The sequence below is a fragment of the Aphis gossypii genome, chromosome 2 (genome assembly GCF_020184175.1).
Source record: "Aphis gossypii isolate Hap1 chromosome 2, ASM2018417v2, whole genome shotgun sequence".
NCBI lineage: Eukaryota > Metazoa > Arthropoda > Insecta > Hemiptera > Aphididae > Aphis > Aphis gossypii.
Window position 1 is genome coordinate 71,865,659 of NC_065531.1, and position 103,062 is coordinate 71,968,720.

The 103,062-nt window shown below is 25.7% G+C and overlaps 6 protein-coding genes across 10 annotated transcripts; all 6 read left to right on the plus strand.

Annotated features, from left to right (window-relative positions):
• Window positions 1-203: 203 nt before the first annotated feature.
• Window positions 204-16,380, plus strand: LOC114121761 (fatty acid synthase-like). The gene is made up of 33 exons (XM_027984214.2): window positions 204-560; window positions 2,270-2,422; window positions 2,513-2,683; window positions 2,755-2,955; window positions 3,889-4,124; window positions 4,244-4,477; window positions 4,535-4,879; window positions 4,946-5,179; window positions 5,246-5,665; window positions 5,754-6,058; window positions 6,147-6,291; window positions 6,967-7,077; window positions 7,139-7,247; window positions 7,724-7,993; window positions 8,765-8,932; window positions 9,133-9,293; window positions 9,371-9,541; window positions 9,616-9,843; window positions 9,906-10,105; window positions 10,186-10,386; window positions 11,077-11,149; window positions 12,043-12,222; window positions 12,385-12,573; window positions 12,663-12,858; window positions 12,929-13,121; window positions 13,192-13,325; window positions 13,408-13,519; window positions 13,605-13,749; window positions 14,277-14,565; window positions 14,919-15,199; window positions 15,298-15,525; window positions 15,602-15,832; window positions 16,109-16,380. The coding sequence occupies exons 1-33, from the start codon at window positions 422-424 to the stop codon at window positions 16,295-16,297; spliced, it is 6,642 nt and encodes a 2,213-aa protein (XP_027840015.2). The 5' UTR covers window positions 204-421; the 3' UTR covers window positions 16,298-16,380.
• Window positions 16,381-24,729: 8,349 nt separating this feature from the next.
• Window positions 24,730-44,158, plus strand: LOC114121759 (fatty acid synthase-like). The gene is made up of 32 exons (XM_027984211.2): window positions 24,730-25,055; window positions 28,665-28,817; window positions 29,915-30,085; window positions 30,263-30,463; window positions 30,567-30,805; window positions 30,899-31,132; window positions 31,349-31,558; window positions 31,636-31,770; window positions 31,852-32,082; window positions 32,829-33,248; window positions 33,308-33,609; window positions 34,083-34,227; window positions 34,338-34,448; window positions 34,610-34,718; window positions 34,868-35,140; window positions 35,426-35,596; window positions 36,527-36,687; window positions 37,185-37,331; window positions 37,413-37,646; window positions 37,772-37,962; window positions 38,032-38,232; window positions 38,792-39,050; window positions 39,137-39,316; window positions 39,414-39,606; window positions 39,690-39,882; window positions 39,964-40,082; window positions 40,147-40,403; window positions 41,155-41,437; window positions 41,887-42,176; window positions 43,109-43,339; window positions 43,468-43,695; window positions 43,840-44,158. The coding sequence occupies exons 1-32, from the start codon at window positions 24,914-24,916 to the stop codon at window positions 44,026-44,028; spliced, it is 6,603 nt and encodes a 2,200-aa protein (XP_027840012.1). The 5' UTR covers window positions 24,730-24,913; the 3' UTR covers window positions 44,029-44,158.
• A 2,706-nt stretch (window positions 44,159-46,864) lies between these two features.
• On the plus strand, window positions 46,865-62,015 carry LOC114121762 (fatty acid synthase-like). 2 transcript variants are annotated; one of them, XM_027984215.2, is made up of 34 exons: window positions 46,865-47,015; window positions 49,686-49,850; window positions 49,915-50,241; window positions 50,312-50,512; window positions 52,075-52,313; window positions 52,373-52,606; window positions 52,785-52,988; window positions 53,055-53,189; window positions 53,290-53,520; window positions 53,589-53,778; window positions 53,842-54,071; window positions 54,156-54,460; window positions 54,571-54,712; window positions 55,013-55,123; window positions 55,200-55,308; window positions 55,377-55,811; window positions 55,886-56,046; window positions 57,115-57,288; window positions 57,379-57,612; window positions 57,672-57,865; window positions 57,937-58,137; window positions 58,207-58,276; window positions 58,339-58,512; window positions 58,572-58,751; window positions 58,813-59,011; window positions 59,097-59,289; window positions 59,351-59,496; window positions 59,582-59,693; window positions 59,772-59,910; window positions 59,986-60,265; window positions 60,625-60,908; window positions 60,976-61,203; window positions 61,416-61,640; window positions 61,707-62,015. In XM_027984215.2, exons 2-34 carry the CDS (start codon window positions 49,712-49,714, stop codon window positions 61,902-61,904), a joined length of 6,624 nt encoding a protein of 2,207 aa, XP_027840016.2. In that variant the 5' UTR covers window positions 46,865-47,015; window positions 49,686-49,711; the 3' UTR covers window positions 61,905-62,015. The 2 variants fall into 2 exon arrangements, with proteins under 2 accessions (XP_027840016.2, XP_027840017.2); XM_027984216.2 differs by lacking the exons at window positions 59,986-60,265; window positions 60,976-61,203; window positions 61,416-61,640; window positions 61,707-62,015 and having other exon boundaries at window positions 60,625-60,790.
• A 2,828-nt stretch (window positions 62,016-64,843) lies between these two features.
• Window positions 64,844-66,946, plus strand: LOC126549852 (uncharacterized). The gene is made up of 4 exons (XM_050200244.1): window positions 64,844-65,116; window positions 65,318-65,680; window positions 66,607-66,675; window positions 66,753-66,946. Exons 1-4 carry the CDS (start codon window positions 64,844-64,846, stop codon window positions 66,906-66,908), a joined length of 861 nt encoding a protein of 286 aa, XP_050056201.1. The 3' UTR covers window positions 66,909-66,946.
• Window positions 66,947-73,081: 6,135 nt separating this feature from the next.
• On the plus strand, window positions 73,082-90,788 carry LOC114129891 (fatty acid synthase-like). Its single transcript, XM_027994747.2, has 34 exons — window positions 73,082-73,191; window positions 77,163-77,322; window positions 77,404-77,727; window positions 77,796-77,996; window positions 78,271-78,509; window positions 79,012-79,245; window positions 79,382-79,585; window positions 79,697-79,831; window positions 79,942-80,172; window positions 80,242-80,431; window positions 80,494-80,723; window positions 80,814-81,118; window positions 81,292-81,439; window positions 81,556-81,666; window positions 81,749-81,857; window positions 81,934-82,368; window positions 82,457-82,617; window positions 84,801-84,965; window positions 85,029-85,262; window positions 85,331-85,524; window positions 85,623-85,823; window positions 85,894-85,963; window positions 86,035-86,208; window positions 86,268-86,447; window positions 86,509-86,707; window positions 86,804-86,996; window positions 87,062-87,204; window positions 87,274-87,382; window positions 87,460-87,598; window positions 87,751-88,033; window positions 89,289-89,572; window positions 89,641-89,868; window positions 90,197-90,421; window positions 90,527-90,788. The coding sequence occupies exons 2-34, from the start codon at window positions 77,184-77,186 to the stop codon at window positions 90,716-90,718; spliced, it is 6,609 nt and encodes a 2,202-aa protein (XP_027850548.2). The 5' UTR covers window positions 73,082-73,191; window positions 77,163-77,183; the 3' UTR covers window positions 90,719-90,788.
• Window positions 90,789-94,314: 3,526 nt separating this feature from the next.
• On the plus strand, window positions 94,315-98,828 carry LOC114129890 (tektin-4). Of its 4 annotated transcripts, none has more exons than XM_050199173.1 (7): window positions 94,315-94,712; window positions 94,776-95,029; window positions 95,114-95,405; window positions 95,483-95,697; window positions 95,787-96,012; window positions 98,279-98,433; window positions 98,534-98,828. In XM_050199173.1, the coding sequence occupies exons 2-7, from the start codon at window positions 94,806-94,808 to the stop codon at window positions 98,745-98,747; spliced, it is 1,326 nt and encodes a 441-aa protein (XP_050055130.1). In that variant the 5' UTR covers window positions 94,315-94,712; window positions 94,776-94,805; the 3' UTR covers window positions 98,748-98,828. The 4 variants fall into 4 exon arrangements, with proteins under 4 accessions (XP_050055130.1, XP_027850546.1, XP_050055129.1 ...); XM_027994745.2 differs by having other exon boundaries at window positions 94,316-94,712; window positions 95,114-95,420; XM_050199172.1 differs by having other exon boundaries at window positions 94,316-94,712; window positions 94,794-95,029; window positions 95,114-95,420.
• The last annotated feature ends 4,234 nt before the right edge of the window (window positions 98,829-103,062 follow it).

Here is a 103,062-nt window from a genome sequence, read left to right on the forward strand (position 1 = left end):
CTGTTGATAATTTGGTAATGTGATTATGATTGAAAACACATTTGAAGGCAAACGAAATTCATTTAGTCCGGTTGTTAAACCCCAGAAATGTTCTATGTGAATTGCAAATTTTAACCTTTGTGATTCTTCACGGGATACAGTGTCCAATTATTGTACAATTTTGAATAATAATTAATTAACCAAAAATTGAATGGATTCAAAACAACATTTTTTACGACATTGCTTTGTGTCGAGGTAAACCCTAAATCGTAATTCATTTTGCACAATTCTATATAAAATAATAAATAATTGTTTTAATGTAATAAAAACGCTACTCCATGCGTTTATAATTTTAATCAGATTTTTGAATACTGTACATTTAAATTCCAATTGTTAGAAATTTAAATACTTGTGAAAAGTAAAACCGTATTGTGATTTGAAAATGACGGAACCAAAAGTCGAAGTCGTAATATCTGGTATTGGAGGCCTTTTCCCGGAATCTGACAATTTGGATGAATTAAGAAAATTACTATTTGACAAACAGAATGCAGTGACTTCAGATAGCAGACGATGGATACCCGGTTAGCCATTATTTTGTATCTTAAAACAAATAATAAACATATAATTAAATGCGTTTTGAATAACAGAAATAATTATTATAAAAATGTTTATTCCAGTCATATCGTATTAAGTGTACACAATTAGATTTGGCACTACATGTAAAATCTAAATGTGTATGGTGTGTTGACATATTGTACACCAAGTTTAATTACCTACTAAAACATATTAAAATCTGTACTTACTAAAAAAAAATGTGTATATATATATTAATAATATAATAATAATATTATATTATATATTTAATTAATTTTCATATTAATTTCCGTGTCAAAAATAAATATTATTGGTTTAGTAAGTAAAATTGTTTAATTGACTTGTATATGTGTGTACATAAAAAAAAATGATAACTATCAGATAATATTTTTCTATCAATAATTAATAAATTCTGCACAATTTTTTGAACGTTGTTAGATATCGGTACCTATGAACATCTTAAGAAAATACTATGATAAAAATAAAGATAAAACTATATATGTATGTATACACTGTATATTAATAATACATTTTACTTAAATTATTTGTTTTTTTAAATATAAGTTTACCAAAAAGATATTATTTATAAAAAAAAAAGATCATGAGAAATTGTTTATTATTGTGAAATGAAACTAGTATAAGCAATCTTTATTGATTTTAGAACCTAATTGGGATAATTTAATTATCTGGTGTTAACTATTCTCATTGAAAAAAATAGTGGTGTATTAATAAATTTAGCATTTTAGAAGCAAGTGATTTATAAATCACAAAGATTGAAAAACGATTTTGATGGAATTATATGAACTATAGCTTATTAGTATACCAATCGTATAAAATAGAATAATATTATCATTACATTTTAAAAATAACTGTAATTTAAACTTATTCATAAAACAAGTAACTAATGTTTTATAGTTTTATATAATGTAAATTGACAGGTCGACAGATCTTAAAATAATAAAGAGATTTTATTTTTAATGAATCTTAAAAATATTTATATTAAAAACAAAAAACAAAAAAGAACTTAATATCTTATTTATCTCAACAATTATTAATATATATTATAGACGTCTCTATAATATTATTTTAAATATCAAGAATTATTGTTATATTTATTTTTTATAAAAATAAAGTAAATTAAAAATCTTTATTCATTTTTATTTTTATATCGATCGAATGTGCTATGTGAAGCTTTTATAATTTTACAGAAAAAAAACTATTAAACAATTTTAAAATATTTCATAAATGTATTTTTATTTATGTAAGTTAGTAATTGTATTATGAATGTAATGATATAAAGAGTCGTTTTTAATTAAAACCAATTGTTCATCTCTACTTACGATTTTTATAAATACCCATGGGGTTTTTCTTTGCGCAAATAATTTATGCTGGGTGACATGCAAAATTGATAAATTTGATAATTTAAAAAAATGTATTGAACCAATCATGAGCCATTAATTTATGTTTAAGGGTCTATTAGCTCATTACTGATTCATTGATTGCTAAGTGACTTTTAATGCGTCCTAGCATAAATAACGCATTTTAAGAATCAAATGATTATTTATATGTAAATTGTAATTAAAAATAAAATGATTTTCTTTATTGTATAATAAAATTTTAAATTCTATACTTTAAATACGTTTTGCATAATTTTCCAAAATTAAAATAAATCTTCTATGGTTGATGCGTTTTTCAGGTCTACTAGGAACACCACACGGAGTTGGTAAAATAAAAAAACCCGAAAAATTTGACAACGTATTTTTCGGTATACATAGAAAGATGACTGAGAGTTTGGATGCTTTGACTAGACTTAGTTTGGAAAGATCTATAGAAGCAATAGTTGATGCAGGTAAAGCCATCGTATATATGACAGTTTATTTTAGTAGAGTTGTAGAATGCGTTAAGTGCTTATTATAATGAACATTTTAATGTATTTTAGGAATAAATCCAGCTGATTTATCCGGAACCAATACAGCCGTCTTCATGAATTCTTGCATTAGCGAATCAGAATTTTTTGAGGTTTTTGATACACAGCAAAAAGGGTTTGGTTTATTAGGTCATAACAGGGCAATGCAAGCAAATCGGCTGTCTTATACACTTAACTTAAATGGTAAACATCAAAGATTATTAAAACATTAATCAATAATTAATGCTTATAATTTACGATGTTGTTAAAAATAGGACCTAGTTACACAACTGACGCAACGTGGATCGGTGGAGCACAAGCTATTATGAGAGCGAAAAAAATGATTGAAGATGGAGTGATTAATGCAGCAATTGTCGGATCATGTAGTTTATGCTTAAATCCTAATATATCTCTTCAACTTGAAGGATTAGGGAGATTGACAAATACAAATGAAACTAAATCATTTAGCGATGATGGTATATTTACATAAGTTTATTTTGTACACACATTATATATACTTAAAAAATAATAATATATAATATTCAATTATCAGTAATAATAATAATTCATGCAATTATTAATTTTAATTGAGCATAATAAATGTTAAAAATCAAATTAAAAGAAATTATAATCCTTATGATTTAAAATATTTTCCAAAATTTAAACTTTTAACTTATATGAATATTTAAAATAAATGCTGATTGAATATGATTAAGTTTGGTGTCCTTTTACGGGATGGGTACCTAAACAAGAATTGTATATATTTTATTGTGTCAATTTAGGTACTTATTACTTATAATATTGATCACCAGCCGCGTTCTTTCATGGTCTATTATTTTAGATTATATTTTCTGGTAAATAAGTGTTCAACCCAATGTGGTATTTTTTTCACTAATTGTCGCAAGTTAAAATATATCTAATTGTTATTCTTACTTTAATTTAAAAGTATCATTCATTTCTTAATACAAATATTTTATATCTTAGAGCCTCATATGATACTAATTACTGTGTTTATTTTCATGTTAGTACAATTAATAAAAACTGAAATTAAAATGTAATATATAATATTATTACCTACCTATAGCTATTAATATTAACGTAAAAATATTTAAAATAATAGTTATTTATTTATACAAGCAAAAAATAAATTTAAGAATTATTTTTAAAATTCAATAATATTAAAAATAATTTAACAGAAAACTTACTTTTTGATTAAAGGAGTGTAACCAAATTGTTGGTGTATAAATTATTTAAATCAGTTGCTAATTGTATAAAAACTGACTATTTTTATAAGTGTATTAATAAATGTTACTTATGTAATTTTAGTATTAATATTTAGTATATTATAATTTATTATCAATTTGTTCGTTTTTTCAATGAAAAATAAATAAATACATTTATTATTATAGCAAGTGGAATGAACAGATCTGAATCGTGCGTAGTAATGCTATTGCAGAAATCAACTGAAGCTAAACGTTCTTACGCATCTGTATTAAGCGCAACTGGTATATTTGGAGAAACAAATGATTTATTTTATCATTATTCTGACCACCTTTATAAAGAAGTTCTATTAAATGCTTATAAAGAAGCTAATGTAGATCCGTCAAAAGTTGCATATATAGAAGGTGAAGGGTTAGGTATTAAGGTTTGTTTAAATTTATTTAATATTAATATTATTACATGAAATATTTTACAAAAATACAAGTTAATATTCTAATTAGGTATGTATATTGCATATATAATTTACATATATTGTTTCAATAGAAAATAGACGCAATGGAACTGAACACTCTAAATGAAGTATTTTGTACTCCAAATAGAATAGAACCTTTAAAAGTTGGATCCATAAAGAGTAATGTTGGTCATTGTGAAGCTTCTTCGAGTTTAGTGTCGTTAGCAAAAGCACTTATTGTTCTAGACTCTGGATATATACCTCCAAACATTAACTATTCAGAGCCAAATCAAGATTGCCCCGCTCTTTTTTCTGGCAGATTAGAAGTATGTTAAAAAAATAATTTTTATATCTATAAATTTTAATATCAAAATAATTTTTAGGTAGTCACTGAAAAAACTCCATTGAAAGGAGATATAGTTGGTGTTAGTTCATTTGGTTTGTGTAATTCTTTTAGCCATGTAATTTTAAGACAAAATAAGAAGAGTAGAGTAAAAATCTATGAAAAAGGAGAAATGTTTGAAGACGGTTTACCACGTATTATATTTGTATCCGGTCGGAATGAAGAAGGTGTTACACAGTTTTTAGAGCGTATAAAAAATTGCCGAATGGATGAAGAGTTTGCAGCTCTTTTACAAAGCGTTTTTTATAAATCCATGAACGCTCATTACTTCCGGAGTTTTACTATAGTTCCAGACACAAATGAAGGATCACAAGAAGAAATATCGGTAAGTAACTTATGAATTATATTGTTATTATTTTGTAGTTTTATTTTTATTAACTATTATTTATAGTATCTTCCAGCAGTGGTAAAACGGCCCATTTGGTTCGTATTTTCTGGAATGGGATCACAATGGAATGGCATGGGAAAACAATTGTTAAAAATTCCTATATTTGCGGAATCAGTACGCAAATGTGCAGCTATATTAAAGCCGAAAGGTGTTGACCTTATCGACATTTTAACAAATGAAGACCCCAAACTTTTTGATAATATACTTAACTCATTTGTTGGTATAGCTGCGATACAGGTTTATTTAAATACAACTTAAGTGTTTGCATTTTAAAAACGATTCTTTAATTAATGTTTTAAATAGATAGGTTTATTGGACGTGTTGAAGAGTATTGACGTTGTTCCTGATGGTATTATTGGTCATTCAGTCGGTGAATTGGGGTGCGCTTACGCTGACGGTTGTTTCACTGCGGAGCAAATGATACTTGCTGCACATGCAAGAGGTCGAGCATCGATAGAGACTAAACTCATAGATGGATCGATGGCTGCAATTGGATTAGGGTACAACGAAATTAAAGATAGACTACCACACGATATTGAAGTTGCATGTCACAATGCGTCTGACAGCAGCACTTTGTCTGGGCCAACGGTTAGCGTCACGAATTTTGTTGAACAATTAAAATCTGAAGGAGTATTTGCCAAACTTGTTAATGTTTCTAATATTGCATACCACAGCCAATATATAAAACCAGCAGCACCGACTTTACTTAAATATTTGAAAGAAGTAATTTAAATTTAGAGTATTTAAAGTCCTCACCAATCACTAAGTATTCATGAAATAACCTTGTGCTATCAATTATTTTTGTCCATAGGTTATTAAAGATCCAAAGCCTAGATCATCGAAATGGGTGAGTAGCTCCGTACCCGAGTCCGAATGGGAAAATGATGTAGCAAAATACAGTTCACCCGAATATCATACTAACAATCTTCTGGGACAAGTTTTATTTGAAGAAGCTTCTCGACATATACCCGAGGAAGCAATTGTAATTGAAATTGCTCCACATGGACTTTTACAAGCCATACTTAAACGATCACTATCAGAAAAAGTGACCAATATATCGCTTACACATAGAAGTACAAAAGATTCAGTAAAATTCTTATTAACTGCTATTGGAAAGTAAGTTAATAGTTCATTAATAATTATAATGTAATAACTGTTTGTGATAAAAATAATATGATAATAATATGTACTACAAAATTAACAGGATGTATAATAGCGGTATGACTCCTAACATTGAATCATTTTATCCATCAATAAATTATCCAGTTAGCAGAGATACTCAAACTTTACATTCTTTATTCCCTTGGGACCACAAAGAAGATTGGTCACTAAAAAGCATGGTGCAGTCAGTAAGTACAATATTTGAAAATTAAATGTCATTATAATATTTTATAATACATAAATTAATTACAAATGTGATTGAAATCTTTAGTAAAAAAAATATAAATATATTTTAAGATTATAAAAATTCATTTTAAATACTTATACTTTAAATGATAATTAAAAAAAAAGTTAGTTCATAAAATATCAGAATTGAGAATGACTATCAGTAATAAATTATCAAAAATACATATTATAAATACGAATGAGTGCTTATTAGGTACAAAAAAAGAATTGTTCAAAGTGATAACAAATAATAACAAAAAAAATATACTATCTATTTTTCCATTACGATAAAAAATATATTCTTAATATTATTCATATTGAGACATGCAAGGTATTATTTTTAAATCTGAACGTAGTTAAATAGGTACCTATTTTTCATTCAACTTTTTATTTATTTAATTTTATCATTTTTTTTTCGTAACTAATCATAACAAATACGTATAATATATAAATATTTAATTCCCTTCTTAATTAATGGATACTAGTAAAAAAAAAAGTATTTGTGATGCTTTCTTACTTAATATTTAATACAAATATTAATGCACACATTTTTTCAGTATTTTTGAATGTCGTCAATTTGAACAATTTAATATTTTTTAAATATTTACTTTTTGTTAACTATTTCACACTTTTTTCAGTCGTCAAGAGTTTCAGGAGAGAGAGTATTTACCATACATTTAAATAATGAACATATTTTATTTGATTACAAAATTAAAGGGCGACATATTTTGCCTAGCTCATTTCTTTTAGTGAGTTTCATGATGTTTAACTTAATACAATTACAAATAATAATATAATAAAAATTTCTAGCTTCAAGTGTGGAAATCATTTATAATAATACAAAATGAACTTCATTTTGATGAGATGATTGCATTTGAGGATCTAAATTTCTTTAAAAATGTTGAAATTAAAGAAAATGGTGAGTACATTTAACGTAATTATTGAAAATTAAACATATTAATCTTATTTATAATTTTTTACTAAATAAACTTTATGATTATTCAATTTCGTATAAAAAAATTAAATATTTATTTATTTTTAAAATTAGTGTTAAATCTATAATAACTTTATTTTATGAAATATGAACGCAACATTTATCCAGTATTCGGAAAGTTTACTTGATAACTAAAAAAATTGAATTTTTCTTGACCACTTTTTATTTATTTTTTACTAAGGAACACGTTCACGTTATTAAAAAAATTTTCATCTGGTCGTTATTTTTAGTTATTATTTTATACATTATGTAATAGTTGAACATGTCATATAAAACAATGGCTATAATAAATAAACTACTGTTTAGATTTTAATTATTATAAAGTTACATGTTTTATTACAATGATTTTATTCATGAATGTCTTAGTGCAATATTATATTTATATTTATATTTACGTTTAGATAAATTGGAATTATATTCGCTTGTACAATGTGGAAGTGGTCATTTTGAAATATGCTTGGAAAATAAAGTAATAGTTTCAGGAAAAATATTTCGACCAGATTTTATTGATATGACTCCAATAAAATCCAAAATGAAATACCCAGATACAGTTTCTGATGTACCTCATAGTTCAATTTCCAAATATGATTTGTACTCATTGTTAGAACATAATGGTTATGAACTCGGTGAACAATTTAAGACTGTGACAAATATAGATTTACATTTTGAAGGTAAAGTAATATGTATTCATAATATGATATAATATTATAAAATATTAAAAAACTTTTTTTGTTTTTGATATTTTGTTGATTTAATATTGTTACTATATTTATAAAGCAATAGTAAAAAAAAAGTATATAACTATTATATACATAGTTATAAATTGTTTTACTGTTACAAAAATACACATAAATATCCATAATGGATTAAATCTTGTGAATAAATTATTTTATATAATGCGGTTTTTAATTCTATAATTTTATGTTTAATAATTTAAATATTATTTGATTTTGATTATGTTATAGTGGCCTATATAGGGCAATTCGTTAAGAATGCACACTTCATTTTTTATTTAATGATGGAGTTATTCAAAATCTAAAACTAATTCAGGGAATTTTTAAATACATTTAAGTATTTAAATTTATATTTCGAATACTTGAGATTTCTTATATCACTTAAAGATGTTCTGTAGTATTATTAATTTCTGTTTTTAAAATGGGAGCTCCTCTTTTTTTTCTTTATGTTGTTAAGCAAATATTTTTTTAACATTTTAAAATATCAAAATAAAAATTCAAATGATGGTTTTCCGAGTTATTAAAATGCATAATATAATAATGATACTAGTCTTTAAAAATGGTATAGTGTAGAGGGAAGTTTAATAATCATTTATTAAATATGAATGTAATATGTAATGTTTGTTAAAACTAAAAAATTCAAATCTTGGTCAAGTAAAAAATTTTATTATCTAATTAATTAATGCATATTTATATTTATTTTTAAAGAATATCGAGGAAACATAAAGTGGGATAGTGATTGGATGAGGTTTCTTAATGGAATTTTTACATTTTTGATTCATAAAAATATGGAAAATAATGACAATCCGTCAGATGTATCGACTATTCGTAAAATGTATATAGATCCATCTAAATTCAAAGATTCAATAGGAAAAGGTATGTACCCATTTAAAAAAATACAATTATGTAGTTATTTGTGTATGTATTTTTTGTTTTATTATTCAAATCCCTGTAGTATGATTTTGTTGTGCTCCCAAAGGTATTGTCCAAACTAATGTACATTTTTTTAATGGAAAAACAATATAAATATAAATACATTTGGGTACCTATTAAAATATATTTTATTCATATTTTAGATGTTTCTATTTATTATAATTTTAATACTAACGAAATAAATGCCAAAGGAATATACATTTTACATCCAGAAATTAAACCATTTTCAATAAGTGTATTAAATCCATTTGAATTACGATTAGAAGAAGAACATTTTGTACAATTAGCTAATCCAAATTGTGAGGTATAATATTGGCCTAACACTCATACATTTTATTATAATTATAGGTGTGTAGTATGTATACGTATTTTTTTCTTTAGAATGAAATTAGTTTTATCAATAACTGTTTGCAAGTCATATTTGAATGTAAAAAATTTCAATTAAATCCCAACATGAATAATTTCAAAGTTTACTACAGTAATAATGATAAAAAAATGTATCAGTCTGCCAAAATAATGAAGCAAATGCTTGACATTCAGATAGGAATTCAAGTTAGTTTATAATGTTTTCATTGTTGTAATTAAAATGTTTGCAATTTTTTTAAAACATATTTTCATTTATACAGCATGTAATTGTGAACTTAGATAAAACTAATCCAGAGCAATTCATTAATAATGATCACAATATCATATTAGTACCATATAATCAAATGGAAAATGTTATTTCACTTTCAAAAAAAGCTAAAAGAGTTCATTTATTGGTGTTATCAGAAAAACCAATGTTAAGTACTAAAGAATGGAGTGTTATTATGCAACAACAATTTAATGGATACTATTTGGTGTTGATCAAAAAGGTTTTTTGACTTTGACTTATTGGTACTATGGAATCTCAGAATAATTGAGTTTTTTTTTTTAGTTCAGAGAAATAAAAATAATTAGTTTGGAATTGGAAAGTATTACGGATCTTCAAAATGTTTTCGAGAACATTAAACATTCTCTAGCAGAATGTAAAAAAACAAAAAGTTATCTTTACATTTTTACAAAAGTCATATCATATGTAAAATTAACAAGATTTATGGAAGAAGTGTTACATAGAAATAAGTCCAATAAAATAAGGTAGGTATCTAATAATTGATCAGATTAAATGGGTATATGAAATCTAAACAAAATGTTATTAAAGAAATTGTATTGTTTAGATTTTTTTTCTTATTGGACAAATCAGGCCCTGATTTCAATATTGATCATAAATTTTACTCTGAACAGTTGAGCAAACAATTGTTTGTAAACATTTATAAAGACAACAAATGGGGAACTATTGTTCGAAAATTTGTTGGAAATTATTCCAGTTTTAACGAGTCCGCAGATAATACGATTGCGTCTTACCTCAATAATGTCATGTAAGCATTATACAATTTAAATATAAATATCTAATAAATAAATTTGAATTTTATCGTATGCATTTTTGGAGTAACTGTAAAATTATAAACATTATAAACAAAAAGAAAAAAATTAAAATAATATTTAAAAAAAAAAATACATCATATTATTTTGTATAAAATCTATTTGTAAAAAGCAAAAAATTTTTTACTGGAGATGTAACGTTTGCCAAGTTAGCTAGCAAAAATAATAGTTTTTTTGATTTAAATAAAAATATTGTAAAATATTGATTCGATTTAGAATAGATAAATATCGATAGCAAAGTTCATTGGGATACAAATAATATAAAAGTTCCGTTATAAATTTTGCAATTTATAAAAGTTACTCAAAATAATATCACCGTTACATTAATTAGCTACTAATATTTAATTATTTATTGTTTAAATTGTTTTATTTATTATATGTGTATATAATTTTATCAAATTAAAAACTGTAAATAACAGTTAAGCTTAATTTAATTAAAATAGTTCTTAAAAAAAAAAAACTAAACAAAAAAAAATAGATTTGATTTTGTGGAGGTTACAAAGTTAAAAATAGTATACACGTATAAAGCAGAAATTCGCTTAGTATTTTCCATATTATGTTTTTATCTGAAATATATTTTTTAATATCTCATATACAAATTAAAATATTTTATTTTTGTATTTCAGATTAGATGACCTGAAAGTCAAGTACCTAGGATTCAATTTCCAGGATATATCTATAAATAATAATATGACAGATGTAAGTGACAATAAAAATATTATTAAGTGTCTAATTATAACAGAAATATAAAATGAGCTATTTAAAATTTCAAATATATGCTTACTGCTTATAATCTATAAAACATCGATTTTAATAGTATAAAAACATGAAACTTATTGTATGAAATATGCAAATACACATATTTTAAACAATATTATAATTACTTGAATATATTAAATTATTACCCAACTTCAAAACTTTTATACTAATTGATTCTATTGATACTACCTATATTACATCGGGAGAACATGAATTTTTATTCTAAATTAATCTTAACTATCTTGATCTCTTTATTTTATTACAATTTAAAAACAAATAATCACAGAAACTTGAAATTTTCATCAAATATATTATCATTTTATATAATATATATTGTATAGTTTTTAAAATATTTTAATTTTTTTTTGTCCTATTTATAAATAATTTTAAATTAAAATTTTTTTTTATAAATGTCAAAATGTATAAATTTGTAAACATTTTTTGAAAAATGATAAACATAAGATACCTATAAAATACCACCCAATAAGTAGTTCATTTCAAAATTAAAAAATATCAAAAATCTATAATTACAATAATTTTGCATAATATGCTTTTAAATGTTGATAAAATTTGATATAGGTAATCTCTAAAAAATCATACACAAATAAATAAGATTATGTTAAAATCTATTGAATAAAAATATTTGTATTTTAAATAAACTTTAATTTATTTAATTTATTGTGTTATTATAATATTACACATTATAGACACACGTACATATAAGTTATACATTTTTAGATTTAAAAATGATATTCTTAAATCTAAAAATTGAATATTATCTGAATTTATAACTTATCCAAGATTATATTTAAACCGAAATTGTTATTTATTAGAACGAACTTGGTCATTTGGAATATTCTGGAATAACAACCAATGGTAAAAAAGTTATGGGAATTGCGCCATTAAAAAAAAATACATCCAATAAAATTTCACCGGATCCATACTTAACATGGACAGTTCCATTGGACCAGACGTTAGAAGACGCAGCTACTATTCCGCTTTCTTATTCGATGGTAAATAATTTCCAAATGTAACTAGTACTTATTAATAAATAAATAATATATTGTTATTTATTATTATTTTAATCATTTAAATATTAATCTGGTATTTCATTATCTTACTGTTATTGATGTATTCTATTTTTGTGTGATTTTAAATAACTATTTTTTTTATAGGCATATTATATATTGACTATTTTAAAATCATCAAAAGATAATATATTTGAAAAAACAATATTAGTAAATGCTGGATTTAATGCTGTTGGACAAGCAGCTATAGCTGTAGCCTTATCTTTAGGATACTCTGTTTATGTCACAGTTGAAAATAAAGAACAGTGCACATTACTCATGAATAAATTCACTTCGGTAAAAATTTTCAATTCTTCTATAAATAATTATATAAATGACAATACAAATATTAATAATAATTGTATAATATACACTATGATTTAAAGCTATCAGAATCCAGAATCTTCAGTTATCATGATAATTTTGAAGTGAAAATTAAAATAGCTACCAATGGAAATGGTGTAGCCGTAATTTTAAATTGTCTACACGGCCACGATTTTCATGCATCAGTTCGATCAATAGCATCGCGTGGAAAATTTTTCGAATTGACTAAAACTGACATGAAGAACAAAGAAAAACTTGGTACCTAATATTATTGCCACTGACCACATGTTCAACTTTTTTTTATCTAAATATTGTATTAATATTCTAGGAATGCTTGTTTTTTTGAAAAATGTTACATTTTATGGTGTTAGTCCAGATAGCCTACTGGCAGAAACTAGTGAAATAAAACTGCAAGTTCAGAATGAAGTACAAAAAGGAATAGATCTTGGTATTGTTAAACCGTTTGGTAGAAACGTTTTAACTGGTCCATGTACAAGAGAACAAGCCATAAAATCATTACAGTATATTATTTATCTAAACTTCTTTGTGTGCAAAATGTTTATTGTTTTTATATTTATCTTTAAAAACTAGCTTGTCATCTCAAGGAGTAGAATATAATCGAGTATTGTTGGCTATAGAAGAAGAAAATACATTAGAAAAGTCTTTAAAAGGAACAGAATTTGAAAAATATCAATGTTATTCTAACAAGGTGTATTTAATTATTGGTAAGGTACCTATTGAATATAGATTATAGATAGTAAACAATTTGGTTGTCAGTCTAAAATATCCAATCATTTGGTTACATAGGAAGTAAATATAGTACTTGGATCGATATTGCCGAATGGATGGTAATGAGAGGAGCTCGAAAGATCGTTGTGGCGTTAAAAAAATACTCCATGTCTACCACTGCATCAAGAAGGTATTTAAATGATCCCATTTTCATTATTATTATTTCGAATATAATTAAGGTATTGTTTATTAACTTGATAAATAAAATGATGCAGATTTAATTTACTTATATCACGATATCAAAACGTTATGATACAAATAGTATCAGATTCAAACTTGAACTCGAAAGAAGATTTAATTGTTTTACTAAATGATACAACAGCAACGTATCCTCTTGGAGCGCTTTTTTTCGCCACATTGGTAATTATATAACCCTTTTTTAAATAATTTCTTTGTACTTACATATAATTAGAAAATAAAAGTTGTATATTAATTGTTTCTAATTCATACGGTAATTTAAATAATTGTTTATTTTTATATATAAATAATGTTTTAACAATAGCATAAAACATAATATCTGATAAAATGAATTATTTTTTATTTAAAAATGTCTAAATTTTAGATATTATTATTATTTTTTTTTTAAATATTTTTTTTAAACTAATATTTAGTTGTTGCTGTAGCCTTGCATTCAAATCTTAAAAATACATTTTGCAGTTTTACTATTATTACGAGTATATGACGTAATATCATTTTTAATTGGTTTCGACTAATGATATTTTAAAATTTAAATACATTATGTATCGACACTTTAACATAATTTGTTCACTATAAGATATACATTTTAAGATATAAATTATTCATATTTTTATATCGTTATACATTTTAAATACACAAAACGGTAATGTAACTATTAATCAATTATTTATTTATTATTATTAAAATAGAGTGATGAAGAAGACAAGATACGCAATTTTCAATATGTACTTGAAAACGTTCCATATTTACGAGACCTGAAACCTTTATTTGTTTGTATTATGAGTGGTGGAGAAAAAACCTGTACAGAATTAAGAGCAAACGGTGTTTGTCCAAATACCATTTGTCTTTCATGGAGTTTAATGGCTACGGAACCTAATTTTTCTAATCTAATACCATCATTAGATAAATTATTGATAAATGTAGATAAAATGTCTTCGTCTACAATAATATGCACCGAATATGATAAAACATTGATTGGTAATAAAAGTTTTCTGTAAATGACATAGTTTATAATGAAAAATGAATAGTTCGGAATAAAAGTAAATGATTAAAAAATACAAAATTTATATTTTTGAATCAATTTAAAATATGACTTATGAAAAAGCATTCATAGAAATAATTCAAAAATAATTTTTAAATTAAATAAAAAAAATATATTTTATTAATATTTTTTAATGTTTAAGAGTCTTGAGTATTTAAAAATTTAAAAGTTCTTGTTTGAAAGAATACATTTTTATTTAGATAATATCCCGAACTACGATCATTATGGTTACTAAAAAAAAAAAAATAAAAAATATTATTAACTATACAAAACAACCGCATTCTTATAGCAAGTCGAGAAAATTATTCAAAAATGATTGCGGAATTGCCTAAATCTATCGATGAATTGATCAAGTTTGGAGACACAGTTACGGAAGAAATTGAATTTATAGAAGTTTCCACAAGTAGCCCCCGATTTACAGATTCCATAGGTTTACCTGTGTTTGTCGTTACCGGATTCTTGCCTAAAAGAATGAAAAAACTGTATGAAAATCTAATGTATCCAGCATTCGAAGCGAGATTGCCTGAAACTATAGAGTCCATAGAACACGTAGCTAGAATATTAGTAGAGGTTAATATCGTCATAATATTATTTTTTATCAATGCTTTAAGTTTGAAATCTTATTAGATTATTTATACATTAACCAATAAATCACTGTTTGTTTGCAGAAACTCAAATCGATCACTATATGCGGTAATGTTTCTTTAATCGGTGTATCATGGGGTGGTCCCGTTTGTGTGTTGATGGCACAAATATTGGAAGCAGAAAACACTGCAGTAAGCCTCACGCTTTTGGAAGGTATACCAGATGTAATCCAAGAATGGACGAAAAGTCTGCTACAATACGGAAATATCAATGCTAAATTATTATTGAACTATTTCCAAATCAGCAGTGAGGTAATAAGCATTTACTATTGCTACCAGAAAATGTTTATGCATCATATTATTACATTTACTTATCGAACATTTTCAGATGGCCAGAGAAATATCAACGAAAAACGGTTGGAATACAGAGTTACCTAAAGTGATATCATCAAACAACGTATTGGCGACCGAAAAAACTTTAAAGGCATTGAACGCAATACGCTCTAGATTGAACGCTTTATTCGATTTAAGACCACTTCCCAATAAAATTATCGCGAAAATCAAAGTGGTTTATAGAACTATGAATATAGAAAAATCAAAAACTTATAGATTAGAAGATGTAAGTAATGATTTTATTGCGTATAATATGTAATTCTTAAATAACCAAATTTCACCATGTTAAAAATAGTCTTCGAAGTTCAAAGTTAATAAAAAATTTTCTCGAAATCACAATTTATGTGTAAAAAAAAAAACAAAAAACTTTGGTCTCTATTTTACAAAAAATTTTTAATAATTGTTTTCATTAGGATGTAAATCATGATGTATTATATATTTCATTAATCATTAGTATAGGCTGGCTAAATAATTTTTAAAAATAATGTTTTTTATTTTTTAGTATTGCGTTCATTTACCCGAAATAATTTCATTTGATCATAAAGACTACGAAAAAATGCTATTAGAAAAAAATGTATCTCGATTTATAAACAACAACATACTACACTTTCATCCAGATGCCAATGAAATTCCAATTACAGATTTGTACAAACGTGCTGAACTTAATTCTATTGGTTATGTTGTATATTAAATTAAATAACTTATATTCTTTATTGAGTTTGTATATATATAAGAAAAAATATAAGTACCTATTTTTTTTTATCACTATAAAAATATAGTTCTTATATATACTTGTTTCTCAATAAATTGCTTATTAGTAAAAAAAAAAAAAGTGCAAATATCTAGTTCAATTTATTTATAATAAATTTTTTTATAACTTGCTTCCTTTTAAGAACTAAACAATATAATATACTCTTATTTTTATCATAATATCGAGTTGTTTAAATTTTAAACATTTTGATTTTATATTGTAATGTTTTTGATTAAACTATTTATAACTTTAAAATGTATGAAAATGTTATTATTATATAAATAGAAAATATTTAAAAGAAATATTTTTTATTATTCCGTTACTTAATTTATTTGTATTTTCAAATGCTAAGTAAGCATGTAATGTAATCAATTAATTTCATGTTAAATATCAAAGTCAAATTTTATTTTGAATATAAGGGTTTAACAGTATTTATAGTTATTAATCCAAGTATTACTTTATAGTTGATTTATTTTAATCTTGTATCTATTGTATAATATTGTATTATTGTGTTTTCTATGATTAACAAAGGTAAATGAATAGTTTTAGTTAATTATCTGCTGGAATAGTTTGGGCATTTTTAAAAATGAAATAAAACATAATAGTAAAAAAAGGGTTTTATAATTATACTATTATATTATATTCTTATAACTCAAATAATAACAAGGAATTTAAGACTATATACATTTTTGTGACTTAAAAAAAAGGATTCGGAGTAATATGTATATAAATGATTGATTTTTTATCATAGGTACATTCAGGAAAGATAAGATACAAGAATTAAACTCATCAACAAATGACTTTCCTATTTGGTCAATATAGAGCATGACTCTTATTAGTTGACAAAACATTATGCTAAAAGAAAAGACAAAAATGGAAAGATATCATAAAATGCAAATGTATTAAAATGCAGAAATAGTAAGCCCGAGAATTTAGTAGGTACTTACTTATACAGTCGATGCAACACCTAATTTTGGATAAATTCTTATTGAGACAGTTTTATGGCTAGATTCTCTGGATATTGATATATATATACATAATAAAATATAACATTTCATATGATATATTGCTTAAACGATGTTCATTTAAGTCAACTATAATTTATTATATTATAAAAGTACTAATGCAATGTGTTTTCTAATATTCTACGGTAATATTTTAATTTAATGCTATCGTGTATTGTCATGTTATACGATTTAATAAATATCGTGTATATCGTTTACGTACAGTGAATAATAATTGAACTAACTTTAATAACGTGTAGATATACTCAAAATTATTTATAAGTTTTCAACTTATAATCCATCAATTGCGCCTAACCATAATTGCAGACACACTACTGATGTGTTTGACATTAATCCATATTGTCGTATTTTACTTAATGGCTGTGTTGTAAATTATAATACATAATATTATAATGCGTGGTAAAACTATAAGGCTTAAATATTTATATACGTATATAATGAATTGAATAAAACACAACAAAAAAATTATAAAAAAGTAAGTCGCTATTAGACTACCTATAATGGAAAAATTATGTGTTTGGTGTTTCACCAAACGCGTTGTCACTGTATGACATAATATGATAACATTTTCTATGTATTATATTATAGTCATTAATGAATAAATGTTTTTGTATACATTTATACAGTGAATATTAGCAATTATTGTAATGTAGTGGTGGTCAACGTCAACACATGCATACTCGTAAAGTCATTATATAACACAATGAAGATCATAATTTAATTAGACGTGTCGAAGTTGTCATTCAACTCTCGTTTTAATTTATTACTTAATTGAACCTAGTTGACCATTATCGTCTAAGCCAGTGTATTGAAAATCATTGTCAAGTACCTACTACAGTACTCTAATATACATTATAATCTATAACAACCTACTATAGGACTCTAATACACGTTATAATCTATAACACAATACATAGATCAATAGGGACTATAATAAATTAGTAGACGACAGCGCTTCAATATTTCGTACGACTTAGACAGAGACATAAGTTAATTCTTATAAACCATATTTTATTGTAGACTTATTCACTTGTAATAGATTTTTTAAAAATAAAGAGTGGAAGGATTGACACGACCATAGGATTTGTTCATAAAAGTACTTCTTTCGTTAAAAAATACTTCTTATAGTATGGTAGGTATATACAGTGAAACTTCTGTATAACTAAGTCTCATGGGGAACAAAAAAAAAAAATCGTATTATATAGGAATTCGTTTAATAAAATGAACGAATGGTTAACAATGAAGTTCATGGTTCTCAACAATAATTCGTTAAACAGACAATTATTTAGTTAAATGGGATTTTAAATTATATGATGTTAGGAATATTTTAATAATAAAAATAACTATTTGAATAATTCGCGAGCTTTGATATAATCTATATACTCGTATTATGTTGTACGATAAATCATTGAAATAGACATTGTAGTTATATGCAGTTTAAAATAAAACTGACAACTGTATAATAGTCAAATAACTTTTTTGTTTTTTTTTTTTACTAGGACCTGAAAAAAATATCATAATATTATTATAGTAAATAATGATTTAAAAAAATTAACGACTAAATATATCGTTTCTCGTTGATAATTGCGATTATAACATTAACATTATATTTGATTTAATTATTCATTAGCTATACTATGTAATGTACATATTATAATAAAAATATGAATATTGTAACTTTACGATACCAAAAGGTCTTACAAGACGTCTTACAGCCACAATACGTTATTTTTTTTTCCATTTAAAATTATTAAGTAATAAATTCTAAATATTAATCAGTGGATCCCAAACGGCTACCGTAAAAAAAAGTTTAACGAACAGGTAAATTCATAAACGGTTTGCTTAGAAAAATATAAAAATAAAATTAAAGCTCAAAGTCATGTCAGTACCTACACATCATTAAAATAATAAAATAAATAAATAAATGTTACAATAATGCTCAATGAACATATTTTGTTTTTTAAGTTGATAAAATCGAACTATGTTAATATTATCTATACATTGTTTTAAGAAAAAAAATTCATCAAGTGTACATAAACAAAAAAACGTAACAAAACAGTTTAATATTTTAATATTTAAACATATAGATTAAAACTATTTTCTAATCTTTCACGTTAACTCTAAAAACAATTTCTGAAACTTTTGTCGAATAAATTAAGTTCATTTTTATTTTTCAAGCTATAAAAACATACGGACATAACCGTTTGTTATACATTTGAATAACGATTATAACTAATTAGCTAAATATTATTATCTTTAATTCCAAAAAATTACTATAGTAGGTAATACATGGTACGAGCTATGCTATTCCAATTTATTCCAATTTTTTAAAAAATATATTCGACTTCCATCAGTCAAAACGAAATTCAAGTGTAAGCCTATCTTATAGAAACCTAAAAAAAAAAAATAAATAAAAAACGAAGCAAGGCCCACAACCCGAATTTCAAGGACTACATGCGTGCAAAATTTGGTACCTACTAATTCAGTGGTTTCCAATTCACACACACCGTCCAAACCAATACAAACAATAAACATTTTTACTCTTTAGTATATATTATTATCATAGATTAATGTATCAATAAATTGTCCGTATTTTTTTTTAAAACGATGATTGTTTGGTGAACATAATATTATAACTTTTATTTTTTGATAACGAAAATTTGTCAGTCATCACCCTTCCAAGCATATTGTCATGGTTTTAGGCGCTGTAAAAATTACTACGTCAGTGGTCGTTTAATATTTTCCACTGAATCTAATGACACTGAATTATAAATTGTAACCTTTATAAATTGTATTTAAATTATGTGTGTAGGTATTTTTATTTGTTTACGATCAATGACCTGCGGTTTGCCTAACTCGATTACCACACATGAGTTTTTTTTTTTAAATATTTTACATAGATACTATCGAGTAATATTTCATGCCTAATATTGCAAGTATAGTTTATTAAATTACAGTTTACATTCAATTATTTTCTAAATAAATTATTAAAATATTAACTATACATTATTGGCGGGAGAGAAAGGCTTAGGCTGTGTGTCTTATGGTATATTATACAACCAAAGATATGATTTTCTTAATGAATATTGCGAGGACATAATAGTTATTATACTTGTAAAGCATTGATTATTTATATTATTATATTGATTGAAAATTTGTGTTAAAAAAAAAATATGATAACGGTTATTTAGCGTTATCATAATATTTCAATTTTCTACAATTAAAATATAATAACATTGTTATAAAAGTAATAATTTTATTTAATATCATTTAATGAATGAATATTGTACAACTACAGTGTAGTAAAAGTATTAATAAAATTAAAGTATTATGTGTTTTAGTAATATTGTGAATGTAATACGAGTATGTAAAATAATACCTATTATATAATATTATTTAAGAAATAGTGCAGTTCATGTTCTTAAATCTTAATCACCCGACTGGATGCATTCCGAGCAGAGTAAGAAGAAAATAAACCACTTTCCAAGTGTACTTATAAAATCTTAATTAATCTGAAGTATAATATATTTTATTTATTGTTTGTATAGAATTCTACTGTTAATATTTCAATATAAGTAATTACATTTGTTCAAAGAGTATAATTAATAGTATAATACATTTTTTCTCGTTCATTTACGTTCGTAAATTTAATATAAGTAACTTCATAATAATTTTATTATTATAAATATAATATCTAACTCTGATTTTAATCCTGTACTAGAATATCTTATAATATTTATATTTAATTAATTGAGTATTACTTTATTGTGTAACTATATACGTATTTTACTATAAATGAACTTTATGATATCCATGAACTCCGTATATCAGATACTAGCTTATAGCTCGCATCAGCTATTATTAAATGTAATTTATTGAAACTATGTAACTGTAATTGGTTTGGCTAAATAAATTAAGTTAAAAATGGATACCATAAGAGAACAAAAATATTTCTCAATATGGTATAGTAGATTGTTTGACCTAAACGTTAGTTGATTCTGAGAATTTCTTGTCAGATATAACAAGAATGTTAGAAAAAAAAACATGAAAATAAAAAATAATGTTTAATTAGGTAGGTCTGTCTAAAACCCGAATTGAATTGTTAAATAATAATAAAAAAAAAAATGTGATGTTATAATATCGTTATTGATATCTAATGGTATTAAATATTAATGCGTAGGTGTGTTTTTAATAATTTTAAAATTATTTAAAAATTATTATTTGGCGGGTATATTTTAATTATTGATATATCTATGTGGTTATGTAAAAAGTAACAAACCTTCCTGTACAGTATACATACGAGCATCAACGTGAAGATGACGGTTCCTCATCAGACGTACGGTACAACTCGTACTTAACCCAAGGTGTGTTATTACGAGTATATTAATTTTATTACACAACTTTAACCTTGAACCTTAAAATACAATATACGTGCGAATATTATGTTTTTACGTACTTTCAGAGGTATATATCAAATACCATAATAACAGGGTGTATAATATAATACCAAACGTAATAATAACATAAGTGATGTGCATCATGCCCATATTTTTATTAGACACTATAATGATATTATCTAATTATAATGTTATTATATGTATGTATTATTCGTGGAACAACTATAGTAAATAATGATATTGTGAAAGAAACAAATTATTTTTAAATTATATTATATTGTCAATTTTGATATTTTTTTTTTTTTTTGTATGTCTAAAAAATGCAAACAATAATATAAAATTGTGTTTGTGTTTAATATAAACAGGATGATTTTTTTTTTTTTTTTTACCATAAACACCCATAAAACTGTAAAAACTATAACCATTTTTTCGAAAATAGTTCTAAATATTTAGTGAAGTTATTAATGTATTGATTTTAAAAATATGCATGTTTTTTTTTTTAATTTTTGTGTCTTGAGACATTTTTTGTAGTAGAATAAATGGGTGCTCTGATTATTCTGTTCGGTGGTGGTTTCCGGTAGTAAATTATCTAAGAACTTTGGCGGGTCAAAAGAAATAATTGTTCAATACTTTTAAAAACAATTGGGAAAAATATAACAACAAAAAAGTTATTATATCTCTACTAGGAATCGTTTTTCGTAAATAATGATAGATATATCACTGTATTCAATTTAAACTTAACACATTATCTATTATAGACAGTGACTCAATCATTCACAAGATACAATTGAAACTAATATAACTGTATAGATAACCTCTTTAGTTGTTATCCAATCGTATATACTTTCTACTAGTCTACTTTTCTTTTTTTTTTTTTTACTACAATTTTTTTTGTTTTTAAATGTTATGAACAATATAATATATATTTATTTCATATTCCACAAAAACATAAACAAACTATTTTTTTAGAATATTTCAATAAAATTGGAATAAATTATTAAAACAATATATTTATATATTTTAGATTCTGAATGGTCCGGTGAATGTATTGATTTTTCAATGGCGTGTGCTTTTTTCACGTGGTTGTTTACAACGATAAGTAGTTCGATTTTCCACTTTGAGGATGTTTTGGAGTGAAAATTTGACTTAATTTATACTAGTTTTTTTAGTTGTTTTTAATAAGATAATCGATAAAAAAAATTTCACTAAGTTAAAATTCTTGCATTTATAGTACAAAATAATATGTGTAATATGTTGTTTTTATAATTACATAACAAATACAAAAACATAGGTATAACTTTTTTATATATTCATTTTAATTTCAAAAACAAATTTCAACAAATTTCGTAGCTACTTAAAATGTTCACAAAATATATTTTATATCATTATTTTCTATACACATGGTATAATTTTTAAAATTTTTTATCTCTTTTTAAGTTATTTGAGATAGGAAAAATTTTCGATTTTAAATTTAGAGTTAAGGTATGAAAATGTAATACAATCTTGCTCATAGGTATATATTATATATTATATACTTAGTGATAAATGTAAGCTAACCGGTCGTCTCTGCTCAGAATCGTTTTTTGTTTATAATTATGTATCATAGAATTCAAATTTAATATTACCTAATACAGTAATTTACTCGACGGTCGACATCCAATGTGTACATGGCTTATTGGTATCCATTTTTCTACCTTTTTTAAAATTAATTAATACTTATATAAAATATTACTGAACTAACACTAACAAAATATTTACTTATTATTATATAATATATATCATGTGTCTATATCATGTTATTATAATACACAAAAATATAATAATAATAATAATAATAATAATAACAACGTGTTTAAACTTTTAAATTATAATCTTAAGGTAATATTTTAGTATTATAATTTAAGTTTAAAGATAGTAATATCATCGAACCATTTACATAATATTATAAATATTAAATCAATATTGTTATATATTACACTTATACGAGTACCTATTATATTACTTATAGGCAATGTATAACGTATAAATAGAAAATATCTTTTTTGACCATTTATAGGGATTCACAACCAGTTATTTTCTCCTGAGCTCCTAGAGGTCTTAATCTGGGCATACCTCAGTAAAGCTTTTATGAATGGTGTGTTGGAAGTAATGGAACACATCGCTATGTACCGCTATGTCCCTCCACTCCATTCGATCGCGCTTTAAATACGTACAACAAGAGTTCCGGATGTGTATAAATTTTAATAAATATATTATATATATTTAATGTTTGTATTTCAATAGGAGCAAGAAATTTCAACGGGTGAGGTTAGTAAAGAATGCATAGAAAAAAGTTTATGGTACCTATAAATGCATATATTAAGGATAACGGCATATAGTTGAAGAAATTTGCATAGTATCTTTTCGTTATTTCGTAGAAAAATGATTTTTATTTATCTATGTAGAATAAAATATTCTCAAAGATAAATAATAAAAAAATGTTCTTTACGCATGTTCATGATTTATTAAATGTATGTGTATATTATACATAGTTTACAGGATATTTTTCTGGAAAGGTTGTAGGTAATAATATGTTTATAAATATTTTAATATCGTTGTGTTAGGTGTTGTGTTGTGCAATAAGTTTTTGAAATAATTAGTTGTCTTCGACAAATGATTCACCCAATATAAAAATTATATATGCATATTAAAAAAAAAAAAAAAAACCATATCATTAGAAACTACATTTGACGTATGCACTGGTATGTACTGGTGAATAGTGGTTTAAGACTGTACGTTTGTACTTACTGTAAAGCGTACAAGACATTTTCCGATAACGGAAGCGCTTGATGACTAAATCATCCATTTTTTCCTCGACGACAATTAATTTATTACACGGTGAATACTGATTACACTTATATAGCGTATATTATACAACAGTGCATAAAATTATCATCGATTATCATAAAACCAAAGGACTATCGGCAGCACTCCCGTCATTATTATTTCGCTGTATTCGTTACGCTGTGGTTAGATTTTCGACAGATACGTTAAACCAATGACTGTTGATCGTAGTGAAATTCGTTTGATATCCAAAGTCGATATTGTCCTCTCGAACAGACATTAAACGACGTTTAGTTACTTCTACCTCCGTTATGGCGGAAACAAAGAAGGTGGAAGTCGTCATTTCGGGTGTGGCCGGAGTATTCCCCGAAAGTGACAATGTGGAAGAATTGAAAGATCTGCTTTTCAGTAAGCAGAACGGGGTTACGTTAGATTCGAGACGTTGGCCATTAGGTGAGATAAATATTACGATTGATATTTATGTTATTTGAGTTGCACGATTAGTATTAACTGTTGATTAACGCCGTACTCGATAAGTCTGTAACTAAAATGTAGAATTTTCTCGTTCTGCCGTTATAACTGTTATTTTCTAATGCTTAATGAATCATATATGTCATAATAAACTATACGGTAGAATGGATAAATACCGGTCAATGGGGAATACCAGACACCGGTTGCAAATAATTTCGCAAAACTATTATCTTTGGAATTATACGAATACTTTGGATTAGTTAATAATGATATCGAAATCACATATTTAACACGAAGTGATTATCATATGATTTTTATTTCTCGTCAAAAATACGTTAACAATTTTTCTCATATTTCACTTGAAAAAATCAAAAATGTCAACATCATTATAAGGTTAGACTTTTACGGGTTTTTCATTTAATTGTAATGTAATATAATCCAATATAGTATGTGTTTATACTCTCAAACTAGTTTTAATATAAATATTTATAACGTGATGTCATAATATTGCTAACTTGTTATAATTTTTTACAAGTACATATTTGATTTCTCGCTTAGGTGACTGATATTACCTCATTCGCCCTTAAAGATTTCTCCCTACTTACAAAATACAAAACATTTTACTTTATTATGCTATACACATATGTATAACAATTTTATTTTATTTTGTTTTAAATGTAGTATTTGAAAAATTTATTTGAATTAACTGGTGCAACAATTAATTATGTACTATCATTAACTAAGGAGATATAGTTAAACAACTATTGGTTCCTTCGTTGAGTACATCCTTAATAACATAATATTTTACATTTTTATTTTAATTGTGTTCAAAAACCAATCACCAACTTCTGGATGAAATACCTTACTGATAATAATAAAATTTTTCCAAGTGTTTTGTTAGTTTACTCAGTATAATTATCAGATATAAAAAAATAGGTTATTACCCAGTATAAAATAACTTATTAATGTTCAAATACATATTTATACATCAAAATTAATATTATAATTTAAATAAGTTAAATACTTACAAGTATAACCTAACCTTACAAGCTATTCTACTATACTATCCGGTATTTTTGATATTTTAGAATACTGGTATAACGGATTTGGTAATTATACCGAGAATAGTTACCAAAAGATAGTTACCGAGAATTAAGTATTATTATAATCGATCCTGATAGTAAACAAATTCGAAAAAAAATTAAATACCATTAGCTCTAGAATAATTAGCATAACAGATAGGTGTATTTTTTATTAAAACTATTTAAAATTTAATAGAAAAAAATTGTTTATGTGTTATAACTTCTAACAACTTGTATCACATACCTATATAAAACTTATACTAAATGATCGAAAAAACAAATTTAGTTCATGAATCTTATTCTTAATAGCTATTCTGTATAGTCCATTTACCAATTAAAAAAAAAAGTGTTGTCTTCGGAAAAATTTGAAAACTAAGATTTCTAGTTATTATTATAGGTATCTTTGATTAGTACAATAGTTTCATAGTTTTCATCTATGAAATATCAAATACTACCTTATTGTACTATACAATAAATAGAATAGATAATATGACTAGTTGTATGAAAAATCGTCTACTTTAGTATTTGAATAACATTTTGGACAAATCATCAGGGGCGGCTCGTCAGGGGAGACTTTGAGACTGAGTCTCCCCCTTAAAAAAACCCAGTTACTTGTAAATAATAATTAATTAAAATAATAATGCATAAAAATATTTTTATTCGAATTGAAAATATAATATTATATAATTTATATCGTTTTCTTTGTTTATTATTATAAATTGAAAGCAACCAAGTCTAAAACCTTTAAATAGTTATTTTAATAGAAATGCTATTTTAGTTTTATCGATGACGGTGACGGTCGCCGTTACAGTGAAACTGCCGCCCGACAGTTTCAATCATAACATGTAAAATGGTACGGCCGGTTTGATGGAGGGCCGGAGGGGGCAGGGAGAATAAGCTGCGTATTATAGACTCTATTGAGACTGGGTTCACGTTCACCGTTCACGACAATAATTGCCGTACCGCGCGCCGTTCTTAGTCGCTGTCATAATTTAATGCATTTTTATGATTTAATAACTATAACACGTTTACTACAGGGTTTTATACTATCTTCTATTTGATATTTGTTATATTTCTAATTATTTTAAAAATGCAAAAAGACAATATAATAGACATATTATTAACTAGTGGTTTTAATACTTTAACTTACGAACAAAAAAATCAAATTAAACTTAAAAATATTAACTAAATATGTAATACTATAATATTATTAGATTTTCAATAACAGGGTTTTTCTTGTTCGTTTTTGTACGTAGTTTATGTTAAATAATTTTAAGTCTCCCCAGAATATTAACTCACGAGCCGCTACTGCAAATCATGTACCATTAAATCATTAGCTCAATATATTAATGGGCGGTTTTTATTTGGGTGGATGAACCAAGATTACACATCGTTCGAAATTTGAAATTTATACATATAGTTTAAGTGAAATTTTTAATTTATACGGATCACTAATACATCTAATACATTATTTGGTGAGCTTTTATATATATTATATTCATAATATATATTTATGACATTTATATGGACTAATACGTTCTCCTTCCCATTTTTAGAGATTTAGTACTTTCAGTTAACTCTAAATTGTATGGTTAATTTTAATATTATCATATATCTAATGTATTATAATATTATAACTATTTTGTATTCTTATTTATATTATTATACTCATTATAATTATGATCATTATATTATATCTTGAACCAAATTTAGACTAAAATTAAATGTAAATAAATGTTCTTTCATTTGATTTAAAATGAAAAATGTATCATAATTTTATAAACATTGCTTTACAATGTCGCTCACCTCAAATTAACTTTATAAATTTGCGGCTCTCAAAGTTAAGTTTAGTGTGGGCATTTCTGATATATAGTTAGAACATAAAAACCACATGTTTTTTCTCCATCTTAGTACAATATAACAAATTATTGTTCACTATATTTTTTTGTAAATTGGTTTTAAGTTTTCTAAAATATAGTTATCAGTTTATCATCTATCTATCGATATTAAATAATATGTAGTTGTAGTATAAATATTATAAAAGTTGTAGTATAAATGTGTTACTTTCTTATCATTCAATAAATTTATAAATTAGCCTAAACGATCGGTGAATTTCTCGATCAAATGATTACATGCTTTACTCGGGTCATTCACCCAAATTAATGACGTCCATATTAATTCCTTTTAGCGATTGTTTAGAAAACCCGACAATAGCATCTTATTATATCATATTACACATGTATATAATACTGTTTATAATATTCTTGTATACTATTTACATTATAATGACAACAGTAAAAAAATTTTCCTTTTATGTATACATTTTTTTATTATTATTGTGATAAAGTAAATTCATTTAACATGTAAACACTATAAACCTATTATACCTAATATTTAAGTATATTTAATACATTTTAGTGAGTATGATTAATATTAAATTAATAATAGTTTAAAAAGGAAAATATTGTTCATAGAACATTTGAAAATGTTTGATTGGTTTTGTTTTCAGATGAGTATGGGGTAAAATCCGGAGTAGGTAAAGTAAAGTCTATTGATCGATTTGACAACGTTTTCTTCAACATGCATGGAAAGTTATGTGAATGTTCTGAGACTGTAATTAAGTTGAATTTGGAGAGATCTGTAGAAGCTATTATCGATGGAGGTTAGTATTGTGCCATTATGTTATAATATAATCAAAACATATTATACATACAAATATAATAATATTATTAAATAAATAGTAATAAGTATTTAAATTGTATTCTTTTTAATGATATATTATTAAAATGTTATTTATTTCAACCCTTAAAGCAATTAAAATTTAAAACTATATAAATGTTCAACTAAAAAATAATATGCTTTTTAAAAATATTAAAGATACATAGACATGATTTTTAGAAAACTTGAAATTTTAATAAAGTCGAGCACAATTCATACTGAAACCAAAAAATCAAAAAATTTACAAGCATACTTTTTAAAGACATTTAAATTTCAAGTTTGGACTAAATTAAATATTTAAACAACAAATAACGATTTCAATTATTTTATTTTAGTTCATTATTCGTTGAGATTTAAAAATTTTAATATACCTTAATAATTTAATAATTCAAAATTTTCTGTAAAAAATAATTCTATCGCATTACTAATTGTAAAATAAATTACTTTAGTAGCAATATACAATATATATTATGACAAAACATTTTAAGTTATTATAATATAATATGTTTATAGGCTATCAAAATAGTTATATCTTTTATTTTCATATGTAATGATTTAACACAAACGTAACAGTTCCATGTTCAATGACGAGATACTCCTATTGTATAACAAAATGATTACCTGTAACTTTTTTTCGTTATTCACACAAATTAAATTTTTTTTCCTACCATAGTATTAACTAAATTCGATTCTCTACTATAAAATTACTCTTGGCTTATAATCTAAACACAAATGTGATTTAATCTTGAATATTTTTTGATGAGCCAAATGTCTAGTTAAAAATCTGAATATATTTTTTTATATTATGTTCAACAATGTAATATCGTTTGAATAAAAGTGAAACACCGCAGTGTCTACTCCTTATATCCCAACGGTATCAGCGTTTTTGATAAATAATTGATAAAAAAAGTTCAACATTTAGGATAATTATTAAATGATTATTAAATCGTGATTATAGTCTATATAATTTTGCTGGATGTATTATTTATAGCAACTAATTTATAGTGTTTATTAAAAATAATTATAAATATATTTTCTTAGGTATGAATCCGGGAGATTTATATGACACAAACACGGCAGTATTCACATGCTCTTCGGGTAGCGAAACTGATACGATTGCAATGTTTGACGAATCGAAGTTAGGATTTGCTATAGTTGGTCACAACAAGGCCATGCAAGCCAACAGACTTTCGTACGCTTTAAATTTGAATGGTGAGTATTCCGTTTTCTTTTCATTACGTAAAAACAATTGATACGGTTTAACGAGTGATTATTTAATTATTGTTTTATTTCTATTATGTTTGAAAAATATATAATAATTAGTGTATATAATGGGAATACATTTAGGCCAATAGTAATTAAAATGGTTTACTGTTTCATTTAATATAGGCCCTAGTTTCACAATATTTTCGTCGTTTACTGGTGGTGTGGACGCAATAGTAATGGCTAAACACATGATTGAAAAGGGCCATATCAGAACCGCTATCATTGGAGGTTGTAATTTAGTACAAAGACCAAATTTATCACTTCAGTTAAAAGGTTTAGGAGTTCTAAATGACGGGATAGAGACGCGGTCGTTTAGCGAAGATGGTAAGTACAATATATTCACTTATATTATCGGTTATAATGAAATCCGTACGTTGATATTATAGCTAAATAACAATTTGAATTTTTTTTGTATATTTTTTATTAGCGGATGGTTTCAACAGGTCCGAATCGTGCGTGGCCATTTTACTACAAAACTCGTTAGACGCAAAACGATCATATGGCACGATAATGAGTGTAAAAATGGAACAGTACGGAGACCTCAGAGGAGTATTTACCAATTACTCTTCTGAACATTATAAAAAAATTATAATGGAAGCATATGAAGAAGCCGGAATAGATCCCGCTAATGTAGCGTATATTGAAGCTGATGGATGTGCAATTAAGGTATTTAAAATGTATTATATTTTATCTTTTAAAGTATATGCATCAAAAATACATATATACTCATAATTCAATATAATATTACACTAATTTTAGAATGTAGATGCAATGGAGTTAGATATAATAAAAGATATATTTTGTCCACCCCACCGAAAAGAACCCTTGAAGATCGGTTCAGTGAAAAGCAATTTAGGCCACACTGATGCTTCAGCTGGTCTTGTTTCAATAGTTAAATCAATCATCGCAATGGACACTGGTTTTATACCTCCTAATATAAATTATAACGCCCCAAACAGTCAATCAGACGCTCTTACATCTGGAAAATTACAGGTAGCTTAATTTAATTGAATACACTTTTATTTATAGAAGGCACACAAAATTATACGAATATTTTTAGTTATTGAAAATTCAATAACAAATTTCAATAAATTAATCGTTTTTAAATGACAAAATATAATAAATTCTGTTATAAATAGTATTTTATGATTTCACATGAATATTGTTTAAAATATATTCTAAGATAATAAATGTAAACTATATTTTTAGGTTGTCACAGAAAAAACTCCGTTAAATGGTGATTTCATAGGTTTAAATATTTTCGGTAGAACAGGAAATTATGGTCATGTTATTTTGAAAAGGTATAACAAACAAAAGAAGAGAATTTATGCAAAAGATGAAATGTTTGATGATGGTTTACCGAGATTAATTCTTGTTTCTGGACGTAGTGATGCTGGAGTCAGGAAAACAATAAAAACTGTATGATTTAATTAGATATTTAAACTTTAGGTAGTATATTATTTATATCATGTGAATATTTTTCTTTTCGTCTATAGATTGAAAGTTATAATGTTGATGAAGAATATACATCGTTACTACATAAAGTGTTTTCCAAAAACATAAGTGCTCATTTCTCCCGAAGTTTCTTCCTTATTCCTACACCGGGCCCGTGGAGAGAAAAAGACGTTTACGTAAGCAAAATCTAACTTAAAATCCCTTTTTTTTTGTATCTACCAACCTACTTGATACTTATGTCAATATATGTTTTTTAGCCGATTACGAATGAAAAACCTCAAGTGTGGTTCGTGTTCTCCGGTATGGGGTCACAATGGTTAGGTATGGGTGCACAGTTGTTACGAATACCAATTTTCGCTAAAGCAATTGAAAAGTGTGACACTGTCCTACGTCCGTTTGGTATCGATATAGTGAACATTATAACAAGCCTAGATCCGACGTTGTTTGACAACATATTGAATTCGTTTGTCGGCATATCTGCAATTCAGGTATGTGAACAATTTTCCAAACCTATAATTAATACTTGATTAATACCAACATTTATTAACGATTTTTATTCTACAATAGTTAAGCTATATTTTATACATAAAATTAATTTAATCATTAATACAATTTTTACCTGTGTTATGAAGATTTTTAAAATGATTTTCAATGAACACGTTATAATATACGTATCAATAACCATTCCCTAATTGATGTAGGTATAATAAGTTATATACATTTTTCTAAAGTATTCGAAACATTCATACTATTGTTATAAGTTTGAGTCAATTGAGACAATAAGGTTTAAAGAACCTTTTATTTCAAAACTCAAATTTTTCATAGAATATAAAAAGCAAAAGTCAAAGTTTATAGAATCCCTTTCAACATTATAACAAGTTTTTTTCAATGTCCTCTCACATGTTATATTCAAATATGTTTCATTATTATTAGTATTGACTCATTTCATTGGTTAAATTACTTTTTAGTTACCCACTTAATGTTAGTAAATTGTATGTATTAGAAACATTTTTAATTTTTAACTGTTAGTTTAAATAAATAAATAAATATATTATTCAATTATAGAAATGATTGAATTTTATAAGAAAAATGCATTTTAAACTATTATGTATATACTAGTGTTGCATTGGTCGTCTTACCTCGACAGATCGACACTTGTGCTTTTCATAATAATACATTATTAATACTATAAATAACTGTCACTTTACCCAATGCTTGTTGGTATTTATTATAGATTGGTTTAGTAGACATCTTGAGGGCTTTGGACATTGAACCGGATGGTATGATCGGACATTCTGTCGGTGAACTGGGTTGCGCTTACGCCGACGGCTGTTTCACCGCTGAAGAGATGATAATGGCTGCGTACGCCCGGGGTCGAGCCTCCGTGGATACAAAACTTCCAGATGGCATGATGGCAGCCGTAGGTCTTGGTTATCAGTCTATCAAGAATAGGTTACCATCTGATATAGATGTGGCGTGTCACAACTCGAACGAGAGCTGCACACTATCCGGACCCACCAAAAGCGTGATGGAATTCGTCGAGAAGCTCAAATCGGAAAAAGTTTTCGCAAAGATGGTCAACGTTTCGAATATTTCGTTCCACAGCCGGTATATACAGCCAGCAGCTCCGACATTACTCGAATACTTGACTAAAGTGTGTTATTAACAACACTTTTTGGGACTTAATTGAAACAAATTTTAACGGGTTTTCAGATTTTGCCGAATCCAAAACCAAGATCATCGCGATGGCTCAGTACTTCTGTACCGGAGTCCGATTGGGACACGGATTTGGCTCGTTACTGTTCTGCAGAATATCACACTAACAACCTTCTGAGTCCCGTGCTTTTTGAGGAAACGTGTGTGCACATACCGAGCAATGCCGTTGTTATCGAGATCGCACCGCATGGTCTACTCCAGGCTATACTTAAAAGATCAAGGACCGACGTGACCCACATTCCACTAACTCAAAGAGTATTCGGAGATTCTGTTAGATATTTGTTGACTGCAATCGGCAAGTAAGTAAACATCAAATGTCTATGATTCAAGTCACTTCTTATTTCATCAGATATTTTAAAATTTAAACCGTTGATTTTTAAAACATCATTGATTTTAAAAGATAACAATTAGTATTGACATGTCTTATTATAACAAGGCTATTTCTTCAACTCGGTTACTTCCATTAAGTATAATACTACATTTTTTAAAATTAGTGGCTAAAAGATATTTAAGTTTATGTTTAAAAGCTTAAACAATGATTTTTTTTATTTTTCGTATTATTGATTAATATTATTTATTTTATACAGTATTGTTTACATCGTTTTTAAATAAGATTTAGTTGTTGAACGCATATTAAAATTAATGTTTTAATTAATACGATTATATGAGATATTGAACTCTTTTATATCAAAGTTACAGTTTTTATATATACCAATATAAATTAATAGTTAAAAATGTAAAAATGCAAATTAAAAAATATTTTTTTTTTTAGGATATATTGTAATGGATTAAATCCAAACATTGAAATGTTTTATAAGCCCGTAAATTATCCAGTAGCTAGCGGTACTCCACCATTGCATACTTTGTTGTCGTGGAATCACGAAGAAATATGGTCAACTATAGACGTGACAATACTGGTACGTATAACAATATTCAATAAAAAAAATATATATATTTTAAAAACATAAATTCATATTCATATAAAATAAATACACAAAATTCAATATCGAAATTATAAAAACTACAGATAAAAAAGAATAAAGGTGAGAGACTTATTTCGCTATCGCCTTCTACAAACAGTTCAATCGAAGAATACGAAATACACGGCCGTCACGTTCTTCCGCTCTCAGCTCTATTGGTATGTATACTCGTATATAAATATGTAAAACTAAAATCTAAAAATAATAGTAAGGAGTACCTATATTCCCTAGGCCCTATAAACTAAAATACACTAGGTTTACTCTCAGGCTGTGCTCTATGTGTCAAAACGATCACTTACGCCGTATCCGTTTTCTTTAGTTTTACACCTGGGAATCATTCAATAAATTACGTGAAGAATCCCACATGAACATACCCGTTGTCTTTCAAGATGTTCATTATTATCAACACGTTGTGATAAACAAAATGCGTAAGTAAGATATTATGTTTAGCGTAGTAAAGTAAGTCAAAACAATGATAAATCCATTAACTTTGCTTCCTAAATCGTAAATACAATATCGTATTAGGTACGCAAGTAATTTATTTTGATGTTTTATTTTGGCGGTGGTTTTGTTTTAGAATCCAGTGATTTATGTACTGCAATACAGAGTGGAACTGGGCGCTTTGAAGTGTGCTTAAACAATGTAATTGTGTTATCCGGATACATATTTGTACTTGACCGTCTGAAGTACAAAAAAAATGAAACCGCGATACAGGAAAACAACGGCAGCGATAACTATCCCCGTATAATATCACTAAGTCACGACGAGGTCTATTCAAGTCTCGAACAGTTCGGCTACAGTGTTGGTGACGTTTTTAAGACGATTCGGCACGCAGACATTTATGAAGATAGTATGCGAAAAATAAACATAATGTTATTTTAATATGTATTACTAAGTACCAATAAACAATCAATGTTAGAAACCGATGACAATTTCATCGATTTCAGTTTGAATTATTCTAACGTTTATTATTTTCTCCAATGTTTCATAATTAAAAAAAAAAAAACGAAGTTCTAACTAATTTTTAATCCTTTCAAATACTGTTACCGAGCTTATGCTTAATTTCTGAACTATCAATTCTATACATATGCATCCCAAATACAACCTGATGATTTATTTTAAATTCATTTTTCAGGACTGGAAGCAGATATATCATGGGACAATAATTGGATACACTATCTGGATGCCACACTGCAGCTGGCAACAGTGCATCATGTGGAGAAACGCGGGGAACTCGTGATTCCGGTATCAATTCAAGAAATATGCATCGATCCATCCCTGTTGGAAGGAACTTCAGGACCAATAGGTAAAATCTACGACAACTGTTTTAAGGTTTAGTTATTAAAAATGCGTATATATAACAATATATATATACCTATTCTAAAAATATTATAGACAAGTAGGTAAAAATTATAGCTGTTTTACAACATGAAATATTTATGGTTAAACAAGTCACGGTTTCTATTTTAAATAAATATAAAATACTATAAAACAATATTATTATAGAGTCTAAATTAAGATAATGATTAGTTCATATTGATTTCTGGTTCACTAGTATACGACAATAAGTTTTATATTTGAAAGAAAAGTTTTTGGAATATTTCTATTTTTCATAAAATTACAAAAATAAAAAATCAGGAAAGTAACTCTGATATTTATTGTAGGTATCATAATATGTACTTATTTATTGAATAAGTAAATAGATGTTATAAATTTTTAATTCCGAAATAATCAGTCACTTATATGGACATTTTACAATATCTATATATTTACATGGCTATTTATAATTTATTTTTCTATTAATAATAGTTTAGATTTAACTAATTTTCAAATAAGTTATCATAATATTACACAATAATAATTGTGCATAATATAACACTAGCTGTTATCCTTTCGTATCGTAGAAGAGAGTGAATAAGTTCATGGTAAAATAATTAAAAATGATCTAAAATTTTGAATATTAATTCATTGTATATAGAACAAAATAATATGTGAAAAATGGTTCAAGTTCCTACAAATATTACTAATTTTTGAATTACAACAAATAACTAAAATAGTTTTTTTTTTTTTGTTAAAGTATCTAAAAATATTTAATTTTGTCTAAATTTGAGCTTGAAATCTTTTAAAAAATATTATTCAACTACGTATTTTAAATTGTCATAAAAAAAATGTTTTAAGGATCTTTTATTTAATTAATTTATGAATATTTCATAATTATATTTAAATATTAATGTAGATTTTGCTGCGCAATACAATATATTTACCAATGAAGTGACGTGCGAAGGCATCAAGATTTCTCTACCTTGTTTCGAAGTATTACCATTGGATCCGTTGGTGAAGTCAACGTTCCAGCTTAGAGAACAGGGTTTAATCGATCTATCCAATCCCAATATCAAAGTAAGCTATATTAGTATGTAATATGCTATTATCTGAGAAAAACTCAAAACTAAAGGGAGATAAAATAGGAAATTTACTATAATTTTAAAAATGTATTATTAAATTTTTTTTTTAGAAATATAAATTGCCTCATAAAAACTTATGGATATTGAAAAAAAAACATATTAATTTTCACAAATATTTGTTTTTTTTTTTAAATGGAAATAATAGTCATTATATTATTATCACAATACCAATTTTATTATTTTACTATTTTATATTGACTAAATTGTTTCAAAAAATATTGGTAATTTTAATTATAATAAATAATCTAACGACATCGACAAAATAATTAAATTTAATTAAATGGTTTTTCGTTTTTATAAATCAAACATTTTATTGGGTATAATACTTAAGTAATTATGTGAAATATGATAGTTATATGGACTTTAGCATGAATGTGTTCAATGAAACCTCATACAACACATTAAACTAATATTGCTCAAATGTATTTGTAGGCACCGATCGATTTTATAGACACGAGTATGGACTTAGCGCTTGAATTCAAACAGAGTGACGATTTTGAAAATGTTTTCATATATCCTATGTACGATAGTCAAGACGCCGAGATGGGCAACTACTCCGATCACATTTTAAGAACCAAAGTACAGTGACTACAATTTAGTACAATTTTAGCATACACTTTTGTTTCAGTTATTGTTAAATAGTAAAATATTGATTTTTAGGGTTCCGATTTGATGATGATTGATAACGATGAGCAACTAAATAGTTGTTCAGAAAATTCGCAGTATATCGTATTAACTAGACACGACAAATTATCGCACGCCATGAACTTGATAAAAAATAAAAGTCGTGTTCATTTGGTCGTATTTTCAAATGGTCCTTTAACTGACAGTAATGATTTTACAGTGGTGCTGCAACAGAAATTTGGAAATTATTATTTGTCTTTATTAAAAAAGGTAACACTCGTAACCTGTTTATAATAAAAACAGTTGTACTTCCACAATGTTAAAGCAATTTAAATATATAACTGACAGAAAAGAATACAATTTTGAATTTATATTGAAAAGAATTATTTTTACAGGTTTTTAAAATTGATAGTGATGTTATTATACACAGATTGACTCCAGAAAATATAAACTGTAGTGATCAATTTCAAAATGTATTAACAAATTTTAAATCTTTAAATAAAACCGTTTACTTAGTGTCTAAAATTCAACCTGTAGATGGAATATTATCGCTGGTAAAAAAAACGAATAAAATAAAACATTTTCGGTAAGTGGTAAAATTGGACTCATATAGGTACATTAAGTATAATACTTACAGAAGCATCGGTTTTTTTAGGTTTTTCTTCGTGTTGGATAATTCTGTTCCTGGATTTAGTACAAATAATCCATTTTATTCAAAACAACTTGCCAAAGACTTATTAGTGAACGTCTACCAAAATGGCCGATGGGTTACGTATAAGGAATTCAAATTCATGAATGTTATTAATACTCAAACATCGATGAAGAAAACACTTCTCGCTAACTTATCTAATATATCGTAAGTTTCTAAATTGCATAATGTAAATAATTAGTTTTTATTACAACCTTTATTGATTGTAAATATATTATAGTGTTTATTTTGTAAATGAAAGGTGTTGATGCAAAAATTACATTTCAAGCTCATTATCATTTAAATTATTTAAAAATATAACTTAATTATATAACTAATAGAACAATACTAATTTTCAATCATATTTAAATACTAATGTATAATACTGTCTGCTGTACAAAAAAAATGTATCATATCTTTTTTTTAAATGAGTAATAGTAATCTAAATACCTCTATTAGAGTAAATTTATTTTGAATTATTTGAAATTTTGAAACTAATGTTATTTTTAGTGAACGTTTAGGGGTTTCTTTTAAAAAATACAAGATCTATAATAATTTCTATAATGGATCATTAGATCACATTTGATTACATAAACTATGTCAAATTATGGTTACATAAGATTAATTTAATGAGAAATTTTATTAAATTGATTATAGTTATCGTATTAATTTATACATAACACTATTACTTGTTACTATCATGTTAAACATTTTATTTGAATAATAGATTGAAAAATGTTTCTGTCAAGTATATCGGTTTGAATCCCCAAGACACGAGTATCGATACGAAAAATAATAATGTCGAGTACGACGAACTAGGACCTATTGAGTACTCTGGTGTGGCGTCTAACGGATCTTTGGTGATGGGCATTGCGCCATTTACACCAACGATTTCTGATATCACGGTTGATCCTATTCTATCCTGGACAGTTCCTAAAAACATGTCCCTCGAAGAAGCGTCGACCATTCCGGTACCATATTCAATGGTAAACATTACGTTTGTTTATTATTAAATTATTATTTAAGTTATTATTATTGTTTTTCTGTAACTAATATATCTGATAAATTACAGGCGTATTACATATTGATCGAAATTAGTAAGATAACCAATGAAGATTCAGTGCTGGTACATTCCGGATTAACTGCTATAGGTCGGGCTGCTATAGATGTATGTTTAGAAAAAAAATGTCAAGTATTTGTCACCGTATCGGATTCCAAACAAATGGAACTGTTAAAACAAAGATTTCCGTCGGTACGTACATACATTTTGTAAAGATTTGTATTGTTTAACATATTGTACCTATACAGTTTTGAGTGTTTTGTAAAATTATTATGCTTACGAATTATAGCTTCCACATTCAAATGTAATAATTTACGACAAAGAAAATTTCGAAATTAAATTTCTCATGGCAAACAAAAAGATGAATGTAATTATTAACTGTCTGGACGGAGAAGATTTTCACGCTACCATACGAGTAATTGCGGATCATGGAAAATTCTTCCAACTGACCAAAAGCGATATGAAAAAGAAATATAAAATGGGTACAACAATATAATATAATAGCATTTATCTAACTTATGGATGTTAAATTTAACTATAATGTTACCCTTGTATGTTTTCAAAGGTTTGTTGAAATTTTTAAAAGACATATCGTTCTTTTCTGTGGGTATGGATAGAGTAATCGCAGAATGTGAAGAAACGAAACAGACCATTCAATGTTTGATTGAGCGCGGCTTACAAAATGGCACAATTAAACCGTTTGATCGACATGTACTGGCCGGTGCGTGTACAGGAACTCAAGCTCTAGAGACCCTCGAGTAAGTAAAATTTTTATTGATAATATTATTATATTTATGGTGTAATTCGTAAGTTATCACTCGTTTTGTAACGTGTTGTAGAAAATTGACTCGAGAAAACGAATTTAAACGAGTTGTAATATCCACGGATAAAGCCAATAACACCGGAAACATGATACACCAATTCCAATGTTGTCCGGACCAATTGTATTTTGTTATCGGTAAAACCAAATCCTTTATCGATAATTCAATAATTGTATACCCATATACGAAAATCATGTTTAGGAAACGGATCTAACGATTGGTTATGCCTGGTGGAATGGTTGGCACAAAGAGGTGCATTGAAAGTAATAGTGGGCTTAGACAAATATTCACTGACACCGACAACTTCACGGAAGTTCAACATTTTACTTGATCGTTATAAGGGTATCACCGTGCAATTGGTATCACAGTCATTGTTGGACACCGAACAATCGACTTGCGATTTTCTGAACAGTTCGACTACAACATATCCATTAGCTGCAGTATTCTTCGTAAGCGGAGTAAGTCATCTGCATTCGAATTAAAATAAAAAAAGAAATGTTCGATTTTCATGCCGAGTCTTAAAAGATTTGTCTAAATTGTATGAGACATAGCATAATAAATATTATATACTATATATTAACACGCTTGCATACATAGTATACATGTTATAAGTTCACTTACTATAATTTTATTTATTTTTATATTTAACAAAACAAAAAGTATATTCAAATAATCAAATGAAGGTTTATTTTTTTCTAAAAATGAATAAATAAATCAAAATAAATGTATGTTTTTATTTAGTAATTTAATAAAATAATTTATTTTTCAATCAACTATTACACGAATTTAACTATAAGTATAAAATTTTATTGTAGACAATAAGTAGACTAAATTAAGAAAAAAATTAATTGTATTAAAATCATAGTAAAATAAAATAAAATTTACCTTCTCATTTATGCAAGCTCGATAATTACAAAAGCATCTCATTATTTTTAATTTTATTTAAGACTGATCGATTATATTCAAAATAAATACAATTATGATAAGTAAAATATCATGTATAGTACTAATATAGCAAGGCTTATGGCATTCATTTACGACAAATCATTTAAGGGAGGAACATGCAATTTGGACATACTTGTTATATTTATTTTTTGTATGGAATTCGGATAAGTACACCTACCATATGCGTTATTGGTTATTCCCTCTAGAATAATGTGTTATAATGTTTATTCAATGAAGTGTTATTAAAATGTTGATATTATTAAGGTGGAAGAAAAAATTATCGAAAACATGGAAATGGCGATGAATCAAATTATCACGAAAAACAATCAGAAAACGCTATTCGCGTGCTTATTCTGCGGAGGAGCAAAAACGTGTGAACGATTAAAGGCAGTCGGCGTCAATGCGTTGTGTTTGTCGTGGGCACAAAACGGTGACAAACCCAAGCTCAGCAAAATCATACCCATACTGGAAAATTTAATACTGAAATCCAACACGCTCAATAATGCTGTAGTCCTTTGCTCCGAACATGAGACCGATAAATGGACAAGTATGATCATTTATTTGTTTATTACGTTAAAGAACGGACTGTGGTTTAAATTACAGATGACTAAATGATTATAATGTACCTTCATATTAAAATACAAAATAAATGCAATTAATGTTTTCAAACAAATTAACACAGACAACTGTCTAGTTTTAAAATTAACTTCACTAAGTATATCTCAGGGCAGTAAAGTTCTCTTATAAACATCAATAGTTTAATCTTATATATATAATTTCCAATTTTACGATAATATGTCATTTGCAACGTTACTTTATTCTAAGATTAGATTGCGATACCACCGTATGTCGTCTCTTTTATCTTTTACTCATTTTATTGGGTATTTATTTTATACTTGGACTGTATTGTATATAGCAACAGTTCAACAGTTCATAATTTATGTTTTTAAATCTATACATTTCAATAGAATTTATTTAAATGTTTTTCGATTTAAGATTCCAAAGTTCTGCGGTATGACCAGAACAACATGTTTTTACCGAGCACCGTCGAAGAGCTGGAATATAATTCGAAGTACGTCGTCGTCGGTGATCCGAACTTTGTGGAAGTGGCCACTAAGAGCGTGTTGTATGCCGAAGCTAAAGGAGCATACCCAATATTTGTTATGCCAGGTTTCCAACCCAACTGCATGACAAGCCTGTACAAAAATCTGGGCTACCCAACGTTCGAGGCCCGATACCCATCCAAATTCGAATCGGTCAAAAGCTTGGCCAGTATACTCGTAAAAGTGAGGTTCTATAATCTGATCAAATTTTCAGTACTAACCTTAGATTATTGGTCCTGGGGAGGCAGATTAATAAATAATAACACTGTTTTAATTATCTCCAAAAAAGTGTCGCATGTACTGCAATATTGAATATTATACATTAAACATTATAATATATTATACTTTTATCAACAAAAAAATGTAGACTAGTTGGAAAACATTTGAGCACATTAGACCTGAAAAACAAATGTCTTTTCTATGTGAACTATTATCAACTTGATTTTGACTTATGAAATACCACTGTGATGATGTTCCAGTACAATAAACAGCATTGTAGTTATTCAACGATGTCAAAATATCATTATCGATTATTGAAGCATATCGGATCAGAATGATTATCATTATTCATCGTGATCTGAAAATTTTATTCGTCCACTATGATATATATAAAAAAAAATGCAAACAGTCATGTGAATAAGCTAGAGTTGCACAGTAAAAAAACTGTTAAAAACCTCTTGACAACTTACAACATCTTCTTAAAGTCATTGATTTAGCATTAGCGAGAGAGCTATACCATTCTAAATACAGCCACCCAAATATGACTTGTATATTGTACATCTACACACTTTTGGTATTATAGAATAATACAATAACGCTCAGTAACCACGTATTAATTATAGCAGTTAAATAATATATGTATATAAATGTTTTACTTAAATATTTAAATTTTGTAATACGAGTATACATCTTAAGCTAAATATTGACGTTACAGGATATAATTACTTATATTTTATCTACCTAGGTATTTATTCATATCACTATTATTCTTAATAATATTGCCTATATTAATAATATATAATGTATATACGAATTTTTTTTTGGAGATTATGGACCAGTAACTTTGGTTTACCATCTTATCTTGTTATAATTATGACATGTTGATTATGTTTTAGAAACTCAGACAAATAACCGAACACCGTGCAGTCACTCTGATCGGAGAGTCTTGGGGTGGCGCAGTCGCTCTGGTCATGGCTCAAATATTGGAAACTGAAGGCATTTTGGTATCGTTGTCACTACTGAATGGAGTACCAAGCACTCTTAAAAATTGGACCTCTGAAAATCACGTTCTTAACGACAACGTTAACACGTCGTTGCTTTCACGATACTTAAATATTGATTGCGAGGTACGAACTTGATCGACCACTAACCTAACTCGATACACTAAATCAACCTTACTCGATACAATTTTAAAATAATATAATATATTTATCTTTGATTTTTATTTTTGTTTTTTCATCTTGATGAATTACAGGTGGCCAAAAAGTTTTCATCTCAATGCGAATGGGACGCGAACATTAACCAGCTACTGCAGTCTAATAAGATTTTGGAAGTTAATGAAGTGCGCAACTCGTTAAACATGATACAATCGCAACTCAACACATTGATTAAACTAGAACCACTACCCAATAAACTATTATCAATACCCCAAGTATTTGTATCAAATGAGCTATCCGACATGGGTCTAGACGCCTTAAACGAAGTGAGTCACTTCAATATGACCGATATAATAATGAACTGGTTAATTATAGCACATCATTATTTTTATCGTACAATTAATTTTACAAATTATAAAATTATAGACGTTTTAGTTATATTTTATAATCTTTGTTTTTTTTTTCATTAGTTTTGTATCAACCAGCCTGTTATTCATATTGTCGCCGAAGTAAATAGTCAGAACATGTTAAAAGACGCCAATGTTATCAAAACCATCAATGAAAACGTAGCATTTGATTACCCACACAGCTCGACGTTGTCTCTAAACGACAAATACAGTCAGCACTATTATAGTACCGATGTTCCATTAGTATGTTAATAAATTATAAATATTTCGTTTTCAAATAACGATTGTTTATTTGTTAGCGAATTTGATAAAAACGCATATACTATTTAATATTGTTTATTTATTATAACCGAAATATAAAGCATTTCGTATTTTAAAGTAATTTATTTTTAATCCTCATGGTTTTTTTCTTTCTTGAGATAAGCAAATACAGTTCACTCTCAGTGACTCGTACTTCATGAGGGGGGGGGGGGGGTGGAAAGAATTCGAATAACTAAAAATGTCGAGTTATCAAAATCTTAAAAAATAATTCTTCACTTGTAATAGTGCTGCAGGGTCCTGTTTGCGATTTTTTGATTTTTTCTTTTTGTCATTGTCCAATAAATCGGAAATGATATCGTCTTCAGTCTCTTTCTCAACAAATATGCAAATTGTCATCGATATTGACGTATAATTTAAAAGTTTCATTGAAATGTATTGTCTCTGTTAATTGATCTTGATGATTTTTAGTACTATACTAAGATAAAAAAAAAATTCGAGATATCGAAAACTTGTCCAATTAATTTTCGAGGTTTAATTTTTAAGTTTATGTAAACATTAAGTGTTATTGTTATTTAAAGTGGAATTTTATTTATTTGAGATATCGAAAATTTTAAGTTATCAAGGTTCGAGGTTCTGAGAGTCAACTTTACCATCCATCTATGTTCTATTCAATACATGTAGACATAAGTACCATTATGATAATTCATAGTAAATAATAATAACATATTTTATGTTTTTTTTTTTTTTTTATTATTATTATTATTTTCAGAGTTAGTTTAGATCAATTCTAGTTTTATAAATTGTTTATAAGATAATAATACATTAAAGCTTCAATTATATGATAATCTAGTATAAAAATAAAAAAGTTGATAATTATTGTCTAATGGTTAAAACCACTTTATTTTACTACTATAACAGTAACTAGATATCGAGTGTACCTCACCATTGAGTAATAGTCACTGTAATGGATGTGTTGAAATTTGAATTAAATAATAAATCGTTGTATAATGTATACAACGAATACTAATGAATCCGAGCGGAAAAGTCGTAAGCATTTATTTCAAAGAATTTAATTGTACGAAATTGTAGAAAAAAAGCACATAATTTTGTCAAGGTTTAGTATTAAGATTTAAAGTTGGCAGTAGTGGCAAAACCGACCTGATATTTTATTAGGTATATATTTATATTGCTGCATTAAAAAGACCTTCTTAACCTTACAATTTTTTTTTTATCGAAAATGTGAATCAAATCTATTTTATTTTTTGCAGAAATGAATAGCATCCCAAAATTACTCCTTAAACACAACGTTTAAAATTTTCAAATAATGTGTTATCATTGAAAATGAATGATCTGACTTCCTAAATTTAAAATATCAATCGATCAATTGTGAGTTTTAATATTGGACTGCATAACATTTATTTACTGTATTTTTCAAGGATAATCGATTTCTTGATCGTATATTAATAACAACGACGAACAATAAATATCAAAAAAATTACAAATCAATGCAATAAGGTCATATTTTTGTACCTACGTGTACCTACATATTGCATCTCATTGCAATTGTCTTGTGAATACAATATTTATAAGACGTAGAAAAATATCATAACTAGAATAAATTGTTAATACATTATTAAATTATATATTTTTTCAACCCAATCTAGTGGAAAGTAGCTAGGTTACTACCAACAATAGTAACATCAAATTGTCTGATCGATATCCGTTCAATACATTATGAATATTAAATATAGTATACGAAAATGTAGACCAATCATTGACAAAAATATGCAATAAGAGCAAGGACAATATTTTAATTAAAATTAGTAAGTTAAATTAAAAGTGAAATTATAACAAGTTTTACTGTAATTAATGTTTTTTGAATAATTGTTTTTTTTGGTCACTAATGCTATTAGAAAATTAGGTTAATAGAATGCATTCAGTTTTTACAGAAACACAACATTATAATATTAATCTAATTTTTTATCTCTACTTCCTAATTATACAATCAAGCTATATTTTATACTGTAATCTTTTTAAGTATTTTATTAAAGAATTTAAATCATATAAATATTAGTTCTTAAATAATTATTATATTTTTCATTGATTTTACATGTTTGTCAACATTTATTGGCTATTCATAAGACGTTAATAAGGTTCCTACCTAAATGGGAATGGTATCACTGTCCCGTGTATTGGGTTAATATTTTTTTTTTTATTTAAAAAAATGACCAATTAGGTATTGATTTACCTTCAAACTTATATTCGTGGAAATACGAATAAAACTCATGACTTTTATCCAAATCCATTTGAAATAATTTTTGATGATTAATTCATTGCTTCAAATGTAATATTACCAAATAATAATTAACTGCGCCGAAGTGATAGTAAAATCAAATCAAATTTTAACATAAAAAAAAAGATATTTTAAATTCCGTTAATTTATATTATTAAAACTCATAATTAATTTCTTAAAAGCTGTTTTGAGAAACATTTTACATAATGGGTTAATTTGTTTGTTTTTGTTAACGAATTTTAAGACTATGCTAATGTAGTGTGCTAATTTGATAATTCATGGGATACTGATAAAATGTTGACCACACTACTGATTTCCAATATCCTAAAAATGATTTAATGTTTTTGAATAATAAATTAGCAAGCTACTGACGTAATGTTGATGGTTGGTTTTACTTTTTAAAAATATTGCATTGTTTTGCAGTTATGTGATTGTAAATCACTAGAACAATACAGCTTATGTTCATGGCAAGTAGAGTAGGTAAATCATTTACATGTTAACCTTTGTATATGATTTTTAATGAAAATAATTTAATGAGATGATCAATAAATGGTTTGTTTATGTATTACAATAATCATAGCACTTTTTGTCGAAATAAATACAACGATACTCTCGGATTCATTATTCAGTGTGATTAGTTGAGTTGTTGAAGCAGACAACGGATCCACTATAAATTTATTCTCAGGTAATGATTTGACATATTATTTTTTCCATTGTGGCAACGTTTTAGCTGTAAAACATTTAATTTAATATTTTATATTTTATATTTTTTTTTTTTTATTATTATTATTTTATTCTATAAGTATTAACAAAAAATTAATTTACAGTTCTATTCAAAATTAATAATTATTTTCATTAAATTTTGTGTATAATCGACTTACAAAATATTGCGCTTAGTCACAAAATTGGAGCAATATTTTTTATAGACCATAAAGCCGGTATTTTTCTCTTTTTCTTAAATTTCACAATATTATAGGACACATTCTTATTCGTATAAAATCCATAATATCGTATATGTTTCCTGAGGTTTTATTTCCAAGGTTCACATTATCGTTAATGATTAAAAATAATAATATTCGATGGGTATATATTTTTCATAAATTTATAGAATTTTGGACGTATTTATCATTTATCGTTTTAGATTTAGGGCATATTATATTCTATTTTATATTTTTAGTTGATATAATGTTATTATTTTATGTTTCTTTTTATAAACAGTGTGTGTGTGTGTGTGTGTGTGTGTGTGTGTGTGGTGTGTGTGTGTGTAAGCAATACACGCTAAGTATATCACACTCATTGTTTGTAATATGGTACGTAGGTATTAATAAACCCAAAGATATGCATCTTGATGCAATTTTAAAAAGGATTTCTAACAGGGTTTTGTTGATTCGTGAAAATGAATATTTTTTGATTGTATAGAATTCCCACGAGTTACATTACATCAAATAAAATAGAATAATTATATATAGTTATAGGCCTGTATTTTATATTTAATCGAAACAACCAAATAATTGTGTTAAAACCTGTTCAGATTAAATTTTACGGAGTTTAAGAATAGGTAGAGTGAAAAAAACAACGGACATTTAGTTTGACATGACAATTCCTCCCAGAATCAGTTGTATAGAGAATTATAAAAAAAAAATAATACAATTATTAGCATAGGTAATAATTATAGTTAGAAGTAGTGCAGAGCTAACTGTCATTGCCACCCTAGGGAAATCATTCGGTGAGTGGCAACACTATTCAATGCTATATTTAATATAATTTCAAGGGAAACTAAAATATTATGTAGGTACCTACATTTAAACCTTTACCAAAGCCGGTTGCTATTGTAAGTTTATCTGTGAACCTAATATTTTTCCCGTGTAATCATTTTTTATTATTCGAAATTAACAAATCCTATTTTTGTTTTTATTATACAAATAGCTTAAATTTTTTTGAATCACTTAATATACAAATTTTTAATAAAGTGAATTAATTAAATCACTGAATTATAAGAATAATTTTAAGTGCTTTTTATTAACTATAAATGATAATTTTATCATCGGCTTCTTTATCATGAAAAAATATTTATAATTGATTATTACTAAAATATTATATATAAGAAAAAACGGTGTATAAACGGGATAATGTGGGCTAATAATTAATAATGGAATATTAACTATTTTATTTTATTATTTAGAATTGTGTATTGTATAACTGTTCTATCAGTATTAGATATTTTATCTAGAATTAAGTATTTAGTATGGCATTAGAGCTTTTATTTTTATTTTCTATTATGAAATATTTGAGATATATTTTTAAATAAATAAATAATAAGAAAATATTAATGTAATATATTATATATCAATTCCTTGCTCCTAGGTATGGATATATGGCTTCAGTGACCTATAGTGCCATGATTAGAAGATAATAATTATAAATCAATATAATATTTTGGTTAAATATTTTATAAATACAATACAATATATTTTCTGAATAAAATATTGTCTATATTCCTCTAAGATATTACTTATACACCTTATTTGAAGTACTTAAGTAGTATAGTTTCAAAATTCATCATATTAATTTAAATACATAACTATTTTTAAGATATAATATTAATTTTTTTTTGAATTTTTCCCTATTTATAGCTTTCAACTTAATTTCAAATGAAATAATTTTTTAATTTATGAACTATTAATAATAATAATTTGTTATTATCTAGTTATAAATTCAACTTTAATTTTTTTATTAACTAATAATTAATTTTATTTATCATGAAAATAGAAGAAATAATTTTTTAGCAATAGAGTAGATCATAATGATATTTCGTAGTGTAAATTATTATAATTTTGAATTTTAAAAAGCTATATACAATAGAAAGTACAAATACATATATGTATACCTATTTAAAATAAAAATTTAAAACAATTGGTCATAAATGTTTAATTTTATTTTAAAACAAGTTAATATTGAAACCAACTTAACATAGTTTTAAAAGGTATATAAAAAAATACGTTATTTTTTCAAACTATTCATGTAAATGTCTTATTTTTAATATAAAATTTACCAACTTAACTGTATATTTTTTTAATATTAGTATATATCGAAATTATTCAAGTCTTTACATAAAGAGAAATTATAGATTAATTACGAAAATAAAAGGATAACACAATCACTGATATACATTTTTTTATAAAATTTTATATAAATTCCGCTGAACACATTATATTGAATATAGTTATGTAGGTAATAGAATAAAATTCAGAGATGTTAATTAATTATCATATTTATATAATAAAATATGATTAAGTATGAATATTATAATTGACTGTGTAAATTAATTTTGAAATTATTTTTGGATGTTATTCAGTGTTTAATAACAAATAAATAAATATAATGGCTGACCACAAAGAAGAAGTTGTAATATCGGGCATCGGAGGATTGTTTCCAGAAAGTGATAATATAACCGAGTTGAGCGATTTGCTGTTTAACAAAATGAACGGAGTAACAATCGATTCAAGGAGATGGAAACCAAGTATTTAATATTTATTTACTACGATATTAAATTAAATTAAATTAAAAAATGATATTTTTTATAGATAATAATCTGGGTGCGATAAATGGAACTGGAAAAATAAAAAACATTGACAAATTTGATGCGACATTTTTCAGCGTTCATCCAAAACTTTGTAGTGTTATGGACTTATTGACAAAAATGCTTTTAGAAAGATCAATTGAAGCAATTATTGATGCCGGTCTAAGTCCATCAGACTTACATGGAACAAATACTGCGGTATTTATGGGATCTGCAATTAGTGAAACGGAAATGGCATGTATGGATGCCTCTTCAAGCGTATCATTTTCAATGTTAGGTCGTAGTAGAACAATGCAAGCAAATCGGCTTTCTTTTATTCTGAACTTAAACGGTAGTATAAAACATTTAAAATAATAAACAAGACGGTTTTTATAATTGTTTAAACGATGTGTTATAACTAGGACCTAGTTTTTCCATGGACGGAGGTTGGATATGCGGTTCCAATGGTTTGAAAAAAGCGAAAGAAATGATTGAAAATGGTTTCATATCATCTGCATTAGTTGGGGTTGCTAATTTGACTCTTCGACCAGAATTACAATTTGTTCATCAAGGCTTGAATAAATTAAACAAAGGCGATCAAACAAAACCATTCAGTTCTGACGGTAAATTTATATTTTAAAGCAATCAAATCAAAATAATAATAACATATCAAATTTATAGTCCTTCTAATTTTACACTAACATAGTTTTAATTAGTTTATTCTATTGTGTCATCCAAGTGTTTTTTTATTATTATTATTATTATTATTATTATAATGAAAATAAGACAATAATATCATACATTAATGATTTAATTTATGTAGATATTAATCATGCTTGAGATTTACATGATAATTATTTTTAAAACATTAGATACCTATTCACAACAATTTTTCATATTTTGTTATAATTTAAAAACGAATAACCATAGAATATATTTGAAATGTTTACCAAATATTTAAATAGTCATTTTCTATAAATAGTACAATTTTAAAAATATTTTGAAATTCTTTGAGCTTTTTTTAGGCACATACAATTTTATATTTAATTTAGTTTTTTCATTTAATCATTATCAGTAAAATAATTGTTATGCCATAAAAGCTTGAAAATATAATACAACGTTCAAAAAAAAAAAAAAAAATACTTTTTAAATACGTTATTTAAAAAAAAAATTGGACCTTTTCCGTTAGTTCACTACCACTACTTTTTTTGATTTTTCTGTTCATTCACTAACATTAATCCATAAACATATTATTTAGATTCTGGGGGTATGAAGTGTGCTTTATGTGTATATAGTTACTACCAATAACTATATGCGTGTTTCGGCACTCGTCGCTACGCTCCGCACAAATCGAAAATATCCCTCGACTTGCTATGCAACGCCACCTCAAGTAAGTCACAGGATAATCACTGCCCATATACTACGACATAACTTACCCTGTGACTTACTTGAGGTGGCGTTGCATAGCAAGTCGAGGGATATTTTCGATTTGTGCGGAGCGTAGCGACGGCGCCGAGGAGCGTAGCGACGAGTGCCGAAACACGCATGTGTAGTCATTGGTAGTGAATAAACGGAAAAGGTCCAAAAAATTTAATACTACTTTAAAGAAAATTATTTATTTAAATTAAAAATCAATGTTGTAATTTTGTTATAGTACAAAATCATTATCAGTGTGAATTTCAAACGTTTTTTTTATATAAACCATACTCAACGTAATGATATTATCAAAATATGTAAATTAATTCTAAGACATTATTACTCGATTATACTATGAGAAATTGTTTTATAATAAGGTAGTATTGACTTAATAGTTGATAAGAATTGTATAATATTATGGTTTAAATAAAATATATTTAACAAAAATTAAATCAACTTACCATAATACCTACTATGGTTTATATAATCAATGATAAATGATAATACTAATAGTAAAATAAACTAATTTAATAATAATATCAAAAAATATAATATCTTAAAATATACTTAGTGATATAGACTAATTTATTGACCGCTTAGAATCATTTTTCATGTTAAACTATACTTCATTGAATTCAAATTTAACATAACTATTACAGTGATATTCATTGCACAGCAATGTTACTCATTTGTCATTTTATTTTATTAGCTAATTATTAACTACAATATCATATTTTCTTTTATAAATGATATAAATATTTTAATTTAGCTGATGGATACAACAGATCAGAAGCTTGTATTGTTTTTTATCTTCAAAAAGCTTCTGAAGCCAAACGTTCATACGGAACATTGGTGAATGTAAAATCTGTGCAGTTTGGTAATAATTTTGGAAACATAACCGAACACAATGAAAATCACTTTAAATCGTTACTGTTAGATTCTTACAAAGAAGCTAACATTGATCCTGCTTCAATTGATTACATAGAAGCTTACGGATCTGGAATTAAGGTGATGTATAAATGATGATAAATGTATATTTATATTTTAATTTTGTGTTCATTTTACAGAATGAAGATGCTATGGAATTAAATATTATGGAAGAAGTTTTTTGCACTGAAAGTAGAAAAAAACCTTTAAAAGTGGGTTCAGTAAAGAGTAACATGGGTCACTGTGAAGTGTCTGGTCTCTTCATGTCAATTGTAAAAGCCATTATTACGTTAGAAAGTGGATACATACCACCTAACATAAATTACACAGAACCAAATAACAATATAAACGCGTTAAAAAACGGAAAAATTCAAGTACGATAATCATAATTTTATTATATTTTTTAATAAAAACAAAGTAATTAATAAATAATTATTCATATAAAACATTTTTGCTAAAGCGATTACATTACTTATACATTACTTAATATATTACCATATTAACATTTCTATCTGTAATTATAAATTATAAATTATTATCGTTTTCTTGTAGGTTATCACTGAAAAAACTCCTTTTACTGGTGACATAATTGGAATCAGTTCATTTGGAATTATAAATGCTTTTAGTCATGTAATTCTTAAAAAAAATAATATCGTTAATAATAACATGATGAACGTTCACGACTCTAACAATATTCCACGTTTACTATTTGTATCAGGGCGTACTGAGGAAAACGTTAGAGGGGCATTAAACATGGTATCTATAAATTAAAATCAAAAGCTTTTAGATGTATTATATTAATATTAATCACATGATTATTAGATTAAAAAACGAGGAAACAATGCAGAGTTTGTAACACTGACTAACGACGTGTTCACTAACAATATCTTTGCCCATTTCTTTAGAAGTTATACCATTTTCCCTGCTCTGGATGAATCAAGAATAGATGATACCTGGGTAAATAGCATTTTTATAACTATTAATTCATTTTGCGTACTCCTATTGTGTGTTATTTTTATTTTATTTTAAAATAACTTAATAAAAATTATATTTAAAGAATATTAGTTCAACAAAACGTCCGATCTGGTTTATATTCTCTGGAATGGGGTCACAATGGCATGGAATGGGAGCAGATCTTATGAAACTTCCAATTTTCGCCAATGCTATAAATAAATGTGATAATGTACTAAAGCCACTAGGAGTCGACATCAAATACATAATAACCAGCCAAGATCCAAAAATATTTGATAATATACTTAATTCTTTCGTTGGAATCGCTGCCGTTCAGGTTTAAATCAATAAAATAATGTCTGAATTTGCACAATAAATATATGTGTTATACATTCATATTTTTAGATCGGATTAGTAGACGTTTTGAAAGCATTAGACATAGTACCTGATGGAATTATAGGTCATTCAGTCGGAGAATTGGGGTGTGCTTACGCAGATGGTTGTTTTACAGCTGAAGAAATGATATTATCTGCTTACGCCCGAGGTCGAGCTTCCGTAGAAACAGAACTTATCCCTGGAATGATGGCCGCCATTGGTAATATCTGCAATTACCACCAAAATATTTTTAATCAATTTTTTTTTTTAACTTATTATTTAGGACTTGGATATGACCAAATCAAAGGGAAACTTCCACATGACATTGATGTCGCTTGTCGTAATAGTTCCACTAGTTGTACAATTTCAGGTCCAGTTGATAGTATCAATAAGTTCGTTTCAGAATTAAAATCCGAAGGTATCTTTGCAAAAGCCGTCAACGTTGCTGGCATAGCATTTCACAGTAGATATATTCAAACCGCTGGATCGACTCTGCTTAAATATTTGAAAGAAGTTAGTCCAATAAACTTAATATATTATTTTCGCATCAGTAATGTGTAGGTAAAAATGTTTAAACAATTCAATTATTTTTTATAGGTAATTAAAGTACCAAAAAAAAGGTCTTTAAAATGGGTTAGTAGTTCATTGATGGAAACAGAATGGGAAACTGACCTCGCAAAATATTCTTCACCAGAATATCATACAAACAATCTACTAAGTAGTGTATTATTTGAAAACGTTCTAAAATACGTTCCGAATGACGCGATTGCTATTGAAATTGCTCCTCATGGTCTCCTTCAAGCAATTATAAAAAAAGCATTACCTGACACAGTTACCAACATACCACTTACAAAAAAAATGTATGGAGATTCAATTCGATTCTTACTTGCTTCTATTGGAAAGTGAGTCATCTTTAACTTTTCTAACTATATTATATGATTTATATTTTGTAAATTGGATATATATATTTTTTTTAAAATTATTATTCTATATTTGTATTGATTTATTTTAGAATGTACACTAATGGATTAAATCCAAAAATAAAAGAACTTTATCCAAAAATAACATTCCCTGTAAGTCGTGGAACACCTTCAATTTATGGTTTACCATTTTGGGATCATACTGAAAAGTGGACTGATGGACTAAATGACTTTGTAAGTAAAATTTCGATGGAAAAAATTAACAAAATAATATATTTGTGCTTATATTAACAATACTGTTTAATTCTATTTATTATCTTATTAACGTGTTATTAAGATATTTTATTATATTTATTGTTATTTATTACATTCATTAATCATTAAATAAACGTATGTAAAAATGTTGGATGTTGTGCTAAATTAGAGGAAAATATATTACTCATTTTTTACAAGAAATTCAGCCTACAGAAAATTTAACTATTTTGAAACCGAAAAAGGTATAAATTGACAATTTTTATTTTTATTTTGTTTTAGATGGACGCGCAATCTGGCGAAAACATATCTTTATTACTACTTCATGATAATATACATTTAACTAAATATCAAATCCATGGTCAGCATATAATTCCATTTTCGTTTATATTAGTAAGAAAAACAAAATCTTAAACATCTATTAAGTTTGAACTACTATTTAAGTATTTGACATTTTATTAATTTTCAGTTTAATGTTTGGAAGACATTTATTCAAATAAGCTGTGATAGTTTGTACGAAAAATCGATTCAATTTAAAAATCTTCGATTCAAAAATAATGTAAAAATACATACAACTGGTGAGCTTCTTTATTTATTTTATTAAATATATTAAATTACGATAAAAATCTAATTTTGGTTTTTCTAGAATCTTCTGAAAGCTATATAATGATTCAATTGGGATCTGGTACTTTCGAGTGCAATATTGATAATGAGTCCGTTTTATCAGGCGAAATAAGATTTTTAAGTGATACAGTCTTGGATTCTACAAAAGAAAAATCAATATACTTAAACAAAACATCAGAACACTTTCAAGGCTATATATCGGAAAATGAGATATATTCTACTTTGAAAAATAAAGGATTCAATTTAGGAGAAGACTATAACAACATTACAAATTATGAAATTTATAAAAATAGTATCCAATGTTCCATAAAATGGAGAAACGATTGGATTTATTTTTTGGAAGGGTTAATTAAGTTTCCATTTTTAGAAGATTTAGGTACAGATCCCATAAAAATGCCAGTGTATATAAGAGAATTGTGTGTAAACCCTGCATTATTTAAAAACATTTCAGAAAAAGGTATATTAAAATATTAATACTTTTCCAAGGTTCAAGATATGGTTAATGTATTAACACTAAATATTTTTTTTCAGATATAAGCGTAAATTACAACAAACTAACTAATGAAGTGACTTGTGATGGAATTAAAATATTTGGTATGAAAAGTGAACCCATATCATTACCCAAGCTTAAGTTTTCAGAAGTCAAATTACAAGAAAAATCATTTACTAAATTCAACTATTTAAAATGCAAAGTATGTTAACATAAATTATAAAATATATTATTAACTGCTTAATACATAAAAATTATAATATTATTTTTTTACATAATAGTGGCTGTTTTAGTTAAAACATTTAATTTGTTGCTAATAAGTTAGTTTTATAATTATCTTAATAACCTAACTGTTTAACGAATCTATTATTATAACATAGTTTTATCCAACTACATATGAATAATAAGTTAAAATGAAATCCTATTTATGGTTAGGTTGACTATGAGGTATGGTTACTTATCAATTTATTGATTTTGTATTACTTTTATTTAATTACTACATATATATAATAATTTCAAATTCGAGTAACAAAAAAATATTCCTTGATTTAATAATTAAGTTGAAACAAATGTGTACCTATTCGTCTAAATTAGACACTATAAACTATTACAGTACCTAAATGCACAATAAGAAGGAAATTGTAAATCTATAAGGCAACTTTTTAAATAATATAATAAGTTATGATTTAAAAAACTTAGCGCTAAAAAATCACTAATGTATGACCAAGGTAATGAATACTTAAAAAAAAAAATAATAAAAACTTTTTTAAAACAAAGTCAAATAACACATTATTCCCATATAGCGTTACATTTTTAGAGGTTAATAAAATGTTTGTTAATTTCTATTGTAAATTATTAATTTATTATTTACTATTGTTGTTTAACATTATTAATGTTGATACAACTGAAGTAGTTTGAGTAATTTTTTTCTATTATCAATTTTAAAAATGTAGGATAGAATACATAAAGATAAATTAATAATGTATGGTATACTAATTATATACATAATGAAATTAATTATCATTGAACATCTAAAACGTTATACTTAACTTTCAAAAATAATTTATAAAATAAATATAATTACATAAACATACGTATTATAATTTGTAAGATTATAATACCTACTTATAAGTTATACATGTATATATAATAGAAAATGAAAAAGGACATTTAAGAAAACTATTTAGTTAGGTACCTTAAATAATAATTGTTAAAAATAAAATATCTAAACACAATTTATCATAAAACAAATTTAATATTTAATTTCCAGAATATTAGCGACTTTGTTAAAGATTCTATGGATATAATAATGGAGGCTGATAAATTAAATTTTGATACAAGTGGAAAAATTATTCTTAGTACTCCATATCATTACGACGATCCAATAGCTAAAGCATGTACAAATGAAATTAAACAAATTATTAAAAACCAATTATCTATAAATGTAAGTGTATTATGAATATTTTAAGTAAAAAATATGTAATTAACTATTGTAATATATAATATAATACTTAAACTAAAATATAACCATTAGAGTATAATCATAAACTGGGACAACATTAAGGACGAATCAGATTTTGATGAATCTGGACGGTTTATCACTGTAACTAATGTAAACTACTTGCAAGATACAACAAGAGCTTTAGTAAATAAAAAAAATAGTTTCATAGTTGTTTGTTCATTAAAAAAACTTCAAGAACTTAAAGACTGGAAAATAATCATACAACAAGAATTCAACAATAACAGCTGTTTGACATTGATGAAAAAGGTAAATCTACAACTTTTTTTATTAAGGACTACACCAACTTACTGCATTCATTTTTATAGATGGTCAGTTTAGAAGAAAATAGTATATTTATTGAACCAATCAATGATAATTATGACTTGAGCATTTGGAGAGCACTGGAGATGTATAATTCACCAACGGGCAAGATTTATATAATCTCAAAGTCTGAACCATTAGGAGACATTATCACTTATGTTAAAGACATTCTACAAAAGTATAAATCAAAGAAATTGAGGTCAGCATATAACACAGAACTAAGGCACCAAAACAATTAAATATATATATTTATACGTATATTGTTGTTAGATTCTTGTTTATTTTGGATTCAAACGCACCAGATTTTAACTCTAATCAAACATTTTATGCAAATCAACTATCAAAAGATTTAATAGTAAACATTTATAAAAATGGTGGTTGGGGTTCTTATAAAAGAACTGTTCTTCAAGATTTAAAAGATGATATAAAGGTCAATAAAAATTTGGTGTTTAAAAATTTTACCACAAATACGTAAGTAAAATTAAAAATATATTTTCTAATTTTATATTAATTTTTGTATATTATGTTACTTGATTTCAGTCAAAACAAATTAACAGTAAAATATCTAGGGTTGAATTTCAAAGATTTAGTTGTTGAAGAAAGCAGCGAAGTAATTATTTAATAATATTAGTAATGTATTAAAGAATATAATATTTTATTTATTTTAATTAGAACAAATTTGGACCTTTGGAATACTCAGGGCATATTGACAATAAAACCATTATGGGAATTACTTCGTTCGATGAAATATCTTCTCAAATGGTTTATGACCCAATATTATCATGGCCTATACCATCGACATGGTCACTAGAAGAAGCAACAACTGTTCCTCTAGCATACGCCATGGTGATTATCCTTTAAGTTAATAGTAACAAAATAAACTAATTTCATGTCTGCCGTTTCAGAGCTATTATATTTTTAACGTCTTATGTAAACTTCGAAAGGATAATTCTATTTTAGTAACCTCAGGATTGCATCCAATAGGTCAAGCTGCAATTGCAATAAGTTTAGGTATGAAATGTGAGACTTATGTTATTGTTGATTCAGACCTACAAGCAGATCAATTATGTGGAATTTTTCCGGAGGTATTAAATTATTAACCATAGCGAATAAAAAAAATATAATGAAATAAAATTTAAATTGTAGCTTTTGCGATCAAGAATATTTATAAACACTAACAACAAATTTGATGTTCAACTAAAAATGATAACCAAATCAAAAGGAATAGATTTTATATTGAACTTTTTGAGTGGTGAATCATTTGAAGCTGCTTTTCGAGCAATAGCTATGCATGGAAGTTTTTTTAATTTTTCAAAGTCAGATATGAAAAATCAAAAATACTTAAGTAAACAAACATATTACACTAAAATATTATTAGCTTTATTTTCGATTAATGGAATTTATAAAAAATAATTGTTATAATTCAAAAGGAACGCGAATATTCTTGCAAAACACATCGTTTTTCGCTGTTGGTTCAAATAATTTGTTAAAAGAAAGTGCGGAAAATAAACAAATTGTAAAACAAGCATTCATGGCTGGATTGAGCCAAGGCGTGATAAAAACTTTCCCTAGTCATGTGTTAACTACATCATTGAGTGATAGTAGTATGTTTGACATGATGAGGTAAATAACTACAAAATTTTAGGAATTTTATAATGTTTTCATTGATTCGTGTTTTGTGTAGAAATAACGCTGCATCGATTAATTCTAAAAAAATGGTATTATCAATAAATGATTATATAAATAATGACAATAGTTCTAAGTTGAAAGAAAAACCACTTGAATGTAACATGTATGAATGTCATCCAGATAAACTTTACCTAATAGTTGGTAAATATTTATCTACTAATTTCATTCTTTATATTAATTTATATATATATGTATTTAATTGCCAATATGTTTTAATTTAATATAGCTGGAAATAAAGGAGATTGGCTAGACCTCGCTGAATGGTTAGTTGACCGAGACGCTCAAAACATTTTAGTCGTAGTCAAAAGGTGTTTAATGTCATCGACCATGTGTAGAAAGTTCGTAATTACTTTTATGAGTATTTTATTTTAACATTTACTGAATAATATTTTTTATGGTTAAATTTTCCTTTGTAGGTTTGATAAACTCATCTCTCGAAATGTGTCTGTACAAATTGAATCAGATGTACACTTAAAAACAAAAGAGGAATCACTTATTTGGTTAAATAATTTGACATCATCTAAAGTGTTAGGTGCATTATTTATAGTTAACCAGGTATTTTTTTTATTTTTTTTTTATATAATTTTTATTTTTACTAATTTATTTTTTGTTATTATTATTATTATTTAGTTTGATGATAAAAAAATTAATAATTTACGATATTGTTTTGAAGAACATAAAAATAAAATAACTGCTACTCCATTTATATGTATACTAAGTAAGGCAGAACACATTTGTGCTGAACTTAAATCAAAAGGTTTTAATGCATTGAATATATCTTGGGATGGACAGTCCTCAGAACCAAAAAATACAGGAACAGTAATGCCTTCCCTTGATTTTCTACTACAAAATTCAAACACTTTAGAGTCTTCTTCATTTATATGCTCTGAGGAAAAGAATAAATCAAAATGTAATTTTTTTTTTTTATTAAATAATAAAAATAAAGTTGGATTAAATATTATTTTTAATTCAAAAAATAATTTAAACTCAAACAGAGAAAAAAATATAATAGTTTATAAAATACATTTTAATTTAATGATTTTATTTAAGTTAGTATTAAATAATATGTAGAATACTTAATTAATAATTTCATTAAATTAATTTTGTTAACTATGAAAATTTTCATTTTTATGGTTAAGTAATAATATTGGTACAGTCTTATATTTTATAGTAAATTGTATTCATAATATTATATTAATATTGTTTTAAATAGTTTGAAAATTTTATTTTTTAAAAACATAAAATTAAAATTAAATAAATTTATTATAGGGTCACAACAAATGAACGACGTTATTAAAAATGTTTTCCCGGAATCCGTTAACGAATTACATCTTCTTAATAATAAAATAACCGAAGAAGCCGGATTTATCGAAGTTGGTACAAGAAGTCCAAGATTATCACAATTGAAATCTGTAATACCTGTGTTCGTTATACCTGGACTGAAACCAAAATGCATCGAATCATTTTACAAACAATTTTCCTATCCCACTTTTGAAGCTCAATATCCCGAAGAAATTATATCAATCGATAGTTTAGCCGAAACTCTAGTGAATGTATGTTAATAATGAATTAATAAATCTATATTTTGTCAAACTGATTTAAGTTTTATTCTACCTTTAGAAGCTTAAAAGTATTTCGAATCGAGATTACGTATCCATTATTGGGGAATCTTTTGGTGGAATTATTGCACTAAAAATGGCTCAAATTTTGGAATCACAAGGAATACTAGTTACAGTAGCGTTATTAGAAGCCGATCCAGAGTTTTTGACTGAATGGGCTGAACGATTCCTGTCAAATGATAATTTTGCCAACAAGTTAAATAAAATGTATAGTTCATTCTTCAGTGAGGTAAATACAAAGTATATACGGACTAAAAAGTATTAATTAATAATTATTAGTCATTATTTTATAACAAAATAAATGATATTTTCATATAACTGAGTAAACATTTGTAATGAATAAACCATTTTTAATTTTTTTTGATCCTCTATCGCTACTTTTTTATACTAACAATTATTTGTTTGTTTTAAAAGTCATTAATTTATTATTATTTTATTTAGATTTCTAAATCTACAGTTCAAACGCGTGACAATGAATTCCAATCGATAAACATGTCATTTCATCAAAAAATATTTGAAGAAAATACACGCAGAGCTTTAAATCTTATTTGGTTTTTATTACGAAAATCATTAGAGTCTAAGCCACTGCCAAATAAATTGCATACGAGAGTGTTGGTTTTTAGATATGAAAGAAAGTTTGAATTTAATATACCCAAATTAAACGATGTAAGTTTAATCGATTATTTTGCAGCTATTAATCAACACTTAAATTGTACGTCAATTATGTTACAGTATTGTTTTAACCTGCCATTTGTATACGTCATACCCAAGCCAGATTATAAAAGTATGTTGGAGGACAAGAAAATGATTGAAGTCATAACAAAGAACGTAGTACTATCGTATCCAATTGGAATAGAATTATCGTTGAGTGATAAATATAAGAATTTCTATTTTAACATTGAAAAATATTTATCGATTCATAAATCATAAGATAGATTTCATTTGTTAGTATTAACTTTAATAAATAAATATATATATAATATATATGTGTGTCAATTGTAAATGGAATAAATAAAAGGATTGTGTTATATATTAAACAGTATTATTAATTGGCTTAGAATCAGTATTAACTTGTATACAAATAGATACCTATAGTACACACTAAAAGTATATATTTTAAATGATTATCCTATTATCCTATATAATATATAGGTATATTTTCGATATATTTATTATCAAAGATATCACATATTCATATGGACTTATGATACACTTATAATAATAACTTATATTAATATACAATACATTTTATCTAAGAAATGTTAAATATATATTTTTTTAAAGTAAGCAAATGGATTACTGTAATAGTGTATAGTGATGACTTAAATTTGAATTTAATGATATTGTAACATTTTATACAAAGAACGATTCTGATCAAAGGCAGTTTGTTTGCATATATCAAGTATAATTCACGATATGGTTTTTTTATATTAATTGTGTAGCATTACAGCATGTTGATTTAGTTTTTTACGAAAACTTTGAGTCTATTAAATCATTATAATCATTGTTGTTGTTATTTATTTATTGCTGTCGACCATATAACATAAATATAATATATACGTATATACATAAAACATATAAAATAAGTTAGAAATATGGCTGAACAGCTCCCCTTTTAAAAGTATAATGCTTGTGCTAAAGGGGAGAGCTTGATTAAGAAATGTTATATGTTGCTTATGTTGCTTTGAATCCTATTGATATAATAAAATTACACAATATACATATTTACAATTATTGAAATGAGTGGTATATTCATATAGAAAGTTATACGTTTATAATGAAATTAAGTCTAGAGTTGGTGTAATACTTATTAAATCACAATTTGTTCAAATTTTAACTTAATTATAAATTTGTTAATTATGGAAAATAGTGCCCACCCTAAAAAAGTGATGCCATAAGAGATAATTTGACTAAACTGTTAACAAATAGACCGTTCTAATTAATTTTACTTCAAAATAATTTATTAATATTTTAAATTTGTACTGTAATTTTCTAATAGTTTGTACTAATTATAGTAGGTATATGGTAATTCTGTTTAATATATTTTTCAATGATTATCACAAGATATTCTACTTTATCTGTTTGGTGAATATTGATAAAATTACAGGGTTTTAAATCCATTTTACTAATGAGAGTGGCGTATTCACGGGGTAAAATGAAGGAGATACAGTAGAAATTATTTAGACGACATTCAAGGGACCAAGGAAAATAGGATAATAACCGTATAGCCAATAGTACCTATACCTAACGTATGTATATGTTGAGTATTGATCATAGAACACCACTTTATGTTATTAACCTGTTATACCTATAATTATTTATTTAATACAAATTATGATAAATATGATCAACAAATTCAAAAATAAGTACTTAATACATAATTTAATAAGAAATAAGTATAGGTATAAAGGGCATAACAAGAGTCAATTATTAAATATTCATATTTATTTATAAATCAATATCATTATTTGTTTTGAAAATAATATATTCATTGTCAATTTAATGCGATTTTATGTAATTTCATTCGTTAATAATTCATTTTTTTATATAAATTATAAATAATTACAACTCACAATGTGTGTAGAACTATATGTAAAATAATCATTTTAAGTATAACAGCTATATTGAACATTGTGAATACATTTAACTTAACAATATTTGATTTTCACTTCAATGACTTTTTGAAATAGTCATTTTCATTTCTTCGTAAAAATAATAAATAAATCTTTTCATTAAATCATTTAAAATAGTAGTTTGAATTCATTAAACATCAATAATGGTCACAAACCTTACATCCTAATTCACCAGTTTTTTCTTTATTTAATTTGAAAATATAAATAAATATTAATAATTATGAGTGGGCGATCAGTATTAAATAATTTTAATTGTGGTTTTTTGGTATGCGGTATTGGTTGTATAAATTACGGCAAAAGGAACTTGAAGATGAACGGGATATTTTATTTAATACGATTTCTATTAATTTGTGAAGGTTTATACATAACCTATGCCCACAACCAATGGGTAATGACTATGCTGAACTTTATTTTAATAGTTTATATACTAATATAAATATTTTAATATGTTGAAAAAGAATTTATGATTTCAAATTTAATTAGTTAGTATATTGGTTTCTTTCAACATTCGTTCTGATGACTCTGGTTATAAATATAATTTCAACATTTAATAGCGCTTATACAATGACATATTATATCCATACATTTCTGAGTAATTGTTACAAACTCCTAATTTTTTATACCTAAATTTTAAATAATATTATTACTTGTAGATCATAAGCTCAACTCAATAATAATAATTTTAACAATGACATTAAAGTATACCATAAATCAGCGTTTCCCAACCTTTTTTTACTCAACGTACCTTTAGTTTTTTAAAAATCTCATATCGCCCTCCCCACACAATCAATTTTTTCAAAAGATTAACATTTTATTTTTTAACAAGCTATTTTAATAAAGAAAAAATATAATTTAACATTTTAATGCTACAATTTAGTTAATTTTATATTTAGATACCTACTTATAATATAAATAATAAAAACGTAGATGATAGATGAGTGCTCCCCTCAAAAAAACGCCCGCTTTAAAATAAAAAATGTCCTCAATGGGGACGATAGCACCCACGTTGAGAATCACTGCCATATGCCCATACATACATATAACTATATTATAAATATAAATTAATCATTGATTATGAAATGTTTATATTTCGTATATAAATATAGGTAATACTTATTTAATAGTATAATGTATATAGTATATATAACAATTAACAGTACAATTAATTAATGCAATTTTATTTTATAGCTATCAATATATAAACAAGGTGTGTTCGAATTTACATCGTTAATAATTATGAGCTGTTATGAATTGTTAGTTATTGCACCATTCATATCGATTTTATGGCGTGTATTTTTCGATAATCAATTATCTATAATATTGTATACGCTTGAAAAAATTCATAAAAAAATGATTCGGTTGAATTTGGTTGGTTCGATCAAAACAAAAATAAATTGGTATTTGATTGTTGGAATTATTGTAAATATTATAGCAAATATTATAACTCCGTTATTATATCGGTTACCAGCTTCTTCTGCCAATTCTATAAAAATATTACATATGGTAATTGTTAATCATTAATACATAAATATTATGATCTATAATAATTTTACAAATATTAAATAAACTGATTGTTGATTTGAAATAGATTGTTTGTTGATCTTTTTTTTTATCAAATATGTATTAAAACCAATGTCTATAAATAACTTAAATTAAAGATGAAGTCGTGATGTCATTTAAAATATTATGTTTTTTTAGGTTCAATGGAAGTTTATAAATGCTTGTGCATTTTTTGAATACATACTACTAATATTATACATACTGCAGATGCAGTACATGATAAATGATAACATTTTGGAAAGAAAATCATGCTTAAGTACATTAAAAGATATGTATTTGGAAATTATAGAATGCTTAAATCATGTCAATAGATCGATTTATGGTATGCCGGTCATTGTTGGATTTATTGCAGGAACAATTGGTGAAATCATGTTATTGTTATACAACAGTTTATTATTCCCTGAAGATTCTAAAAACGACATTTATCATATTGTACTTGCTTCTATAGAATTATTAGTAAAAATAGCCAATCTTATTGTATTATATGGAATCGGTCATTTCACGGAACAAAAGGTTTTTAAATAAAATATTATTATAATAAAATTTTTGTAAATTAACCATTTTTTTTAGTATTTATATACAAATATTGAATTAAATGTAAATAATAATAAATGTATAGTACAAGTTGAATCTGGCTGATTAAAATATACACAATACTAATCACATTTTCAAAAATAACAAAAAATATTAATTAAACAAAAACAAATAAAAAAGAATAAATTACAACTAATGTGAAGACTATCAGTGGCGAATACTGACTTAGATGTATATGGGCATGTTCGTTTATTATAATATATTATGGTTCTATTTAATTTAGAACTAATAAACAATACACAAATTTATATTAATTTATAAATAAGACTTTAATTACCTAATTATATATATTGTATACAATAGCATTTTGTTAAATAATACTTTAATAATTGTAATTGAGACTTGACTAACTCTTTTAACTAAACTAAAAAAAATTGTCATTTGCTAGTACACGTAAATTTTATAAATTATGTTGACGAAGCCCAACAGAATGAGCATGCCTCTGGTGATTAATACGCAGATGCTAGTAGAGAGGGTCTCGGATTTTTTTTTTAAGCGATAACAAGGGTCGTATAGTTTGCGCACACATCTATCGCATGCTCTATCATTAAATGTTAGAATAAATAATATAATAGCATTTTTATTTCTAAGCATGCGGCCCATGCTGAGTAGGTATGCCTGGAGAATTCGCCACTACTAACCATTGATATTAACTCTAATATTATAATTATGTTATAAACCTCATTTTAATTAATAACACTATGAGTTTTCGTTTTCAACATTTTTGATAAGATTTAAACAATTATAGTAAAAAAGTGATCTTACATTAAATTAGAAATTTTAAGATTCTATATTGTGTTCGATTTGTATGTTCAGCTTATTTTAAATAATTTTTTTGGTTTTAGATTAATCGAATAAGTTTAGTCTTATATCAATTGTACGTAATCGAAAGAAACCCCAGAATAAAACGTCAGGTATAATATTTATTTTATTTATTACATGTAATTTGTATTAAATTTTTGATTAATTTGTAATAATTATTTTTTTCAAGATCAAATTTTTTATTTTACGAAGACTGCACGAACACTATCGTTTTGAGGTGTATGGAATATGTCGGATTACTTTAAGACAACTACTTATTTTATCAAACAAAGTATTATGTGTTTACTTTTTTATTCAAATTCAATTCAAATTAAATAAAAATTAAACAGATTTTTTTCAATCGTCATAGAATTAATCTATTGACAAGCCACTGATTTTACTTAGAATTATAATTAATTTAAGAAAATTTGTTTAAAAATACATATTACATAATAATTATATTATTTATAAATATAAAATCAGTACATTTTTATTTTCTTTCATAATAAGTGTTGACTATATAACTCATCATTATGTAAATCAGTTAATTTTATGCATAAAATTTAATGATAAATCATTAACAATTTATAAAAAATATTTATATATTATTAAAAAAAAAAAAAAAATTAAATATATTTTGAAAATATAAAAAAATCATAAAAAAATTTTGAAAATATTTTGAAAATATATTTAATAAAATAAAAAATCATAAAAAAATTGTGAAAATATATTAAAAAAAATATAAAATATATTTTGAAAATTTATTTTATTTTGAAAATATATTTTGAAAATATATTAAAAAAAATCAAAAATCATAAAAAAATTTTGAAAATATTTTGAAAATATATTTCAAAAAATAAAAAAATATAAAATTTATTTTGAAACAATTTTTTTTTTATAAACGTTTATAATTCAAATTTTTACAAAATCTGTCGAAAACGCGAAAATTTGCAAGTAATTTTGAAGTTGAAAAATCATAGAATTTTTTGTATTCATAACTAAGGATTAAAATTATAGCACTAAGTTTTCCATAAGTTTTACTTCAAGTAGCTATAGAGAAAACTCATAACATCATTATAGAAAAAATTTTATGTGAGTTTGAATTTTATCCTCAAACGATTTTAAATATTTGTTATTATTCAAAAAGTATAAGTAGTAGATACTTGAAAGTTTTACCAGTTATTTAGATTGGTATTTTCCTTACATGATTTAATTTTCAAAATATTTTTAGTTTTTTTGAGCTATTTATAGACAACTGAAATTTTCAATTTTTTTGAAGTGCCGATAAAATTTTTTTGGCCCTATCAAAATACTTGAAAATTTTATACAAAGTTCCTCATATGTTATTCTTATAGTAATTAAAAAATTATAAGATTACATAGGCACAATTTTTTTGTTATTAGCATTTGAAGTTCAAATTTTGACGAAAAGTCGTCAAAATTATGAATATTTGCAAATTGTTTTGTAGGTATAATTCATAAAAATGTTTGTATAGGTAGCTAAGAGTTGAATATTAAATACAAGATTTTTCATAAGTTTAGCTTACAATAATTATAAAAGAACTTAAATTTTGGTGTATTCAGGCCATTAAAACATAAACCACCTTTTTCACCAACCACTGGAAATTATATTCTAGGGCTCTAGGCTGACAAATCATCTTCGTTCAGGATCGTTTTTCGTATACAATGATACCTATCATTGCATTCAAATTTAACCTACTCTAGTCCGAGGTCAACCCCACCCTCTAATGTACAGCAGAACGGTACCCACTTGCCCACCTTTTTTTTTTTTTTAGTTGTATTTGTTATTTTTTGGAGAAAGTTTTTACGAAAGAACATTTTTAAAAAGTTAACCGAATAAGTAGAAAAAGTGCAAAATCTATTCATTGATGTCTGGGATTTGAACTCGATACCATGGTCTTTATTTACTCTATGGTAGACGTAGACATCTAAACATCAGTTCGATGTACAATCAATATAATCTATGGTTTCTATAGTTATTTTAGTTTGGAAATTTGAAATTTGTTGAGTGAATTTTTTTTTAGTTCACAATAATCTATCTATCTTCTATCTTTATATATATAAAAATAAATACAAAAATGTATAACATTTCATCAATTGAGAACGGCTGGATCGATTTCGCTCATTCTTATTTTGTTTGGGTCGTAATTTCCAGGATAAGGTTCTTATGTAAGAAAAAGTTAAGAAAATTGCACGGAAAATTAAAAAAAATACAATGAAGAATAAAAAATACCGATGACTACTATTACTATTATTATTATTACTATTTTATTTTCGGTAATCATGATAACAATGAACAATTGTTATTATTATTTATTTTCCCCATTTTTGTAACATTTTTCACTGATGATTCGCTCCTATTGGTCGCGAGAGAAAGTGCTTATGTAGTACAATTTTAGGAAAATCCGCCAGAAAACTTCGGAATCTGGATGTAAAAAAACAACAACTGTCACTGCAGTCCAGCAAGAAAATAAACTATATTAAGGTCACTATTGATTATGATTGAATATAATAATTATAGACCTGTTGTTATATTTTGTTAAAACCATAACAACAAAAATAAGAATTAGCAAAATAAGTCAATGTCTACAGTAAATTTCAAATTCACAGCAATAAACTAACATAACAAGTTATACCAAGTTTTATTGTTTTACCAACAGGCAACAATATAAAAACCACAAGATGGCACATTATTGTATTTTACCCACCGTAGTAAAATAAAAAAATGATATAACTTTGAAACTTAAGTGTTAGAAATTATAAGCTTACGTACACATCTCGCGGGGTCCGCAATCCACCACGTGTGGATTGCCTACATGATAATATACTGCTCGCATAATCATAAGAGAGACTCACGGCAACGGCAAGCAGAATGACTATAATATTATGACTTGAGTAACTCACTGACTAATAAACGTAGAGCCTGAACAATGATAGATCGATGCTTACAATTTACACGGTACATTCGTAAAATCGTACCACAAATTTAGTGTGCAATAAGAAAGCATTTTAAAGTGGTGCTTGCACAAGCTTTTTGAGAATCAAAATGGTCAATGAAAATGTCTAATATTTGAACACCGTTAAACCGAATATTAAAATATAACAAACTAATCAAAATTCGAATCATATTATAAAATTGGAATTTTTAACGGGCAACAAAGTGCACGGGGTCAGCTAGTAAATAAATAAAATAATTTTATTATTTTAGAATTAAATAATTTACAACATTTTATTTAAAAAATCTGTTATTTTAGATTGAATTTTGTATAAAAATCACACTCTATTTTTTATCTAGTTCTTCAAAATGTGTTTTTGGACTACATTTCTCCAATATGACCAAAAATAACCGTCATAACATCTGTATAGCCACTATACAGTCATAATAATTTTAACCAATAAATGATTAAATTTAAAAGAGTGTAATATTTTATTCGGAGGTATATTACGCCTATTGGCTATTTATAGAATTTTATGATGCCATCTTTAATTGTTGTCAAGGCAATATCCTTAGAAGTGTATCACGGAGACAATTTTTAATTCAGTTGCCTTTCACACTCTATAGTAGACGTATTTGAAGAGTTAATTGTTATTTTAAAAATTTAGATTCTGAACGGAGTGATGAATGTATTGATTTTACAATGACGTATATATGTTTTTTTTTTGTGTCTGTGTACAGCATAACTAGTCGAAATAATGCTTCAATTTCAAACTTCGGGGGTGGTTTCCGATGGAAAAGTGAATATCCTTGGTGCATATAGAGGTAAAAAGTAAACATTTTCAAAAGTTTTCAAAAAAATCGAGAAAAACAAAAAAAAAATGACGGAAAAACGGGAATTTTTACGCAAAACCAGTTTTCGACCGAATCGATTTTTTTATATGGTTGTAATTCAAAAACTAATCACTGTAAATACTTGAAATTTTCACCAAATGTTTATGTTAGTGTTATCTATATAAAGTATACAGTTAAATTTTCAAAAATTTTTGACTTTTTTTGAGTTTTTTATAGACCACTGAAATTTTCGATTTTTATGTGAATTTTTTTTTGAAGTGTCGGTAAAAAAATTTTGGATGACCAAAAAAACTTGAAAATTTAATACAAGGTTCCTTATGAGTTGTTTTTATTGTAGCTAAAAAAATTAAAAATCGTTAGTCACAATTTTTTTTTATAAGCGTTTATAGTTCAAATTTTTACGAAATCTGTCGAATCGTGTGATTTTTTTTTGTTGCTTATTATACTTTAAAATCCGAGCCCTATATATATATATATATATATATAATATATATATATATATAAGTTACTAATAAATTGATAGTATCTTCATGTATTTTGAGTGGAGGGAGAAACCCTATTTTAGTCATACCTAATCACACACTCGACCGGACGAAGATCTGAGAAGGGATGGCGTGGAAATGGTTAATTAAATAAATTATTAATTAACCTAACTGTTTCAGCAGTGCTTCATGACTTGAACGGTTCATAATCGTCTGAGCCAATAAAATTTTACTCGGTAACTCGTCAATCTGTCCCTTTTTTGACCGTTGTATGACTCATAAAATGATAAAAAGAAAAGGGATTGCTATATATTTGTTTAACGTTTGGTTACCTCTTTATTGGACGTCCTGTACATATATACTGGGGTGGTCCTTATTTATATAGGTGGAATATATTTTTTTGAAAAGTTAACTCAGTACCTTCTCAATTTGTTTAGTTATATGAGTAACTTAGGTAAAATTTAGAAGGTCTCACTCAACCTCTTCTGGTGCCACATCGGGGTTTAATATGACAAAAGGGCCGGTTAGTTTTCTTATTACTTTATTTAATTCAGAAACTATCATACTTAGCGTAAAAATGTAAGTACATAAATAATATATTTTAATATTGTATATAAAAAAAGTATATCACAAAAATAGTCGTGAATCTATCATTTTTTTTAAAAAAAATTGATAAGGAATATTAAAATATTGTATTTATTTCTTGAAATTTATTTTTTTCGGTTCATTCGCGCCTAAAATTTATCGCATAATTTCGTGTTTATATTTTAATACGAGTATTGTGTAGGTATAACACAAATATTTATAAGTATATTTTTTCAGTAATCATAGTAATATATTATATTAATTTAGTGTTTTATATTAACTTTGTCATTTGTCATTAAATTCAGTGCTAAATCATATTTTTAATTAATTTATGTTGTTTTTAATTAATATGCCACAAAACCGCATTTGTCACATAACATTTAACATTACGAATGTTTGCGGCTACTTGAAATTTTTAACAATTAATATTATTGTATTTTATAAATTACACAAAATAACATTTTCAAAATCAATTCATGCTACTTCATATTACTAATCATTGTAAAATAGATATTACAATAATAGCAATTAAATGTATATTTAGGTAGTAATATACAGTCTGGTGGACCATCTCCCCTCAAAATAGTTTTTCGTATGTAATGATCTATCATTTCATTCAAATTAAATAAATACCTACATTAATATAATGACTTACTCAATGATGATTAATACTCCATACAACCTCGGCAAAATAATTAAATAATTTCCTCTTTTTTTCTTGTGACTATTATTATGTTTTGGAGAATTAAAAATCTTCAACCTATAACTTTAAGGTTTTTCTGGTAGAAATATGAATCTAATTGATAGTGACCGGCCAAAATTTAAAAAATAGGTGCTACCTATATGCATTTCAAAATAATTTAGAACTTGTCATTAATTAAAGTAAAAACTTTAAAAAAAAAATGATAAATAATAGTAATCAATTTGGAGTCAATATAGTTATTACGCAAATCGATATCAATACATTAATACAATTAAGTAAATCGAAAATGATATCATTATTTTTCCATTAAAATGTATTGAATACCTGTACTACAACTAAGTATTATATTTAATTTTCAAAAAACATTTAAAATCTGCAAATTATAAATTTTATTATTTGTATTAAAATTTTTTATAATATGATACACCTATACAATATTCACTTTTTATGTAGTTATTTGCCTAATTATTAAAACCTGATGATTATAATGAGTAATTGTGTAGTTTAATTATACTATTATTTAATTGGAATGGTGCTATGTGTTATTTACTTCTTGTTTAATTAAAAAAAAAAACCATTTAATTAGGTCATTGTTATAAAAGGAAATTTATTAATCTATTATTAACAAACAAATTTACTATTTAGTATTCATAAATATTTATATAATATACATAGCCTTTCTCAACACACCATAGTGTATGTTTAAAATTAAAAATAAATCCTTATGAATGAAATGTTCTATGATAATTAGTGTTTACTTTATGTATGATATAAATATATAATGATTTGTCGTGTTATTATAATATTGTAATTTTTTTTTCAGAGTCACTAAGCTATTACTTGTATACCTAGTAGGTAAGAATAGGTATCTACGTATATCAATATGCATTTAAATTTTGACCTTTATGTGTTTGATGATGTTAAGATATTATAAATACCTCCTGTTTTATATTATGAATATAGTTAAGCTTGAGAGAAGTCTACGTTCAGTACAATTTTATGAAAGTGTCAGACGTTTGTCAACGGTTTCATAACAAATTCAAAATCAGGTATATTTTAAAAAATATGAATAATATTTAAACTTTTAACTTGTTATCTATTTCTATTCAAATTACTAGTCTATTCGTTTTTAAATAGTGAGTTTTTATTATCTAAAAATAAAATGATATACTACCTATTTAGTAAATCTTTATAAACAAAATTAAATAATAATTGTTCGAATAATTGTTTGTGTGAGTGTGCATATGTGTATGTAAGGGGGTAAAAAATAAACTACAGCCGATGGATTTCTCCTATAAATCGATAAAGTTCAACACTTACTCATAAATACGTATAATATAAATATAATGTTTGATATAGTTATAGTTTGATAAAATAAATACCTTATTTTAAAAGTTTTTTTTATGTAAAACTTATTTGAACATTTAGTAAAAAATATTTCTTCGCGTTGTGAGTTTTTTTTTTTCTAAGTTGACAATTAAATATTATAATATGTTAAAGTACTTATAACATTTTTGAGTTTAGCGTGTAATAATTTTTAAGGTATTTCACAGTTTAGGTTATGTATTGTATTGTATAAGTTTCAAATAAGTTTATTGATTAGAAGGTACGTTCATAACTACAATCTAACGAATGAGTAGTAAATTCAATAGAAACACACGTTTCCTATAAGACTATAACGTTTAAAATATCATGCAATAATAATTGACATCAATTGTGTATCAAAAGTCCAACTTAAAATATGTTGAGAAAGTAATTATTAAATAATTTATTTTAAATTTTAACATGCCATATAAAATATTTTTTTTATAATAATTCAATTATATAAATAATAAATATGATTATTATTTTTTAATTTTAACCTATATAGGTACGTATATACCTACTTAACTCAAATAATGTTTTATATAATTAATCGAAAACTACTTATAGTTAATAATTTTTAGCCTATATTTCAATATTCTTGTTATTTAATTTAGCAGATATATTTTAATGCATTATTACAACAGAATGAATGAAATTTATTTGATCGGGATAAATAAATAATTCAATTTAATACAAAATCTAATATTGATATAAAATGAACATAATGATAAATTAACAAAAGTTCTACATTAAATTGTATTGTGAGTTAACTTAACTTAGATTAGACTTTTAACCTGACAAAGTAAAAAAAAAAAAAAAATGAAAGTTAAATAAATTGGCTATAGTCAGTACTTTATTAGTTGGATTTAAATTACTGTAATTTTAGCGTAAGTAGGAGTGTAAGATGCATGAGATACTGCAGGAGATACACAAGAGACATATTTTAAAAATATCAAACTCAGTAAATCAGGATAGTGGATTTGAGAATTAAATAATTTGTGGAGTCAAAGTACCTACATCAATCGATTTTCTTATTTTTTTTTTTTTTTTTTTTTTAAAAAAAGGTCAGATATCAAGTTCCTATGCTAATTTTTTAAGAAATAAAATCTGTTTTATTTGTTTTGTATGCAAGTACCCGTAGTTATCGATACTGAATACGTTCAATTGTGTTTATTAGATTAGTTGAGTAACAGTTTTAAATAACTGAGACGTATTCTTAAATCAAACAAACAAGAAAAAATTATAAAATATTTCTTCAGTCATAGCGTCAGTTGTCAAAATTTTCAATATTTATATGAATATTAAAAAAGATATTGATTGATAGCAATATACATACTTAAATTAAAATCTATGAAATGATATATAATGACAAACGGTTCTGAAATTTAATTTCATATAGTAAAATGTATAAAATAAATAATACGTAAAAGTTGTATACCCACAAAAAATGTTTTTGAATAATAATAAAATAATTAACATTTCTATTCATCGTTAAAATACTCAATTTTATTCAGATTAAACTAAAAATATGTATAAAAATAATTGTGTTTTTATTTTATTTTAGACTTTTAGAAGATTGAGCTTAATTTTTATATCTTAGCTCTAAATTGAAAAACCTTCATATCTTTCAATAGCCTGAAAAGGGTTTGAAAATTAAACAATACAAAAAAAAAAATTATATACATATTTTGTAAAAAATTAAATATTTACAAACATTTATTTTTGTATTAAAACTAAAAAAAAAAAATCGATAAATACTAAGGATTTTAAATTTTAACATTTGTAAAGTACTAACTAAATCCAATTTTCTATCCAAAACAGCCTTTAAGTCGACTACTTATCGTATATACAACACATAGACGCAAACAAACAAAAAAATTAGTCTACCTTATTGAAGAATAAATATTTTTATCATAGTATTAAAATATTTAATCAATAGGAATTTAAACTAAAACTGTGATACCAAAATCAATGTTAACTATTATTATTACATAATAAATTAAATGCTAATACGGTTAATGGGTTAAAAAGAAGAAATAATTGAATTGTGGCCTTATGTTTCCGCTGCATTTATTATTATGGCATGCATTTACTATGAATACACAATTCAAATAATTCCATCCTGGAACAACATAATAATAATTCATAATTTTAGATTGAATTCGATTTAATTTTTAACTTTTACATACGTAATATCAATATGTAAATTTTTTAATACAATAACAATGAAAATTCACTAATTATTTATACTTGTACACATATGCATATTAAAGATTTAATTTAATTTTGTTTTCAATGTAAAAATTCATTTTAAATTATACTTGTATCAAATTCAAATAATTATTGTACACAGTATTATTTTACTCCTTATTCAGCTATTTAACAAATTTTAAAATGAAATTTTTACATCAAATATAAATTTTTATTTCAATTTCTTTGTATAAAAAAGTTATTTTAACTACTATAACTACTATTTCTTCATACAATTTATAGGTGAATTAGTATTGAATTCGGAATATAAAATAAAACTATAATTAAAAACTACAAAGCTATAATAATTTATGATTTGTAATAAAATATCCAGAGTATGTTCTCAAACTTGGCCATACATCATTTATTTATTTTAATTTAAACTGTCTAAGATAAATTATCTATTGTAGCCATGTATACCTTATATTACGAATAAAAAAAAAAACAAAATAAAATATTAGTAGCTTGGATATTTAATTTTAAACTAACAAATTAAGAAGTTTCACATTTATTTTCAAAATTAAACTCTAAAATATCTGCTATTTTCATTGAATACATTCTTGACATTTAAAATTAGGTAATATATAATGTATTACAAATTATAAAATATTTAAAATTATTATTTTAGATATTAAGTTCAACGGATAAATATATATTATTGATAAAAAACGGAATGTGCATAATAATATTATTTTTTTTAATATTATTCAAAATGTAAAGTTGTCTTAATAAGTTAGGTATATTATTTTTATAATTTGTTTTAGTTATAGCACTTGTCAATAATCAAGGTAAATAATTTTAATGCACTCAAAATCATAAAAATACGCATATTAAAAAATCAAAATTTACACTAAATATTACGCTTTTATATTTTATGTTTCCGTTAATAATAACATAATTTAATAATAATAATATGATATACATATTACATATATTCATTAATAAAACATATTTTTTTTTTATGATTCTTAATATTATTATATGGTAATAAAGATTTTCTATTATAGGCTAATATATTTATAAACGCATAAAACTTTTTTGAAATTTACAGATATAATTGCCGCGTATTTTTTAAAAATCAGAGTCATTTCTGTTTAATTCTTCTCAGAGTTACCATTATAGATATATAATTTGTTATTAAAAATATTTTTCAATATTAGAAAGACATTTTGTCCATTTGTCTGATGAATGGATTTTAATACAGATATTTCCAACGATGTTGTCGAGTTATCTAAAAAAAATTTCTATGTTTGCAATTTAATACAATTTTCATATAACATTATAACAATAACGCATAATTATTTTTAAATTTAGATACCTATTGTTATAATTTTTTTATAGTTGTTTAAGAAAAATAAACTTTTCAGTATTCATGTATATTAATATATTATATATCTATTATAAGGCATTGAATAATTAATAAACAATGGCTGAACAAAAAGAAGAAATTGTAATATCAGGTATTGGAGGAGTATTTCCTGAATGCGATTCGTTGGAAGAGTTAAAAGACTTGCTATTTAGCAAAACCAATGGAGTAACAATTGATTCGAGAAGATGGAAACCAAGTACATAATTATTTTCAGTTATTAAATACTATCGTTATTGATTTTTATTTTATTTTTTTCCGATCATATTATGTTAAATAGATGAACTTGGTGCTATTGCTGGGACCGGAAAAATGAAAAATGTTGACAAATTTGATGCAACGTTCTTCAGTGCCCATCCTAAGCTGGCTGAAGCGATGGATGCAATGACGAGAATCTTCATAGAACGTTCAATTGAAGCAATTTTCGATGCAGGTTTGAGTCCAGCAGATTTACGAGGAACAAATACAGCTGTATTTTCGGGCTCAGCTATAAGTGAAACAGAAATGTTTACATTAGACTCCTCTAAATTTGCTGCATTTTCAATGTTAGGACGGAGTAGAACAATGCAAGCAAATCGCGTTTCATACATTCTAAATTTAACAGGTACATTAAAACATATCATGCTAAAAATAATAGTGTATCTAATTGACACACAAATAAATTGAATGTAGGACCCAGTTTTACAATGGATGGAGGATGGATTTGTGGATCAAATGCTTTAGAAAAAGCCAAAAGAATGATTGAAAATGGTTTTATATCTTCTGCAATTGTTGGAGTTACAAATTTAGCACTAAGGCCAGAAATACAATTTCAATTTCAAGGACTGAATAGATTAAATAAAAATATGCAAACCAAATCATTCAGTTCTGATGGTAAATATTTTTTAACGAAAAATAAAGAAGTAAAAATATATAATAATATTTAATATTTCACGTTGACTCATGTTTTATCTATCACTTAAAATAATTTTTTTTTTTTTATTTAATTAAGAATGCAACTAGAGGAGCTATATAGTTTACATTTAACTAATATATTCATTCGTATCGATGTAAACAAATACTACTTAACTACACATACATACCTACGAGATGTCTTAACATTTTAATATGTATTTTAAATTTATTTAATTCGCATTATATTTTTAAGCTGATGGTTATAACAGATCAGAAGCTTGTATTGTAATGTATCTTCAAAAAGCATCAGAAGCCAAACGTTCCTATGGAACTTTATTGAGTGTAAGATCAATACAGTTTGGAGACCACGAAGGACATATAACTGAGCACAATGGAAAGAACTTAAAGTCATTACTGTTGGATTCTTATAAACTAGCTAATATCGACCCAGCTTCTGTAGAGTTCATTGAAGCTTATGGGTCCGGGATAAAGGTGATATTAACCAGTATTTGGTTAAACAATATATGTTAACTAATGATCAAACTTAGTAAAGATTTCTTTAATAATTTAAAATTGATACATTTAAATAAACACACATTCATTAAATATTTCATTACATATTACTAAAAAATAATTAAGATTAAAATCGTACGTATTGTGGTGTATTATCCATGCAAACAAAATTTGACGACAAAAAAACCAGTTATTTAATCAAATTCCAAGATTGAAAATAAAATTTGTTATTCAAAATAATTTTTAAATATATTTAAAACTATTATTATACATTATATTAAACTGTTACATTATATGCGTTGAAGAAATCACTGAATATGTATATTTTACTGCGGTTAATTCATTTAAATTATATATATTATATATTACATATATATTTAATCAGTAAAAACTTTAATAATAAAAAATTGTTTATACAATTTAGATATTAGCAATAAATGAGTAAAAATAAGTATTAATGTAATATTGGGTCATTTTTTAGACCGAAGATGCTATGGAGTTAAATATTTTGGATGAAGTATTTTGTACTAAGCAGAGGAAGATTTCATTAAAAGTAGGTTCCATAAAAAGCAATATAGGCCATTGCGAGGTGTCTGGTCTCTTTATGTCAATTTTAAAAGCTATAATTATACTGGAAAGTGGTTACATACCACCCAACATCAATTACTCAGAACCAAATAAAAGTGTAGCAGCCTTAAAAAATGGAAAAATTCAAGTAAGATTTTATTACAGCTGAATTTTTCATATCTATATCTATTAATACTTTATGGAAAAAATTTTTTGATCAAAAAAGTATTGTTTATTAATCAATATACGTAAAATGTATAAACGTTTATAATTTTATCATAAAGGTGATTATCGAAAAAACTCCTTTCAATGGTGATATTATCGGAATTAATTCTTTTGGCTTTTTAAACGCGTTTAGCCATGTTATTCTAAAAAGAAATAATAAAGAAAAACAAGTATTCAAAAATATCAGCAGTAACGATTTTATACCAAGACTTATACTCGCATCTGGGCGGAATGAAGAAAATACTAGAGCGACTCTAAATAAAGTAAATACAAATTTTAGTTATATGTTATTTTTTAAATTATTTATAGTAATTTTATGCAACGTAAAATTCCAATTTAAATACGAATATATATTTATTGATTACAATTATTAGATCAAATGTCACGGAAACGATCTAGAATATTTGACATTGACCAATGACGTGTTTACCAGGAATATCAATGCTCATTTCTTCAGAAGTTTTTCTATTTTCCCGACGTTAGATGAATCACGGATAGATGAAGTTTGGGTGATTCACATTTACTTAATATAACTATTGCGATTTAATTATAAAATATACAATAAGATTTTATTAATATTTTCCAATAAAAAAATATAACATTAGTATAATATTTATAGAATGTTGATATGAAGAAACGCCAAGTATGGTTTATATTCTCAGGAATGGGGTCACAATGGCAGGGAATGGGTACACATCTTATGAAACTTCCAATTTTTGTCGATGCAATAAACAAATGTGATATCATATTAAAGCCTCTAGGAGTCGACATCAAATACATAATAACCAGCCAAGATCCGAAAATATTTGATAATATACTTAATTCTTTCGTTGGAATCGCTGCCGTTCAGGTTTAAATCAATAAAATAATGTCTTAATTTGTACAATAAGTATATGTATCGTACATTCATATTTTTTAGATCGGATTAGTAGAAGTTTTGAAAGCACTAGACATTGTACCTGATGGGATTATAGGCCACTCTGTCGGAGAATTGGGATGTGCCTTCGCAGATGGTTGTTTTACGGCTGAAGAAATGATATTATCTGCGTATGCTCGAGGTCGAGCTTCCGTAGAAACAGAACTTATCCCTGGAATGATGGCCGCCATTGGTAATATCTGCAATTGCCACCAAAATATTTTTAATAAATTTTTTTTTTAACTTATTATTTAGGACTTGGATATGACCAAATCAAAGGGAAACTTCCACATGACATTGATGTTGCTTGTCGTAATAGTTCCACTAGTTGTACAATTTCGGGTCCAGTTGATAGTATCAATAAGTTCGTTTCAGAATTAAAATCCGAAGGTATCTTTGCAAAAGCCGTTAACGTTGCTGGCATAGCATTTCACAGTAGATATATTCAAACCGCTGGACCGACTCTGCTTAAATTTTTGAAAGACGTTAGTTCAATAAATTTAACATAATATATATTATTATTTTCGTTTAAATAATGTGTAAATATGTTTAAACAATGTACTTATTTTTTATAGGTAATCAAAGTACCAAAAAAGAGGTCTTCAAGGTGGATTAGTAGTTCGTTGCCTGAAACGGAATGGGAAACTGACCTCGCAAAGTATTCTTCACCTGAATACCATACAAACAATTTATTGAGTAGTGTGTTATTTGAGGACGTTCTAAAACATATACCTAGTGATGCCATTGTAATTGAAATTGCTCCTCATGGTCTCCTCCAAGCAATATTAAAAGAAGCATTACCCGAAACAGTGACAAATATATCACTAACAAAGAGAATGTATGGAGATTCAATTCGATTTTTACTTACTGCTATAGGAAAGTGAGTCATCGATTATTATCTTTTGTACTGTTTTGCCTTTATCGAGTCACTAATTTGTTAATTAGTGTAATATTATTTATTTGTTAGTTAGGAATTTAGGATATTGTGTCCCTAGACGCGCAGCCATATTTTATTTTATTACATTATCATGTATTATTTTACTTTTATTTTAGGATGTATACAAATGGTATTAATCTGAAAATCAGAGATTTGTATCCAAAAATTACGTTTCCCGTTAGTCGAGGTACTCCAAGTATTCAAAGTTTACCTTTTTGGGACCATAATGAGCAATGGACACCTGTTGTAACCACCAATTCACAAGTAATAATATTATACATTCAATTCAAATTTTTACATATCTAAATTATACTATAATTTTATTTTTATTAGATATTTTAAGTTTTTTTTTTAATACATTTATTTTGCTTAAACATTAGATACATGGATTCTTTGGTGAAAGAACAACTTCAATATTAGTCAATAATAGCATTCATCTAACCGAGTACCAAATTCATGGTGTTCATATTATACCATTTGCTTATATACTAGTAAGAAGATTGTACCATACTTATTTTTTGTTTTTAATACTTTGTTAGATATTTTCATATGATTTGATTATTGTTTGTTTAGATGAATACTTGGGAAATGTTTGTTGAAATTAATTCTAAAACATTTTCTGAAGAATCTGTTCAATTCGATAATCTACATTTTAAAAATAATATCAAAGTTCATCCAAATAGTAAATATTTTTATCCGATAAAGCTATTAAATTTCAATATTTTCTATTGTAACAAAGTGATTTCTTAATCTTACAGATGTAGCTGAAGGTAATTTAATGATTCAATGGGGATCTGGTCATTTTGAATACTATTTAAACGATGAGGTTATTTTTTCTGGTCAAATAAGCTTCATAAATAATGAAAATTTAAATATGAAAACAGAAAATACAATAGAATCTGATACAACATCTGATAACTTCCAAGAGTGTGTATTAAAAGATGAAATATATGAGATATTCAAAAACAACGGATTCAATCTAGGGGACAATTTCAAAAATATAACCAAATTTAATAGTTATAAAAAATATATCCAAGGAAATATAAAATGGAAAAATGATTGGATTTACTTTCTTGATGGCTTATTTAAATTTCCTATATTACAAAATTTAGGTACATATCCAATAGAAACTCCAATTTCTATTAGACAAATGAGTATAAACCCAACATTATACAAAACAAATACAGTTAAAGGTAACACATTCATTGTACATGGATTATGTTAAAAGTTTTTATTTAAATATTAAAACGTACTGCTTAACAATTATATTTTTGTTTTAAGATGTATGTGTAAACTACAACACTGCAACTAAAGAAATAACATGTGAAGGAATAAAAATAACGGATATTAAAAATGGTCATTCAGTATTGCCGTTGATTAATTCTGCAGTAGTTAATTTACAAGAAGAGATATTTGTTCAATTCAACCACTCACAGTGCAAAGTAAAGTAATATTTTATTTATCAATAGGAAAATTATTCAATATGTTTATTACTAAGTGTCCTACAGTACAGCTCTTCATATAAATAATCATCACAATTTTAATTATGAATTACAATTATTGTATTACTATTTATGTGTACAATTTAACAAATAAATGTATACTAACAATAGAAAATGCAACTTTTACAGATACGTTTTTAAACATTATAATAATATATTCTAAATATAATAATAGAACTGAACTGTCCAAGACTTAAAAATAAAATAATTATTGCACGCCCAGTAACACAATATATACATTTAATATACATATTACATATAGTATACACACTGGGTGATTCGTTTATCAAACACTCATTATTTCAACATACCTATATTAAAGTTAAAATTCTGCTCGAAATAAAACAACATATTTTTTAACATATTATATATTTTTTAAATATTATTTATTGTTATAATTATCTAAGAATTTTACTTTTTTAAATGATAATATACATTTTTAATTTCAAATTCCAAAGGAAAATTTTTTTCAGAGTATTTCAAAACATAAAAATTGAAATTCGAGCGGAGCGGTTATGTTGTATTACTACTGAAAAATTAAAAAAAAATATTTAAAGATAAAAAATTTAAAAAGTTGTTTATTTCGAATAGATATTTTTTCGATTGGAAATTATGTAAAAAAAAATATTTTCATAAATATTCATTGATTTTGAAATAATGAATGTTGTTTACTAAAATATATATGTATATACTAGCTGACCCCGTGCACTTTGTTGCCCGTAAAAAATGCCTATTCTATAATATGATTCACTAAGACATTTTCATTGACCATTTTGATTCTCAAAAAACTTGTTCAAGCACCACTTTAAAGTGCGAATTTTGTAAAATGCTTTCTTATTGCCCACTAAATTTGTGGTACGACTATTTAAATTAAAAACATCAATCTATCATTGTTCAGACTCTACGTTCATCAGTCAGTGAGTTAGTCAAGTAATAATATTATAGTCATTATGCTGGGCGTTGCCCGTGAGCTTCTTATGATTATGCGAGCAGTATATTATCATGTAGGCAATCCACCACGGGTATATATATTAAATTAAGAGCATGGCCAGGGAGCTTAATTTTACAATGATGTTTATTTTATTATTTTATTTTTTCTGTGAACAACTTTTTAACTGGAAAACTTGATCCAATAGGTATACGCATGTATTCATTTTGTAATAAAAAAACATTGTTTTCTAATAAACAATTTTTCGATTTATTGATATTTTCTATAAAAGTCTAAGAACTATCAATAAATAACCAGAAAACACAATTTTGTAGATTTCATATTGACAATAATTTATTTTTAATAGCAACTTCTGACAATCTATAGACATGTTAGTTTCAAAGTTTTTAAACACAAAATTATACTTATTCCTACATTTTATACTATCGTGTAAATAAAAATATTAAATATTCGTCGTATTCAATACATAATCAAAAAATTATACTAGTTCTATTACATCAACAAAGCACCGTTCAGAAGTGATTAGTTGAATACAATACAATAATTTATCATTATGTTCAACCAATACATTCATTTCAGAGAAAATTACTAAGTAACGAAATATATTTGAAACCATAAAAAGTATTTATTTTTTTGTTTTATCGGGCTTATAAATAAAACTAACGAAAGCTAAAACTATTAACAATTTTAATGATAAATTATTATTATGATAGTGAAAATTGGTCAATATAGCTGCAACTAAACAATAAACAATAAACACTCAAAGAATTTAGATATAAATTATATAAAAATTGAGGAGAACGAGATATTTTATACTATTTACCGATATTTCACAAACTATAAAGTTGTGGAGTAATAATGGTGGTATGGGTAGATTTTATAGTATACTCAATACTGACGCTATAACGTTAAATAATTATGAATTTATATCTATTCTATTAATTTATATTTATATTTATATTTATTAAAAAAGTTTAACTCAAGTACTAAACACCAGACAACTTAAAATTATAATATTATCCAACTAATATAATTTTCAATAGGATGGTTATATGTGTATATAATATGTAAACAATTGAAAAAAATGCATTAATCTTAATTCATTTCAGAAATTATAAAAATATAAATCTATTGTAAGTTATTGTTCTACATATTTAGTACTTTTTAATTTTAGAGTATCAACCAATTCATTTACGATTCTATGGATATAATAACAGATAATTTTGATCGATCCTCGGAAAAAGTAATTTTATGTACTCCGTACCACTTTGACGATCATATATCTAAATTATGTACTAAAACAATTAAACAAATCTTAGAAAATCAATTATTAATGAATGTAAGTATATTTTAAATATAGTTGTAAAATAATATTTAAAATAAAATAAAATATATCCATTAGAACGAGACATTAAACTGGTATGATGTTAAAAATGCACCGAAAAATGATGAATCTAGAAGATTTATCACAGTTACTAATGTTAATTACTTACAAGATACAACAAGAGCTTTAGTTAATTTAAAATGTAGTTATATTATAGTATGTTCAAAACAAAAACTTCAAGATCTTAAAGATTGGAAAATAATTACTCAACAACAATTTGACAATAAATGTTGTTTAGGATTGATGAAAAAGGTAAATGTAATATTAATTGATTATTAAATAATAGCTTAAATCATTTTTTTTTAATATTTTTTTTTTAGATTATTTTTATAGACAAAAACATAATATCTATAAAACCAACAAATGATAGATACGATTTGAGCATTTGGAGAGCATTAGAGACACAAAATTCAACAAAAGGCATGATTTATATAATTTCAAAGTCTGAGCCGTTGGAAGGCATTAACTCTTATGTTAATGCAATTTTACAAAAGTATAAATCAAAGAAATTAAGGTGAGAACATAACACAGAATTTAGATACAAAAACAATTAAATATAATATATATATATATATGTATATAAACATTATAAACGTACTTTTTTTTTTTTAGATTTTTGTTTATTTTGGATTCAAACGCACCAGATTTTAACTCTAATCAATCATTCTATACTAATCAACTATCAAAAGATTTAATTGTAAATATATATAAAAATGGTGGTTGGGGTTCTTATAAGAGAATTGTTCTTCAAGATTTAAAAGATGATATTAAGATCAACAAAAATGTAGTGTTTAAAAATTTTACCACAAATACGTAAGTGAAATTTAAAAATATATTTTCTAATTTTATATTCATATTTGTACACTATGTTATGTTATTTCAGTCAAAATAAATTAACAGTAAAATATCTAGGATTGAATTTCAAAGATTTAGTTGTTGAAGAAAACACCGAAGTAATTATTTAATACATAATATATAAATGATGAAGTTATAAAGAATATAATATTTTATTTATTTTTATTAGAACGAATTTGGACCTTTGGAATACTCAGGGCATATTGACAATAAAACCATTATGGGAATTACTTCACTCGATGAAATATCTACTCAAATAGTTTATGACCCAATATTATCATGGCCTATACCATCGACATGGTCACTAGAAGAAGCAACAACTGTTCCTCTAGCATACGCCATGGTGATTATCCTTTAAATTAATAGCAACAAAATAAACTAATTTCATGTCTGCCGTTTCAGAGCTATTATATTTTTAACGTCTTATGTAAACTTCGAAAGGATAATTCTATTTTAGTAACCTCAGGATTGCATCCAATAGGTCAAGCTGCAATTGCAATAAGTTTAGGTATGAAATGTGAGACTTATGTTATTGTTGATTCAGACCTACAAGCAGATCAATTATGTGGAATTTTCCCGGAGGTATTAAATTATTAACCATAGCGAAGAAAAAAAACATAATGATATAAAATTTAAATTGTAGCTTTTGCGATCAAGAATATTTATAAACACTAACAACAAATTTGATGTTCAACTAAAAATGATAACCAAATCAAAAGGAATAGATTTTATATTGAACTTTTTGAGTGGTGAATCATTTGAAGCTGCTTTTCGCACATTGACAATGTTTGGAAATTTCTTCCATTTCTCAAAATCAGATATGAAAAATCAAAGACATTTAGGTAATCTTACAATAGTATTTTATAACTATTTCAACTGTTAGTGTTGCTGTATAAGTAGTATATAGATTATAAAAAACAAATGTTATAATCCCAAAGGTACACGAGTATTTTTGAAAAACACGGCGTTTTTCACCATCAGTTCGAGCATTTTATTAAACGAAAGTGTTCTCAATAAACAAATTGTACAACAAGCATTCACAGAGGGTTTGATTGAAGGCGTGATAAAGCCTTTCCATAGGAATGTTGTGACTACGTCATTGAGTGGCGTTAACGTTTTCAACACAATGAGGTGAAATAGCTATAAAATTCATTCTAACTATATAACATAATGTTATTGATTTGTGTTTAATTTAGATCTAACGCTGAATCGACTACGTCTGAAAAAGTTGTATTTTCTATAAACGATAATAACAATGATGACGAGAGTCCTAAGTTAAAAGAAAAACTTCAATATAAACCATATGAATGTCATCCTAATAAAATTTACCTAATAGTTGGTAAATATTTTTCTATTTTTTAAATTTGTTAAATTTACTATATAAATTAAAATTTGTTTTAAATTACAGGAAATAGAGGAGATTGGCTAGACCTTGCAGAATGGTTGGTTGACCGAGGTGCTCAAAAAGTTGTCATCATTGTCAAAAGGTGTTTAATGTCATCTACTGTTTGTAGAAGGTTTGTAAATACTTTAATGAATGTTATAAATAAATACAAATATATAATACTTTGTATGGTTAAATTTCCCTAAATAGATTTGATAGACTTATCGCACGAAACGTATCAGTGCAAATTGAATCAGATTTGCAATTAAAATCAAAAGAAGAAACCCTTAACTGGTTAAATAATTTGACAAATTTTAAAATTTTGGATGCAATTTTTATAGTCAACCAGGTATTGTAAAATAATCTATCAAACGTCATAAGAGCACATTAATAAAAAATATCATAATTGTTATGAATATATAAGTATAATACCTATATTTATATAGAAATAATTAAATATATTTATAAATGTAATGTATTTATATTTTTTTTTTGTCATAGCTTGATGTTAATAAAATTAATAACCTTCGACATGCTTTTGAAAAACATACGAACAGAACATCAACAACACCGTTCGTATGTTTATTGAGTAATGGAAGTTCTATTTGTGCTGAGCTTAAATCAATTGGGTTGAACGCTTTAAATATTTCCTGGGATGGAACGTCTTCGAAACCGACAAATACATCCAAAATATTGCCTTCATTGGATGTTTTATTACAGAAATCACACACAGCAGAGTCTTCATCATTTGTATGCTCAGAATACGGCTCCCTTAAATCAGAAAGTAATATATTTATATTAAATACAAAACGTGTGGTAGTCTTACCCGGATTAAAGATCAATTGGTCCCTGGTATATCACAATACACTCTTGGTAGTTTCGACACACAAGCTAAAACCATTTTCATTTCAAAAAAATGTTGATTACTAATTTAAGTTACACATAATTGTATAAATTTTTACTTTTAAACATTAAAATTAAAATTAAATAACTATGACATATTATACATAACTATAATTAATATTGTTTAAATAAATATATATATTATAGTCAACAAACAGTAACAATAACAAATTCTATTTTAGGAAGTGTTAGACATTAAGAGGACACTATACCCGCATGTGTGGTCTCTGTCTTATACACGCGTAACATAGTTAAAAACTGTTTTGCGCGGGAAAACTTTACTCTCTCGATATTTTTATCCAAACAACCAAAACTATAAATTCTATTTAGAAGAACTTTACCTGTGACGTAGCATTTTAATTTTTTTGATAACATGAATACAATTAAAGTTATCGGTTTGAGAACTTTTGGTTTTTTTCATTTAATTATTAAAATTTATTGGTTACCACTATCAAAAAAATTGAAACGCTACATCACAGGTAAAGTTATTCTCAATGCGATTTAAAATTTTGGAAATTTTGATATAAATATCGAGAGAGTAAAGTTGTCCCACGCAAAACAGTTTTAACTATGTTAGGCGTGTATAAGACAGAGACAACACATGCGGGTATAGAGTCCTTTTAATATAAAATATTGTCACCGCATGCGAAACGTCAAAAACATCTAATATCAATTAATAATTGAATATGTTAATGATATGAATTATTGAATATAATTAAATGAATAACATAAACCCTATTGTTCTATATTGTTTACAACTGAAATACACTTGTTAACCAACCTCATTATTATGAAATTATTAATTATCATTTTTTCCTGATTTGAATAAGAATTTTATTTTTTGAAATTTCATTTGAATATGAATTGATTAATAGACATTTAAATAATATAAAAATATATAAAGATATACAGTCTTAAGTCGATTCCCACATATAATCACTCGTAATCCGGACTTTGTGGGGAAACCAATGTTTTACAGAAATAAATAAATTTTTTAACTAAAAATAGAATTTTCGCATATACACTGTATTGTATTATATAAATAAAAAAAATTTAATGTATGTAATATATTTTATTGCGAGTAGCACCATTATATTTTCATTCTATTGAAAATAAATATATTTTTGTTTTATTAGGCTATCAACAAATTAATAATATAATATCAAATATTTTCCCCGAATCAAGTGATGAATTACATTTTTTTAATGATGTACAAGCTCAAGAAACAAAATTTATCGAAGTTTCAACAAAAAGTCCTAGATTATCACAGTTAAAATCTGTAATACCTGTGTTCTTAATACCTGGATTTAAACCAAAACTTATAAAAACGTTCTACGAAAAATTAAGTTACCCAGTTTTTGAAGCCCAATTATCCGATGATATCAATTCAATCGATGAATTATCACACATTTTAGTAAATGTAAGGTATAAACAAACTGATTCGTCGAAATATAACTAAATTGATTTTTATATTTTATTCGGGTACAGAAACTAAAAAAGATTACAAATCAAAAATATGTATCTATAATTGGTGAATCTTGGGGTGGAACCGTGGCTCTTAAAATGGCTCAAATATTGGAAGCAGAAGGAACATTGACTACTGTAACATTATTAGAAGGTGATCCAGAAATGTTGGCTGAGTGTGCGAAACAATTTCTATCGAATGGTTATATCAATAAAAAACTAAATGCCATATATGGTTCATTATCAAGTGAGGTAAATATAAAAATCCATTTATTTATCAACATTTTTATCAAAAATATTTATATTTCTACTTTAAAATAGTAAGTTTTATGTTCTTAAATGATGTATTTAAGTATAGTTATGTAGGTATGTGAACAAATTCATATAGATATAAATTATCTAAGTTAGGTATACGATTGCTTGATAAATATTTTATATAGGTACTTAAATTTAAAAAAATACTCTTAGTTATTAAGTTTTCAGGTTCATATATGTACTCATATGTATAATACATTATGACGTTTAATAATTTACTTTAATTGAAAATCAGTAACATTTTTTTTTTTTATGATATATATAGTTCTCTAAGAAACCAATACAAAAACATGATGAAGAATCCCAATTGAAAAATATGTCGACTTATCAAAAACTATTTGAAGAAAACACACAGAAAGCTTTAAATACTATTCGCTATAGGTTACAAACATTATTAGAAACTAAGCCACTTTCAAATAAAATACAATCAAAAGTTGTAATATTTAGATACGAAAAAACGTCTAAATTTTATAGCACCAACTTAAAGGATGTAAGTTTTACTAAGTAATTTTTTTTTATTTCCTGTTTTCTTGAATTTAAATTAAGGGAAAATACGGTTATCCGTTATGTATAAATTATTTTGTTTTATTTACAGTATTGTGTCAACCCACCATTTGTCCACATCATTTCTGGAATGGATTATAAGCACATGATGGTAGACAAGAAAATGATTGAAATAATTAATAATAATGTTGTTCATTCGTATCCGACAGGGGTGGAATTATCGCTGAGTGATAAATACAAAAATTTCTACTTTTACATGCAAAAATATTTGAAAAATACATAAATAAAAATAATAAATAACGATATTATAGTTGGTTTAAATGTTCAATAAATGTTAAAATTATTAATACAAATTATTTTGTGATTAAAGTTGTTTTTAACTCCAAATTAATGTATTTTAAAGTATGTTTTTGGTACTAACAAGTTTTTAGTTTTACTCGCTTTGAAAAATATTTCAGCAATGTATAATAATATACAAATAGTGCGAAACAAAATATTGGTCAACACTTTTCGGTAAGATTCTTAATAACACTCTATTGAGAAACGATGATGTTTAGTGGTTTAGCCAATATTTTATTTTGGCTATACCTTTTATCATTGTAGCTAATTAATCACTTTATTCATACATATTGAAAGGATTTTATCTGTTTCCCTATTACCTTTAAAATTTTAATATCGAAACTGAGGTTAGATTAAGTTATAGTATAAATACCTACTTATTTAACACTATAATACTAGTTAAGCAATATTTTTGATAACATCTAATACTCATAAAAGAGTATTGATAATAGTATTATCAGAGTACATCGAGTAACTTTTAACTTTAAAATTAACTTACATTTTTCTATATTAACTCAACTTAACGAGTTAAAATAATTAGTTAACTTGCCCAAAATTGCTTGGAAGTGAATTAAACATACGATTTAAAATGATTGCAATCGACCATAATAACGATTTAAAACTTTAATAAATATACATCGATAAAAATTAATGACAAGACAATTATTACTGTCATGATTTCATAAAAATCGTATACGTACAATTTAAAAAAAAAATGTATTACTTACTTTGTTATAAATTATGTGGTGATTTATAAATTGATTGATTAATGAATATTATATTAATTGTCATTCGCCTACATTATATCATGGATGTCACATTATTATTTATTGTATAGTAATGCAAAAATAGGGCACGTGCGTACTATATATATATATTTATCTATTCTTTTTAGTTATATATATATATATATATTTAATCTACTAGCTGTCACCTGTGTGCTCCGCCTTCGAGGATAGCTGTTTGCTAATTGTGGAGCTGTTTCTTTGTCTTATAGTTATTTCGATCATATAATGCTATAAAGTGTACATACCTTATACCTACCTACGTAAAATTATAACAATTTAAGGTGTTGATAAATTCTCATAAATATACTTATAAATAATAAAAACAATTTTTTTCTCACATTAATATCATTATTCTTACAGCCGGGAAATATATTATATAATAATATTATAACTTCGTTAAATGAACAACAATAATAATGATTATTATTTATTAAGCAACAACATTTGGCATGGTATTCTGTAGGGTTTCGTATCATACAGCCAATCAGAGCTACTGACTTACTATAGTATTTTCCTATTGGTTATTATTATTATTGGATGCGTTTTAACCTATCTTAACTACTCGAGTCTCAAGATTAAGTATGCCAGTCGTAGTTAGAACTCAGTGATGAATACTTCAAACCGCACAGGACCGTTCAAAATACCGAGCCATTGTCACATCTCATATACGTCGACAATAATAACTGATTTACCGTCGATTCTATAAACATATTCTAAGGTGGGTCGTAGGCGATTTCTCATAAATATACGTCGCATTTACATGTTCTATTGAACCACTCATTACACATTAGTACATGACCATCGCCAAAGGTATACACGGGAACAGTGTCGTAGGAATCCGGCAGATAGTCGATGGGTATGGTCCGAGTGGTTAGAACAGTTTTTATTTATTTTGAGGACATCACAGTATAATGCTATTCATCACAAATGTGACAAATGTGTATACAATGAGATGTATACGCTGATATTTTGATGATGACACCCTTTCCAGTCATTTAATGTAAAGGGTGCCCATCATTACAATTATTTATTATTCTGTGTTATTTTAATTAAAAAAAAAAAACAAAAAAACAAAAAAAAAATTGGCTGTTCAAACCAAAATAGTACATTTAAATTTATAATTTTTGAATTAAAAATATATTTTGATACCCTTGACTACGGCTAGACAATACATTTAAAGTTAAGTTACTTTTAACCAAGTTAATAACGGAATGATTTTTTTTCAGAAATTTATTTTAATCTAAAGAGTTGATTTTTAAATATTTGATTCATATTATATTATGTGTGATTAATTATATTCTAACAATGATTTTAATTAATATAATTCAAACAATTCGACTATTACTTTTGAAAAAGTTTAAAAAATTATTAAATTAAAAAAAATACATTAATATTTATTAAATGTTTTATTGGATTTCATCATTGATTAATATCATTTAAACACTGAGATTATTTTATTATAGCGTGGACTGTAGAAGATAGAAACTAACACGATAAATTATGACAATTATGCTTTTAAATCTCATTAATTTTAGAATAAAATTGTATTTATAAAAAGCATTAATACAATTATATAATTCGAGAACAATTAACAAATAAAAATACTTTCTTTATAGTATAATGATAAAATATTTTATCTAATCGGTAATTCATATTTAGTAGGTACACTATAATAGCTATTATTATTATTAAATTGCTTATAGTAAAACGCCCCGATGTTTATTAGATATGCAATATTACAAGCACATCTGAAATATTTGTTTGGGTTGTTGAACCATAGATACCGTATGAGAGACAACTATATTTTCATATAAAATCATGGGCGTTCAGTTTTTATAAATCATAGGTTTTATAGCTTTAAACCAATTAAAACCCCACCCACTCAATTGTAATTATTATTAATTTACAACAATTTTCATTTTATTATTTTTTTTCCATATTAAGTCATAACTTATACTCGTAACTAGAAAATTATATACATTTACATATTCATACTAAGTTAATGCACTACATTGAAGATTAAAAATGTCTGTATTTCAAATCTAACTGATTCTATAGACCATTTTGGTTTTGTTAATAATTACATATTTGGAGTGTGTTTAATTTTGAGGTATATTTTTCCATTAATGCATATAATGTGTATATTTGGTACAACTTTGATAACTAATCAAATCATTTGATCTCTTAATTATGGAAATTGGAATTTTTAATAATAACTTACTAAAATTATATTTTCAATTATTTAATAAGCGAAATTATTAAAATTTATTAATTTATTAAAAATTTGTAAAAATTAGTATTTGTTTGTTTTGTCTACATTGCAAATATGAACATAATATCTCATTATTATTTACAAATTGTTTAAATTATTTTATTGTTTTTTTATTTTTAATTTATTGTATAATATGTATTTAAATTAGTTTAAAAATAATGATTTCCTTTATATTGAAGTATTTCGTTAACCTAGCCTAATAATTTGATATTGAAAGGTACAACATTTATTTTAGTTTTATTTTATATTGTACTAAAAACATGATTACAACAAAAATTACTATTTTTTTTTTTATATAGTGTAATTTTATGATGCATTTTGGAGCATATTTTACAATTATTAGTGCATGTTTATGTATGTATATTAATTAACCATTTTCTTTACATATTTACCAAATTTGTATTGCATATAACTCCCAGTCTCTACTTATAACTTAATATTTAATATTTACGTTGCTATGATACCATTGACTGTTAAATCGGTAAGTTGTTTTGTGTTTCAAAATGTTCTCTTCGACATTTTTTTAATGAACATAAGCTAATGCATTTTTATTGATTTAAAATTTCTAATAAATTATAATAAATAGTTAACAATACTTAGAAAAATCTTTAACCTATTTAGTTATCTAATACTACTGATCCAAAACGTTTTCGTTTTAACACGAGAATCGTTTTCTATAGAAATGCTTCATACAAACATAAATGTTCCCTTCTTGCAGAGTATAATATTGTGATAATTAAACGTATTAATTTAACCATTTAGAAGCTTAATTCCGAAAATCCGAAATAAGACTAATAAAAAGATCATTTTTTATTAAGTGTTGATATAACTATTAAAATAATTTAATATTAATTTAAATTCAAGACCCACAGGTACAGGTATTTATCGTATTTTGTTATACTTAAAAATATTATCAAGATATTTTACTTATACATTTTTAGATTGGTTTTTTAAATAAGTAATTCATTATCATGGATAAAACTTCAACCCCTAAACGTCAACTCTCAATGTGTGATATGATTTCCGATGATTTATCTCAAATAAACAACCAAGCCATCGAAAAACCATGTGTCACCCATAATATCTGTGCGGATAATCCCGAAACGGAAAACAAGTTTAGTTCGTTTCTCGAATGGCAAAAACACAACGAAGATCTTCTACAACGATCAGTTCAGGGGCATCATCATTCAAATGTGTAAGATTTTGTGATTTAAACGTATATATATATTTTTTAATTTTTCTCATTTTAATATGTACTAATCAAATAATATAAACTTAGGGTTGAGTATAATGTGCAACGTGCAATAAACACTTTATCCGCTTCAGTGGATAAATGTATGTTAGATAGTACCAATAAAATTGCTGGTATGGCTAGAAACATAGATAGATGGAAAACGTACATGCTTCAAATTTTAGAAAACATACGTAATGAAATTGATTTACTTATGTTAAGTAAAAAAAAAATTCAAAAAGCTCAAATTGCTTTGAATATTATATGTTCAATATCTACGGAGTGCTTAGAACGACGATCGTTTAGATTGGATATGGATCACACACTAGATCCTGGACAAGTAGAACTTCTTAAAGTATTATTTCTATTTTTAGTTACAGTTTTGATATCTCAAGTTCTATAATAATGTAAAAATAGGAAAGAGAACTAATTACCGAAATAGGAAATTTATTTTGCCGCACATTGTGCCAAATAGAAGTACAAATAAATCGCAATAAAGATACAAAGGTTCAACTAGAAAAAAATTGGAGTGATAAACATCAATCATTTCAAATTGATACTATTAATTTAGGGCTGAATATTCAGGCGCCTACCATAATGTCACATACGGATGTTATCAAAGATTCTGAAAAGTATGATCGTTTTATTGGCGCAGAAACTTTTGAACTGTGTAATTTTTAAATGTTAATATTTACATGTATTATTTTAATTTTTATTTTAGCACTTGTTTGTCAATACCAGAATGGGAAACAATGACTAAAAGTTTATATGAAGAAGCTATACAAGTTTCAAATGAATCAAAACAATTGAGATCAATAGTCGACGATGTACTCAAGAAAAGCGCAAATAGATTAAGAGGTCAAGCTGATACAGTTGATATTGCTTTAGCGCGCTTTATATCAGATACACAACAAATTGGACAAGCAATAGAGAATGACTTACAACAAGTAACTAAAAAATTTCAAAACAAAATTTCATTCTTAAATTACATTATACATTGTTATATATTATATAATATAATTATTATAAATTAATTGTATAGGTACTATTAAATACATTATCTTTAATTAATATTCACATGTAAAATAAGAATATTAGATTAACGAATTTATAGAAGTGATAAGACTTTATTAAAAAAACAACACATTAATGGCCCATCCGATATTGAGTATAATATATATTATGTAATTAACTTTTTATAATATTTTACTTACGGCGGGGAATTCATAAGTTTGAGATAAAAATATTTTTATAAAAGAATTATAGTAACTAGCGAGATTAAAATATATTGTATAAAATGTTTGCTTTTTTGTTGATTATTTGATAAGGAAATTATAATTTATGATAAAAGCTAAGAATTTATTATTTTTTCTAGAGAAGTATTTTGATAGGGTTGAATTTTGTTGATATTCGATTTTTTAGTCACATTGTTGTAGATCGTAAGCTTAGATAAGTCCAAGGAGTAATTTGCAAATTTTTATTTTTGTATTAATAGTTTATGAAATTATTTTTAAAAATGAGAGTTTCAAACTCAAAAACGTACATTAAGTGTTAGTCTTTTTGATTTAGTGTGTTTATTCTAGATTAGTATTTTGTTAAGATGAAATTTTGGGTGAAAGTATCTATCATTATTTATTAAAATACACGTTAATATAATAACCATTGGTATGGACTTATTGATTAATGTCAAATCTGTATGTATTATAGCTATATTTATATCAATCATTTAATGTAAATAGATTCGAAGTATACTAAACGAATAACATCTAAGAGTTTATAGTTTCCTAATTTAAATCTGTATAATAAAAGAACTCATAACATTTTTGGTACAAATTGCTCATAGTCGTATAGGTATCCGTATTAGATATTTTTTTTTTGAATTTAATTGTTAAGACAAAAAGTAATCACATTTTTCAATTAATTTCACTAAATAAATCTAAATCTATTATAAAACAAGTGACTATTAAATATAATATACTTTTTAGTAGTCATTTTTGTTTACATTTAAAGAAAATAAAAAGTATATAATATATAATATACACTATCTTAATTTACAAAAAAAAAAAAAAGTAAAATATATCAACAAAACTAAGTAACAGAATAATGTACTCTAATTATTTACTTAAACTAAGGTCGGGTACAGAATAATATCAGAACTTCAAATTAATTAAATTTAAAATAATTATTTAACATAATTAAACAAATAATTAATAGTTTAAAAAATTAAAATTAAAGCAATTTTATAAACTGGAACGCAATTAATTAAAATATATTTAAAGGCTTAGTGGTAACTGATAAAATTATGTTTGTCTCAAGTGGTTGTTTCAATGATTTGTTTACATTTTTATTATGATTTTAACTCGGTAAAATAATACGTATTAATTTATGTTGAATTATAACTATTATTCTTTAAATATATATTATAAAGATTATTATTTTAAGCTTTGAGATTAATTAAATATCAATTGTCGTTACATGATTTTAATGTACAATTAAGTATAAATAATTACATTTTAAAGTGATTAAGCCTTTTATTAGTTAAGTTTGTGATTTGAGTTGAATACCCCTTATTCAATAATGTCGTATTTTAATAGTCAATTATTTATAATACTCTTAAACCTTATTAAGTATATCTGGTTAAATTACTTTTAAAAAGTAATAAAAGTACGTTGCTTCGATGGATAAAAGTTAATATAACGTTGCTTAAAAACTAATTTCGTTACAGTTATTTGTAATTTGTGTTATTCATATGCACGTCAACTTTGAGTTTATCAATGGTATTTGTTGTGTTGAAGGTGAGACAATTATCATTTTTTCCTAGTTTACTTTTATAAGGAACTTCTAGTGTTTATATTACTCAGACCCCATCTTTTGATAGTTTTCAATTTTAACACGGCTGTTATTTCTAATAAGTCATTGTACACTTGTTATTTTAATCAACGAGTATTATTTTTATCATTATTATTTATTTTTTTTATCAACTTTATTATAAGACTATAAAATAGAAATAAAATTTAATAATAATATTTAGGTATATTTAATGTATGCTTAGCTTAATTAATGGCTTATGCATACGTTAGACTTATTTGGTAGGTAATAAAGTTTAACTTAGAAAATTTGTCTATAATAATATGGTTGTATTATACTCGTACCTACATTTTAGTAACTTTTATAATTGTATACATATGTTTGCATTGATTTAAAATTTACTAGGTGGTTCAAAGATTAGGCGATTCTGAAAAATCAATTGCAGATCTCCTCCGTGTAATTTCGAATTTAGAAAAGGCCAAAAAAACTGCCGAAACAAGGTTAGACAATCGACTGAAACGTCCGGGGAATGAGAACGTAAAAGATAATGCACAACTGAGGTATTTTACATTAACTCTAAAACAATATTAACACTTATTTACACAAGTTTATATTTTTAATAAATATGCAATATAAATAAATAATATTTATTTCTTTTAGTCTTCTTTCGGAAGTAAAAAACATAACTGAAAGTTTAAACACGCTTAATTACCAATTGCACTGTGCCAGAACGGGTCATTTGGGTTTGGTAGAAGCGCGTTCAAAACTCGAAGACGATTCTCGTATTAAAAGGAAAACGCTTTGGATCGATAGTCTTAGATGTCAAAACATACGAGCGCATTATCCATCTGTGAACATATTAATTGGCCAATAAAATACCGTGATAATGGAACACGTATTGTAATGAAAATATTTTTTTATGAACCATCAAAGTACATAATATATTATCATCCAATGTATTGATACAGTATTTGCCACAACAAACTAGTAAATTTTCATTGAACGATATAAATTCAAATTATTTGAGCTATAGGTCACGTATTTGTGTATATGATTCACATTTGCAAAAAATAAAAACTTTTATTTATCAAATGAAATATAAATTAATTACATTTTTACTGTAGTACAAGTACTGTATAAAATAATCGATACTAAATTATACTTTTTTTTTACAATAAACAAAACTACATTACACATCAAACATGCTAAGTTTTTCTACATTTTTTAAGTTAATCTACAATATTATGTGTTAATTAACATATTTTTTTTTAATTACAATGAATTAATATTTTTTAGATAGTACATTCAAGCGAGCGTGAAAAGATTCACAGTTATTGGTGATTTTAGTTAAATTTGTATTATAACTAATAAAATGTTAAAAATGTGTTTATTTAATTGATTATTGTTATAATGTAAAATCACTTTATAGCAGGAAAATTTGGTGCAAATAGGCAATACCCAAAAATTTTGTGAAAATTGTAAGTATCTGCAGTTATTCGTTAATACGTATAAAGAACCTTGTATTAAACCTTTAAATCTTTAGTTTAATTAGAAAAGTTGAAGAATTTTTACTACATAATAATGTGTAATTTTCGAGATTTAAATACTTAACTGAAAAGCTTATAAAAGTTATTGTAACAATAATTTTTTGAAATTCTTTACTAGTTAGGAACCTAGTTGGTTTAATTTTTAACGCATTTATGCTCGTACATTTTTCATCGATATTAAAAAAAAAAGAAAAAATACTTCATTATAAAATCAAAACATTCATCCTATTATCTATAATTTAGAACTAATAATGTCTAAAAGTAAAAATTAACTAGGTAGTTATATTCATTACCTGCAGTATCGTAATAATTTTAAACATCACAAAATATGTTATATAGTAAATAATAAATATATAACGATTTAAATTAATTTCAATACAGGTATCACTAAGTCACGTGTCGGTGTGCGAAGAATTTTATAAAATTCGTAAATTATTCGTACGATTCAGCAACATCGCTTGGAAATAAAATAAATTCGTGAAATTCTTATTATACGAATCACTTCCGCGTAATCGCCGAATGCAAATCGTATGATGTTCTACCCGTTTCTATATCCTTTCTTATAGCTTCTATTACAGTGATGTTTACCAATATCACCGAATAGATATACTGCTCAGATATATCAAAACGATTTTTTTAGAATTTCGTACTGCACACACGTAAATATCGTATCGGTGCGTATAATAGAAATCACGTTAAGCGTGTGGAAAATACGTAGGTAAGGTTTTTCGCTTCGAGATTACTGCTGCTGCAGGTCCTTCGGATGTCGCCGTCTGTTGAATATAAACGCGATAACGCTGGAGGATTTCCTGAAAAGAATGAGTAAATAAATAACAAGTTCCGTTGGATCACGGAATTCCGTAGTCGTGCATTTGACGCTGATTGGCGTCTACGACGGCGTCTGCCGCGGCAAGTCGTGTGTACACATTACCGTAGACGTGCACGCGGACATTTTTTCTATCGCCGTCATCTTCGTATTATAAAACGATAATAACATATCTCATATATATATATTGTATTAATTTCCCCGTGAATTCGATACCCGACTGATATTCAGCCGTACGTTTGAGATCGCAAAACCGGCAGAGAGATGGGAAAAAAAAAATTCTTTTTTTTTTTTTTGTGAGTATAAACGCGACGCGCGTGCAGTCGTGAACCTTGTCTTCATTTGCATTGCGGGAACGGCTGTGGCGGCGACCTTCAACTTGGACCGCGAATACCTTACGCCGCCGCCGCCGCCACACGGTCACACGGGTGACATCACCCGGACGATTGTATGGTATATTATTATACGCGTTTATCATCGTTTCAAGTCGGGGGAGGCCTTTCACCTGTACCCGTTCGCATATTAACATACCTATTAATACACTCTATTTTTTTTTTTTTTTTTTATATATAACGTTATTGGCGTCGTCGACGTATTGGCAACGGGAACTATAGCCTAAAGGTTATGAGCAGTAATCTAATATCGGTTTCACACCGTACCCGTACGCGAGCATAATATTATATATTATTTTGCATATTATTCATAATACTATATATATAATATAAATAGTACGTATGATTACAACGGGACCGCTTATCAGGTGATCGCAATGTTTACAGGAAACTGGGTGACGGAAAAATAACGCGTTCGATATATTATTATAATAATACGCTAAACACGCCCCGTCGTATGTCCTAGAGCGAAGCTACTTTTGATTTTTCGTGGGCCGAAATCTGCAAACAATGGTTTTGGAAACAAAACCGATTATTTTCAACACGACACACGTCATTCGAGTATTTAAATATAACGTTTATGCCGCGTATACGCATATAAATTATTATAGTATTGAAATGTACGGGTGGTAAACTGTATATTAATAATAATATAGTTGTTATTTTAGTAGTTATGTAGTTATGTAGTTATTTAGTAGTCTGTGACGTATTGCGGAGAATGCGGAAATCGGGTAGTAACCTACTTACAAATGCCGTGTCTGTACGTAATAATAAGAGTGCTGCAGGTATCTAAACGCCGTTGTTTACTACTCGATGTTTTAAAAAGGTATACGGTCGGACTTAAATGTCCATGGCGGTATTCGAAATCCAAAAATCACAATAATCTATTATGACACCGAGTACGCCGTTTTCTCGTAGGTATGTCTAAGTATAAGTTTGTGAAAAACACAAAAATACACTCAATATTCTATTTCTAAAAATGCGTTATGATTTATTATAGGAATATTGTGGTATAATTATTAAGCTTAATACGTTAGTTTCGGTATTATACCTATAATGCAATTACACACGTATATACGTCTATTAGTTGCATAGCCAGAGGGTACCTACTGGTGGCACGTGCCATCTCCTCCCTCCCCGGAAATCCATTTTTTTTAATTATTAGTTCTTCAAATTATAATGACTATAATATTAACTTTATAACAAAATTATCAGGTACGCTGCAACAATGATATTATACTGTCGTATAATCCACTATTAGAGATGATATTTTCACGCTAGCTGTTGTCTTTGAAATATTAAAAAATGAAGTGAGTGTACGTAAATCGATTTTTAATTTATATCATTTTTTCAAACGTGTAATTTATTGTTTTAAAGATTAGAAATAATAAAATTAGAGCCTCCCCAATCTGTTTCTGGAAACGGTAATGTCATTAACAATATATAAAACTCAAATGAGATGGAAATATATTCCAATTTTTCGGTTATTTTTACATCAAAACATGACGCTACATACGTAATATTTAATTAAGTATAATAACGGTTTAATGATAAATATGATTACTCGAATTGAATTACTATAAATTAAATGTTATTTGATTCGTTTAAGTTTTTGATTGAGTGAGGTCTAAATTACAGTCATTAGTCGTTACTGCAGCAGATATCCTATATATAACGTTTATAAGTTACAAGATACTACAAAATTATAAATTATAATAAATACATTTATCTACATATATAGGTAAGGTGGATACATTCGTATTAAGTGCTAAGTTGTGTACGACAGTAATAACTCTAATAAATATCTGTACACCGTGCTTGATTAAAAAGTATAAAATGTTAGACTTCTCAAATTACATACCATATTCACTGGTCACTATTGCTAGTAGGTCAACCGTTTCGCCTTTTGTTAATTAAATAAAATATAATATAATGTATGATTAATATTTTTTTTATAATTCATAATTTAACCGTTACATCGGTTTTATTTTCGATTTTAATTTTAAAACGAAAACATACGTACCTACCCAATCCTTCGTTTGTCTGCGTGTATTTAGTCCTGAAATGGAACCAGTTTGTGAATCACGCTATAACAATTGAGTGACCTGCTCTGCATATTCTTTCGCAGTATCCGTCGAACCCGTTCGAGGTATTTATTTATTCGTACATGTCATCATCAGTAACATAATACTGTGTCAAGTATTATACAGGATTCTTCAATATTTTTAGTGATACGAATTTTATTTAGGTATCTGTAGACGAACGACTATTCAACCAGTTTTGAATAATTAATTCTAATGGGCTTTCTCCTGCAAGCTGTCACATAAACAAACTTAATTATAACAGTGTTAGTGACTTTAATGGATATTTTGGCGCCGGATTTACAATCGATTATTAGTTATCGCCGAAATTAAATTATTTATT

Excerpts from the sequence above, each read along its gene's own strand:
- LOC114121761 (XM_027984214.2), top strand. The coding sequence starts at position 422 with ATGACGGAACCAAAAGTCGAAGTCGTAATATCTGGTATTGGAGGCCTT. Across the intron at positions 561-2,269 it reads TAGCAGACGATGGATACCCG|GTCTACTAGGAACACCACAC; the intron begins GTTAGCCATTAT and ends TGCGTTTTTCAG. Across the intron at positions 15,200-15,297 it reads TAGCTAGAATATTAGTAGAG|AAACTCAAATCGATCACTAT; the intron begins GTTAATATCGTC and ends GTTTGTTTGCAG.
- LOC114121759 (XM_027984211.2), top strand. The coding sequence starts at position 24,914 with ATGGCGGAAACAAAGAAGGTGGAAGTCGTCATTTCGGGTGTGGCCGGA. Across the intron at positions 30,464-30,566 it reads GCGGTCGTTTAGCGAAGATG|CGGATGGTTTCAACAGGTCC; the intron begins GTAAGTACAATA and ends ATTTTTTATTAG. Across the intron at positions 31,771-31,851 it reads GGAGAGAAAAAGACGTTTAC|CCGATTACGAATGAAAAACC; the intron begins GTAAGCAAAATC and ends TATGTTTTTTAG.
- LOC114121762 (XM_027984215.2), top strand. The coding sequence starts at position 49,712 with ATGGCTGACCACAAAGAAGAAGTTGTAATATCGGGCATCGGAGGATTG. Across the intron at positions 50,242-50,311 it reads TTTTATTCTGAACTTAAACG|GACCTAGTTTTTCCATGGAC; the intron begins GTAGTATAAAAC and ends TGTTATAACTAG. Across the intron at positions 59,497-59,581 it reads TAAACTTTACCTAATAGTTG|CTGGAAATAAAGGAGATTGG; the intron begins GTAAATATTTAT and ends AATTTAATATAG.
- LOC126549852 (XM_050200244.1), top strand. The coding sequence starts at position 64,844 with ATGAGCTGTTATGAATTGTTAGTTATTGCACCATTCATATCGATTTTA. Across the intron at positions 65,681-66,606 it reads GTCATTTCACGGAACAAAAG|ATTAATCGAATAAGTTTAGT; the intron begins GTTTTTAAATAA and ends TTTTGGTTTTAG. Across the intron at positions 66,676-66,752 it reads ACCCCAGAATAAAACGTCAG|ATCAAATTTTTTATTTTACG; the intron begins GTATAATATTTA and ends ATTTTTTTCAAG.
- LOC114129891 (XM_027994747.2), top strand. The coding sequence starts at position 77,184 with ATGGCTGAACAAAAAGAAGAAATTGTAATATCAGGTATTGGAGGAGTA. Across the intron at positions 81,667-81,748 it reads TACCATTTGCTTATATACTA|ATGAATACTTGGGAAATGTT; the intron begins GTAAGAAGATTG and ends TTGTTTGTTTAG. Across the intron at positions 85,525-85,622 it reads TATAAATCAAAGAAATTAAG|ATTTTTGTTTATTTTGGATT; the intron begins GTGAGAACATAA and ends TTTTTTTTTTAG.
- LOC114129890 (XM_027994745.2), top strand. The coding sequence starts at position 94,806 with ATGGATAAAACTTCAACCCCTAAACGTCAACTCTCAATGTGTGATATG. Across the intron at positions 95,030-95,113 it reads GGGCATCATCATTCAAATGT|GGTTGAGTATAATGTGCAAC; the intron begins GTAAGATTTTGT and ends ATATAAACTTAG. Across the intron at positions 95,698-95,786 it reads GTTATCAAAGATTCTGAAAA|CACTTGTTTGTCAATACCAG; the intron begins GTATGATCGTTT and ends TTTTTATTTTAG.